The sequence below is a fragment of the Falco peregrinus genome, chromosome 1 (assembly GCF_023634155.1).
Source record: "Falco peregrinus isolate bFalPer1 chromosome 1, bFalPer1.pri, whole genome shotgun sequence".
NCBI classification, from domain to species: domain Eukaryota; kingdom Metazoa; phylum Chordata; class Aves; order Falconiformes; family Falconidae; genus Falco; species Falco peregrinus.
Window position 1 is genome coordinate 101,412,259 of NC_073721.1, and position 144,179 is coordinate 101,556,437.

The window sequence follows — 144,179 nt, forward strand, 5'->3', positions numbered from 1 at the left end:
AAAAAAAAAAAAAGCAGCTTATGCAAGGAAAGCTAGAGATAAGTATATAAAAATGTTAGATACCTGCCATTTTACCTGAGTTGAGATTTTCTGCCATAGGTAATTCAATGCAGTTTAACATAACATTAGGGACCTGATTCCCATTTCATTTACTTTACAAAAAAACCCAGAATAAATCCATTCTAAATGGAGCTAAACCATTTCAAAAGGGATTCGAGGTCAGCCGTAGGCGTATGAAATCTAGGCAAATTTACATGATGTAGGAGTCCCCCGCTTTTCAGTCACAGTGTAGCTATTAAGTGAAGGCTCAGCGGTTCATTATATTAGCGTTGGCACTCGGTGCAAGGTAGCAGGTGACTGGGTAACACGGTTCAAATGATGGCTGTGAATCAGATTTAGCTCATGCTTTCATTGAGGGCTGCTCACCGTCATCTCCTGCGGAGATCTTTTCAAGTGTCAGCTCTGGGGGAATGTGCACTGGAATGCTCTTTCCCTAGCAATGGATCCTTAAGCGGAGAGAGAGGTGGAGCATGAGGCTGGTGATCTGCACACCTGGGGACAGGCTGGGCACCGCAGAAAGCAGCCCCTACACGGACCAGCAGAGCTTCAAAGCCCCGTTGCAGCATCTCCTACCCAGGGTGGAAACCACTGCCAGTCCCTGCACTCCCAGGACAGTTTGTGCTGAGGCAGGACCAATAAATACATGCTGTTTACATCTCCGCTTCCCCAGGCTAGATGTCTGAAGGGTTATGGGGTTTACTTTGCTTTTGTGCGCGGTGTTCGTGAGGTGCATCTCTCATTTCCTGCTCTTGGTTTTGCCTGTGCATGCACTGATTGTGTGGGTACTGCCTTATCTTTATTCCAGCTAAGCTTTTTTATCTGGACTCTGCTGTTTATTGCTTAATACAGCCCCATATAGTCATTTGGTGGTAGAACACGTGCCTTGTGAAAGGAAGGAAAGAAATAGAAGGGCATTTACAGTAGGTTTAGAGATTTATTACAGTAACCAGCAGTTAGTGACAGACACTATACAGTCAAAGCAATGAATAGGATTTCAAAACCTACCCAAATCCAGAGATTTTAGGCTGATTTTTCTCATATTTCTCTGTCCCCTATTACTGGCTCAAAATAGCACTTTTCAGTGTACAGACCCATACCAGTACTACTTTTCCTCAGGGGTAAAAGAAAGACCCCAAGCACAAGCACACAGGTCTCCAGCAGAATTAAGAATTTTCAGCTCCATGCCTCCAAACAGCTGCCCAGCAGTGGTGGTGGCTGGATGAAGTACTCTCCTGAGCACTGAGGGAGGAGGAGCAGCGCCCACGACCCAGCAGTCTGCCACGGAGAACTGCTAATGGCATTTCATATCTCTTGGCAAAAGCTGCTGGTGATCACAATTTCCATTTCCACCCATTCCCACTTCCCATTAGACCAATTTGTCTCCCGTAGCAAAGTAGAACAATCAAGTGTTTGCAGTGCTGGTACACGCGGTCACCTCAGTGGCCAGCAAAGCCAGCTGTGCAACGCAACTTATGCAGAAAGTCATTGCCATGATTTAAAGACACCCTGGTGTTTTCTTTGCTTTTTCCTCACCACTCCTTCTTCATCACTGTTTTTTGTCACCAGGACTGCTGGCTTCATTTCTGGCTTCTAGTAGAGGTGGAGACACCTGCAGTGACCAGCTCTGCCTGGTGTGTCATTCAGCCTGAGCCGATGCCTCCGCAGCTCCCGGAGCAACAACGCGCCCCATCTGGGACTGATGGTTGGGTCTTAGTGTTCCTTCCACATCCAGGAGAGGGCTTGGAAATAGCGTGAATGTTGCTGCGTGCAGTATCCAGATCTAACAACTGGGCTTACAATTCCAAAGCAGCCACCTGACTTCTCCAAACTGCTTTCTGTCCCATCCCAGTTGGCAGACCCTCCCTCCCCAGGAGGTGCCCTGGAAGGAAACCAAGGCCTGCTGGCAACAGGGTTGCATTGCTTACATTTCAGATCCACATCCATGATGTTTGGCAGTGAGGTCAGTTGTGCCAGCTCAACAGATGGATGGGATGGTGAGAGTGTGGGAGCATCAGGGAAGCCTCTGGGTTCATGAGGACCCTTTACAGTGACACTGTTGTCACTTCTACTGCACGGGATGAGCCCCAGATGTGAATCTGGCCATGTACCGTGTTTTTCTTGATCTCCCAAAAGCTGGGTGCTAAAGACAGCTCTTGTGATGCAGCAGCCCTGCTCCTTGCTTCCTTTTCCCAGAGGGTGGGCAGGCAGCTGGGCAGAGGACCCCGGAGGTGAATGAGCTGCAGGGCTTGCATCCTCGCAAAGGGCAGTGGTGTCCAGAGCTTCATTCAGCCTGCGGCGAAGACAGAGCCTGTTCACAAATCCGAATTTCAGCAGGGCTCAAAACTCCAAAAGTAAAGACAACGCGTGATTTAAATACAGCACGTCTGTCTTACACATTCACTCAGGAGAGAGTTTAGCTCTTAATCCTTCCTTCTTGAGACAGAAGGGAAGGATCGGTCCCCCCTGTTTTCCTCCTATTGTATAGCACCCTCTGCAAGATCATTAGACCCTTAGTGATGTTTAGATGTAACAGTGACAGGCACATCACGAGCTCCTTAGAAAAATAAATTTGCTTTGACTGTTGTAAGTTAATTGGGGATTTATTTTCTTTAAAGCCCAAAGCCCCACCTCTTTGGTGTCTGGGGTGGTTTGGATAGGACCCGGAGGCCCAGCATTTAACCTGGGCTTTGAATAGGAGCCCACAAAGCATTTGCTTGGTTCAGACCCTGAATGCAATGGCGAGTGCCCAACAAGTGAGTCAGTGAGGTTCTGTGGATCTGTTTATCAGACAGCAACAATCATTTGCGGAAATGTCTTTTGTAGCAACTGAAGAGTCTATTTGATGGTAGCATTGACTAATGTAAATGAGGATTAATTAATGTTTTCCTGCAGTGATGTTGGCACTGATAGTGCCTTGTTCGTGTAATTTAATTTCTATTGACAGGCTGCTAATGGAAATGGATAGCAATGGGTGTCTCTTCCATCAGGCACGCTCTGTCACAAAAATAATTCTCCAAACTGGCAGTTGGACTTATTCATTGCTGGAAACGTGAGGCAGTAAAAGAGGATGAGTCAGAAATGGGAAACAAAGGGACTTGTCTAATTCATAGCAGTCGTCTCCCAGGTGTTTGACACAGGATAAATTTTGGGGTTCGGGTCTTGTTTGGGCTCAGCTGCCCCTGAAACCCAGTTTCGATTCAGCCCCAAATCATGGATGTGCAGCTTCACAGAGGGAAGGAGCATATTTAAAGTGGGCAGGGGGATCTGCAGGCAGTCCCATAGCTCAGGGCCTGGGAGGGGAGAGGTTCAGCTCCTGACCTCCACCTCCCTCACAGCCCAGCACCACTGTCCCACAGGGTTAATGTGCACTGAGTCAGGTCCTTCCCTCCCCACAGGGAAACCCTGCACCTACAGATGCGGAGCAGTCCCTACTTTGAACACATCCCCAGGAAAGCCACTGATGTTATTCTAAAGCACTAACCAGAAGTGACTGCTGGTGTTCATGGATGGTTTGAATCCAGCAAAAGACTCATGTTGGGACCTCCTTATGCACTGAGAAAAATGAGCCGATGTTCTGGTGCGCAACTCCACACTGTCCACAACCGCTCTCAATGTTTGAAGTGCAGTTGGGGAACTGCAATTCTTCAGAAATCATGGAAGTAGGAAGGCAGCAAGAAATAATCTGGTGAAAATAAAACATTCCCTCTTGCCTAACTAATTCATGTACAAAATCCACATGCAAATATTTTTTTTCTGTTTAATGTAATTAATTTTGCACAGTGAGTACTTCTTCAGCAAAGATACATTTTCTAAGTGTCCTTTTGTCCCTGGGAACCTATGGTGAATTTCCAAGGGACCATGATTTTATCCTGTACTGAGGAAGGTGCAGATGAGGCTGGCTGAAAGGTCCCATGGGTGAGTGCGGAACTACCATCCCATCAGAGCCTGACACATGCCATTGCCCCTCTCCTTGCAGAACTGAATGGCAGGAAACCATCATTCAACATCTTTGTATCTTCAAGCCCCACGCAATGCCTGATACTGAAGAAATTTTAGCTGTTGAAGGTCTTTCATATGATCACATTCAAGGCCACATTTTGGGTCATACTCCTGCTCCTATGACAGTCAGTAGAAAAATACTTCGAAAAGTAAAATGTCCATGGTCATAGTACGTGGTAAGGCTGGAACAAAAGCAACATAGTAACCTGCCATGACCAACCTGGAAACAAGGCTCAGCAGCATTGTTCTGAAAGGCAGGAGCAGCCAAAGCAAGAGAAGAGCCCTGTGGCCAGTAGCTGCCCCACAATTCTGCTTGTCCCTACATGTAAGGAAGGGCCTGCAGCCCTCCATCTAATCTGATCTCCCATTTACATGTTCACCATTAGCATTTGCTTAATCCTCATACCTTCACTGAACTCCATCCTTGCCCTTTCAAAGGGAGAGCAATAACCTCTCCCCTCTGGGTATGCTGCTGCTGCTATCCCCATTCTCTAACCAAACTGGAGGTTCTAATTTACTGCTTCTGCTGTGCTCTACCCTGATTGCAGCAAGAGCAAGGACAGCCTGGCACCTCAGAAAATGAAACCTTTGCCATCTAAAGTCACCCAGAACTGGAGGATACCAAAGTCATGAGGGTCTGTGATATACAAGCAAACTGCAGTGCTACCCCACACATCAAGGTGTGGGTCTGGCTGGGATGATCTGCACTCAGAGCTGTGCTCGAAGTGGTGGCAGCAAAGCTGTGGTGGCCCAGCCTGCCCAAGCCTTCCCAAGATCCTGGCAGCCAAAACCATTGCTGCAGTAGCAATTTATTACCCGCTGTCTTCTAGGGTATCTCCTTGCTGCTGTGAGCAGGAAAAAGCCCAGCTGTGGGGACCAGACCCTCTGGTTCCCACCACACACACATTCAGACAAGGAGCCAAACCCATTGGAAGACCCCCGGCAGCGCACCCATGCCTGGCTGGGATACAGAGGTGTTCTCCATCCCTCCTCCCACTGATGCTGAAACAAAAAGCTGAAAACTGAGGCTCTTGTTAGCTAGGAGGTGAGGAGTGCACTGCAACTGCCCCCCAGCCTCATGCTCAAGGCACCCCTAAGGATAGCACTCCGCATCTACAATTAAACAGGTGCTGAAAGAGTTGGGGGAATGGGGACAAGAGCACAGGGCTTTCCTCTCCTTGCTGTTAAGCAAGGCCAGGGTTATATGGAAATATAACGACCCATCATACAAGCTCACATGGTTGGAGAAAACAGGCAGGTTTCCAGGTCTAAACCCCCTCATTGGGTTTGAAAGAGAAGCAGCAGTTCCAGTATAGGGATATCTGAGAACCATTCCTTAAGCTTAATTTTGTGAATTACTTAAGGTAAGTGAAAAGAAGGGTTAGCACCTGCACAGAAGAAAGGACTGCTAACAAACTGATAAGGCTAGGGAAAAAAAGAGCAAGAATTACTGCATAAGAAAGGGAGAGAGGTTAGTTCAAGGTAAGACCTGAGGAAAAGTGTTAATAAACACCTGTGGAGTCCTTGGTTTTTTATAGCCAGCAGAGCTATGGAGGCTGCTTTCCGGGCTCACCTTTGCTATGGAGGTATTTCTCCCCTTTGCCCTCCCTTCCTGCAAGCACCTACCTGCACAAAATCCTAATCATCCCATCCGTGACCGGACAGCTATTGTGCTTCCCTAAAAGGTGAAGGCACTGGGGCTCAGACCTGTCCCTCTTACAGAAATGCTCTGATGGGGTGATGGTATGGGAAGTGACTCCAGCCCACCTCCCTTCCCCTCCCTGCCTATGGTAGGGATCTAAGCAGCAGCCCTGGCCCCTTTCAGTGTGGATGCCAGGAGGGGGTTATGCAGTATGGCTTCTCTTTCCTTTTTCAGCATCTTATAGCCATGCACTGTGGCTGCTGCCTGGATTGGGCCCCTCATGGCTGAGAACATCCTCAGCCTCCGTGGTGCTCAGGCAGGTGGTAGGCAGGGGCAAGCAGGAATTCCCACCCAGATCACAGGCTGTTAGGTGATATGTGGGAGAGTGGGCAACGCTTTCGGGTGCTGGATAAAAACTGCAGCTGCGTGCCACAGGATGCGTGATGCTCAGTGCTTGGTGCCCCCAGTTTGTGCTCTGGCCATGTTGCACATGTCCCTTCTCTGGGGATTTGGCGGTGCTGGGGACTCATTAGCTGATTTTACAGGGTTGCCCTGAGGCTTTGCTGCCAGGGTGCATGCATGGGCAGTTTGTAGCCAGTGCACAGCATCCACGGGACACCACAGCTCGGCAGTTGCCACACTGCCAGAACTGAAACAGTTGCACAGATGATGGGAGGTGTTCTGTGAAAATCACTTTTGCACTGTTATGGGATTCTGCAATTTGGACATTGACAAACACCTTAAAAACCACTTCCATATATTTGGTCCCTGAGAGGCTGATCACTGAGCTTCTATCTGCAAGCCTGCTTATTTTCTGCTGGGGTGCCAGTAATTTCTTTTTGGTCTTTGCCCATATATTTGCTGCTTGCTAAGCCCATGAACTGACCTCCATAAACACGGTCACATAAATAGTCTGTCAAGGAGATGTGACTGGCAGGACTCACCTTCTGCTGGATCCATTAAGACCGCCTGGCAGCATCTGATGAGCATGCTTGCTGATCTTCCGATAATAATACTGTGTCACCCTACATCTTCAACACTCCTACCCCACGCAGGCTTTCTGTATCTGTTTCCTTTACAGAACACAGTAATTATCTGTTTTACATGTGAAGATACTAGTGGCAGCACAGCATTGTTCAGCTCGTGGTGTTTCACTACAGGTTGTAGCCTACTCTCACAGTCTGAGAGGTAAACAAACAGCCTATTTAATAAGTACCAAATTCTGTCAGTGCCAGTAGTTGCTATGGTGAGAATTCCCGGCGTGGCGCTGCAGCCCTTGGTCACTCCAGGCAGACAAACGTGGGCGTTTCGGATCACAACACTCTGTTTACCAAGGTAGGTCTGAAACACATCGGAGGGCAAGGGTGGAGGTTGCTGGAATGGGGAGCCTGCTAAGGAAACCACCAGAAACAAACACTCACGGATTGGAAGATTTAGGAATAATCAGAAAACCAGCTCAGGTCAGCAGCACTGGATCCAGCGCTGGCTGAGAGCTGTTCAGTTTCTGATGCATTGCTATTTTTCAGGGCAACCCAAGTGTGCAGGGATCCAGAGCACAAAATCCCTCAGCACAGCAGCCAGCAAAGGCACCAACAAGCAGCTGCAGATGGAGAAATATCTGCTCTCTCAGCCCTCGGGGAAGACTGCACAGAAGAGATGAGGAGGCTGATAACACGTTTCTTGATCTGCCTGCTGCATCTTCACTGTGTGAGGAGGATTGCAGGCTCCAGGACTGTCAAACCGTCAACTTTCACTTGGTTTGACAACAAACTCACTTCACATATATGGTTACATTTAAAGAAAATAAGGGGAGGAAAAAAAGAAAGCCGTTGGAGCAAGTAATGTCCACAGATGCTTCCTAGAAGTAGAACATTATTTTGCGATCTGGCACCAACATTTTAGCAGCTTATAAAATGTAAAGTTGGTACTACAGCCAGCCATTTGTACTGTACAAATAAGAGCTGTGAATATATTCTGGAAGTAATGTCAAAGAGGACCAGATGGGAAATGAACAGCATTCATTCTAATTTAACAAAGACAGCTAACCCAGAATATGCATTAACATGTAGCATTTTTCATCTGCCTCCATTCAGAACAGATTCTCAGTATCATTTCCAAGCAAAGGAAATTGAAGGAATACTTACTCCTTGGTGAATTACTGTTCTCTCATAATTGGAAAAGTTTGGCATCCGAAGCTAGGTGTAATATGTTTTGCCTGGAAATATATGCAAGGACACAATACACCCACAAAACCCTGCGTTTTGGCGTGCAGCCAGCTCCGTGTGTTTTGGTCTATGCTGGATGGATCCAGGGTTTCAGAGGCCCCGGGCACATTACTGGCCTGTGGAGAGAGATTTCATACGGCATGGCAAGGAGGGGAGCCTGCACTGGCCATACAGTGGGTCTGACACAGGAGCTGGGGGGGCATCTCTCCAGACAAGGGTCGGTTTGCCGTTAAAGTAGCAGCAGGTCTGCTCCCCTGTTTCCTTGCATACATACATCACGGCTTGTGTGCGGCATATGCCTCGGACACACGCTTTGAGGGCTAAACCCAAATTCGGGAGCTACCATATCCTAGATATATGTTTTTAAAATGCCAATTCGGTTTTGGCTCTTCTAGGACTGCATCGAGTAGGGTGAGCCTGTTCGAGGGGAGGGATCCCAGGGTACAATAAACTGTAGGATTTCTTCATGTGTTTAGTAGAACCTCTGGTCCTATTTTTAAACAAAGCACCATTTCCATTCCCTCTCTCTCTCTTTTTTTTATTTTTTATTAAATATTTAGAAGGGATTAACTACAGAAAACAAGCCACATCCTGAACATTTTTGTGCAGCATGAATTAAATCTTTTTATTCAAAATTGTTCATTGCTGGAACTTCTCTCAACTTCCAAGCTCCTTTGTGTAACATTTCTTTTTTTGAAGTCCAGAACTGCCACAGTTCCTCCAAACTCCTCATCCCGCCCCATAACAAAGCCAAAGTTCTATAACATTCTGTTCAGTGGAGTTCTGCATTTAAAACATGCCATTAATTTACAATAGCAGCACAACTTCAACACACAGTTAACGAACAGGTATCAGCTCCATTCCAGAGCATTCTTCCTTTGCCTGGGATAAATGCACAGACACAACCTGTACCGTGTCCCGGAGCTTTTTCTCTGCCACTCAGCAGTGTTTTCTCAGTTTTTTAGGCAGCTCTCAGGCCATATCCTTCCCAGTAAGTGGCCCTTCCTGAGCCCAACGTGGGGAGCCCTGCTGCAAAGCCTCTCTTTTAATAACAGCAAACGGAGTGGAAGCCTGAAAACCAGTTGAAGTCAGACCGGATCACCATCAGCTTTCCGACTGACCTTGAAAATCTGATCAAAATGCACAGCTCTGGCTGTGAGTTGACACTGTACACAAAATGCTTTTCATACGACCAAAGCATCTGGTTTAATGGATCCCTTTGGTCCCTTAGCTTTTTCCACACAGAATCACATTTGGAGTGGCTACATGTAACTCCAGGCCGGTGATCTGTGTCTGCAGAGCACAAATCCTCTTTCTCTCTCACAGTAATGCCTACAGTACATCCAGTTGGTACGTGAAGAAGCCACTTTCAGAAGCAGAACGGGATCTCCAGCTTCCCAGGTGAAGGCGTTGCCCTCGATCCCAGGGACAGCTGTACTCTGGGGGGGGACCTGGGGCTCCAGGGGCAGACCAGATCCAACAGCAATCCCCAGGTAAGGTCTGCAGCCAGTGCCAGATCCACCCTGGCAGAATCACCCACCTTTGAGATTCTGCCCTGTAGGTCCCTGAACCACTTCCTACAGGGTCAGTGCGCTAACACATATGTACTGTGTAATTTGCTGTGAGTGAGATACAGCGGAGTGTGCTAAAAGCGGTGGCAGCCTGTTTCACTGCTTGCTTCATCGCTGCTTCATGTGCTAGGCACGTGCAAAACTGGCTATCGGCAAGTGAAGCAGGGCACATCCTTTGAGACTTGCTTGCTCATGGCTTTGAGAGTTTACAGAGCAATACCTAACAACGTGGGACTGCTGCTGTGTGAATATGCTAGGGATCATCATGGCCAGGAACAAAAATGCAGGCTGGAAAAAAATCTTAACCTGCAATTATGTGCAGTGTAGTGCACCAAATCCTCTATGCCCCACAACCTTTTTTTTTCCCCAAGCTTTTAGCCTCTGCAAAGCTAAGGTGTAGGTTGTGTTCTATTCATTAGGGCTGGAGTAATGACTTACAACAGCTCCTGAAATCACTACCCTTGCTGGCTAAGGCAAAGCAAGCAGCATGAATCTTTATAGGCAAGAAAGACTAGTAATCTCTCTCCCTTCCTCTAAAATCCTCCCTCACCCCTCCTCTCCCGGAACAAACACACTTTTAAAAAGGCTTTTAAATAATCTCATGTTCCTTAACAAAATTACAGCAGCAGTTTCCTCCTTTAATAGCACTCTTCTTCTAAGTAATCTTGTTTTAGCTAGAGTTTTTGATGGAGAGCACTGGTAGATGAATCATCTGTCGACCCTCTTGGTTATTTTGCCTGGCTCCAGGAAGAAGGAATTCTGTTTTGGAGCACAGTCTCTTGTTCGGAAGAGGAAGCTCTCATTTATGTCTGCTTTTAACTAGGAGTGATAAAAATTTTATTTGAATGGTTAATCAGGGCATAAACAGATGAATTGTGAATGTGACTCTGATCTAGCACAATGGATGTCCTGGCTCAGAATCACTTATCTCAAATGAATTGAGCTGTCTTCTGCAAGCTAGAGGTCTGCTCCTGCACATCACCTTCTTACAGAAAGTGCTGGAAGGCACTGGGTGAAAGAAAAGTCAAAGACTGACCAAGATCCAAGTGTTAATGGAGACAAGTATTTTAGTTCAAGAGCTGTGATGTGGACAGTCACTTCTCTGACAACCTAATCTACACAAAAGCCCAAAGACAGAAGTTTTTAGAAAGAGATCTGACTTCATTTATCAAAATATAAGGGGCTAGAAGTGCCAGTAAGGGAGAAGAAAGATTGCAGGACCATGCACATCAGATCAAATTATGCATCAAGCAGCGATTCAAATAAATGCATTAGTAACTGGAAAAAAACCCCAACTATAGGAATGTGTTAGCTATTGGTCATCTTTTTTTATTTATTTTTTTTCTAAATCAGTGTCACTGAATAGGTGCACTACTGGATCTTTGCACTGGAAGAGCTTCTCTTGCGCATCTCCACTGCTGAGGCCGGGCTGGCACGATGCTCACACCGGGACATCCCCAGGGTGGCGTTCAGCAGTGCCATGTAGAATTCTGCATTTCCTTAGGTCTGACTGCTTTACTTCTAAAGCACTTTGTGTTACAGTGGTCCCTAAGTGACAGAGGATCCTAACATAAAACAATCCCTTGTTGGGTAGGTTTTCCAGGTGACCAGAAATAGTGGACAGTATCAGCTGCCTAATAGCAGTGAGGAATGCATGAACCCTACTCCACTGACAGTGAGTAGGATGCTTCAAACAGAGAAGATGGAATTTTAGCTTTGAACACCTCACATTTTTTCCTGTCATCTACCATACTCTCTACCTTACTTGCATTTTACAAGCTGTAAGTTGGTCAAGGCCAACCACACAACTACTGTGGTGAAAGGAATGTCTTTGGATGAAGAGAAATGCACCATTATATCTATGTACATACATCTGATACCTCAATATGTTGCACCTTAACCATTAATCACATAGATAGATGCCTGCTTTCCTCCCTTCTCATTGAATATGCCCTTCCCACAGACATGGATATTTCATCGCATTTTCCTGAATTCTGCTGTCTACTTTTAGCAGGACAACAGGATCTCCTGTCAACAACAGCTCCTGCTCTGCCAAGTGGTCTAGACACAGGAGAAGCATGTCAGGCCTCCCTCCTCTGACCACAGATTATCCAAGATGTCAGTGGCTTAGTCTAAAGGTAGATTGGGTTTCAGTTAGATAAACTTCTAACTGCATCTTAGATAATTTCGTGTGAATTTTCCAGGGGAATTAGAGATCTGGCATGTTGGCAGTTGGCTAGAATCAACATATCCAGAGCGGGTTTTCTCAGCATTAGTCAGGCCAGTTCATGTATGAAGGGAGGAAGGAAAAATTCCGTCCACGATTAAGCACTCACTGTTTTGGTCATGAGTGGCACCAGCTACCTATAACGCTTTTCCTGGAAATGAATGCATGGCTGTGCAGGTGGTATCACCAAGAAGGTTTTGACTTGCTTGAACCTGGATGGATGTCCCAATAAAAAGAACTGGCGATCAGAACTAGCATTCAACTCACAAGGCAGGAAGAGCATCTCTGTGTCCTGACCTGCAGAATTAATGCAACTAGGATCTGCAAGGACTGGTTTCAAAAGTGAATGGGGAAATACAAGCACCAAGTACTTGGACAGAGGCGTTATAAACTAGGGGAAATACCATTACTCGTAAGAAAATCATTGGAGGGATGCTGAAGAGGATAATGGATCACCTGATGAAATAATGCAAAGAGCATGAGAAATAAATAAGAAGAGATTAAAACCTTGATACACAATCAAAACGAGAACTGAATTTGACTCTAACTAAAGAGAAGGAACTGCTTATAACATGCAAGAGGAATGCAGCTTGGGTGAGAATGACCATGAAACAACAGAGTTCACGAGTCATAGGAAAGGAAGGAAGGAGAACAGCAAAATAAATACAATGGACTTCCAGAAACCATATTTCAAAAACCTCATAGAACTGATAATCATGAGAAACAAGTCTCAGAGAAAAGAGAATTCAGGAAAGTTCGCAGCACCTTAAAGAAACAATGGTAAGGACATCAATTCAAACAATCCCAGCAGAGAAGGGAAAGCAACTGTCGTAAGAGACAGATGATTTGCTTAAATCATGACCACTTCATTGACCTTTAACACAAGAAATAGTGCATTCAGAAAATGGAAGAGAGATTCATTTGCATGTGAATGTAAACGCATAGGCTGAAGATGTAGGGGCCAAACAAGAAAAAGTCACTATGCAAAAAGAAACACAACTAACAGGATCAACTGCATCAAGAAAACAAAATACTTTCTTAGTGACATGAATGCCATGGAAGAACTATCCAACAGGGAAGGAAAGCGAGCAATGCATGATGTGAAGACAGTGGAAGTACTTGCCTTTTTCACTTCAGCTTTCAGTAAAAAGACCACTCGCACCCAAATGGTTAACACAGTTAGTGCCACAGATGATAGAGATAGAGACAGATCTCAGTCTGGAAAGAAGACAGAATAAGTGAAGAACACTTACCTGGATTAAGTATTATGTGCTTAGACTGCTAACAGCTCTCTGGGACGCCACAGAGAACCAGCAAGGTGTCAGAAGGCTGGTTAAGGGAGACATAACTTCTTTTTGAATTTGAATTCCCAGAGAGAATTGGAACAAATAAAGAAATGTTCTGTAAACATCTGGAAAATAACAAGAAAGTGAGTAATGGCTGACACAGATTTGTTAAATCACCCAGATATTTTTCCTATTACTGAGGCAGCAGGGTACAGAAGAACTAGTAGATGCAATAAACCCTATCCTTTATCAGGGATTTTGACATTCACATGACATTCTTATAACTAGAAGACACGATCTAAAGCTCCAAAGCTGAAAAGCTGTTTGGTGGATGGCAAACCAAACGGAAGCCAACAATATCATGCTGTTGCAAGAAAGAGAAAAAAAAAAATTAAAAGAATATAATCACACTTGTCTGCATAATTAGGAGTGACTTCTGCCTGGTCTGTGATGTCTTCTCACTTCATCCAGTGCTGCTTAGATCACACTGGAACTCTGTGTCCCATTTGAGGCACTGGATTTTAAGTAAATAGAGGAACAAGGGCAGAGAGACTACATGAATGATCAAGGGTCTAGAAAATATGACCTATGATCATGTAAAACCATAAAAATACTTTTTTTTTTTTTCATTGTAAAGAAAAGGCATCAGAGGGAGGCACAACAACAGTCTTCAAATACATGAAGAGTAGCAGTAGAGAGGAAGGGCATATGCTGGGCTCCACATCCATTGCAAACAGGTCAAGAAGTGGGATCAAAGCACAGCAATGCAGTAGCACACGTTTTCTGACAGCTAACCACTAGAACAGGTTATCACAGCTAAGAAATTTGTATCTGGGGATGTTTTTATGAAGAGATCAGATACCCATGTTATGAAAGAAGCAGGGGCCATTTGTCCTTCCTTGGACTAGATAATCTCTGGGTATCCCTTCTGACCTTATTTTGTCTGATTCACACACCAGGGAAGTCACAGAGTCTTTGAGAATGATTGCAATGAACCTGAAGAGCAAAAGTTGGTTGTGGATAGTGGATACAGCATGGTTCAGTCAGTTTTGAGAAGGCTACTCAGATGGGTCGTCTTCTGAAAATCCACAAAGATAAGCCACTAAGGAAGCAAGAACTACACTTTTAAAGCAGTGGATTGAGTTTCAGAAGTCAGATCAGCTAGGCTGGTTTTCTAATTCCTCTCCCCCACCCACCCCCGCCTCGCCCGGCAAGTGACCAGTTAACACCTCCACCCTCACCCTCAAGTGTTAACATTTTAGGCAGGTCTTGGAAACACGGGAGGTGATCAGTTAGGAGGAACTCTCAAAGACTGTTCAGTACATCTCCTTCATTTTATTAATATTGCTGGCCTTTAGTACCGAGCCGTACAAACTGAGACCAGCTGACTTCTCAAGCCAGACTCAGCATACGCTTCTGCTGGCAGAAGACCAGGCTCCAAAAGTAGAAAGCGTGCCAAGCAGCAAAGTTGAAACGATAGGAAACCACCTTCTTTCTGCTCTGGAGCCCGCAGAGACCAGCGCCAGCTGAGAGCTGGGCAACCCCTGACATAGGAAAGGGTGGTGCCAAGTCTCAGCTCCTTTCCTGGCACAACTTCCATCAAACATAACTTTACATTCCTAGTAGTAGTCAGAAAGGAAGACAAATATAGGCACTACCTTATGTCTTCTCTGCTTGGTCTTTTCTTGGGCTGTACTATGCAGCTCAATCCTAACTAAGAGAAACCAATCCCAGGACTTATACTGGAAGATATTTCATAACAACATCTTTGCAGTTCAAGTCTGCTTTGCTTCCATGAAGAGCACCCACGTGCATGTACACACTCATTAAAGATACTACATGAGCCACACAAATCCAACAGGACTCTTCAGTCAAATTCAAGGGAGAAGACATGTCTGTACCTTGCCAAGTCCATAGCAAAGTTCAAAATACCTTGTTCCAGCCAATTTCCACAAAGAGAAAGAAAAATCCTTCTCCTCTGGTTACCCTCTAGCTCTCTTCCTGAGCAGTCTTCTTCATTCATAATCTTAGCCCCAGCTCACAAGGCTTCTCATGGAGGAGGAAGGAGAGAAATTAATTCTTCACAGCTGGTTCTGTCCTGCAGTGCCTTGCTCTCAGGACAGGCAGCTGTAGCCTTTCTGGCCAGAAAGGGAGGGTTAACTCCTACCCTGCCAATTTTCAGATGGACAACATCCAAAATGATCTTCTTGCCTTTAACTTTCCCAAGCAGACACATTCTGGCCCGGGTAAATGAGATATATCCACATCCATACTCATACTGACTAATGACATCCCTCTACCTCTGCTGTCTATAAGGCAAATGGATAAACCCTGCCCCTTCCTAGCCGCTGTGAGCCTCCAGGGATATTTTATGCAGATGATTTAATGAGCACACTTGCAAAGAATTTGCATACAGGCATAAAATTAGCATAAGTGCACAGCCAGAGCACAAAAGCAAAAATCCTGGCCCAGAGAGCTGGGAATGAGGAGGTGTGGGATGCCGGCACTCCACCCTGCCTGAGACTGGCAATGAGCGCATCCCTTCCCTGCCAGAGGGACCGATGTTCTCCAGTCGCGCCCCTCATGCAGGATGAGTAACTGTGAACTGAAAGCTCAAACCCCATTTAAAGTCAAGCATGAGTTTTCTCAGCCCTGTTTCCACCCCTTTTCCATGCACAGACCCCAGTTCCCACTTGCTACCATCAGCAGGGCTTGCTGGAGAAAGGAGAAGGAGCAGCAGGAAGTGAGGGAGCAGCGATGGAAGGATATTTATGTTTGGGGTTTTTTTATCTGGATCATGACAGCCCTTGTTTTGGTCAGGAGGGAGTGAAGGAAGAGCACCTCAAAGCTTGTGCTCAGCACAGGGGAATTTATATTGACTTCCCCTGAGCTGCAAGCAGGTGCCTGCCTGCACCAGGCTGCACCATGGCCCCATGACTCAACACAAAGGCCCAGAGACCCTTCCCTGGGGAAAGGGACGGGAGAATGACCCCACAGCGGGGAGGGAACGGTCCTGGCCTCACCCACTGGGGAAAGGACAGCTGCTGGCACAGGGTGCAGCCAGATGCAGGACGGCCGGGAAAGGCAACGGGTTGGGTGACAGCGGGCTGGGCTGCAGGTGTGGGTGTAAGAGGAGACACGTCACACTTGGCAGCCAGGGCTTCAAGCGGGCCTTGGAGAGCGCAGCTGATTGGGAATGAGTTATGGAGCCAGCCACCTCCAGCGGGCTTGCTGGGGGCAGGGAAAGCCAGGTCCTGCAAGCTGTCCTGCGGCAGCGGTCCAGAGCCCGGGAAGCACTGGAGGAAGAGGGCGGCAAACCCTGTCACCGTACTCCTGGATGAAGAAGAGTTCGGTGGCCCGTCAGAAGTGACCAAGGTACCCCAAGGACTGCTCAGGACCTCTTGTGTTTCATCTAACCTAACTTCACGTTCCTCAGGATGCTAGCCAGAGGCAGGCCTGGTGGGAAGGCAGGGATTGTGCCGGAGGCTGAGCTGTCACCATTCAGGGCTGGCACCGCAGGGAGGACCTGGTGCAGGCTGCCTCAGCTGCAAGGCACTGCTCCCGTCAGCCTCGCTCAGCGCTCACCTCCCGATCTGCCCACCCAGCTTTTTTAAAAGCTCAGAGTTTGTATGTTAAGAAATCTTTCTGCTGCGTTTTCTGAAAACCATCACTATCTGTGCAAACCTACAATGAAAGAACTTTCCATACCTGAAGAAGATCAGAGCGAAATCCATGGCACTTGAGAAATAATAACCACCGGGAGTTCAGGCTGAAAATGGGGCTACAGCACCAAGAAGAATAAAATGAAAATTTTCCTGAGCAGAGAGAATGCCTGGAAATAGCTGCACCTCCACTTTCTGCTCCTGTGAAGTCAGGTTACAGCAAGAAAAGGCATTTTAAAATGGCAGCAGAGTTTTTGAGTACTGTAGAATATTTACAAAGGCGAAACCAAAGCACAGAAAGAGCATGCAGTGTGCTCAAGGTAACAAAGAAATTCTGTGATACAGCAGGTAACCGAGCTTGGCTCTGTAGAGACGGAGCATATGCTGTAACTACTGGATCATCTTTCTTCTGTATTACATTTGCTTAGCTTAGTGATAAAAATGTATGTCTTCCTCCACAGGCATATTGACCACATAATGCTGAATGTAGATTATGAGGTTTTATGTTTGTTTATGATGATACATGCAAACAAAATACCTGTCTTGCAAAATATTTTGGCTGCCATCCACTGCAAAAATAATCATTAGGCAGAAAGCTCATCTAAGAAACTCCTTCCCTTCAGCCACCAGAAAAAGTAATTAAAAACTAAAGAGCATTTGCCTGTCCATTTGGAACCCAGCAAGCAGTGCAGCTGGGCAAGGGTATGGACCCAGCAGAGTTTCTGATTAGCAAAACAAAGCAGCTTTAAAATAACACCTCAGACCAAGGTACTGGCCCTCCCTCAGCTCCCCCTGCTTTCCCTTTGCTGCCTTCTAAGGGTGGTTATATCAGAGGTTATCTTAACCAAAAAAATGCTTGAATGCAGTTATGTTGGGAGGCACAGTTTCAAAGAGAGGACACATAAAATAATTAAAAGCAATATTCACCACTCCACTTCAGAGAGCTCCTGTTTGAGCTCAGGAGGGATGAGAGGGAAAGTAAGGGATGCTTCCTGGAGAGCAAGTAAGGTGAACCGGGACAGCAGAGGGGTAGGCTCAGGACAGTGGGGAGATAGGAAACTGGAGCAGATTGTGGCAAGTGGGAGACATGGGTGGGGAAGGAGAAGCAGGTCTGTAGATGGGGAAGCAGGAAAGCAGGAAAGCAAGGGGAGCAGGGAGGACAAGAGAATTTTGGAGAGCAGCTAGCCAGCTGGCACACATATAGCAGCTGCTGCTGTGTCAGCCTAGGAGAGTAGCTGCAGCTGCATGCTGGCCATGAATAGCAGAGGAGCAGCGTGCCGGCTGGCTGCTGGAGGGACGGGAGGCAGCCGGGGCACTGAAAAGGCAGGGGGAGGCTCTTTGAAAGGTTTTCCGTGCAGGGGAACATGACAGCCCTTTGATTTCTGAGCTGTTTGTTCTCCAATTGTCCACTCCAGTGGCTGATCAGTGCTAAAGAGTTAAACAGGGAGAGGGGGGAGGGAGAGAAACAGAAGGAAAACTTAGGTCCGAACTGCGGATCTGGGCTTTGATAGCATATCCACAGCACGCAGTTGTCTGGATGTATAGCTTTCATAGTTGTCAGCAGGGATCAAAATCACAGGATGCTTAAACGAAAGGAGAAATCTCTGCTCAGTTACTCTCATAGTTGCTTGAGCCACCACTGGAGGAGGACACGATCCCATCACTCGGCCATCTGCTCTGTGTAGTGCACATGTCACCGAGAGAACTCTATAAGCAATGCTGTGTGTACTCCTGTGTGGCTGGGGGTGCACACCTCCTACATCAGTGTGGGCCTGTGCATCCCATGCACTCCTCCACAGCTGTGGGTGCATGCATCACGCGTGCTTTTCCACAGTCATGGATGATCCCATCCTGTGTTCTCCTCCACAGCTAAATCTGCATGCACTGTGCTCCTACATGCCTGTGGGCACTCCCAACCAGCACAATCCTCCACGGCTGTGAGTGCACAATACTCCTCCACAGCTGCCGGTGCTCCCACCCTGTGCACTCCTCCACAGCTGTGGGTGCTGCTACCCTGTGCTCTCCTCCACAGGTGTTCCTACTCTGTGTACTCCTTCACAGGTGTGGGTACTCATACCCTGCGCTCTCCTCTACAGCTGTGGGTGCTCCTACCCTGCGCTCTCCTCCACAGCTGTGGAGTGCATGAACTTTGCACACGCTGCTGCGGTGCTCCCACACAACACTTCTCCTCGACTGCGTGTGCTTGCATCACACGTGCTCCTCCGTGCCTGCACACGCGTGCACCCTGCGCAGTTCTGCATGAGTACGGACGTGTCCACGGCCAGGGGCACGCCCACCCCAAACACCCCTCGACAGCTGTGGGTGCACGCATCCCACGGACGCCTCCTCCGACGCTGCGGGTGCGCGCACACCCTGCGCGCTCCTCCGGGGCGGCGCGCGCACGCACCCCACCCACCCACTCACTCACACGCAGCTGCGGGCGCTCCCCACCCCGCGTGGGTGCGCGCACCCCGCGCGCGCTCCTCCGCGCCCGCGGGCGGGCACCCCCGCCGTCCCCAGGGCTGGCGGACCCCCCGCTGCCGGCAGGGCAGGGCAGGGCAGCGGCACGGCGGGGCGGGGCAGGGCAGGGCGGGGGCCGCCGCCACCGCCCGCCGCCCTTTAAGAGCCGCGGCGGGAGCGGCGCTGGCCCCACCCGCCGGCCGCGGGGCCGGGCCGTCCCCCTCATTAATATGAAGGCGGCGGCAGCGGCGGCGAATGGGTAATGAAGCTGTCACTCCGGCACCTACTTGTTGGGTGTCCGCGGAGCCGAGGCGCACAGAGGGCGAGCGGAGCCCGCGGGAGGGGAGCGGCGGCGGAGCGCTCCGGGCGGCCCCGCCGGCAGCCCATGCCCTGCGCCCCCCGGCGCGCTGCGGGCGGCTCCCCCGCCGCCCATGCCGCGAGCGGCCGCCGGTCCGTGGCCGGTGGGCTCGGCGGGCTCCTCTGAGGCGGCCGCGCGGAGCAGCAGGCATGCGGGGCGCCGGGCGGCGGAGCCGGGCCCCCCGCGCCGCCGCGCTCGGCCTGGCGCTGCTCCTCGCCTCCTGCGTGCAGGTAGGGGGGCGCGGGGGGCTGCGCGCCCGTCCGCGGGGCGCCGCCGCGGCACGTCTCCCTCCTCCCCGCTCCGCGTCCACCTTGCGCCTGCCCTGTTTATAGAGATACCGCGCCGGTGCGCGTACGCGCCGCCGTGGCGGGGCTAGACCCGCGGCCGGCCGAAGTTGGAGGGGGGGGGGCCCGGGGAGCGCCTCCCCGCAGCCCCGCGCCCCCGGCCGCGGTAGTAACGAGGCTGTCTCCCCTTTGATTTTTATTTTTAGGTGTCCCGGTCCACGGGCTATTTCGAGCTGCAGCTTAACTCGGTGCGGAATGTAAACGGCGAGTTGTTCAATGGGGAATGCTGCGATGGCATGAAAAGCCCCCAGAACCAGGACTGCACCCGGGACGAGTGCGACACTTACGTGAAAGTCTGCCTCAAGGAATATCAGGCCAAGATCACTCCGGTCGGACCCTGCAACTACGGATTCGGATCTACCCCCGTTCTCGGTGGAAATATTTTCTATTTGAACAGCAACAAATACTCCCATCAAGGCAGAACCCCCGAGACGGGCAGGATTGTTATTCCCTTTCAGTTTGCGTGGCCGGTAGGTTGATGATCGCGCTGTTATCGCCCTTTTTTTGTGTGTGCCTTCCGCCCCCACCCCTGTCGGTGCTGCAGCGCCTGCCCGCTCCTCCGTTAAGAAAGCCGGGCGAGCGGCCGGAGCGCAGCCCGGTCGGGGCCGGTGGAGCGGGGCCCGGGGCTGGGGGGGGCGGGGGGGGGGATGCGCAGCTCTCGGCCCGGCGGAGGGGCCGCCACGGCCTGTCTGGGGGCTGCCGGCGGCAGGGGGCAGCTGCGGACTGACCGCGTGACGGGCGCCCGAGCAGGCTGCAGGTGCGGGGAAAACCGGAGAGGGGGCTTGGGGTTGGGGGCGGGGGGGGGGGGGGCGGAGAGAATCCCGCTGAAAGCTGAAGCCCGACGGCAGCAGCGCGCCCCGGGGCCGCGGAGCCCCCGCGGCTCTGCGCAGCGCGGGGCTGCCCCCGGCAGGGGGCGCTGCCGGGCGGCGCAGGTGGGGGCGCGCGGGGCGCGTGCCGGGGCTCGCGAAGGGCGCGAGCTGCCGCCCCTCCCGGGGCGCGGGCGGGGCCGCGCGGCGGCGCGCGCGGGGACCGGAGGGGCGGGAGCCGCCGGCGGTGGGCGTGAGGGCTGGGGCGGCACCCCCGCCCCCCACACACCTGCGCAGGGCCAAGCGCGCCGCTCTCCGCCCCCCGGGCGGCGGGGGGAGGCCGGGGCTGCCCCCTCCGGAGCGGAGCCCTGCTCGGGTCCTGTCACAGACCGGCTCCGGGCCCCGGCTGGTGGCGGCGGGAGCTGCGGCCGTGCGGGACCCTGGTGCTGCCCCCGGCCCGCAGGATCCCGGGGGGGGGCCGTCACTCGCCCCCAGTCCGCTCCCTCAGCCCCCGCCTGCCCGAGGGGCGCGTCCCCGGGGGCTGCAGCCGGCGCTGGGCCCGCTCCCGGGGGCCGGGGCGCTGCCCTCTGCCGCTCGGGGGTGCTGGGCGCGGGGGCCGGGCTGCAGCAGGTGGGCTCCTGCAGGGAGCCTCGCGGCTGCCGCTCTCGGCCCTTCCGAGTGGGCCGCGGGGTGCAAGGTGGCAAGTTGGGAGGCACCGGGGAGCGGGGGTGGTGCAGCGCGCTGGCTCAGCAGGGGGGGTGAGTATCGGGAGCCTGCGGGTTACCTTTGGCACCTGGTGACTAACGTGAAATGGCCCTTGCCGGCCCCTCCCGGCAGCTCGCAGGATCTCTGCTGCCTGCCAAGCTACTGCTAATAATGGCCAGGGACAAACCTGCCCACTTGTATTTCATGCTAAAGGAACCCAGGCCGTTTAAAATCACTTTCTGTGCTACCGGGGACCCTCCAGCCTGATGCTTGTGCACCTTATATTAAGAACTGACTGCTATTTGAAGGTAGGGGTTTTGCAGAGGTCAGATGATTGAAAAAAATGGTACAACCGATAAAAATCTCTGCACAGAGGCACTTGCATTCTGGTTGCCAAGCTGGGCAATTTCTTTAATTGCCTTTGTTGGTCCTGTGGCCTGTTGAGTTTGGAAGCATTCCCGTTAATAGATATAGCCAATACCATAAAGACAGGGTATTCAGAATTTTGCTCTTAAGTTATAAGATCAAAGGGAAAATGCTTTCTCCTATTTATCGACCATTTAGTACAGGCTTGGTGAAATCATAAACTCCTCTGTAGGAGATTTTGGTAACATTAGCACCTCACGCTTTATAAGTTATCTGTGTGAGGAAGTAAAGGTAACTTAACTCATGCTTTTATTTTGCCAGTTTCTAGTATTGCCACTTGAAACAGGAGAGTTTGATCATCCTTGCAATGCAGGTCTCCAAGCCCAGCCTACTTTGGGTTTTCTTTGTTGGAATAAGCACATTCTAACCTTGCAGCTGGATATTGTTGTTCTATGCTCATCCAGTCCTAAGAAAGGCCTGTTTGACCTGCCTCTTGCAGGTAAATGGCCACAGCATCTCTAGCATATAGTACCCTGTCTGTTGCTGTTTCTTGTATCATTGCCTCCAGTGTTTTAAAGGACTTGAAATATTTGGTCTTTCTTTCTACTGGTTGTGTTTTTTGCAGCTGTTGCAAAGCAGCCAGTAATTTATTTATATAGTGCCACTGCAGTTTAGTGGGTGGCTGGCTGATTTTTGGAAGGTTTACTCAATACTCTCCCTGCCCACCCTCGAGTCTAAAAATAAGCTGTGGAGTAGCTGTACTTTTAAAAACAGTCCCTGTATTGCAGTCTGTGGATGCAGTGATGGAAAAAAGTCCCTCCTGTACGTTGTAGTTACATCTTGAACTTTGGCTATGCAGTCTGTTGATGGGGAATGCAGCAGCATCTTCGTCACAACTGTATGTAAGCTGTACAGACCCTGCAAGGAGAGGCTTAATCGTAATGCTAGTGTAACGCAACGGGTTTTTGAAGTAGATGGAGTTAGATGGTTAGGTTTCAGCTCCCTGGGGTAATTTAAAAATATTCTTTTTATACTCAAGTTTGCAAACAAGAAACGCCAATATAGACATAGTCTTTTGTATGACACACACACACACCACACACCCCCAGTAACGAAATGAAATTAATGTTCCTGTATTGAATGTGCTGGGAAGGGAAAAGACTAAAGAGAACCAGAAATTGCATCCTTCGCTTTTGAAACAAATCTGCCTTGGTGGTGGCAGTGAGTGAAAGACTTACTTCAGTAGTTCTAGTTTGGATTTGTAAGACTGCAAAATCCAACCCTAATGAAAGCCAGCATTGGTGTATGTGGGCTTCTTACTGAACCGCATCTGAATACCTCCCTCACTTAAGGAGAATAATGTATTAGTGTATACATTGCTCGAGGGAGGTTTTCTTGATGTCTGTTTGATATTGCAGTGTCCTGAGCTAGCAGTAGCTGTAAGGCAAGTAGTATCTTGAAAGGTGTTTTTTTGCCTTGGTTTTGTCATGCTGATTTTTTCTTTTTTAAATTTTACATGCTAAAACTTCAAGATGTGAACAAGGTATCTCTTCTGTAAAGCTGCAGTACCAGAGTTCAGTGGCTTCCACTGTTTGATACAGTGTCAGTTATCCAGTTTATTCCTATTTCCTGTCTTTTTTTAATATCATTTGTCTGATCTCTGATTTGCAAGAGGAACTTGGGATATTGCCAAAAAGTTCTTAAAATTGCTACCTTGGGATATATCATCGGCAATCTGGCAGTGGGAGAGGCTGAGGAACAGCTAGAACAATACAGCTGTCTTCTTTACCCACCTACCTCACATTTTTTTCTTTGCCTCCTGCTGTAAAACTTGAAGCTCATTTGAGATTGTTAACAAACAAATGATACAATTGAAATTTATGTACAACTTTAAAACAAAAAAGACTGAAGAATTCAACTAGCTTTGAAAAAGTGATTCTGATCACTTACACAGTTTAGGTTCATTAGTCTTGAGCATATTTTTTTTTCTACCACAAAGCTGTTTGTTCAGACACTGATGCTGCAGAAATACCTTGTGCAGCAATGTTTATCAGTAATGATTAGGTTATTGGCAGGATTTTAGATTTGGGTTTAATTGAAGGCTGCTTCTGAAGATGATGTTTTAAAGTTATAGATGTTCTGCTGGATGGGGTGTGTGGAACCATTTTTCATGCTCCTTCACAAGATGGCACGAAATGGAGTTGTGTGTGGGTTTTTTCCTCCACCCTGTTCCTTCCCTCAGGGAATTCACAGCTTTTCCTGCACCATAAATATTGGTATGCCATCCATTACTTCAGTTAATTAGTCACATAGAAGAATTGTTCTGACTAGTTGTGGATGTTGAAATCATGTATTACAGTATACATCATTATCTCCCCTCAGCTCCTCTGTTTTTGAGATTCTAGTGTGACAGTCAGTGCAATATACGTATGAGTACAGTATACTCAACTCCACAGGTGAACTCCAGAGTTCAAGGCCTTGGAGGCAAGTAACGGAGACCAGCAATTTCACTTTTCTCCTTGGTGCTCAGCTAGGACTCTGTGTACCTGCCTGAAGTAGGGGTCATAAGAGGTTCAGGCAGTCCTCGCAACTTGCTTGGATAAAGAGTGCCTTCCCCACTAGAATGTGTGCAACTGATTTATTATTTTTGTAAGCACTGATCTTGTGTTTTTTTTTCCTATTTATAGTGTGATTATAGCACCTCTCTAAACTTCTGAAGGACTGTTAATTTTCAGGTAGATAAGAATTTGTGAAAGTACATAAATTTAATAGCCAGGCTCTGTGTGAGTTTCATCCATGTGCAGTCCATGTGTGAGTCTCATCCAGATGCCTGGAAGGGTTCAGTCTTGATCTAAAACATACACAGACAGGAGCATGAACCATCAAATATGTAAAGCTGTTGAGAGGATAACTTGGCTGCAGTGGTAAATGTTGAATTTCTTAGAAAGCAACCCCTCCCCTCCCCTGCCAAAACCTGAGCAGGAATGCTTGACCTTATAGCTTTTATTACTTAAAGGGTACAGTGTTGTGTTTGGCACTTTCAGATGTTGTCTGTTTCAGTACAGGATTCTGCATCAAGTTCTCTTGGTCCTTCTACGTTGAAAAAACAAGGCGGTGAGGTTCTGGAAGGTGTCTAGCCGTGAAGTGCATTATCTGGGATCCTTGTTGCCTGTAGGGAGCTTGATAGCCTGACTGTAGGAAATGCTCTTGTCTATTTTTGTTTGGCTGGTAGATCTACAGTTGGTCTACCTTCTGTCTTAACACAGCCATCACTGCTCAAGATCGGGATCTTGAGGCTTTGTGACAAAAATATCCTGGATTAATTACTCTGTGCTCCCTGATAGAGGAAACATGCATCCTGTCAGTGTGAATGACAACCAGTTGTGACAGGTATGCTTCAATTAGGCAGGTTAAAGTTAGGGCATTTAGCACTGGAAAAGGTACTTGTACACAACTGTACCTGAGGAACAGTAGGTACGCTTTTACCATGAAAAAGATCAGAATTTTACAAATGAAGCATTTTCAAGTGATACACAGCAAGCATTACCTCTAAATAGTTGTACTTTGTTCCATTGAAACTCCCCTTAAAAAAAACTAAGTGCATGCAAACACAATCCCACGTAAGACCTGAGGGCAGGGAATAAGAAGAAAGAGCAAGATCTTATGCCAAAATGTAAAATTGACCTGGTGTAGTGATGGGTTGTAATGCACATGCATCCCACCTCATTAGCAGAGGAAGTCAGCATGGAAAAAATAATGTAGTTGATAGCCATATATTGATGAACTACATAAATGTTTAATGTCGTCTTTGCCAGAAGCCTAACTTTTTTTTTCGTTCCCCAGGGTGGGGAGGGCTCTGCTGATAGCACAAAACTTCCTTTTTAATACTTGACCACTTCCCTACCACCTTGAACTTGGTGCTTGCTTACTGACTCTGCCCGACTGGTTTGTCAGTAGTCTCCAGGACTGCTGTGGAGCTGCCATGCCAAACTGTTTCTTTTTTTTTTGACAAAACGCCTGCAGTGCTTGTGCTCATAAAGCTTTGCCCTGCCTGTTGCAATTCATGGACAGCTAGGTCGTGGGTCAGAAAATGTGGATCGGTGTTTCCTCAGTCTTGGGGAAGTAGATGGGGAATCTTACGCTTTCACCTGCTCAGTACTGTGTTTGCCTTCAAACTTTTCTCATGAGAAATGAAAGGCTGAGGTTGGGGGAATGGTTTATTATATAAATGATATCCCTTTAGTTTCAGGTGACATGAATGCAAGGAGTAGCTTTTGGGGTTTGTTATGCTCTTTCTTAAAAGAAGCTAATTGGGTTAGAGACTGACTTTAGCAATGCTGGGCAGTGACAACTCTGGTTGATTTCAATAGCAGCTGCAGGTGTCACCTCTAAAAAAGAATCAAGGCCTTAATGGTGAGCACTTCAGAACCCCTCTTTGAAAAAGGGATTTATTATTGGCATGCTGTGTGTGCCAGCAACTATTTGCAGCTTGCCCAGAATAGAAAGCCTAAAGACTTAAGTTTCATGTAACTATAGAAAATCTGTCTTCTAATTTTAAGCAGAAATGTTCTTTGCACTCTTAATCTTTCTTACATTGATGTTGCTAAACCTAGAATTTCATGTGTCTTTGAAACAAATATGCCTCAGAGAACAGTATTTTGTTAACTATTTAAGCTTTTGTACCTTATAGTTCGGGGGGGCTTTTGAATGTCACAGAGATGGTCAGATAGTAAAGAACACTTCTATTTATACTCCTTCAAAGCTTCCTTAAATAAACACTTGCTTATTTATTGGAAACACTGAGGCTGAACTCAAAACTTGAAGACAAACTACCTTACCTCCCAGATACTGAGAGCAGAGCGCTTATACACCTCTCACCAACTTTCTAATCTTTATTCCAGAAGGTACTCCAGCCAGCCTATCTGTGAAATGCTACACTCTTGGCCACACAGCTGGTGTGGGTATTAAATCTTTGACTGAAAATGGAATAGGTATTAAAGCAGTCGGGATTACTCTTAACACTAGAGGATGTGAGCTGGAAAAGAGGGTGAGGTAAAAACAGAGCATGTTCCATGCATCACAGTGTGATAGAGACTTTGTGCTACTGCCTTTGGGCACTTTGAAGAGGTTTCAAAAACTGTTTTCTCAAAAAAAAAATTGCATACAAAAGGTCTAGTAAAGACATGACTACTTGTAGCTTTAATCTTAAACAATCAGGTTTATCTTTAATGTAATTGGTTAGGGTGACACTATAATTGGTTGTTTTTATACCAGACGTGATGTTTGGCCCACTTGGGCCTGTTCTGACTGAATTGTAGACTTTCTGAGCGATCCTGTTGAAGTTCAAGGAGATCTGTTGGTGTAGATGTTGAGAAGCTTTGTTCTAGAAGCTACCTTCTGTGTTTGATGCTACTGCTTGCGTTCCTTGCACAGGTCCAGCTGGCATTGAGTTACTGTTAGGGTTCACTGTTTATCACCACAGAAGCTGCAACGAAGTAAGTTTCTGTCAAACAATAAATAAGGCAAAACTACTATGTTTTCTGGATGTAAAAAAGCCAAAGTGGTGTAGTGCATTTTTAATCTTTGTCGTTAATTGGTTGCTACAATTTTTTCATTTATGAGAAGGATTATTTTTGAGATGGACATGCAAGGTAAATGATAATATTAAATTTTTTTAAAACCTTTAAAATTACTTTCATTTGTGCTGCAACTGTGGGCTGTCTGGCCCTTCTTAAGCAGCACCATTGGGTCTCTGCATGTAGGCGAGATGAGTGGAATTCATCCTTTCTGTGTAGTTTGACTCCTTCATTTGTTTTTCCTGTAGTTGTTGCTTTGTGTGAGTGTTGGCTCTGAAATACATGCTATGAACATACTTTAGAAACTATTCTAAGTTCATAAAGCAGCTATGATCACATCATATACTTAGTCACCTGCAGAAGCTTTAAAATACGGTGTGCCTGAAAGCCTCCCTTCCCTCTTCTGAAAACAAGGCCAATGTTTTGTCAACTCTGTGTGGGTCCTATTTGCATTGCTTGCTCTGGTTCAGAGCTGCTCAGCCTACTGAAGAGAATAAAAAGGGAGGGTCACTTTCCTGCTAGCACACCAATTTACTTTCCCTTGGTCCTCTCCAGTTCTAGCTGCTAGTAATCCTCTAATCTGGAAGGAGTTTGGGAGCAGCAATTTGGAAGCTACTTCAAAGAGTGAGGAATAAGGATATACTGATGTTGCTTCTAGCATATTAATGCTTAGCCAGATGCTTATCCAAAGGGTAGTTGCCACTGTTCCTTGGCAGTAACTCCACCATTCTTTTCCTCTTCAGCACTCTGATATGTGTTTGGGCTTCTTGGCAGAAAGCTGCTCTGGCTTCTGGTTCTGAGTGTCTAAAATTGGTTGATCTTTGGCTGGAGGTGACCACTGGCAGTACTGTCTGCCATAACCATTTGGTGGTTTTCGAGCTGCATCTTCAATGGTTGCAAGCAGGAGGCAGACATGTGGACTGACTGCTCCCCATGCCGCTGCCCCCAGGGTTGGGATATGAACCAGTAGGGGTGGCTGAGACCATCTGTGCTAGGTCCTGTCAGACAGCTGCTGAACTTCCACCTCCCATGGGTTGTGGGACCTTATAGCTGCTGCCTACTCCTGCTCTACACCAGGCAGACCTGTCAGGAGGGAGAGAGCTGAAGAGAGCTGTGTGATGGCTGTCGTGCAGATCATCTTGAGTTATGGAGGAGTGGCTGTCCCTGATTTAACCATAGACTTTTGGTGCCTTTGCTTACTGTATAAGGAAAAATACTTTCTATAAAACTTAATCTTTAAGACTGCTGTCTTAAATGGAGACTGTCATATGTCTGTTGATACTATGGCAGAGATGCTAGACTAGGACTGAACAGCTGAGTGTTTTTTTCAATTACTCAGATGCCTTTGGCTTTTTTTTTCTAGTCTGATGGCTAGAGTTTTGCTCAAAGATACTTAATTTTAGAAATGCAATGTGTTTGACATGGTAGATCTCAGCATCACCAGATTTAAATACCATCCAGCGTTGAGGTAAATGCTTCCTATTAACCTGAAATATCTTTACTTTTGCTTTTGCTATTAAACATTTTTCTTGTAATTCTATTCAGACAATGTTTTACTGTTGTAAAATGTTGTTGTTTAAGACTTGAGCTATAGCTTATGTTCCCTTATTAAACTTTGTTCCCAAGGTGATTTTTTTCTTAGACTTGTAGTTAACCTTTATTTTGTATAAAAAGGAAGAACATTAAAGGTCCATTTTATTAATTGCTGTTTCAGATACTAAATAAAGTGTAAAAAGTGTATTTGACATGAAGATCTGCTAGTAAGTGCTAAGAGGAACTCTCAGCTGAAACACAGAGTAAGCATGGATCTTATCTGTGGTTGAAATGACTGCTCCTCGATAGCAGTGACAATGCTATATTAGGTGGAAGGGGCAAGGCATTTCAAGGCTGAATTACAATCTTAGTCTCACTTGATTAGAGCTTGCAGAGGTTGCTAAGAAACAACCTAATAGTCCTTGAGTAACCAATTATATGCTCCTTGGACAGATGCACAGGTGCTTATTCTCTGAAGTTTTGCTGGGTTTTTTGTTTTGTTTTTGTTTTGTTTTGAAATCTGAGATAAGACTGGCCTATTAGTACGTAAACTGTAATCTGTTTACATCCGGCTTCAGGCTTGAAAGTCCTTATTTTATATATATATATTTATATATTTTTCCTAGCAGGATGTGTTCTGGTAGTTTTTGTGCAGTTTGCTACTATTTGATTATTATTATTATTATACTTAAATTGTTCTTGCAATGACTGTTCTACTTCCAGGTAGTCCACTAGGTCTCGAGTCTCTCCAGTGCTTTCTAGTACACTGGACATATTGGCTTAAGTAACTTTAAGCATCTAATGTTCAAATTGGATAAATCTTACGTTTTCAGACTTTCAGTGACTAGCCAGTATTAATTAATATTGATGCAGTGTCCTACAGCTGGTTGAAAAATGCTAGTTTCAGGTAGAGCTAGCTTTCTTTACTCCTTCCGAAGCAGTTCTGTACATGCAAATTGTAGTAAAATACCACATGAGCTGGCAGTTAACCTAAGACATCATACAGGATTCTTTCAATCTTTTTTTTTTCCCTGAATATGTATAGTTCTGTTTACAGCATTGTAAAGTTTAATGTCTACTTGAACACAATGTAAACTTTTAATGTTAGAGGTCCAGGGTTTCAGTGGAGAACTTAAGTTCTAATTAGGGAGCTTGTTCATACTTGGAAGGCTTGACTTACATGTGCTTTAAGCAGTAAGTTGAGAAATATGTAAATAGCTTCATCATTGATCTGCTCCAATCCAGACTGAAGTACAAGTTTTTTAGGGTGTGCAGGCTTTGGAACCACTTACTGTTCTTCCTATTCATTGAGGACAATTTTAGATAGCATTGGTCTGGTAACCTGTACTACTGCTTAACAGCCTTTAGTGGCAGTTCCTTTCTCTTATATAATGCACAGATACTAATTTTTTTAGGTGCTCTTTATAGTTCTAATTATGTTTTACTTTGCAATAAACATGATTTTCCTTATATCGCAACATGGAGTTCTTACTGTAACTGGCTGCATGGAATCACTGAAGTCTAGAAGTCAGGCTGTGTTTACTTGCAGTATTAAGAGCAAGTATAACTACCTGCTGCCCCTCACTAATAATTGGGTTTTGTATGCAACAATGAGCTGATAGCACCTCCTGTGTTGGTAATAAACTGTTGTGTAAACCATATGTTTATATATAGGCCTAAAATGTTTTAATGTTGTATTTGGCTGTTGGAGACCTTTGTTGGACGAGACTATTTGTTCCTATGGTTCATCCACACAGACCAGCACTTGCTTCTATTGGAAAGTGAGGAAGGGAAGGAGGTAGAGAAACTGGAATATTTAGACTTGCATACACACTTAAGATGTTGGTTGTCAGATATTTAGTGCTCCTGCATTGCCTTCTCATGATTGCTGTTAAGCTGTGGTAAGTTCACTGTTGTGTGCTTTATAGCTTGCAGTTGCTTTGCATCTCCTCTTGCTCTGTGAGAGGTGAAGAGTAAAGTGGTTGCTCAAACCTAGCTGGTGACAATTCTTTAGAGGTTAACTTCCAGAGTTCAGATTTTTTTTATTTTAACGCTGCATGTCCTGGACTTAAAACTGTACTGTCAGGTCATAATTGTCATAGGGTCTAGACAGAACAAATTGTTGCATGTCAACAGATCTTCTCATGCTGTTTGTATCTACTCCCAGGCCACTGCAAATGTAAGGTAAACAAAGTAACCTTTAGCTGGCAGGAAAAGATACTCTTGACTTGTGGCAGCTCGCTCTCAATGATAATTTTGGTTGTCCCTACCGAATCCTGAAAGTCCAGCCTAAGGGCTTAGTCTGTGAAACTTCAGCTTGCCAGGAGTCTGGAGAATACAGAACATGCAGAAGGAGTCAGTGGCAAATAAAGTATTAAAGAAACTGAAAAGTATTCACTAGTACATATTCATGAGTTATGAGTCCAGCTTTGGACTAGCAAAATTGGTCTCCAGGGTTTTTTTAATGTTAGTTTGCTTTATGTGGCTTCATTCTATTCTCCATTGATACTCATCCTTATGAGGAAGGCTGTAATATTGGTACCCACCAGAGAAGTAACTAGGGGTCAACAATGAAATGAATGTGAAGTTTTGCTGAGATGATCTCCCTTTCATAGCTTCCAGATCCATGTCAGTGGGAGAAGGGAAAAAGTAGAGGAGCACTCTTAATTCACTTGCTTAGAGTAAATTTACAGGGCAAGTGCCTGCTTTCAAAGGTTGTTCCATGTACTTTGCTACACTTAAAGCTTTCCTTCCAAAAATGTGTCAATTTGTGGGTTTTGCCTGCTTTGTGGTAAAAGAAAGCTATATCAGATCCCTTCCAGTTTATATTAATCTCAAAGATATGGTTTTATATTAAAGTTCTGATGCTGCTTTGTTATGATGGGATTGATCAGGTCTTGGTTTTTATATATTCAAATAGGTATCTTTGAATTGTAGGCTACATGTATTGTATGCTGCATTCATTTGCTGCTGTAAGCTGTTCATTTTTAATAGTAATTAAAAACAACATAGTGGTTGGTGCTGCAAACATGTGATAAAGATTTACTGTAGCCACAAAGTGCTGTTCAGAAGATTCAGTCTTGCTGCTGGAATATGATACAAGTATTTGTTCAGGAACATGCTTATAAACTTTTTTCACAGCTTAGCTCTGGTGCTACCATGTGTATTTAACTAAGTGTGCATGTCTGTGTGCAGAATCTCTCTTTAATCCTTTATTCAAGTTCCTTGTGTATGATCTACATGAAAGAGTTTGCACCATCTCTTACAGTGGTGACTTGTTTTTCTTTTCAACTTATTCCTGTAAATTTATGGAACACAACAAGATACGAATGTAGCTGTGGTTGTGTCTGTAGTGTCCTGGTTCAGAGCCGAGGAGGTTATAAGGGAAGGTGGGCAGCTATCTATAAAGTTGAAATAGAGAAACAAACAGAAAAAAACCCACTTTGTCAGCCTCTTTGGCATATGCAGAAATTAAAAAATGAACTAGTGTTCAGTTTGGGGCCTAAACAAAGGACAACTTAAATGTGTTATCCCCTTTTTCTGGATGAACAACATTTTTGTCACCAACTGTGAGGAAATTTACAACCTGTTTGATAATTTTCATGTGAAAATGTGAAGTTCAAATTGGCTGAAGCTGTTGTACAGCTCATGTAGCAATAAAACCTAGACATTTGTGTTCCTTTATGGTGAACTATACAGATACCTGTGTTAGGAGTCAACACCACTGGAGAAAAATGATGCCTCTTTTTTGGAGCTCCGTGAATGCTTGATCAGGCAGCTGTTGCCTTTGCCTCGTGTGTCCTCTTTCATATGTGGCTGATGCTGCCCAGCTAGCTCCAGAGTTGACCCTGTTGGGTAGGACTGAGAGCGTTGAAGAGGGCTCAGAAACCAGTACCCTAATCTCTGTGCTCCCTTAGGAACAGAGGCTCAGATGGGCCTCCCCTCTTCCTCGGCAAGACATTTAGGCTCGTTAGCTTGAATTAGTTTTGTGGGCATTTGCTTTTTCAAAAACAAGGGAAGGACTGCAGTGCTGTCAGCAGCTAACATTATTTGAAAGGATTAAGATTAAAACACTACTCTCTATTCCTGGGAACTTTGCATGCTTAGAACTTGGGGGCATATCTATTTTTCTGTATTTGCCTGCCCTCTTAGTATGCATATTTCCAATACAAAAGAGTGCATGCAGGTGTTCTGTGTTTAGAACAATAATTAAAGTATGTTATTACATAGTTAGTTTAATTCCCCCTTGACTTCAAGTTGAAATTATAACGATGCATGGCTTAAAGTGCCCAGAGGACACTAATATCCATGCCGCATGGAGGGGAGGGGAAGACCAGTATTAATTACTAGCTCATCTTTTGAATTCTAAACATTAGCATAAAACAAATCTTGCACTAACCATTAATGGGTCTTCATGGTTGTTACATACACTTCAAAAGAGACAATCTAGCTACACTTTCTTTAATGCAACAAGAAAGTGTATGTATAATGGGCTTAATTTATCTTGGATTTCTTCCAAAACTTTAGAAAGAGTAGAATGTGGATACTTGGTTAATGTCAAGTTTGTCTGAAAGGGTTCAAAGGTGGTAGCAAAGCTGAAAGCTCCTGCTTAAATCTAATAAAATGAGGTTAAGAGAGTACCCAGCTGTCTGCATGGTATTGTACTCGTACACATCTCTTTCTAAAATGCTTTTTTTCCTCTGTTCTCTAATTTCATCAATACTTTCTTCTGTTCTTTGCTGTTGGATTAACTCAGTGGATTTCTGGGAACTGCTAGTGCTAGCTTCAGCAGTGGTAGTGTGGACTGTATCTTAATAGATGGCAAAGTCATTAAAGTATCTTAAAATGTAAATAGCTTGTTTATTTCCTTTTATGTAATGATCAGGCAAAATATCTATTAAAACTTAATCCTGTGACCCTCCATCTAAACCTGTGTTTTCTGGCAGGTTTCTGACTTCCCCCCCCCCCCCCTCCCCAAAATCAGATACTAGCAGAGAAACATCTGCTGGAATTGCTAGACTTTCTCTTTTGTATAACTTCTTATTTAATCTCAGTTTCTGATCTTCATTAAAAATCAACACCTTGTATTCTCCCTGAATAGGATGGAAGGGAAGGCTGTTACTTGAGGTTCTAGCAGGTTTGCAGGGTTGATGCATGTGGGGTTAATTTCATTTCCCTTCCTGCTGCTTCTGCTCTAGAACTGTGAAACCTGGGGAGGTTACACTAGGCTTTCCTGCTTTTCTCAAACAGGTACAATACAAACTGGTACTTGTTTGACTACCCTCAGGGTAAACTACTGGGATGTTGTCTTGTCTTTTTGTATGGTTGTAGTATACCATACCAAATTCTATTGCTTTGGTAGTGGTTACATTTACAACAGTTTTGTTTTGGTAATTGGCTGGTTTTTCTACTATCTAACTTATATCTCCTTATATCCCCACTTACTTTCCAGAAAACCTCAATGGAACAGACACACTAACACCTATATCAAAGGATATTTAAAGATCAGTTAATTTTTAATCACATTGTGTAAAGGTTTCATGTTTATGGATGTGTTAGGTAAATTAGCTAGCAGAAGGGGGGGCTGTGGCAGTGGAAGGGCTAATGCTTCTTGTGAGCGCGGGCATTTGCTGGTTGCATTAGCTCTGTGTGCATCATTAGCTCTCATCAGCCGTTTGAAACAAAGCAGAACGGTTTAAGACTGTTTTCACCTGGATTTTACTTTCTGTATGTATCATCCTTCTTTATAGTGTTGGTTGTTCTTCTGCAGTGGTTGTGTGTGAGCAGAGCATTGTAGTGCTTAGTCAACTGTGGAAGAGCTGACAGTTGGGTGAAGCTGTCCTTTTTGAGGCCAGTTTTCCATGCCTAAAGCTTTTCGTGGGGTGCTAGGCCTCTGTCCAGGAGATCTGAAGTTCACCTCCAAGATGCAGGCAAAATCTGCCATGCTCTTTGCAGATTGGGGTGTGTGTGTGGTGGGGTGGGCTTCCTTATGTAGAAGAAAAGCAGTTTTACTGAGTTGTTGAATGGTATTGAGTTTCTGGAAGTCTTTTCCCATGACTTGTTAGAGACTTGAAGGAGAAGGTCTTTTGTGGGTACTGACAAAGACGTTTAGGGCATTTTTTTTTTCCTACTGGACAGTGTGCAAAAGTTCAAAGCAAAAAGTTGACCTGAAATAGGTTCACCTGTATAGTTATGGCTCCAGAAGGCCTGTAATGTCTTAATTCTTCCCCACCCCTGTTCCTTTTGGTCTAAAATGTGTTTGCAGGGGTCACGAAGGAGTCTGATCTTGGCTCAAGTTCTGGATCTGTGTTGTCTGAGCCCAGGACTAAGCCTATAGCCACTGTTGGCCTCAGAGCTACTGAGGCAGATCCAAAGGGCTAAGCAGATATATCTACAGTTTCCCTTTATCAGGAGATTCTAGATATCCCTGCAGAGTATCTAGGATCATATTTTAGAAATCTAGGCAATTAATCTGGCTTGCTCTGGAGACTGGATATTCTTCAAAAGAAACATGACCAGCAGGTTGAGGGAGGTGATTCTCCCCCTCTGCTCTCAGGAGGCCCCGCCTGGAGCACTGCATTCAGCTCTGGAGCCCCCAATGTAATTAGGACATGGACCTGTTGGAGTGAGCCCAGAGGAGGGTTGTGAAGATGATTGGAGGGCTGGAGCACCTCTTCTATGAAGGCAGGTTGAGAGAGTTGGGGTTGTTCAGCCTGGAGCAGAGAAGGCTCCAGGGAGACCTTACAGCACCTGCCAGTACCTAAAGGGGGCCTGCAAGAAAGCCAGAGAGGGACTTTTTACAGGGGCCTGTAGCAATAGGACAAGGGGGAATGGCCTTAAACTGGAAGATGGTAGATTTAGATTAGATCTAAGGACATTCTTCACAATCAGGATGATGAGGCACTGGCACAGGTTGCCCAGAGCAGCTGTGGATGCCCCATCCCTGGAAGTGCTCAGGGCCAGGCTGGATGGGGCTTGGAGCAACCTGGTCTAGTGGAAGGTGTCCCTGCCCATGGCAGGGGGGTGGAACTACATGGTCTTAAGGTCACTTTCAATCCAAGCCATTCTATGATTCTTCCTGTAGTTTGTCTGGAATCTTGAGTAATGACAAGGATTCCTTACTATATTTGAAGACAGGTTTTATGGGTAGCAGTGTTGCATTTTGAGGTGGTTCGGTCAAGTTAGGGGAACTTCAGTAAGTCTGTGACATTTTTACTTTTTGTTCCACTTCAGCTTTAAAGTTCTAACACTTCTTCTTTCTTGTTAGCTGCTATTTCCAGACTGTCACAAATACTCTTGCCTTCACAGCTTTTGTGCCAGTCCTGCTAACCTAATCTTCACCCTTCCTATTCTGTTCTTCCTCTAATTCCTCTTGGAGAATACAGGTGATGTTTTGAAAGCTGTTTGTTCCATATTAGAAAGACTAGTACCTAAGTGACTGAGAGGTCTGGCCTTTAATGGGGAACTATTTCTTGCTTGCTCTTCAGCTAGTGTAGAAGAACATGTCTGTCTAGAACCGTGATACTTGGCTCAGTGGCATACATACACATTACAGAATCACTTTCTTAGTGGAGTAAGAGTAACTAGGAGAAGCTCCAGCCACCTTTGGCTTTGGTTTTGACTACTGTAAAGAGAATAGCTAGTTTGGAGCTGAAGTGCCTAGTTATTTCAGTTACCTTTCTGTGTAAGCCTCAGTTTAGTCTTCCCCAAGGCAAATACTGGTTTTCTTATGGTTAAACCATGATTTTTATCAAAAATGTGCTGACAAATTTTTATGTGAAAAATTGCTATAGAATCAGTAGGCTTAGTATTTCACTTGACACTTGTCAATCTTCAGCTAGTTAATAAATGATAAATGCTTGCTGTATTTGTGCATTTCTTTTCTCTGGCTTTGGATGACAGTATGTTGTGCTTTGTGTCACCTGACTTAATCCAGACAGTCTTTTAAGAGTGATTACCTTTTCCTCAAGGGGAAGTTTCAGAAGCCTACAGTCCTTTAAACCTTTATTCCGCATAGTAAGGTCCCCCAATTAATAGGTCTAGCTCAGCTCTTGTCTTTTTTCTGAATAGCATTTGCTCCATCTACTGCAATGGTTACATGGCTTGCTATGCATATATTGTGTACATGTTTTAGTGATTTTTACAATTATTTTATGTGACACTTCAGTACTGCAGAAAGGAGAATCTTGGTTAAATTTTTCAATTATGACTACTTCTGTCATGGCTTTCAAAGCAGAGTTCTGAGGTATAATTATAAATCTAATTTAGAACTGTTTTTTTACTTATCCTGGCTTCCCTGCCTGTCTTCCCCTCAAATATTCCTTGGTTGTGATTTTGATTACCCTGGGATAGATACTGATGGTTCAGACAGGCATACAAGATTCTACAGTGTAATTTTTTTTTGTACTTTTGTTTTAATGTCAGCCATCAGGAAAAGCAGAATACTTGCTTCACAACAGCACCTGTACTGAAACCAGAGTTCAGGGAACATAGGAAAATGTTCATGGAAGGCAAAGGGCAAGAATATGGAATTTTTTTTTTCTTTTTCTTCCAAGCTCTGTTTTCAGCCTGGGAACTTTCTGAACTAGTTGTGGTTGGTCTCTGCTATGTATTGGTGCCATTCTGCCCTTGGATCAACAAAGCTCTTAAAACCACTTGGGCAATTCTGTGTAACATTTTGCCAAGCTTTGCATGAAGTGCCATCTTCTCTTCCTTCTTTTCTTCTCACCGTGGCTGCTGTAAGCTTAATTTGATGCCCTTTAGTTCTTTTCAAGAACAAGTAAGCGGATGATCTGTTCGTAACCATCCCCAGGGCCTTTTGTAGTGTTGTAGACATCTATAACATACTCCTGTTGTTTTTCTTCTAGGCTGGGAAGTCTTCACCAACACTTTCATTCCTCTCATGGAAATAACTTGATTCTATTTTCCTTCTTGTTGCTTTTCTCTGGACCTTTGATTTCTAACATCTCTGTCTTGAGGGGTGCTGTTCATCCCATCTCTTGCAAGAGGGAAAACAGGAGAACCCACACTGCTTCCCTCCACCTTCAGTTACAGAACCACATAGTGGCATAACACTGAACGTAGTCTTCCTTGGTTTTGCCCCTGTTCTCTAACCTCTCCTAGCCACGGTGCACTCTGCAACTGACTTCTGAATATTATATAGTGAAGACATGGATGAGAATGGGAAGCAAACCTCTTACTGCGATCTGATCAAAGAACTTGTTTCTAGCTAAGCGAGTTCCCTTCACATGCTGAATACAAGATGGCTTTGATGGATTGAAGGAGTAGCAGCTGTTTATCGAATTGACGGGTCACAAGACTTACGTTGTGAAACCTCAATTAGCAATACAAATTTGCTCAGAACCACCAAGTTACAGGTGTCATTAACTCAGGGTTATATGAGGCTGTCTGAAAATCAGTTTACATTCAGCAAGCTTGGAAGCTTAAATGACAAGATTTGAAATACTGTATTCCCATTATGAGAGTTGGTGCAAAGAATTCTTAAAGATACTGTGGAAAGAGAAAGAAAGAATTGGTAAGATTAAACTTTGTGTATGTTAGCCTAAGAACTAGTTTAAAGACCACCTAGAATGCCACTATTCTAGTCACTAGAATAAAATTGTAGCTACTGATCGTTTGCGTAAGATTAAATTCATTATTTTTTTCATGAGCTCTGTGCTTGCTCATATGGTTGGCACAAAAAAATAATCTATGTCGCCATTGATGTATTGATTACTTTTATAAATGAATACTTTTGTTAAGACTTGTGGCACACAGGATGTGACTGGAGATGCCACAGGCAGGAAGCATTTGCAGTAAAATAGAAGTGTTTCAACAGCACTGGTAAATGTGGTGGCTGATAGCATAAATTGGCATTAAACATAGATACCGTTCTCATTTCTTTCTGGAAGCTCTCAGCAAAGGCAAGCTATCACAGGACCCCTTGTACCAGAGTAGCCAAGTTTTCACCAATGCCTTTTTTGTGTTTAGTTCCGGAAGTGTAAGGAAAATTATTTGGAAGCCAGTCCTATGGTGTTTGTTCAAATTTAAGTGACTACAGGTGACAGCTTGGACTTCAGAGTTGGAGCTTAATGTAGCTGAGTACAGCAGAGATGTGTATATGCTGGAATCAGGAGGGGGGGTGGAGTAGGGTGGGGATGAAGAGCAGATAGCTACAAAAAGCAGAGGCAGGAATTACTTCTATTCCACAGGACTAGCATTGCTGCTATGTGTGTAAGTGTGAAAGGCACAGCTTTAAAATAGGAATGGACTATCTAGAACCTTTAGTCTCCTGTGAGCTGAGAGTAGCCAGCAGGTCAAGTTTTTGTCTTCAGGTGGAGTCTTGACATGACTACTGCCTGGTCAGATCTCACACAGCTCTTATAAATAAGAAGCTAATGACTTGCTTCTGGCACTGTAAAAACAGTTAGTGAGGTGCATGCTTCCCATTTACTCAGGGGTGCTGCTCTGTCTCCAGCAGCTGTCTGACAGGGTGCTGTCAAATGTCAGGGCCGGTACTGAGGTATTGGGAACAAATACTGCCTCTAAGACTTGTCATTTGTCACAAGGTTGAATTGGCTGAGATTTGCTTAGAGTTGTGGAGTCTTTCCTTCTGATGGTTTAGCTTCTCATATGTGGGTGGATCTCCAGTGGTCTTTCTCTTGACTTTGTATGTGGTCTGAGGTGATTGTGTTAATGTCCTCCCTTGAGGAGCTCTAGTTGGAGATACAGCATTTTGGCCTCTTGTGAGCTACCTGAAAATAGGTCATTGTTTCTACAGGCATTAGCTAAAGCTGATATGTGACTTAAGATGACTTTTAGAACTCCACAGCTAAAATGTTTGTTGTCCTGTGATATATCAAGGACCCCTCATACTGAGAAACTCCTGTTGCATTCTGCCATTGCAGCAGGATCACAGTATCTTCAAACCTTCATTTGAAGATCTTCCTATAGATATATCATCTGGTAAACTATGTCATGATCTAGTAGTTCTATCACCTTGGAAAAAGCACACTATGCTCCTGTTTCAGAACATACTAGGCACTGCCAAATAGATGATGTAATGCCCCTTTGAGTTCCTCCTTGAAGTTGTTTTATCTTTTAGATGCATGCAACTGGTTGTTGGTAGGATTCTTCTACCTAGTTGCTGGGTAACTTTCTGTAACTGAAGGTGAGTCTACCTGCATGTTAAATTTCATGTATCAACTCCAAGACTGACTCTAACTTATTCACCTGTTGTTTTTATTTGTGCTCATTTTGCAATGAAATGAGTCTTAATAGTCTAGACATCTAGGTTTCCTCCTACCACCCCCATACGCGTACACACATGCACCCCCCTTCAGTTTTGACTTGGCTTAGTTTGGGGTAGGAGTGGAATGAGGTGTTCAAACTCATGTAGGCAGAGATAATCTGCCTGTTGGCTGCTAACCATGGCAAAAAATATCCCCCTTACACCCCTGGTTTTGCAGGCTTCCTAAAGATTGTCAGGTGGGGCTAACTGGTAGAGTTCCACTCACACAACAGGAGGGCTCCAAAGTTTGTAAACATTGTCTTGCTTTTGTGACTGGGCCAGAAGGAGTATAACTGCAGTAATTGCTCTCAAATAGAAGGCTTCAACTTGCTCAACAGCTTTCTGCTATCTGCTGCTGATGTAACCTGGCCTTCCACAGCATTCCTAACAAAATGTGATTGTTTGGCCCTGGTTTCCAAAGGGAAGGCTTTTGTCTAGGACTTGCTACGCCAGTGGTGCTTGCTTCTCAAAAATGAGGGCTTAGAGGATGGGCATCCCTATAATTTTGTGTGATGGAATAGCCTCTGAGTTCAGCAGACAAGTTTTTGCATGTGAGTGTGGCTGGAATACCCTTCAAGTTTAAAAGAAACACCACCACTGTCACCACCCCAAAAAGGGGAGCACTTATTCCTTCAGTAAAGGTTTCCATTATGGCTTTATAATGTCTGCTTCTAAAAGGTCAACCTGCAAGCTTGTTCCATCTGTTGCTGTTAAACCTGTGTTGAAGATGAGTCCCGGACCTTCTAGAATCATTCTTTGTGTTTTCCTTACTCCCTTTGCACCTCTGGGTTATTCATGAGGAAGTTGTAAGAACTCGGTGCAGAGCTCCTGGGGAAGGAAATGTAATATGCTTGCCTTGAAGTCAGCTTTTTCCATGGCAAGCAGGCTGCTGGGGGGGGAGGAAGAGGGGGAAGCCCCTGGACCTGTGCTTGCTTCACTTCTCTAGAAGTTTCTTTGGAAAGCAAGTGTGAGTTGATTGTGCTAATCAAGACTTAACGGACTTCATTGCAAGACATATTGGCAATGACTTCTTCCAGAAGTTACAAAAATTAGACTAGTAATAAGGATAGTGATAGGCTGCTGTTTGACATGTGTTTGCACTTGAAGTGCTCAAATACCAGTGTTGCTTATCCTTGATCGCAATATGAAAGGAAATGTATTGACTGGTGATGAGACTGTACGGTTACTGTGTTACTGAGAAACAGGAAGATAAGGTGGGCTCTGGATTTTTTCAGGAACCACCCTTTTTTCTACTTCACAGACAATTCCTGATGTCTTCCAAGGTTTTTCCCTGTAGAAAGTCAGTCCTTTTATTCACATGAAATTGGTAATTCTTTTTTAGGATAAAAGAATAAAAGCATTTTAATACAAATAGCACAATATCGATGCAGAAAACATTGATTTCTGTTCAACCTTCACTTTTTGCTTTTTTCAGACTCTGAGTTGGAGAACGTAAGTTCTATACCTGACTGAAAGTGCTGTCAGCAGATTGATCATCTTTCTTGGGATTAAAAGTCTGATATGTCTTGTTTGTCTACACCCCACCCCCACCCCGCCTTTGAATGTCAATTTGCAAATATCAAAGTAATAGTAATAGTTTGTGAAAAGACAATGCCAAACCAATATTACAGGTCTGTTTCCCCCCTCCCCAGAAAGGAGGTCGCTGGGATAGTATGGGGAGTGTTTTGTTTAGTGTAAACAGTGGAATAATGCTTTGAAGTTGCTTTTGTCAACACCAATCCTGAGAAGAAAAACACAACTGCAGCAGCATCACTTGGATAAACAGGCTTAATCTGTATCTTTCCAAACTACTTGGCATTATCTGTACAGTTAACTCCTACAAAACAGTGCTTTAGTAAGGCTGTACTCTCCTGCAGAAGTGTGCTGATGCTCTTCCGACTTGTAGCCTTTAACATCTTCTATTTTATGATTTGACAAGTGCAAATACTGCCTTATGTTTAATTCTTTCTGGAAGAAAAACCTAGACACCAAAGTCAGTAGAATCAAGTGCATTTTCAGTGCTATTGTTCACCACCATCCCTTCCCCCCACTTTCAAAATATTTTCTAAGTATTTTGCTAGTACTAGTTGAACAACAGACAGTACCTCACAAAGCTTTTCTTACGTATAAGAACAGACTGGAATGTGCATGTCCTGTTGTGAAGTGTTAGCTGTACCAGCCTACAGCAAGAGTTTTGTGCAAGTTCGAATAGAAGTGTGTGCGTACATTATGTATAAGAGACGCATGAATTTGGGGCATTCTTAGGATACTTGTTAGAAAATGAGAGTCTTCTGTTAGATTTGTGCTGGAACTTGAGCACACTTAGATCTGTATCAATAGCCTCTGTGGAGAACTTATTACCTTAAATAGCTTTTAAGCTAGCCTGGTGTTTTTAATGATACATCAAAGAGCCAATACACTGCTGGATGATGTGAGGGGTTTAAAGATTTGCAGTATGGGTAGATCTTAGATTCTGGGCAAGAGCTAAAGTAATGAAAGTCCTGCAATTGTTTTCTGTAAGTGCAATTAAAGATGTTTTCTGGTGTAAGTATCTGTGCTACAGAAGAGTGAGTTGCAGTTGGTACTAGCAGATGTGCTGGGTAGTCTGTGTTAGACTTTATGTCAGAAAGTGCAGACATGACTAATGCAAGCCAATGGTGGAGCTTTTATAAAATAAGTATGTCTGTTACATAAGCTAAAAATATTCCTCAGAATTTATATCAGTGTTATAAGTGCAGCCTATAGCTCTTACTGTGGTTGTTGGGCAGGTTTACAGTGTTGAGTGAGTGTATGGATATCAAAATTTCCACTAATAAATGTTTTTTGATAGTCAGAGGTTTGATAGTTGAGCAATAACTGGAGAGCTCTCAGTGCAGCATACCATGAAAGCTTTCAGTAACACGGCTGCTTTGTAAATTTTCAGCTGTTGTTTTGAAGTGAAGTGCAAAATTCAAAAGAATTTAGGCAGATTTAGTGGAAGACTTGTGGTTGGGGGTGAGAAGTGTTTTTGAACCATAGATTAAGGATCAGTTTCCTGTTTTGAGATGTAGTAATTGTAACATGATGATCCATCATGCTACCGTGGTGAGGAATTCCTCTTTAAAGTTACTAACTAGCTGGAGGGTGAGGAAAAGACGACAAGTTGGGTTTGTGAAGTTAACTGTCTTCTCTAGAGGTAGAATAGCCACAAAAATCAGTTTCTCTTCTGGTTACATTATTCCTGTGCCTGTTGGGGGTTTTTTGAAGGGTGACTGTGTAACTGTCAGTAGAAAGCGGGAAGTTGCACAACTGAGAACTGTCCCAGCTGGAACTGATCTTCCAGTAAATACACATTTGTCTATCAATACAGTTTATTGCCATTTGAAAAACATCTCTAATTTCCTGCAAGTGTGGCTACAAGCCTTCCTAAAATGTTACCCTCCACATGCTTGCTCACGTGTAAATATCCAACTGGTAGCCTGTTAGCCCCTAAGCAGATGTGGGGAAACTGAGGCTATGGGGTGCTAGTAAGTGAAAGGATTTAATAGTCTAGGTCTTGTCTTTGTTTGTGTATGTTCTTTAAGCTTTTTAGAGATGGGCTTATAGCTCTTGATGGTCACTAGCGAGAGGGTGGTAAAAGCAAATGCTTGAGACCAAGCCTGTGCAAGCTGGGGCTTGCAGAGCCACGTCCCTGCCCTGCCTGCCACCAGGAGGCAACACGGGCTGCAGGGGTCACTTGTTTGACCAAAAATGCAGTTGTTTCACATCTTGGAAGAAGAGCTGTGTGCCAGTCATAGATGCTTGTGACATACTATGAAGTTTTTATAAAGTAGTAAAGGAATATTTTCAACTCCAGAGTCTATGCCAGCTTAGGTGGTCAGATTTGCCACCAGAGATACTTATTTTACGCATCTTAAAACTGGTAGAATGTCTCTTCATCCCCATTCACACCTTCCAGCATGAGCGTGCAGGAGCAGTGTGTTGTGTGGAACTGTTTACCCACAAGAATTCTCTAGCATCCTAGGCAAAGATACAAATCTGCTCTCAAGTGGAATGATGGGAAGGCATAATTGACTGATCAGTTTCCCAAGACAGCAAGTCCAGCTTAATTTTTTTTTTTTTTTCTGCCTTAGCCTGTGTGGGCAGTCAGATGCAACAGCCAATTTGCAGTAGGAAAGACCAGCATTTATATAAAAGTGAGTAAGTGGACATCTGGGAGCACTTGAGCACTATTTTGTATTTCTAATACAGATCAATGGAACACAGGAAAAACTGGGGGAATATGTTAGAAGATAAGTTGTTAACAGGAGAGGTGCATAACAGCTTTGGATCAGAATTCTGCCTAGGGCAAAATAAAGAGACTTGTAATTGACAGAAGATTACTATATGGTACGATTTGCTGATACTATTTATTTTTCTGGTAGCAGTTTAGGAGGGGGGCGGTAGGTAGTGTTTTCAGAATGCAGTAGGATCCTGTCCTGCTTCCCTAAATGCTGAGACTGCAGGGGGGCAGGGAGAGCAGGGAGCTGGAGGGTGAAGCTACTGAAATGCTCCACTAACATTTGTTTCCAAAAAATTTGTGGAGTTGTTGCTGTGGTGTCATACCTCAGAAGTACAGGTGTTTACTTTCTAAGCTGATCTCAATCAGTTGTCCTTTTCCAAAGGCAGTTCCAGTTCAGTATGCCTCTGTCCAGTATAGTCCCTGCTGACCTCCCTTTTTCCCTCCTTCCTTGAGAGTAACCTAAATATTTACCACTAAATTTTTATCAGTTTCAATGATGGAAAATCATCTTCCCTACTATATGTCTGAAGCTGAAAGTAAGAAGAAAAATGTTTTTCAAAGGCATAATTTATAGTTTATATGTTAATGTAACTCAGCAGTAGGAAAATATGTGCTCACTTAAGTGCCCTTCTGAATAGACTTAATCCCTTGCTCTAGTCATGAAAGACCTCGGGCAAAGAGCCCGTCTGCTTAGGATGCTGCACTGATTTGTCTTGTTGCTGCTGCTGTTCTAAAATAGGGATATTTCAGTGTTGTGGTCAAGCCCCTCCTCGGTGGGGAGGCAAGAGGCATAGAAAGCACGAGCTATCTCGAAGTAAAAATCTACACCTCTTGAGATAACAGTAACAGAGTCCTAAGCACCCTATAAAAGATAGCTGAATTCTTACATAATCCTCATCCTAAAACGGTGCTCTTAATTTCTTGGCTGAAAGTCCCCAGGATCATGTGAGTTTGTAGATCATTAGCCTGTGAATTCTGCGCACATTAAGGCTTGGCCTTGCTGTATTTAATGAGCTTCAGGTTTTGGTGTGGCTTGCCTCTAAGCACAAAGATGTATACATGAGTGTTTTAGGATAGTGTTGCAATGCAGTAACTGTTCTTGGAGGGTTTTTTCCTTGGTTCTAAATGTATGTGAGAATCTCTGTGAGCTTGGTGAAGTTGAAAAATAGCGAAGTTGGAAGAATTTGACAGCTACTCATGTTAAACTCAAAACAGGCAACCATTACATGTATGCATAAGGTAACTTCTTCCTAAATAAGTTTAGTATTTGAATATCAACAGCTAACTTGCATATTTGGTCATAAAACCAAGAAAAATGTCTAAAGCTATGCTTTAGTGAAGTAAAGCCTTCGTGCTCATTCCATATAATTTTAAAACTCTTTGAAATCATGCTTTTCTTCTTTCCTCAGTGGAAAGTGTACTACCCAGTGCACTTCCATTAACAGTGATGTTCCTGCTGTGTCTTTTGCAGGTCCATTTTTCACACTACCCCTTTCATAAGAAAAAACTCTGAATTTTTGATAGATGCAGGGTGGAATTTTGTGTGTTTCTTCTTCAGATATATATGTTTTTCTAGAATACAGCAAAAAAATCTGTTGGATAGACATCTCCGTAAAGGATGGCTCTGGTTCTATTCGGTTGGTTTCTTTTGTTGTGTTTTTTTGTCTTTAGTACTTAAGTCTTACATATCCTAGCTGTTTTCCAGTGCTCAGAATGCCTCACTTCATTCAAACCTTTTAGGGCTAGCTGAAAATTAGTTGCAGTGGGAGGAGAAGAATAATAATTCAGTTCTTGGTGTGTGTGTGGGATGTTTTTTGTTTTGCTGTTAGCATGCTTTGCCCCATAATTTTTAATGCTGTTACATTTCATGCTTTTGAGAAGATGCCTGCAAGGGCTTTCACATGACAGCAGAGAAGTAAAATTTGTAACTGCTCTCAGTTGGCTTTCTTGTTAGCAGCATTATCTGTGTATTCCAAATCACTGTCTGGTGTGTAACTAGTTTTTTCGTTACTAACTACTGTCTTGTTTCTTTTCAGAGATCGTTCACATTAGTAATAGAAGCATGGGATTGGGATAATGATACAAAAGCTGGTGAGTATTTTATGTAAAACTTTCAGTTCTTATTACTCTGAGCTGTATGTACACAGACTGGGGAGAAGGGAAATGGTATGCTGCTGCAATTAGCCATCTCTTCAAATCAGTCTGAATGCAAGCGTGTACAAATCCAGGCAGTGAATATTGGGCTAGGAACTGTGAAAAACTCTTACTGATAGGAAGAAGAATGAGCAATAGTAAGTGAAGGTTGTAATACATGACTCTTGATAATTAGCTTTTAAAAAATGTTTAAAAATCTTTGTAGGCCTTTTCTAAAAGGAAAGCAATCTGTACTGTGGAGTTGTACTTCACATTCTACTCAGTTTACCCATAACCACGTTGTGCAATACTTTTCATGATCAGGTAAACAAATAAGCATTCTTGCTTCCCATAAAGAAACCGTGCTTGATGGTTTTGATTAGTGTGTTCTAAATCCTGGTGTGATTCCTTCTCCTTTTTGTTTCTTCTGAAGTACCGAAAATTACCTTGCAATTCTGGTCTGTAAGTGCTAAAGCTCAGTATCAGAGCAGGGTTATTGATCTGAAAGAAAACAAAGATTATTGTATAATACTTCAAAATCATATGAAGGTGCTGATTGCCATATTGCTGATTTAGGACTCCAGCTTGAACCTAATATTTGGTAGTGGTTTACAAACCTGTCTTAAAATAATTGGTGCTTTTGGCTGCAAGTGTTGTGAACTTCAGGCTTTTGTTGTGGTTAATGATGGACTATTTAATTGAGACTGGGATCAATATAGAGGAAGATAAGTGTTTGGGCATTAAGATAGGAAAGGTTTATATCCCAAGTCATCATCAGTTTCTAATTAAGGTTCCATTCTCTGCTGCTTCACTGACCATCCTTATCAAGATGTATCAAATTAAATAGATAAAAAATAAACAATTGGCAAAGCTCAACTGATTTTAAGGCTATGTGAGAGTTTCCAGGTCCTTTTCTTGGAAGATCAGGACCAGCTCCACTTGCATTTTCCTGACAGACTTTCCTAACTTAGATTTTTTTTTTGACATACCTTATCTCCACTGATAGACAAAGTAATGATGAGTTTGTAGTTTGTTCCTGTGCCCTTCCTCTGTTAGAATTAAGCTTCTTTTGTCTTGTTGTTTAACAGCTCCTTCAACCTTTTCTAATAGGTATATTTTCTTTAGATCTCTGGTAATTCATGTTGCCGCAACCCTTCAGTTGGTCCACAGCGTTCTTGAATGCCACTTCTTGAAGCTGGACATGGTATTAAAAATGAGATCTTGTGTGCTGAGCGGAGTAGGCCTGAATCTTGAATAAATTTAGGTACCCTACGCAGCAACAAACTGGGGGAGTCCTTTTGAATGTTTTGTTCAAAAAGTACTTCATGAAGTTAACTTCTTTCACTAGTTTCCAGCTTGGGAATAATTTACCTAGGGGCAAATAGTACAGCGAATATTGAGATACTTGTGCCCTTGTTCTAGGTGGCATATGGGCTCATGAGGTGGTGTAGAAGGGAGTGAACACGAAAAGCTTATCCTGCAAAACAGATCTGTATGCATTTAAGTGCTGAATTTTGTTTTTTAATAAGCTACTTAATGGTCTTGTAACTTGCTATGTTTATGTCTTAGAGTCTGTAGAATCCTCTGGCAAACATGTAGCTTTAAACCCCAGGTTTCTTCTTAAGTATACTTGATAAGGGCATGGTAACTTTAAGCTTGTGTTAAGTCTTTCTTATGCTTTCTAGTTTTTAATGCAGCTCTAACAAATCTATTTACTTGCATTGATGTAGTTTTTATGGTTTTTTTCTGAACTTCAAGCCAACAGGATATAGTGTTTTCTGGAGGCACAGTGGGCCATCTCCTTAAAGTTTCCGTGAACTGTGGGAGTCTATAATACAGCATCGAGTTACAGTTTAGCTCACTTGAGAAACTGCTAATGGAAGGTGAAATTCCCTTTAATGTAGGCTGCTGGAGAGGTGCTGTTAAGTTGCATTGCATCTGAAACCTAGAAGGCTTGTCATGTGAATTTAGGAAGGCTGTCGTGGCCTGTGATTTGGCAGAAGACTAGCTAAATACTTGTCTTAGTTAAATGTTTCTGTAGTTTTACCAATTCCATAATTGAGATTGTTGCTTTGCCGTGCTGTAATTTAGACTTGCATATTGGGTTCCTAGGAAGAATTCTTTAATGCTGGCTTTTTTTTTTTCCTTTGCATGGTCTTGGCACAGAGTCCCTCCAGTAGGTTTTGGCTTGTGAATCTGTCAAGATGCAAAGACACTTCCGTTATATTTCTGCAAGGACTGCTGAGCTGCCAAACAGGGACAGATCAGTAAAAAAATCCTATGTAAGAGAACAGGAAAGGGAATATGGCAACTCCTCCAGAGAAAAGACACTATCTGCATCCTGGAGGGGATGAAGAAAGAGTCTGTGAAAAGCCGAACTCCCCATCATATCCTGAATATTGTGCTGATCTCTGGATCAGATTACATGTGTCTTCTGTTGCTACTGTAAGAAAGATTAATCAAATTAATTGTCAGAGTCTCTTTATAAGCTGATTAATTAGTTCCAAAGTCAGATTTTGCTCTTATTTAATGGGGATGAGTAAGGCTGAAAGTTAAATGCAGGTCCTGTGTTCTAGCTTGGACTCACAAGTGAGTATTTTGAAATACAACAACAGAAACAAGCCAACAAGCAAAAAAACCTCAAAACCTGGAAAGAAGAGTTTCCAGTGAACAACTTCAAGATTTTACAACAGTTGTCATTCTTCCCTCTCTCTGTGTCCTAGCATCCTGTATTTTTACTTGCACTCAGTGAAAGCAAGGCAGGGGTGCTCAGAGCAGATCTGTGAAGTACCTTCTCAACAAGAAGTCTTCCAGGGCAAATGTTTCCCCAGTACTTACAAACTATGGACTCTAAGAGGGGCTTTCAGACTCTGATTCCTGAACTACAAGTGTGCTTTTTTCCTCCTCTGAGCAGCAGGGTTGGCTTGGAGGTAAGCTCATGACACTATAATGTTACTGCTAGTTTGCTTTGAGAGTGGTGAGGAGGGGGAGAGGAAACTGCTTTAGATACAAAGTCACTGTAAAGGGCCTGTTCTCTGTTACCTGTCACAGCAGTTCAGGCTGCTTTCCAGGTAAGTCATTTGACTTAACAAGATTCTAGTTGTATAGCAGAGCTCTTGGCAATGCCTAACCCAGCACTGCCATTGTGAAGCAAGCTGGCATCTTAGCAATGCATATATATCTTAGGGGCAGGTGTCAAGAGGACGGGGCCGGGCTCTTTTCAGTGGTGCCCAGCAACAGGACGAGGGGCAACGGGCACAAACTGCAATGCAAGAAGGCCCATCTGAATATGAGGAAAAACTTATTTACCTTGATTGAGCACTGGCACAGGCTGCCCAGAGAGGCTGTGGGGTCTCCTTCACTAGAGACTTTTAAAAGCCCCTTGGATGTGATCCTGTGCAACCCGCTCTAGGTGAATCTGCTTTAGCAGGGGGTTGGACTAGGTGGTCTCCAGTGGTCCCTTCCAACCCTGACCATTCTGTGATTGTGTGATCTTCACATGTAAAGTAACTTTATTTGACCATGTCCACTGCAGGGATGCAGTGGTTGCTGCCTTCTGTGTTAGTCTGTAGGAGGCTTAATATGCCCTTACAGGTGTTTTAAATGGTTGCTTGAAAAAGGCTGAGGAGAATGTGCTTCCTGAGATGGGCACCTCCTGTTCCTTTGGACATGAAGTTCATGTGCTACCATGGGTGTGTTTCTTTGCAAACAGCTACCAGCATTACCTTTTGTATTGCCCTGTGAGTGGCTTGTTGGGAACTTCTGACCTCTGCTAAAAGTTTGGGTGCTGATGAGCAGCGTTCTTATCTAAGTGTAGCCATGACTCCTGATTGCAGTTACAGTTAAAATACCCTTCAGATAAGGCTTCCTCTTCCAAAAATCAGATGTCTTGGGAACATTAAAGAACCACCTTTTAGCCATCATCTCCTTTTATGCAAGCATCTGTGCTACTATCTGATTATCTAGAGAGGCTTTTAGAAGAAAACTTCTTAGTACAAGGAAGAGAAGCCTTACTGCTTCTGAGATGTGTGTGGGGAAGGGAGGCTTGAGTAGTATATGCTGCTTTTTTGACCAATAACCAGACAAATTCTGTTATGCAGCTCATTGCCTTTACTGACAGCTATAAATAATGTGTGTGACAGTTCCTAACACCATTAATTTTAATGGTAAACTGGATGCAGGGAGCAAACTTGTCTCATCAAAACAGTTAAATGTGGGAGACTGATTATCTTCAGAAACACTTTGGCATTGTGAGGGAGGAAGGAGAAACCTTGACAAACATGTTCCTGTGATTACAGATCTCTTTGAAAGATGGACCTTCTATTTTGGATCAGTTTTAAATCTGAAGTAAAACATAATTCTTATGCTTACTCTGGTACTTAAGAATTTAGTATTAGAAACTAAATGGCTTGGAGCTGGTTTCCTGATGCCTTTTGTAGTTCAGAGTAAATTATTTGGTTTGCTTGTTTAGGCTGTTAAGTCCTACTTTTACTGATACAAGCTAGGGGAAAAGCTCTTGAGACTCAATACATTCTTTTCCAGAGGAGTTTGTGGAGATAAAGTTTGAATGCTCCAAAAAAATAATAAATAAAAAAAAAGCACTATTGGGTTATTTCCCCTGTTCTTGACCCCAGGTATCAAGAGGACTATTCTGCATAGGTATATTTGCAATAGGTGTAATGCCTGTTGCTGTTGTTTAACTGCGACTGGTGAATCTGCATTAACATGAAGATGCTTCATAAGATTTTTGTTACATAAACCACTCTCTTAATCTCTGGATTTGTTCTTCAGTCCATCTGATGCACTTTGAGGAAACACTTCTCCAGCAGTGGCTGTTGCAGCTGTTTTGATGATGTGTTGCTTATAGCTGGAAAATAGCTCTATTAGACATACTTGTTGTTTTTCAAATTCTTTGAGCATCCAGTGATTCAGCACTTTTCCTTTAGTTTTTCAGATCAATAGTCCTTAGAGAAGGAAAAGGTTATAAAAGAATGTTGAATCTAATCATGTAGCTTTTAGTAGTGACTAGTGGTATGATAGATAACCTGCTCAGTGCAAAAGTAAGAGGCAGCCTTTTCTAGCTTGCCGGTTTCTTGTCAGCTTTGCTACTGACCACATTCTGCTGGATGACAGGAGTTCACATGTAGAAATTAAAGAACAGAGGTAGACTTCAATGTGTCTTGTCTAGCCATAAAATGTTTTGTGCAGGCAAGCATGAATTGTAGCCTATACATGGCAATACCACTTCTAATATTAAATCAGAGAGACACTTTGAATTCTTAAGAATTGGAGAACCTTTCAATGCTTAATTAAAACAGCTCTTTGTTTTTTTGTAAGTTCAGTAGAGGAAAGATTTTTATGATAGAAGCAAGCTTGGAAAAAGATGTTAAGGTAACAGAGTACATTGCAGAGCCCATCAGTTCTGTAGCTTTCTTTTTCCTTTAATACTGGAGTGACTGAAAATTGTCACGAGTCTTTTTACATGCCAGAGGGAGAGTACAGCTTTGATAAGATGCACAGGATACTTCTATGGTGTCAATAACTTTCTAGGTGAGAAAGTTACTCCTTTTGGTTTTATTTTATAAATGGATTAGATGAATGAGTTCTAGAAAGTAAGTAGAGGTGAAAGGCATTTGCTGAAAATTATATAGTTTAGTATTGCTTGCTACCAGCTTGCCATGTTTTGTATTAATAATCTGAAGTTTAGATTATGTCGCTGCCATTACAGTCTCTTCCTGTGTGCAAGTTCTTAGTTCTTTATTTCTTTTAAAGTGCATTTTAAAGAATCTTTATTTAAAGAAAACGGATGCTGAAGTTCTGAGCTGGCAATATTCTAGCTATTTCATAAATGAGTATGAAATTCATATATACAAGTGAAGCTTCTATAACTTTTTATTTCCTAAATGGTGTTTGGAGTTCCAGCTGCAGCTTGTAGAGCCACCTAGAAAAACTCTTGTGGTAGGATGTTGCTGGATTTGAATAGTGAAAACACTTGAAAACTCTTTTCACTGGGGTTACTCACTGTCTACAGTTACCCTTACTGTGCTTTGCTTTTTCTTAACATTTACTGAACCAACTGTGTAATTTAATTTTACTGACTATAATTGCATCTTATTGCTTAGTACTGAAGCTTCTAAACCAAGAGTTAAAATGGATAAAAATACAAAATGGATATTCATAAAAATGAAAATACTTGTTGGCAGTTCCATGGTCCTATATCCTAGAATCATCTTGTCTCGTGTGATAGATAGATATACTTTGTGCACATTTGGTCTCAGTGCAAACTGGCAGTAGCAGTGCTGCTGCTTTCTGTGAGGGCAAGGCAGGGTGCTTATAAAATATTGCAACAGTAATCACAATTACCAGTATTTCCATTGGGGATAAGGGTAGGCAGGATACAGAGCTGACAGTGGCCCCTTGACAATCGTAGGTTCACTTGTATATTTCTTCTCAAAAGGTCAAATACTAGCTACACACTGTTCTATGAAATGTTTGTTAAAGATATTTTGCCTTTATTGTAGAGAGAATGATAAAAATGGAAAAAAGCTAGTTTATGTACATAACACAAGCCTACCAGAGCACTTACTATTGCTTAGGAATTTTGCAGCCAGGTGAGTTTACTATGTGTTTTGCTTTATTTTTAAAACTAAACTTGCACCAGAGAACTTTTATCTCGGCTATGAGGTTATGCAGATTTTGCAATTTTATAAGAACAAAAAGGAGGCAAAAAGAGCCTCAGATCAAGATAAAACTGCTAGTTATCCGTGTGTGGGTGTGGTATGTTTGGCTGACTTGAAAAATAAGCTATTTCCTATGGATTATGTTCCAGGGTTTTTTAATATTTCCTTTGGGAGACTTCTTTTAAATTGGCCTTCCTGTAACGGACTTTGCAAGGCAAAGGAAAATTCAGTTATACAGTACATCTCTATCATCATAACATTTTCTTACTAGGTTTTCTCTTAACCAGTTGAATACTTTTGATGTGAATTTATATGCTCTTGTATCTCTCAAATTTGTTGCCTATTGAATTTACCTTGTTTTAAAAAGGTGAAGACTTGTTGATAGAACGAGTGGCACATGCTGGCATGATCAACCCAGAAGATCGATGGAAGACACTACAGTTTAATGGTCCTGTTGCCCATTTTGAAGTACAAATAAGAGTGAAGTGTGATGAAAACTACTACAGTGCTCTGTGCAATAAATTTTGTGGCCCTCGAGATGACTTTGTTGGTCACTACACATGTGATCAAAATGGAAACAAAGCCTGCATGGAAGGTTGGATGGGAGAAGAATGTAAACAAGGTAGTATTGTTTGCTTCATTTTAGATTAGGTCTAGTGTATATATAATGGGTGTAAACTGCAGTAGGTATTTCTGTAGTGTGAGGGCTGTAGCATATTAATTTTAACATATACATTGTCTTTTTAAATTATTATCTTTGAAAACATATCCTCTGTGAAGAGTGGAGCCCAGCATAGGATACAGTGTTGCTTGCAGTGTGCGCTACAGGAGCCGTACAACAAATTTAAGATTTAGAATAGTGAAACATCTTTTTACAAGTTGATTTTATTGGATGGTGGTGTTACTTCAAAGCAAAATGACGTTACATCCAGTAGCGTAAGCTTTTCTTGAACAGCGATGATTTCAGTAATATTGTAGACTTTGATACTGTAAAAATGCCTTTATAACACTTTTTTGCAGTGAAAAAGTTTTAAGTGTAATGTACGCAAGACTGAAAGCTTTTTAATAGATCTTAATGTGAACAGAAATTCAAGTGTAGTCATCCTTTTTAATGAACCACTCAATCAAATCTCTGCATTTTGCCTTCAGTCTCAGTGAATAATCAGCACTAAAATTCCTCAACAGAAAGAAGAGTGTGTTAAGTACTTAGTTTTGTTTTCTGGCCCTTTTCAGTAAAAAGCCTGTTAATGACAGGGGAGACCATTTTTAGTATTTACTCAAGATCATGTGTATCTTTTGAAGCTTGGGATTTCCAGCATAATACCAGTCTAATACCAGGTGTAAAACAAACAAACAAAAAAAAAGCAAACAAAAAAACCAACAAAACCTGTATTTGATAAACGTTTCAGTGCTGATACTCTTTCTGCAAATGTATTTGGTAGCAACTTTTTCAAGGAGTTACCTTAAGTTACTCTTTTCATAAAGAGTTGTAATGGGGTTGTGTTTTGTGAAGTAGCTAGCTGGAAGCAACAGCTATTGGAGCATGGCAAAAGACAGTCTGCTTTGCACAGCTAACAAATAAGCTAAATGACAGAAGCCCTATCTGGAACTGTTCAGCTTGCTGCTGTACTAATGGATACCTAGCTGCCCAGACTGATGCCTAAATCTCTTCTTGTATTTACAGCTGTATGTAAACAAGGATGTAATTTGCTCCACGGGGGTTGCAGTACACCTGGGGAATGCAAGTAAGTCTGTGTGCACTTGAGTATTTTATTTGGAGTACTGATATTTCTAGCATTTTCTGTGTATGTTGCTACTTTTTAAGAAGTCTACTTTAAAATGGAAAAAATCTTGTGTCAGAACATGAATGGAAATAGGTCTGAAGGAGATTTCACGTGTGTAAGAACTGCATATACTTTATACTGTTTTGCAGTCCTTTTTTTCACATACAGGGCTGAACAGATTTGCTTCATGTAATCCAAAACTGCCTTTATCAAACGAGAATAATCTTTTTTCTTCTTTTTAAAATCCTTGGGGGCTTTGATCTCTATGTGCTACTTGTTCCCCTCAAATAAAAAGGGGAACTTGCTCTTTGGACTATTAAGACTAGGAAATGCTCACAGTCCTAGAATGTTTAATACATATATTTGATCACCAAAATACAGTAAACTTAGCTTTTCCAAGAAAAAAAAGGTCTTTTTGGTAGCAATGGAGATACAGTGGCAAACCCAACCAAAACTTTCTACCCCAGGTGAATGGTTTTTGTTTCCTAAATGTGAAAGAACTGTCTGAAATGTTTCTTTTAGTTTGTGATGAAGCTGAAGTAGACTCTGTGATAGCGAGGGGAGTTGATTGTTTCCTTGTAAAGGTTCAGGCATCCAGTGTAGTAGGTCAAGGGGAAATGGGGTGTTTATTTTCTACTGGCTGTTGAAGAAATGGGGCAGGTGTACTTGCAAGTTTGGGATCCTGTGTAAGTTCCCGAGTTTATTTGTGGTTAGAGGTGTTATGCATCATTGTAAGAGCAGATTTGTGCAGCAGTTCCATTGTAAGCTGTATTTGAATCTGCTTGCTTGAAATGATGTGAAACTGAACTGGCTGCCAGAACCCCTGAGAGCTGTCAAATACCATTTGTGGCAAGCTGTGATAGTTTAAGGCAATTCTGCTTCATCCTCCTACTAGTAACTGCAACAACCATCACAGAAGTGGCAGAAATAAGATTCAGGTTGCATAGCTTCGCAGGGCTTAGAGCTAAGCTGGGGCTGAAGTGCCAGTCTGAGGTATTTTGGGTGACGTGCAAGCAAGTCCTGTCCTGCTAAAGAGCCTGAAGTTTCTGACAGTGGGGTATGGCAGATAACAAAGTAAACCTTAAATCATTGCACCACAGAGAAGTTTCAGGACAGAAAGAAACCAATCAGATGCTGTTGACTTTTGAAAGATTTGTTGTGTTGTAGCTCTCAGAACTGACTGAAAACCATAAATTCCAGTGTACGAGCTGCAGCGCTTCAGCGCATGTGCAGTTTTACTGCTGAAGAGCTATAAAACCTCCCTTAAAAGATATTTTTTTTCCCCAAGGCAGATGTTTAAAACAGTTTCCTTTTTGTAAAAAAGAACATTTCTATTTAATATTGTCTGTGATCTTTTTGTATCATTAAATGTTTTGCTTGTAATCTTAAGTATTGTGTGTCCCTACTAATGTTGGTGATACTTTTATTTAGTTGCAAGTAGAGATTTTGATTGTGGTTGTGAGCTGGGCCAGTATCACTTCTGCCCAACTAAGTAGTATGCCTTTCCTGGAGCCTTCCAAGAATGATTTTTTTTTTTTTCCCCTTGAGAACCTACTCTAATGAATTTTAATTCATGTAAGGGTTTCTGAAGTCCTGTAGGTATTGTAGGAGTGTCCTAAGAGCCTGTGAATGTTTGCTTTTTCAATGCAATGAGCCTTTGAAGAAAGGTAAAAAAGCAACAAGTTTAAGTAAATACAAAACAATACACTTTTTTTGGTGGGGGTGAGAGGGGATGATGCAGTTTCCTTCTTAGCTTTCATTTCTGTGTGATACCAGCTGTGTCTGGGAAAACAGAAGTTGGAGAGGAAGGGAGTACAAAACCTTTGAAGATGGGGGCTGGGTGGCCATGGTACCTTTTAAGGTGTCTGTCAGTCGGTGGTCTCATGAGTGAAACCTTTCCTTACATCAGTTCACTGCCATGAAGAAGCATCTAGTGTTTTAAGTCTAGATGCCTCATTCTAACCTGTCCAACTAAATAAAGCTCACAAAAATAACGCTGAGTCTATTGAAGGATTCTGATCACAAATCTCACTGCTTTGTTGGATGCATTCTCTCATTTGAAATGAGAATGAGAGACTTCTCATTCTCAGAGAATTCTCAGGGGGAAGGAATGAGGGACTTCGTTTCAGATGGATTGCGTGCCATCTGCCTTGTTTCTTAATGCCTGTCTGCTGAAGTGATGGATCTGTGATCAGCATGTTGAAGAAAAGCAATGGCCTTTCTGTGTGTGGCCACTCTTATCTGCAGTATTGCATAAGACTCTTGGCTACCTCTTTAAATATGATTTGGTAGCCTGAGCTTGCTCACACAGATAACTTTAACTTTGTGTTCTGTAATAGTTATTAGGCTATATTAGAAATGTTGCTTTTAACCCAAATGGATAATGCTTTCTGTAGAAAAATGATGCTGAACTAAAAATAAGCAAAGCTTACAGACATGACCTTTATCTTCAGCAGTACAAAGGAAGCTGTTATTTAAAAGAAACTGCTGTTTCGTGCTATTGAATTATAATCTGGATTCCTTCATCCTGGTTTTTGGACAGTTGCCACTGTCATTTAACAGGTGAAAACAATGTCCTTTTAATTCAGAAAGAAAATGAAAATGCGAGAAAAACATGGGCCTGAGATTTATGGAAATCTACTGGTGCCACTAGCTAATGAGTTTCAAAAATCTGCAGTGGCATTTATAAATAGAAAAGTTGGAAAATTGTTTCCACCTTCAACTTGTATGAACATGCAGGTGACTTAAGCAATGGTTCTGAGGCTTCAGCCTAACTCCCATAGAAAGGATCTACCTTCCATGCTTTGATGTTTCAATGTAATTTAGAGCTGTTCTTGGATTAAACATTATACCAAAAATGGATCTTCAGTAGCTGAATGGCTGCAGACTGTTGATAAAGAATATGTTATTAGCTGTAACTGTACATCATCTGTTGGGCAGGTTCATGTACCCATTGTTTTGAGAAAGTTATGGAGTTATGAAGTTTGCCATTTCTTCTGTTAAGCTTTCTTCAAAGAAATGGAAAATAAGTGGGGCATGACCTGATGTAGGAATGATTTGTGGTTTGGCTGGGTCTAGGTGATAGATTTTTGTGACTGTGGAGGCATTTCAGAAAAAAAAATAAATTGCTAAATAATAGCAAAATTACATCCTTGAGGAAAGCAAAAGCATCTTAGCTAACTCTTGCAAAGATGGGAGATTGAAATGTTCTTAAAAAAAAACCACACCAAAGTGCACGTGCATACACACACACACAAAAACGAACCAACAACCAAAAAAACCTTTATTCATATCTAGACTCAAAGGGTTTGGCCACTGTAATCTTCTTCAGGTTTTTTGTGGGTGGGGTTTTGTTTTTTAAGCCTGCAGTGGCAGGGCAAATGGTCTCATTGATTGATTCACCAGCACAAAGTAGTAGGAGGGATTGTCAGAGAAGCAACATGGCCAAGCAATGATGGTTGGTGCTTTTTGTATGTTTTTGCATCATTTTAAGTACTTTGTTAAATTCCATTAAACTGTCTAGAGAAGAATGAAGTTTGATCTAATGGCTCATAACTGGCTTAGGCTCAATCGTCTTATGAAATTATGAAAGTTGAATATAGAGAAACCATAAGTGACAGTCTCCTTCCTTGATTAAAACTGCTGACTTGAGTATGTTTGGTACCACTCATAAACTGTCAGTAGGCTTAATGGCTTAATCTTTCACTTCCTTGTGATCCAGAGTGGTATGGGTTTGGCAGAAGTCCAGATATGCCTTGTATCTTGGCCTACACTGTCATATTCCTGCCAGGAAGATGGTGTTTTCAGAAATGTTTCTACTTTTCCTGTTGCCTTTGAATGTTTAAATTTCTCTTCCAAAGCAAAACATAAGGGATCACTTCTCTAACATTGCTCAGCTTGTGTTCAGCTTCTGGAGCTATGGTAGGACCTAGGTTACGTCCTGGGAAATGCAAGTCTTGCTTCACACAACTGTGATAGAAAACTTTCTTTAGAATGTGTAGACTAACGGAAATGAATTGGAAGTGAGATTGCTAATAGTACTCTAACATGAATTTGTGCAAGGTGAGCAAAGCAAGCATACAGTCTTTAAAAATTTAAGTAAACTGTTTTATCTGTGCTGTGAACTGTCTTATTCTAGAATTACTCCTGAACTATATGTGACAATTTTGGTTTTACAGTGTTGGTGGGGTTTTTGTTTGTTTTTATTTAATCACATACCTGATGTTTGCCCTATTGAAACAGATTTCTCAAACGTCCTGTCCGGTGCCATGCCTTTTGTAGTCCTCGTATTCCACTTCAGCCCTGCTTGCAGGGCTGATTTCTTGTGTCCAGCAGTATCTGCAGATGCTGTAGTGGTTTTGCTCTCCCAAGTGGTTTTGCTCCCTTACTCTGTCACTATAAGGGCCAGAACCTGCTCAACTATTATTCAAGACTTTTACGGAGATACAGGAACAAAAGCTTGAGTTGCAAAATGAGGTACAGCTAACTACCTGGAGTGTTGGGGTTGTCATAGTATTCTAGACATCCTTTGTTAAATGTTAATGGATTGCATAGTCTTCCACCCTTTTTAGTAGAAGGCCTACCAATATCACTAATGTGTTGCTTGTGTTTTCAGGACAGTTGGGTGGATTACATGGTTAACAGTCAGCATTGGGGAACTCTGAAGTGGAGGGGAAAAAAAACAGTAAAATGAAAACCCAAAAAATCCAGACAGCTGGATTCCTGTAAACTCATTCTTGGGTACAAGGAGATCTGGTAAGGCATTTCAAAACAGTTTGTTATTGAAAGACTTCTAGAGGACTAACAAAAGATCATAAATGACTGAAAAAAAGAAGGCAATAAAATGCCTGCTCCTAAAAATGAGGAGAAAGTAAGAGATGGTAAGCTTCCATACTAACTAGATCAAATTGATCAGCCAGATCTATTTGATATGGTTGGTTTACACAATTGTTCCGGAATGGAATTATGAGACAGCTCATAAGCTGTTCTGAACAGTAAACTAGAAAAAACCTTGAGGAGTGCGTTAGCTGCTGTGGCATCTGACCATTTCAGTTCCTGTGGTCTTGGAGCAGCTGTGGTCCCTAAGGAGCATAGGGCTATTGTCTGGCCCTGCCAGGAGTGCACTTGGTACTAGTACCTGGACATCTTCTTCCTAGTCTCTTCTTTGATGCAAGATACCATTTCACAGCTTCAAGTTTCAAGAACTTGTAAAATTGTTACAATTGTTGCCTGTCTTATTATGCAAGTTCTTTTTCCTGTTAATATAACCAGTATGCTTTTACTATTGTTTTTTATGTCCTAGTGGTATGCCTTGTTGGCAAGTATTTCACAAGTAAACATACTCAGACAAAAAAGAATTCCATGTTTTATTGGTGAAGGAACTGAGGCACACTCAGCACTTGCTTGGATGGTTAGTGAGTAGGAAGGCAGAGAGTATGTCCTAAAGGTGGATGCTGCTTCCAGGAGAATGTGAGCAGGTATACAGGAAGTAAAAACATGTAGTGCTTTAATTTGTGTTTGCAATAGTAGGCACTGCAGAAAAATTAGAATAGTAGATCAAAGCAGCGTTAAGAACCCAAAATCCATGCTAAAACCACTTAAGGCTGTTTTTTAAACAAATTTTAGCCTAGCTCTCATCTGTTCTTGTGGACTGAATGGCTGTTTGCAGCTGGAACACATTAGGTGGCCTCCTGGCATACATGGTCTTACATTACCTTAGCTTAACCTAAAAGGAATTCAATTCCTTTGTTCCAAAACAGCTCTGATGAGAACCAACACACCATCGACAGGAACAATCAGGCAGTTCACTTAAAAAGCATGCTCCTGGTGTGAACTAATGCAAATGCAAGCACACCCTTAGGGCCACTTACTGCAGGATAACTGAGCAAGGGTTAAATCGTCCCTCCTATCAGCTCCTTCACAAAACTCTAAATACAGTAAATGAGAAGGGTAGCTTTCACTAACTTCCTTTATTAGAGGAGAAAAAGTTTGTAGAGAAAGGTTTGTATCATTTGGTGCAGTAAGAATGCTGGGGGTGGGAGGAAAAGATGACAAGCTTTCAGGTAATTAAATTATTTAAGTTCATCTTTTCCTTCCCTATTCAGAAAGCTATCTTGCCCATTTCAAATGTAGGAAGGTGGGGAAAGTGGTTCTGTGACAAATCTTAGTGAATGAGTACTGTACTAACTATAACATTGAAGCCGGATGCTCAGAATTGTAGGATCTAACAGCTAGACCATATTGCTGCCTGCTGTGCAATAATTAATCTCTTAAAAGATTAAACAGACTTTCTTATAGTTATTTTAAGTAAATAACTAATATAAAGCTATTGTTCTGGCCTATGCAACGCCATCCTGTTCACGTCACTAGAAAATTTAGTGGTTTTCCATTTAAGAGGGTTATTTCTCCCCCACCCCTGAATGATGCATTTTGCTTCTGCTCTTAATGTCACTGTTCTGCTTCGTTTTCCTGTGTTCAGTGTTTTGGCCACAGCTTCCATTTGAAATACGAGTGGGAGAAGCTCCCTCCAAAAAGCCTGCTTAAAAAATGATGTGTAAATATGTCTCTGTAATCTTTACTTTGGCCTTTGTAGGATGTGCAATATACCACTAAAGTATAACCTATGGTAATTAAAGACTTACACCATGTTGCCTACATCTTCCCTATGGAGGGATTTTTTAAATTGACTTTTAGGCCCCATGTTCTGACATAGACTTCAGAAATAGCTTAGTTTTGATTTCCTTCACACTGGTGGTTGCTGTGGTTTAACCCTGGCTGGTAATTAAGCACCATGTAGCCACTTGCTCACTCCCCCCCTCACCCAGAGGGATGGGAGGAGGGTTGGAAGGGAATGTAAAACTCGAGGACTGAGAGAAAAACAATTTAATAGCTGAAATAGAATAAAAATGAAAGAACACTAATAATGACAATAACAGTTATAATGAAAAGGGAAAGGGAAAGAATAACATCCAGAGCGAAAGGAAGAAGGGAACACATGGTGCACAACGCAACAGTTCGCCGCCTGTGACTGATGCCCAGCCAGCCCCTGAGCAATGATCCACCTGCCCTGGCCAGCCCCCCAGGTATACATACCAGGCATGATGTCCCATGGTATGGAATGCCTCTTTGGCTAGTTCTGGTCAGCTGGCCTGGCTGTGTCCGCTTCCCAATTCCTTGTGCCCTTCCAGCCGTTTCACTAGCAAGGGCTGACAAACTGCAGAGTCTCAGGTCAAAGCCAATACAGAGCGCGTTAGCTCCTAAGTAGATAATTAACTCAATTCCAGCTGAAAGCAGGATAGTGGTTTAGGTGTATTTAAGTGTTAAGTGCTGACAAAGCTCTGTAGCTAGGTGTAGAACAGAACCTATTGAGTTATCTTCTCGTTCTCATGTATTATGAGCCTTTTCATACAGTTAGTCGGGGTAGATTAGTGGTTGGATGAGACCTGCAATATGAAGTTTCTCAGCTGAAATTTCTGCACAGAAAGTCCAGAACTCTCAAATAACCAGAGGAATAAACCATGTGTGAAGATAGTATTAAACAGCAGAGTTAAAGTTGACTGTTGACAGCACACTAACTTTTGGCAATGTAGCAGGTGTCTGTCTTCCTTTTGGATGAGGAGTTAATCATGCAAGGTGCTGAGGGACCATGGTTTACAGACCATCAGGACAGGGTACATCTCTTTGCTTTTCCACATCAGTTGCATAAGTGCTATTGTAGGATTTGATATAAAATCATGGAGTTTGGAAAGAATCTCCGGGGTCGTCCAGTCCCACCTCCTGCCCAAAGGAGGACTAGCTAAACCAGATTGCTCAGGGCCTTGTCCTCACAAATCATGTAACTGTTTACATACAGCAACATGAGATCTTTCCAACACTTTGTGCCATCTGATTTGGAAATGCTCAGTTTCAACCTAGCTTTCAGTAAGTAATTATAACACAAACATCCTCAGAGGAAAATAAAGGCATCAGTATCAGCTTTTTCCTTAGTTAAAACTGTTTCAGAGGAACATAAGGAAAGCACAGTGCTGTAGAAAAATCTATTTTATTGAACTTGACTAGTTTAGCTTTTTTAATAGCCCTGGGAAAAGAAAAGAAAAAAACACCACCAAATCCCAAGTCTTGTATTTCTTTCTCCTTCCTGCACTTTGCCCTGCTCCTGCCTCTTGAGTACCTATGTATCTTTTGAATTGTGTGTAGTGACGGGTGCTTCTGTAGGATTCCTTGATACTAAATTTACTACTTCAAACATGTTGAGAGTTACTGTAGAAAGTCTTTCTTATCCTGGAATTTGGCTGTTTGAAGCCCCACTGTCTTACTGTAACCAAATATACACTACAAGTTAAATTATTGTGGCTTTATATACTTGTCAATGACACCAGTATTTTTCCTGCATGGTTGCAGTTTCTCTAATCTCGAGACAGAAATGTTATCTAGAAGCTTTGCTAATGTTAATTCCTGCCACCTCCCCTTCCTCCAACCATGTATTTAAATTCTCATTTTCCTGTTGCCCACCAGACTTTCATCTAAAGGAAAATGAAAGCTGTGAAGCGTGTCTGTAGAACTATCAGGATCTTTTCTGCAGGTTCTTGGTTTCAAGATAACTAGCAATTGTTCTTCTATTCCTATTGCCTGCTCTGCGTTAATCCTGACCGGAAGGGATGCTTTGGTCTGGGAGCAGATGCCTGTACTTCAGCCTTCCATCAGGAAGTTACTAAACTGTAACAATCTATTTATGGTAGCTTCTTTGTACTGCTAATAACCCAGCAAGGGCTAAGATCTCTGATTTTTGTTTTGTGTGCGTTTGGTTGTAAAGACAAGTTAGACCTGATGAAGTCAGCAGAGGGGAAGGACAGAGGAAGTAGAATCTTGATTCCAGTAAGAATTTTCTTTGCCCATTGAACAATGGGAATCCTTAAGAATTCTCTAAATTTGGTGCTCTTATTTAGTCAGACATGAAAAAAATTTAGAATTGTAGAAACTTCCAACAGATTATTCTCAGCTGTGGGGGTCAGGGAAGAAGTAACTTTAGCCCACTCCTAACTGTTTCCTTTTGGCTTTTACATAGTAGTTGTTACTTAAAAAGGAATTCTGGTTTGGTTTTTTAAATAAAGATGTTGCTTTTATACTGTACCTTTTGGGCTTCTCATAGTGGATCATTAACCTTTTTTCATCCTTGTGTTTTGGCTTGATATTTTTCTCATAAATGACAATGCCCATTTCTGAATTGATTTCACTTTATTGATCGCATCTTGCTCTAGGGGTGAGCTGAGATCCATGTAAACATTATCTTTTTAGAAGGAAGTGGAATTAAAGCTGCTCTAGCACCTGCTAATGTAGGATGCGACCAGACTTCCTGTTCAAGAGGAAATCCTAATTTACTCTTCCTTGTAAACTGAAGGCTGATCAGCTTACCACATAGTAACCTTTTGACTTGTAAACACTGTGTTCCTTTGGACTGCTTTTCGACTCTAGAAATTATTTCCCTCAGGCTTGGTGGTAACTGACAGTAAACTTTGTGTTGAGTATCATGAAAAACCAGCCACCCTTTTCTGCTGAACTAATTTTAATGCAGTCGAGCGTACCTACAAACTCAAGTAGGTGCTTAAGGTGCCTCCTAGTTCGAAGAAGGTGGCTGTATTTTTCTTTGCACTCTTTATCACCAGTGCAGTGTTGAACAAAGAAACTTGTTATCCTTTGGGTTTGGAAAACAAATTGAGTTACTGTGATTATTTGCTTTGTGATGCAGACTTTCAGCCCTTGAAAATGCTTGTTATATGTGGGTGGGGAGTTGGCTCTGGCCAGGATAGTCATGGTGAATCACTGGCAGTAGTGCCAGCTTTGGCGTGGATGGAGATTTGGGTTGGGGCCAGTAAAGTGAGTTACAGTACTTTTTTTTTTTTAATCATTATTATTATTATTATTATTGCTTATTACCAGCCCCTGCAAAGATTTTGTTTTCTTTTCTGTCCTTGAGGAGGAAGGAAGAGATCAAATTTAGTGGGAGCAGTATTTATTTCCTCTTACTGCTAATACAGCAAAAGAAAGCTGCTTCTGAAATATGTATGTTCTCCAGGCTTCCTCAGAGGAGCAGTTGGAGGCCCCTGGGCTAGGTACACGGCTGAGGGTCTCTGTAGGATCCCACAGCTGTGAGGTGTAGAATGAGGAGCAGATACTGGGACTGACAAGTCTATAGAAAAAAAAAAGTCTTGCAAAGATCTGCATCTAGATTCCTTCTGCCTGTGTAAATAGTAGAAATTTAAATAATATGCTGCAGGCATAACCCATGTTATTCCTTTGGGGATTGATACAGCTTACTAAAATGGGGGAAATAAATATTCACAAGGAACCAAGGCTACTCACTTATAGTTTTTTCCTTGTCTTCTCTCACCACACCCCAAAGACTTAAGAATTTATTTTCTGTTGGTATTCAAAGCATGTTGATAATAGAATGGTGGTGTTAAATCTAAAAAAAAATAGTTTCCTTTCTAATGCATTTTTCCTCTAGGCATTAGGGCTCTACTAGCATGCATGTGATCAGCTCCCATTCAGTGTGTTTTTATGCATCTCTATTGCTAGTATGGCTCTTAAATCGTTTGTAAGAAATACTCTTAAAATGACAGGCAGAACTTTTTTTTTTGTTTTTCCAAAAGAGCAAGCTTACTATTTCTTTTTTATGAAAATGTGTGTGAAATATATGTTAAAAAAAAAAAGCATTAGCCTATGTCCTCCTTCTTTGTTTTTTTTTTTTTTCTTTTTCAGTTCAGACTTTAATACTTTTCCTATAGCATAATCAGTTGCTTTTGTTAGCAGAGTTCTGTTACAGATAACATAAAGATACTGGTCTCTGAAGAGGTTTGGTTTTAAACAGTTTTAAAATTTTGTAATAAATGAATTACTAATAGCTTTTATTTCTGTTCTCTTTTCTCCTTTCTCCAAAGAGCACTTTTGTCATAATGTCACTAGAGATCACTGAGGATATAATAGGAAAAATCTGTAAAAAAGGTTCTCTTAAGAAACTAAATCCTGAGAAAATTGTCAAGACATGCCTCTCTGGCTGCCCTGGTCTTTCAAGACTTGTAGCACTCTAAAGCAGACTAGGTAATATCTTGAAAACTGTCTTGATAGAGAGAAAAAAGCTATGGTACTTGGTGCAGTAAGCCAGCAGTCTCCTTTTGAAAGTAATTTCAATTTATTTTTTTATACCAATCACAATTTTTATCCTAGTGTGTGATGATTATGTGAAGATGGGGCTTCTTGTGAAAGAACAGCCTAGTTTATGTACGGTTCTTATAACATGTAGTAGTGCTTGGTGGTGTTTGCTGTAGTATGTAATACGGTTGAGCAAGATGAGTTGCAGTAAGGATGTTCAACAGCACTAGTATGTCCCTTCTAAACAGGAGAAATAAAGTTGTGTTGCCTGTTACACATTGAACAGTTGACCTTGTTCTTGAGAATGGTAAGTGTAGTGTTCTAAATACCTGTAATGCTGAGAATTAAGCATCATGTTGCTAACTTTTAACATGTAAACTTACATCTTAGGTGTCATTATGGTTGGCAAGGACAGTACTGTGATGAGTGTGTCCGCTACCCGGGCTGTGCTCATGGGAGCTGTAATGAACCATGGCAGTGTAATTGTGAAACCAACTGGGGTGGCCTGCTCTGTAACAAAGGTACTTAACATCAATGTACAGGAAAAATAAAGTTGCATGATTAACTGATAACTCATTAACCCCCCCATATTTTTTTTTCCTGCTAGTGTGTGACTACCTGAGTATCTCTCTGCCTAATTCTTCTGTGGCAGATCATGTCTAAATGTCATAAGTGTTGGAAATTTAAGACCAAAGACTTGGAATGGTCCTGAGTCTTCTAACTCTCATGCAGTTGTCCTCTTGCTTATCCTTTCCTGTTCTGTGGATGATGATAGGCTAGCTAACGGAGTATGGGGATGATGTGGGTGAATATTCAAGCCAGAAAGACATCTGTATGTCTGACTAGGGGTTAAAATGGTGAGATTTGTGTTCCCTGTTGATTGATGCTTTTCTCTGTCCAGATCTGAATTACTGTGGAAGTCATCATCCCTGCCTGAATGGTGGAACCTGTATGAATACTGAACCAGATGAATATCGCTGTGCTTGCCCAGATGGCTACTCTGGAAAGAACTGCGAAATTGGTACTTTTGGATATTGCACGTATCTTTAGAAATCTGAAACTGTTTTAGGCATGGCTACATTCTAGTTAGCCAGGTGCCACTTACATGCTTACTGTTTTTTTGTTGTTTTTTGGGGGGCTGTTTTTGTGGTTTTTTGTTTGGGTTTTTTTGTTTTGTTTTTTAGACTAGAGGAGCTGTTTTCTCCTTTTCAAAAGCTAGCTTTGTTTCTGAGAAGGGAGGTGTGAACAGTGGTAGTGTGCAACCTGTCCTTTCAACTTGATCGTTCCTTTGTGTGATAGCGGGATAGGCCAGCTCAGTCTCTCCTGTCTAGTGCCTTAGGCTGGCTAGTCAAAAAACCCACTGAAAACAACAGAAATGCTGCAACAGTTTCCCTTGAATTTAGATAAGACTGAGAGTACTTTTTCCCTTTGATTTCTTCACTTCCTTAATCTAAACATGCAGTTGGGCTATAGTTTCATGGAAATGGGTTACAGTTGCACCTTTCCCTGTTACTGTTCTCCCTGCTACACCTTTTCTTGTCTTCTGGCTTGCTTGCAAACATGCATCTTATACAAGCTGGGAACTACAGGAGGTAGCTATGATGGGCGCTTCAGTTTTAACTGTCATGTGTGGTTTTGGCTCAATTTTTGGCTGTCTAAATGTGTTGACTATCCTTTTTGATCAACTGAAACTTGATTTTTAAAATAATCTTTCAATATGGGACTTCATTTGTGTTAATAATGAGATGTTAACTACTATGGAAATGTGCTCAAGCCCTCTTACAGAGTCAACTTGAGCAGTCTAAACAAAGTTAACTCTTTCCTCTTCCCATTAGCAAAATGGAGGAAAGCATTTAAACCATATTTTTGATGAAGTATGCCATCTTGTCTAGAGCCTTAACAGTTCTGTGTCCAATGTGAAAGCATATTGCTATTTTCATTTATATCTGTGATGTGTTACACAAAGACCAAAGTTTTCATGTACTGGAGACTATTCTGGTATTTGGAGATTTTTCCTGATTACTTGTCCCTTTGTTGTGAAACACAATATGCAATTTCTATTTCTTGCCTATTTGATGTTTGGAGAAAACCGAAAACTTTCAGATCAACTTTTTCACATTTAGTATTCAGTTGGGTGTTGTGCAGTGACTTTCTTTCCCATGATTGACTATTAAATCCTTTTTCATAAATGTGACATTCACAGTTTTCTGGCTTTGAATTTGCTATCCCTTGATAGTTATAAGTGTAGATGGAAAGAACCTTTTTTTTTTTTCCTTTCGCGTAACTCTTTGGCCTTAAGTTCACTGAACTATTATCAGCAGAAGGTGTTCACATTTGTCAGGATGTAGATCTCCTTTGAACTTCTATAGACTGCTATATGGTATTAATGATACTATCCAAATCTGAATTTTTCTGCAGCTGGTAGAATGTGATGCAAAGTTTTGGCTAAAATAGATGAAATCTTGTCTTGGCGTGCCCCAGAAGTTCTGGGGAAGCACCTTGGCTTTTCAAATAAGGAGGCAGGGATAAAGGGAGCTGTACACTTAATGAGTTCCGTGCTGATTATTAGCAGTAGATTGGTATGTGCTGCTTTAGGTACTAGTACCTAACATCATAGGCTACGTAAACTCAATTTGCAAACTAGATAACCATTCCTAAGAGAAAGTTTTCAAAACATAAATGCTAGCAACGATTTGAAACTCTTACTTAGTAAGGGGATTATTTTCTTCTTTCCAAAAGCTTTCTTGGCTTCTGAGAGAGAAAATATCAAAAGTGATGGCATACAGCTTGTCCCTCCTCAACTTGATTGTTGCTTAGCACAGCTTCTGCAAGTGTTACAGCCCTACATGGAGTGACAACAAGCAGGACTGCCTATAATTGCAAGTAGCTCTATTCTTTGCTGTTTCCAAGGAGCAGTATTAGAATGAAGCTAAACAGACCTTTGATACTTAAATTATTACTACTGTTCAGACTTCTGTGTACAGCATATCTGTTTTGTCTCACTGAAGGGAAAGAAAAAAAAATGCTGTAGCACTCCAGATATGGAAGTGCATGGCTGAATGCAGTAGGTTAATGGAGAACTTCTCTAGCTCCTGAGATATTGAGATAGTGACCCATCATCTATCTTTAGGCTTTCTAGTCAGTAGATATGAAGGATCATGCATCGTCAGTAAAATCCTTTTTCAGTCTTCTCCTGGGAATCTTACTCTGTGGCTGGGAGAGGGAGGCTCCAACTTCTGTACACTGCTCATGCTCTTGGTCACTTTTAATCAGAATGCAATTTCTAACCATGTGAGTTCTGCTTAATTGATACTGGAAGAGTATTTAGCAAGAATTTCTTTCCTTCTTTCTCCCCAGCGGAGCATGCTTGTGTGTCTAATCCCTGTGCTAATGGTGGAATTTGTCATGAAATTTCATCAGGCTTCAAGTGTCACTGCCCATCGGGGTGGAGTGGACCAACGTGTGCTATCGGTGGGTATGCATTTACTGATGACTGGCCACTCGCTTGGAAGGGTTCATACAGCTTGATAATATCATGCTGTAAAAAAAACCCAACAGGTTAAGCCAAGTTTTAGATGATGTAATGGAAGGCACTCTTTGACTTTTCCAGATATTGACGAGTGTGCATCTAACCCTTGTGCTCAAGGAGGGACCTGTATTGATGGCATTAATGCATTTGAGTGTATATGTCCACAACAGTGGATTGGAGCAACATGTCAGCTTGGTAAGTTACTACCTTCCAAAGTTTTGAAGACCACTGGAGATTATTCCTAAATAATGAATAAATCTGTGTAAGTGTTCAACATGATTTTTATTGAAGATGTGTTGTTATTGGTATCTTAGCTGCTCTTTAGTAGATTTTACAGTCAGAAGTTTCAAATTAACCTGTAACTATTTAAGCCCCAACTTAAGTTTACTTACAGTAGTTCTTCTAGAATGCCCGATAACTTTTCTGTTTCAAAATATGGCATTGGTGATGGTAGCTCCTTCTTCATGGTGGCAGAACAGTGACTATAAACTTATCAAGGCAAGGAAGGGATTTGCCCTGACTAACATACTGCCTTTTTGAGTTTTGGCAAAGGGATAAGTAAGATAACATGCATGTGCTACTGTAGACAAGTGTGCATTAAAAAACTGTGGTATATAAATGGTTTTAGAGCCCTACCAATGTATAATATGAGCTTCTGATGCTTGGATTGCATGGAAACTTTGCTTGGTGCTGTGGTAATCTGTTTCTGGGTTTGTTCTTTATTCTCTTCTTTCTTTTATCTTCTTTCACAGATGCTAATGAGTGTGAGGGGAAACCCTGTGTTAATGCTTACTCTTGCAAAAATCTCATTGGTGGATATTACTGTGACTGCATTCCAGGATGGACAGGAGTAAATTGTCATATCAGTTAGTATTTCTTTAGTATATATGTTGACCATAGGATGCTTTAGTCTTTAAAAAAAGTTTTATGATGAATGATATGTCCATTTACTTGTACAAGAAAAAATACCTGTTGTCAGGATTTTTCTAACCTCCAGCAAATTAAATTGAAAATCCTGTTTGAAAATTTATTTGGACATTTAATTGGTATTAAAATGAGATTAGATATACACTTAGGGAGAGGTTTATTAGAATTATCTATTCGCTCATCCCTGATTATGAATGATACCATGTGCTGATTCAATTAAAAATATTTTATGATACCATGTGATGATTCAAATAAAAATTAAAAAACTGTTAGATATGAAATTAGCTGATTACAGTGTAATAGAAATATGTAATGTCATTTTCTATTACATATTTTTAAATTGAGAATCTCTTAATCATCAAGTGTTCTTGCTTTCCATGGAAACATCTAGAAAAATCTTTTCTAAAAATTTTGATCTCCATTTTTTTGTTAGACCTGTATTCTACAGTCTTCCACTACAAATTCTAATGCCTTGTGTATTTTATCCATAGATACTAATGACTGCCGTGGACAATGTCAGCATGGAGGTACTTGTAAGGTAACTCTTGTTTATTACATGCCATGTTGAAAATTAATCTTGTTTTGGCTAGTTATGAATTTTTATAGTTTGCAGTTACAGGTTGGTTAAATGAGGTTAAATGTTAAGTGTAGTGTTGCACTTACAGATTCTTGCACCATTTCACAAAATAATCTTATCTGGCGCTGCTGCAGTTCACAAATCCAGAATATAGAGATAACTTGAATTCTTGTGGGCAAGTTTTATCATTAAACAAATCTTTCTACTCTTGCTTTTTTCCTCCATCTCTGTGAAGGACGAAGTGAATGGTTACCATTGCTTATGCCCTCGTGGTTTCACAGGAAAAAACTGTGAGACAGAAACAAATGAGTGTGAAAGCAACCCATGCCAAAATGGAGGCCGTTGCAAAGACCTGGTAAATGGATTCAGCTGCCTGTGTTCACAGGGCTTCTCGGGAGTCTTCTGTGAGGTGAGGGCAGTGGTGACATTATTGCAATACTTCTCATGGATTGAGTTCTTGAAAGAAACATATCTCTGCGTTTAAATGGGAGTAACCCAAGCCTAAAGTGCTACTGACTAATGTAGCTGTTACTTGATACTCTGAATAAACAAATTTGTTGTGCGGTGCTGTAGCACTTTAATTTGCAGCCTGATAAACTGCAAGTTGTTGCACATAGGTGTTGGCTCTCCTAAATGTTTGAAGGAAATTTTTTCAGGACCTGTGGTCTTTTGTTACTGGGTCTTCATCCTAGTAACTTTGAAGTACAAAACTGAATTGCCTTTCAAGGAATCCTGCTGTTGTTGGTAGGAGTAGCCACATAATTAAAGGCAGACAGATACTCAAGTATTAGCTCTCAGAACTTTGTGTTTGAGATCATTTTAGGGATGTGTAGTTCTGCTGCTTAAATAAGAATTCGGATCTGAAATATTGAAGTGTTAATTATCATGAAGTACTTTATGAATTATCACTAAGGTCTTCATTCTAGGGAGGACATTAGACTTTTCAATGTAAAACTATACTGCCCTAAGTATGCACTTTCTGGCTTTTGCTGATAGCCAAATTCATGCATTATGGTTAGCAAGACAGTATCAACTGGAGGCATTGTGTTAGAATTTTGTTGGATTTGCTCCAGAATTTTTTGTGGAGGGTATTGGAGTGATGTCTGTTATATGCTGAAGTAATCTTACTCTATTTGCATTGTTAAAGAAACAATGCCATCCTTTTATTTGAAATTAAAAAAGGTTGCAGATACTGACCAGTTTTGTTAAACTGATGCAGTACCTGATAGATCCTGTACCATTTCTACATAAGGATCATAGCTTGAGTGCTCTACTTTTGGCTGATTCATACCATACTATGTAATTAAAGTTTTAGCAAATGGGTTTGAATAATAGGGGGGAGTTGGCTGCTTGCCTTGTGTGTTGCAGGAAATATCTACCATTGATTCCAGATGCTAAAGTACCAGCTACTGAACTTGCATTGGGAAGGGGAAATTTACAGTAATGGAAGGAAGCAAATGGAGACATCTGATAGAGGAGATATGAGAATCTTTCTCAGACCTTAGCTGTTCTTAGTAGTTTGCTTTGAATGTACCATATGAGAGCACAAAATAGCTTGCTGAAAAATCTCTCTATTGCAGCTGGAATTGTTAGTACTCCTCTGAATTAAATTCTTAGCACCATTTGCATTCTTTCTGTTTTAGTTAGTTTTGGGTTTTTCTCCTGTTTAGCTACAGAACTACTGAAAATAGTGACAAAGTCCGCTATTGGACTTACTTTTATGTCTGTAATGTTGAGAAAGCTATCTTTCTCACATGAGATGTTGAGAGGGGAAAAATTCATTGGAGGGGAGGAAAGCAGTCCTTGAGACCAACAATTTAGAAGAAAGATACTGTGATGTAACAATATTCCTTTGGATTTTGAGGCCAATTTAGGGCATCACCACTCTGATCTTCTGTGTCAGCATAAGATGTAGAAGTAGAATTGCTTTGCTACAGCAGTTTGTATTAAGGGTTATATTATGAAGCTAGGTTTGAATTTTGCTTTTTAATTCAGATGGTAAGAAGCATTCAAAATGTACCTGGTATTTCTGTGTGTAAATTGGTATGGTGATAATATCTGTAGGAATAAGCCCCTGAGCAGCTTGGTCTAACTAGACCCACTGTGAGCAGGTGGGGAGTAGCTGACCTCTAGAGGTCCCTTTCAAGCTATGTGGTTCTGTAATAAATTATATGTGTTAATTGAGATGGGAAGAGAAGTCGCTCTAGGTAATAGGATTTTTCTACGGTTCTCTGTATTCTAAGTGTCTTGCAGACACAAAGTTGACAAGTGCACTGGTATTTAATTTGTGTTGTAGCACTTGGTATGTGGGAGTGAAGGACAGGGAAGTGACTTAAAATGATCCAGAATAGTAATGGTAAGATTCTCTTAATGGCTTGTTCTTTGCTAAGTAAGTTCTTGCAAATGTGTTTATTCAGCCTCTTGCGAAGGAGTATCTTTTTGGCAGTATCAGAAATGCTTTGTATTAGGATTGACCACAGTAACCTGAAGTATGTCTCTGTGTTATAGGATGGAATGCAATATATGTGATTCATAAACCTTCTTAAAACTTGAGGTTCCTTGTATATTAGCTTCATCAGCTTTGGCACTACAGATAATACTGCTTACTCCTGGGAGACAAAGTAGCTGCTGCTAACTATGGTGTCTCTTACAGATGGATATTGATTTCTGTGAACCTAATCCTTGCCAGAATGGGGCTAAATGCTATGATCTGGGAGGAGATTATTACTGTGCCTGCCCTGATGACTATGATGGAAAGAATTGTTCTCATCTCAAGGACCACTGCAAGAATAACTCTTGTAAAGGTACCTGCTGTTGTCCAGAAACTTGTCTTAATGTATTGGTGGTGCATTAAAAAAAGAACAGTAGTATTTCTGGGAATAGCATAATGCAGAAAAACTTTTCTTGTACTCACTTTGTGAAGTAGGTAGTGAGAAGAAATGCTTGTTAACAGCCCTTATTTATGAAGAGGCAGAAGTTAACTTACAGTTTAACTTTTGCATTGTGATTAGTCTTAATTTCTGGATAACTTTTTTAAAACTAAGAAGTGATTGGTGATGCAGATTATGTCTGATGATACACTTCTTGTTCTTAGTAATAGACAGCTGTACAATAGAAGTCTTCACTAATGCTACCCAAGAAGGAATCCGTTTCATTTCATCTAATGTTTGTGGGCCTCATGGACGGTGTATTAGTCAGCCAGGAGGGAACTTTACTTGTGCCTGTGAAAGAGGTTTTACTGGAATATACTGTCATGAAAGTAAGTAGAAGCTTCTTCTAAATGATTTTGTTGCTCTAAAACATTCTTAGTTTTTGTTATGAAGTTTTACAACTTCAAATAAAACATTAGAATTTTAATAAAGTTGCATGGATCATTCTCTGGTGTACTGCTTGAAATGCAGTTTCTTCTGGTAACAGGTTTTGTAGCGGTTCACACTTCTATGAAAGAAAACTGGTTTTAGTCCAACTTCAATGTGAATGTGTCTGTATCCACTACGTTTATGCACAGTCTTGCAGGAAGCCATGGAGTTCTCCAACATGGGAATGATAAAGAATGGACAGACACGCTGACAGCACAGCTTAGGAGGAGCATGTGTATTGGTGTTCCAGTTTTTGGTGGGGTTTTTAGGGTTGTGTTTTGTTGTTTTGGGTTGGGTTTTTTTTAACACTGGGATATTTTTGCCAGGTGAACTTAACACTTTGTTTCAACTTGCAAGGTAAGAGAGAATACATCTAGAAATGCTACCAGGCTTGAAAACAGATGTTTGAGCTGTTCTTACATACGTACAAATGGAGTGTAATTCTGTACTGAGTTTCCTAGGAACACAAATCTTGATCACTCCTTCAGGTAGGTGAAGACAGCCTTGAGTAATAATTGACTTTTTGTCATAGATATCAATGATTGTCTTGGGAAACCTTGCAAGAATGGTGGGACATGCATTGATGAGGTCGATTCATTTAGATGTTTCTGCTCAAGCGGCTGGGAAGGAGAATTGTGTGACACAAGTGAGTACTGCTAAGCATTGGAGGTTCAAATATTACAGCTTTGCTGTAACTGTTAGTGACGGTTGGTATGTGGTTAATAACAATGGGGTAGTTTCTCTGTTCTGTAATTAGTCTACCCACTGTTATTTATAAAAGGATTTTCAAGAAGATTTTTGGGTAGCAGCTGTGAAAGTCTCAGTTTCTTGAATAGGACCATAATCTGATTCTTCAGTAAAGTACAGGATATATCTCAGGAGAAGAGACCCTGTTAGGTGGTCTATTCATTATATTGCTTTTATTGCTATAAGCTTAGGTACTACTTGGTACTTACTGTACGTAAAAGTTTGTCCCTTACCCAATCCACTCATACACAGTATTTTCCAAACCTGAAAAGCCTTTTAGCTTGAAGCCAGTGCAAGTTATAATGTCCTTCCACCTTACTGAAGGAATTTATAAATTTAATATCTATTCCTTTAGTAAGACAAGAACTGCTGAAGCCTGAATTTTTTCTTGATGAATATGAGTCAGTGTTTTGTATTCTGAGATCAGTGGGAGCAGGCCTTTACTCTTGCTGCTCTGGCTTGAGACATACTGGCCTTAGTTGACAAAGTAGTGTACTAGGCCAGCAGATGGTTAAGTTAACTCAGAGGAGACTGCAGCTGGTTCCTTTTCTATTCTGAATGAAGCCCCTTCTTAAACATGATAGCAAGGACTTGCTGAGACTTATTACAGGACATGCACCAATTGAGATGTGAAATAAAGACTGAGAAACTTTTGGCAGCTATCGCTGTCAGAAGAGCTTTTTGTGTGGTCTAGATGAAGTTCAGTCTGGAATAATTATGTTCTACCTATTAAAACATTTGTTTCAAGTGAAAATAACTTTCTCTGAAATTCATGTACCTATGTATATGTTGAATGTGTGTATACACGCACATATATGTATATGTATTGTTAAGCCATCTATATGGCTTAAAGGCACTCTGTATTTTGAGACGTAAAGCAGGAGAGGGAGTCTCAGCTGTCCTGTGTGGATGTCCTGCGTTGGAGCTCCTTTTCAGGACATTGTGGTCCCTACTAGCAAGTTTTTTCTGAAGGTCAGAATACAGCTATTTGCTGGAAAAATGAAACTATTTTGGTGGTCTACTTAGAAGCCATACTGAATGATACTTTTCTGCTTTAAATGGCCAGAAAAATCTTTCCTATTTCATGTTGTTCTGTATTAAATCAGAGTTTTTTTCCCCTGCTTATGTAAACCCCACGACAATTAGGAATGCTGTCTTCCTAAATAGTGCACAACCTACTACTTTTATAAAGAAGTATTTTATACTTTCTCATGGCCTTGGCTAGGCTAGATCATCTAATTTGAATAATTTTTTCTAGATTTCAATGACTGTTCTCCTAACCCATGTCATAACGGTGGCCGATGTATTGATTTGGTAAATGACTTCTATTGTGAGTGTAAGAATGACTGGAAAGGCAAAACTTGCCATTCACGTAAGTGTTCTTTACTTTGATCTTTAGTTTATCCAAAGATTTGTTTTCTTTTTTCTCAGGAGACTAGAGTTCCTGAAATTTAAAATAAAACAATTGCAGTGAAATAACAGGCATATTTTCATTACCTCTTCCAGTTTCCCAGCAACAAAATGGAATATTTAAAAAATGTATTCCTTCATGTAGTGAAATAGTGTTGTAAAAGATGCATTTGGATTCCACCCTTCTGATTTTTTACTGTAAATACAGCAAGTAGAACTACTGTTGCATTTAAATGTGAAGTCTCTTTAAAAGTAACTGTGGTAAAAAAGTACCTGGTCTTAAAATTCAGCAGGAGTAATGGAAGCTAAAACTGTTTTATTATGACGTATAGGTGAATACCAATGTGATGCGAATACTTGTAGCAATGGTGGAACGTGCTATGATGATGGAGATACATTCCGCTGTTCATGTCCTCCAGAATGGATAGGAAGTACTTGCAACACTGGTAAGCTTTTAAAATCATCTACAGATAAGTGTCTCCAGAAGAAGCGGAGAAGTGTTCAAGTAATACTTAACTGTTTAGTAAACAGGCACACTGTTCTTCTAGCTGGGTAGTTCAAAGGTGTTCTGGTTGACTGGTGACTGGAGTTTAGAGTAATTTCTTCCACTTACCTGACATCCTACTGATTATTAGGAAGCTGTTCTTTGCAGGCTGCTTACATGGTCTTACACAGCTACTGCTAGGCAGATTTACAACACTTGGACTTGTGTCTTGACCCCTCTCTTTTAGTCTTTAGAGACCACTGTGTAAAGGTTTTCTTGGGAACTTAGTCCCCTGCTTTGCTCGATGGTTCATAATGTGAATAAGTTTGTGATTGAAAGGTGTATGAGCAGACACACTCAGGAAAAATAAAATTAAGTGATTCTTGCTAGGGGATTTGCAGAGTTTCTGCCTACCATAGGGAGCTACTCTTGAGCTTTTGGGGGATTGAATGTAGTCTCCATGGTACTTTTTTTTTTTTGAATGTGAAACTTCCATTAGGACCAAGAAGTTGGATGAAGGGAATTTAGTTTAGTTCTTCTACTTTATATGTACAATTGCAGCATTTACTCAAAATCTGAATTTTAAATACTAGTATTTTATTATGAAGTAAACCTCACTACCTGGGCAACTCATTGCCAAAGTAAGAATTTAGCAGTATTTGAAGGATGTTTACACAGACGGGGAAACAGTAGACAATCTTTTTTATAAAAATATCATGGTTCAATTAAACAATTGAATTGGGATGATGGTGAAGGTAGGTGAGAGATTATCATGCAAAGTGACTGGTTTGGGAGTCTCAACCTTCTTGCAAGTCTTGCACTGTTGACTTAAATGCTCTTCAGGATTGTGATATTGACAGATCCAGATGATACTTTTTGTTTTCTGTGCTAAACAGAGACTTTTTCTGTTTTCAAAGCTAAAAACAGCAGCTGTATTCCAAACCCTTGCATGAATGGTGGAACGTGTGTTGGCAGTGGAGATTCCTTTTCTTGCATCTGCAAAGAAGGATGGGAGGGACGTACATGCACACAGAGTAAGGCTTTTCTCCTTTCTTCCCCTGCATTCCCCTGGGATATTAGGAGTGTCTGGCACAGAACTGCTAACTGAAACAAAGCAAGTTTATAGAGTTCATCTGCCAAAATATCTGAATCATTCAGGGTGGGAGGTAGGTAAAGAAGATGACGCTCAAGTTATGAATGGAGACCTTGTCATGCTGCTTTTTGCAACTAGTCTCTGCCAAAATAAGACTTTCAGCCTCCTATAAAAATAGGTTTTGGGAATATGTGCTGAACAAAAAAAGTCCCCTCAGAAATAATTTAATAATGAAAAGTATGTGGAAATGCAGGCAGTAGTGTATATTCCATCATTTTCTCCGAGGATAGCGGCTAACTACTTTGACGTACCAACACAATGAATTGGTTAGGTGGAATAAAGCCTGTAACTTGGATTATTTTTTTTTTCCTCCTAAAGGCGTAACATAAAGGGAGAGGGGGGGAATGGAAAAGCTAAATTTGAGTTCTGTTTTTACTCTGAATCTACTGTGAAATTACTGTTGTATTGATGTTTGCCCTAATTAGCAGTTTTAAAACTGACAGTACTAGTATAAACGCTATCAAGTAGTTTAGAGCTATTTATAATGGGAAGGATTTGTTATAAGAAATCTGACTAGTTGCACATGCACATGTGAAGTGCCAAAGCAGTAGTAATCTTTTAGAAAGCTTTTAGAGCCTGGCTGAATTACCCTCTACCAATGCAACTGATACCATTTTATTTCTATTATGTTGTCATCATGCTGTGTATCAGTCTGTGCCATTGATCTATCAAAATAACACTGAAGCTGTACAATTTTGCATTTGTCAGTCTGTTCATGAAATTGAAGGTATTTAATTGGTCTGTTATGTCTAGTTAAACTTCCTTTGCGAGTGTGGAAGAAAATGTTCAATTCTCTATTTTTCTTTCCTTATCAAATACAGTGTCTCTTGAACTATAATATACATTAGAAAATAGGTGTGCCACTAGTTACACTAGTCCATATTCTTTTTTTATAGATACCAATGACTGCAACCCTCATCCATGGTAAGTATGTGAACTGCGGTTCTGTACCTGTTTTGAAAATAAGTGAACACAGTAATACAGATTTTTATTCTAGATTAGAACTCATTCTAGCCTAAAACAATTGAAGCCAGCCTCTGTAAAAATCTTAAACGAAACTTTTGCTATGCTTTATCTATTCCTTGACAGCAGCAAAGACCACAAAACAATCCTGAATTGATTCATATGTGAACAGATAAAAGTATTTGTGTAGTTTTCATGCCAGAACTGACTAGTAAATTACAGTAATATGAAATGAATGTCTTGATAACATTTCAAGCATCTAAATTGAATTTTAGAATAAAAAATGAGAAACCAAAACCTGTTAGTTTACAGGAAATAATTATCGATAATATAAAAAATGTCCTGTTGGATCAAATACTATGTATACATGTGTTTTTAAAACAAAATTACTATTTTGGGAAGATATAATGGGAGTATTTAAAATACATAGGCTGGTATTTATAGTTGAAGGGGAAAAATACTGATATGTGGATGAAGCAAACCATGTACCTTATCTTTTTCTGTTGTCCATTCTGATGCAATAATTTGTACTTTGTGTACTAAAAAAGCCAAACCCTTGCAAAACCTCGGGCTTTCCCCATATTCACTTTACAGTGCTGTCTTATCTCCTTGAGTTCTGTTGATCTGCTTCCCCGTGCATGCATGCACTTTTGTAGGATGTTGCTGTTTTAACAGGTGACTTACTAAGCAATGCTAATGTCTAATATTATGCTTTCTCTGTTGACGGGGATAGATTGTGCCTCTAAACAGCAACAAAAGGTTTAATTAACAAAGCTTTAATTGGAGAGCAATGAAACAATGTGGATGGCTTATTAAGTAGACTGGTATTATGTATTAGCAGGTACTTTAGTTCTGCATTCCTGAGTGGTGGGAAAGTACTGTGAATAGCAACTATAGAAATTTGCATTTGAACATGCTGCATGAGACCTATGGTTTTTGCTTGTCTTTAGACCAGTGAATCTACCTCTGAGAACAGTCTGTGTTAATGATAGGTTTATTGTTTTTACAGTTACAATGGAGGCATCTGTGTTGACGGTGTGAATTGGTTTCGATGTGAATGTGCGCCTGGGTTTGCTGGTCCTGACTGCAGAATTAGTAAGTACTGGTATAGGTACTGAAAGGTTGTACCATTCTGACACACAAGTTGGAAAGAACACCCTGTGACCCTTTTCGCATTAGGTTAGCTGAACTTCAAATAACAAAGCAGAAGCCACCTGTCAGTCAGTCAGGTACTGATACCTTGCTAATAATGGCAACTTACGTACCTTTCTTCATTTCACTGAATGGAACTGAAATGAGTTGGCTTGGTTTATACTTAGACTTGGTTGCTGGATTTTGTCAGACAATTCTGAAGGTTCTGGAGTGCAGGCTTCGTAGAAGCTTAAGTATTTTTCTTGATAAGCAGCTTGTTAAAGATGACATATATCACTGGATGTTCTGTTTAACATTAGAAACCGAAATCCACTGATAAATCACAAATGAAAACCAAAACAGCAGGAGTGTAGTGCTGGTGAATAACAGAAGTATGGTGAAGGTCTTTCAAAACTATAAACCAAACCTGTTACACTGACGTTATCCTGAAGGATAGAAACTGAAAAGGGGGAGCAGAAGACCCTAAAACTGCATTGAGTGTTTTAGAAGATGGTTTTGGGTTTGGATTTTTTTAATTAATATTTCCATTTTGACTTGTATGTGTTAGATACCTTATTTTATTTCTATCTCCTCAGAAGATCAGACTTTGTGTCTTCTGTAGCCTCAAGGCTTTTGCACTCTGTCCTTCCACTCCATCGGTATGGTGGTGTGCTGTCAAGTTGAGAATTCATCCTCATTCTGGCAGATAGTAAATGAGCCAGCCCTTCTAGTCAGAGGGTGACTGTATTACTTGTAGTAGCATCAGCTTAGTGATCTCTGGACACAGGACCAGGGGTGACAGAAAATCGGACGTCTAGGTCTGGACACACAATGAGGGATATGGATCTCTCCTTTTACAGACAAGAAATGCAAAGAGAACTATTTGTAATCAAAGACAAATACTGTACATTTGTAATGGGACTGCAGACTTTTTTATTTTGCTTTAGACTGGTGTAGAGAAAAAGGAGTAGCTCTGACAAAAATGCCTTTTATGGCTGATAACAAAAACAGAGTTAACAATCACTTTTTTCAGCATACAGAGGCTGGAGAATCTTAAATCTACATAGCTTGAGGAGAGGAAGAAGGAGTAGTTATAACACTTTAGTATTTTATATTCTTCGGTATTTGTATAAAACTTGATCTTGGTGTACTTCTGAAGGAAGCTGTGATAGAACCAAAAGCCCTTCCACATGCATTTGATATTTTCCATTGCCTGCATGGTTAATGGTCCCACTACTGCTGTTCATAATGTTTGCTTTCGAAGTCCAGTCCTTTAAACACAGATGATGACTTGTTACTGTGTATCAGTTCAGAATTGGTGTTTAAACAGTTTTTCTGAGGGCGTGGAGTGGGCATTCATTTTTAATGGCAGAAAACCTTTCAAAAGATGCTTCAGAAGAGAATGGTTATGCTTGAAAATGAAGTAGTTGTGGCTCCCAGCTTGCCAGGTTGGTTTCTGTCGCCTTTGTTGGTGGACTGTTGCATCAAATACTCCTGGTCACTTCCCCAGGATAACAAGGAACACTTTGCTGTGCATCTGAATGCGCTATGCTTCCCTGCCTTTTTCAGTAGATTTCTAGGGTTAAGCCTCTGAATCTTTGAAGGTTTTTTAAAGAGGCTTTTGTGCTAAGTGTGTATATACTAAATTAATCTACTCTCTCTATATCAAGGTTATTAATAAAGTAACACGAAATGGCTGTTACAAACTAAGCTATTACTCTTCTTCCTTATAGTCAATTGTATTGCAGTAAGTCACTTTTTTGAGCACTGTTGAGCCAATTCATTGTTCAGCTCTTGCACTGTGATAACTTCTGGAAAGCTTGTGCTTTTCTGGGAAACCTAAATGTCTGAGATTAGTGCTAGCACAAGATGTGGGACTTCAGTTCTATTGCTGAAGGAGAAGACATTAGCACTTTCAGCTGTCCAACACCTTTGCTCTGTGAGATCAGTCAGCATATGACTGCTTCTTGGATCATCAGAACTTCAATTAATGTGCAATTATGAGAAATCTGTTAGAGGTTACCGCTAAAATGGTAGAACTGTCCAGTTAGGAGATTAATTCTGAAGCCAAACTGTCTTTTGTTTGTTAAGAAAGCAGGTACTGTCTGATTACAGAGACTGTAAACATGTAACTGCAATGTTCTATGTCCTTGCCATTGAGTTTTATCTATTTTTGTTATCTAGATATTGATGAATGCCAGTCTTCCCCTTGTGGATATGGTGCCACTTGTATAGATGAAATAAATGGATACCGATGCACTTGTCCCCCTGGAAGAATTGGTCCTAGGTGCCAAGAAGGTATTCCTATATCTGCTGTCTGCTTTTACCCAAAAACCAGTAGAGTACAATGTAGCCAGTATAGAGTTTATGCACAAGTAGTCTGTGCTACAGACTAGGAACAGTAGCTAGTATTTTTTTGAATGTAAATCTGTATAGCTTCAGTAACTCAGAGGTCAAGTGTCTGAGTGTGTTGTTGGGTTTGGTTTTTTTTTGTAGTTATTGGAATTGGAAAACCTTGCTGGCTTAAAGGAATAACCTTTCCCCATGGCAGCAGGTGGGATCAAGAATGCAACAACTGCCACTGTTTGGATGGCCGTATTGACTGCACCAAGGTAGGCATTTTGACCTATTTTATTAAATCCTTCTGGCTGAACTTACTGTTGTTCATGCACAAGTTAATCTTTCCCCCAAACTGGCTTTGTTTAAAAGAAAAAAAGGACAAAATGCCTAATGACTGCCTGTAAAAATGCTTGTGGGATATTCTTTATAATGATAAGCTACTCTCCTGCTCTCTACCTGGTTAGAACAAGCTTTCTAGAAGCAGAAAGGCACTTTTTGCACAAAAGTATGAACTGGAATGGAATAATGATCCTTGAAAAGATAAATAAATCACTCTAAAACTCTGTTTGCAAAGCTTTGGCAGAGCTCCTAATTTTGTGAAACGCTAGTTCTAAGGTAGAAGACATGTGGGAGGAAAAGTTTTTTCAGTGAGTAATGATCACTTTTTTTGTATTATCCTTCAGTAGGTTTTATGAATTGACAGATTACAACCTTTGTATATGTATTATGGCCTATATTCTGGTGATTGTGACTTAAAATAAGACTAGCCTAAATGCAGATTGAACACGCTGGTATATGTGCTCCAAGCCTTTCAGCCCTCCTGATAGATCATTTCTCCATGGATTTTTGGTACCTGTACAGCTTTATATCACAGCTGGAGAGAGACAAGATCAGTGCTGCTAACAAGTTGTAGGGCTAGGTGGGCAGCTCCAGATGAGCACTAATAGCACTTATAACGTTGCCTCACACGGCTGTCTCCCACATTTCACTGGAAGCACCAGTTTAAAAAACTTCTGGGTCTTGCTGATCTATCCATCCTTAATCTTAATTTGTTTAGCTATGTATGTACCGTAGGCAAAGAACTAAATCTTGCACTTACTCATTTAGAAATGCTATTTTAGACCCTTTATGGCATTGTGATTTCAAGTTTGAGATGTCTTCAGAACATAACAGTATGTGGAGGTAACTAGAGTCTCAGGAATGGTGGTGCAGTAAATGCAATTTATCCACATGTGGTGTCTGGTTCTTTCATGCGTGATGGAACAGATACGCTTTCTTGCTGATAATTGTGCTTTAAGAGATCCTTAAGTTCCTAAATTAATAGCTGTGTAATATTATATAGAACTTTAAAGGTTACATCATGACATGGAGCTGTGTTTGGGAGCTTGCTGCACCTCAGTAACTTGGGGGTACCAGCATACTATTTTATTTCAGGAGACTGGTTGAAGTGACAGTGCTTATCACCAATATGCATCAACTCTTAATGTATTCAGCATCCTGTGGCAAGGATTTCAGTCTAAATACTAAAGAGTTACATATAAGTGCTGAAGAAATTAATCTTTGTGGAGGTGTTTCTCTTTCTAGATCATAGAAGCCTAGACAACTGGTTTAAAATAAATGCTTGAACTTTACTGTAACTCAGTTATGTGGGACAAATCTGTAAGGCTCTAAGGAGATTAGACTAGTCAGGTGTGCCTTGGGTAATTTTTGCAGTTTTTACTCTTATCTGTGCAAAATGTCCTCTTTTTGTGGGACAGTGAGCCCCATCTGCTACTAAAACTACAGCAGTATTGAAATACGGATATTTTTTTTTCCAGTCAGTAGTAGATCATGACAGTCTTATGTAAACTGCTTATTTTGAATTGATGCATAAGAGCAATTAACTGTAACAGTACTTTGTTCTTAATTTCTAGGTGTGGTGTGGGAAAAAACCTTGTCTGCTACACAGACACTGGGATAATTTGAATAACCAGTGTCCCATGGGTCAAGAATGCCAGGAGAAGTATATGAAATGTTTTCAGCCGCCATGCACAGACTGGGGAGAATGCAGTGCCTCTGAACCTCTGCCTGCCAATATCAAGTGTCTGCCTAATTCTGGATACTTGGACAATGACTGTGCTAGAATTACTTTAATTTTTAACGGAGACAAAGTCCCTCAGGTAAGAACAGAATTATTAATGAAGAATGGCAATATATGTAGGGATATATTACATGTCAAAGCATGGAAGATTAATGTTTCTAATATGACTGCTTGCTGTAAAAATAAATTTTGCAGGTTTGTGAGACTCCTTGTCTTGTGCGTTGTCTAAAGGACAAGGCAGAACTAGGGTTTGTACCGAGTATTTTCTTTTCTTTTTTAAATCTCAAAGAACTACTTTCTTATATTGCAAGGTGGGCTCAGACTGTATTCGGATAGTCATGCAAGCTCAGTTTCTCACCCTTCATTCCGAAATCCTGTTCGTTTTTCTGCCCTTCCTTGCTGCCGCCTTTTGCTACCTTGATCAGGTCTCAGTAACTGCAAAAACTCTGAAGGTGTTTATGTACTATTTTTCACTTGAACTAAAGTCATACAATCTCCCTTGCTTCTAACAGGGCACTACAACTGAAAATATCTGTTCTGAGATCCGGTATTTACCAGCTACTAGGACTGTTTCTAGGGACAGAACTCTGATAATACTGTGTGACCTCTCTTACTCCACAGAGAATGCAGTGGAAGTTGCTATTGTAAGTATGAGACTTGCATTAGTATATACAGGAAAATGTTTTATTTTTAGTTTGAGCTGGGAAAAGGTTATTTAAGCTTGTTTCACTTCAATGCAGGTACTGCAGTCAGTGGCTTAGCCTGCCTACAAAGCAATTTTGTGATCTCTCAATTTCCTATAATGCTAGATAGCTGAAACACAGGTTTCATTAATGACAGAAGACTCCCTAAACCTCCTGATTAAATTACTGTAAAGACTAATTCAGCCCAAATTAGTGAACAGGTGCCTATCTGTTCTGTCAGATCTTGAGCTATTGATCTCAGTAAGGAGATATGATTGCAGGTGGCTGGATTTGCTCTTGTGAAGAAGTTTCTGCTGTGCATTTAGAGCGTGACTACTTGAGAATGTTTATTAAATAAATAAGTGCTAAGTGGAAGAAGGTGCAAGTTGAGTAGGTGAAAGTAACTGTTGCCCTGCTGAGCTAAAGGCTTGCTGCAGAGGCATTTACAGCCCAATGACTCAAGGCTTGTGTATTGCTTAATTTCAAGGAAAGAGTTAATTTTCGTAGTAAAGTGTTCATCCAGGCAGAAGCTGGATTGACTGTCTCTACCAGTACTGTGAAGAACATGCTGAGCCATGATGCAGGAAGCAAAGTGTATGGTATAAATAGAGCAGACTGTTATTAGTCCAAGCTTCTATCTAGATTAATCCACATGTCTTGAAGTGCTCCAAACTATGACTAAGTTTAGCTCAGCAGTGTAAGTAACATGGAAGTCAGCTGCCTTTTATTTGAGGTATGCTAGATTAGCAAGTAGGTGTGTTACCCACCAAGTCTGACGCTGTATCTGCAGTTTGGATAGAGCCAGCCATGCTATTGCAACAGTAAACTTTTAGGACACTGTTTGTAACTACTGTCAGGTAAATTCAACCTAGTGAACTCAATTAAGATGTAGCTGGATTTAAAAGGCAGATTTCCACAGTTAAGTGACTGCAATAACTTTTTGATTTTGCCCTTCACTCCCTTTAGTCTTTCGTCCCGCATCGAGATGAACAAGATAATAGTCTTATACAGAATGCTGCTAATACAATAGTAAATGCAATCACTAAGCGGCAAAACAGCACTGTTATGTTGGCAGTAACTGAAGTCAAAGTAGAGACCATTGTTGTTGGGAATTCATCATCAGGTAAGGTTCCAAATGCATATGTCCTCTGTGTGCGTAAGCATTTTCTGTTCCCCTGCTGTCAGGTGTTTTTCTCATCTTTCTTTACATGTTGGGGAAAAAGGTAGATTGAGTTGTTTTGCTAATTGCTTTTACTAACTGAAGAGAAGGTGGTTTTAAAATCAAGACTCTGTGCTTGTCTGCTAGTTCAAACTTAACCTCATCCCTAGTGTAATATCCCTAGCTACCCTTGCCACTGCTTTGGCTCTGACTTCCAACCCCATTCTCCAGTCTAAGTATAGCTTTCACAAGAGCCGGCGTCCTCCTCATGCACTGTTCCAATCCTTTCCTATTTCCCCACATTAACCTGAACCCAACCTCAGCCCTTGGTGCTGCTGCGCTATAGAAGTGAGGCTGTGAGGTAACGAAAATGGGGGGAAGGGGGAAGACACATACTGTGATACCAAGTCTCTTCCGAAGTCCTTAAGTGTTGTTTACCTTAATGACAGTTAAGGATGCCTAGTATTCTCCAGTACTTGGCCATGATAACATAAAACTTTGCTGTCTTTTTCAATGTTTCTCACAAGCGCACAGCTGGCTTAAAATGTAATGTCCATCCCCCTTAATGAGGATGTGGTATGACCGGGGAAACATTTATCTCTGAATACTGGCTCTCCAAGAGCCACGTCAGTATAAGCAGGTGACAGCTCTGCATGCCTGTGTTCCTGCCTGGGGGAGGCAGGAGATGGTCTGCTGGAAGACCAGCAGTCGGCTCAAGTTCAACTGAGCCCCAGAGTGGAAATCTTACAATAGCAAGAGACTTTCCCAAATTTTTCCTAGACCTTCCCCACATAATCTTCTGGAAGATCTTACGCCCATAGTCCAAACAATTAGTTAGTAAACTGCCTGGTTCCACTTCCCTTGTGTTTCCCTTCTAGGGAATGCCTTTTATCTGTTAAAGCCCTGGTAAATGTACTACTTCCCTGGCCCTCCTGAAGGAGTGTACTAGCTTTGTTCTTGTATTGAACAGAAATTGCGTAGAAGATAAAGAATCAAGCTGAGATTCTGACATCCCTTAGCCTCTTTCTTCTGATAGTGTTAAATGCTAGGGTAAAAGGGATAGGGATTAATTTCCTCCCATCTCTATAAGATTCAAATATTTTCCTAAGAGAGTAGAGAGACTTTGACTTCTCTTGCAGTTAGTAATAGAGAATGGTTTCCAGGCTCCTCATTTTAATATGGATGCTCAGTATTGACTTCTCACCCCTAGTTCTTTAAGTGGAGTTATGAAGTAAAGTGCAACCTGGACTCTCATGTTCTTTTATTTCATTTGTTTTATTGCTGCCCCTTAATTGGGTGAATTAGATAGAAACCTATCACAAAATGTGGTGTAAAGCTCTCTGAGAATCTCATTTCTGTGGGGTGCTCAAGTGTCTGGATGGAAGCGATCATTTAAATGCTTCGTAAATTTCCTCTAGCTTTAAGAAAAAAATATTCCAAGTTCAGAATATGTATACAGACCTCTGTATAAGAATCTTAAAGTAAACTTAGATCCACGCTCATGATGAAATATTAGATGTGATAGCAGTGAGAATGTGATGTAATCTTGGGGAAGCTGGTATGAAGAGCTCCTTTTTTCATTGAAGTATTTCCCCCCCACTCATGGTTTAATATTAGATTGCTTATGAAAAATGAGGAGAGAATAGTAGTTACTCCTAAGAGGACAATCCTTTTGCAGACTACTAACATACAGTTTTTAGATCCCTTAAGGCCAACCACATCCAAAGTTTATCCCCCTTTATCAGAAGGAAAGGTTTGAAACCGTGTCATATTCCACTTAAATGTCTTCTGAATATATTCTTAAATTTTAGAATGGACCATAGTGTTGAAGTAGTTGATTGTTTTTGTACAGCTATTTGCAGGTTATTCTGTAAGCAGTTGTCTTAAAGCTGCAGAGGGAATTTTTTTGGATTGGAAATCGGAGTGGTAGGTTGACATGATTTGTACACAGAGCTTTTGAGCAGTCCTGTTGTCTCTACAAAAAGCCAAGCACCTCATGTCTTATTGCCTCTTACCATGTGAGAATTCTTGCTTATCAAGAAAAGCAGAAAAATGTTCTATCCTAGCAGTAAAGCCCTTGAAGAGGGGGAAAAAGAAGCCCAAGCATACATAAATTTTCAGGAATTCTTTCCCAGAGAAAGAACCTGGGTCTGTGTGGTTGGGAGAGCACTCATGGGGTTTGTGACTGGGAACGTGGAAACAAGCAATTGCCGTAACTCCTTTTGTTTATTGAGCAGTAAAGACTCCTGTCTCTGGGGACAATACTCAGGTGTTTTACTCTGAACTAAAACTGGAACATCCTAAAGAGTGCATGAATGATTTGATTACATAGCTCTAACCCGAATGTTTTCTGAGATGGCTGATATATAGATCTGGACTTGATGGTAAAGGACTCTTCTTTCTGATAGTAAACACAGGACATACTTGTGATGCAAATGCCAGTACTTGTAGAGCAACTTAGAGGCATAGTACTCTATAGCCTGCCTCCTACAACTCTTCCCCCCACCTTCCCTCCACCCCCCTTGAGAGAGTCATTACTGAAGTTTTCTGGGTCAACTTACCTTAGGCGCTTGAGAAAGCGATTCTGTTTATATAACCAGTTTGTCTGTTGGAGGGGAAAAAAAAAATAATCTCAAATGTAGCATTCCCCACCCCACCCACCCCAAACCTCAGTACACAGGGAAAACTCAGCTTAAACTAGTAAAGAGCATTTCTAGATGGACTGCTGAATTCAGACCATTATCATTGTGCTGCAATGACGCTTATTCTTACAAATCTTTCGAGAGGTAACGTAGTTATGTATGGATATTTCTCTTGCATATGTCTGGTGCTATAGATCTAGTTCTGTTAACTCAAGACTTTGTGTTGTGTGTTTTTTTTTTTATTTGCCCTCTAGATTATTTGGTTCCAATTCTTTGTGCGGTATTTAGTATTGTATGGCTGACTTGTATAATCATCTGCGTGTGGTGGACTCGGAAGAGAAGAAAAGAGAGAGAGAGAAGTCGTCCTCCCAGAGAAGAGGGTGCCAATAACCAGTGGGCACCTTTAAATCCCATAAGAAATCCTATAGACAGATCTTACAGTAACAAAGACATTCGTTATGAATGCAAGAACTTCATATCTCCTCAAAAAAGAACTTGTGATGCAGTAGAGGAGTATGTAGAGTATGAGGAAGAGGAGGATGAAGAGGAAGAAAGAGATGAGGAAATGGACAAATTCCTCTCTCACAAACTCGCAAAGCCTTTGCCGACAAAGGCATCTGACACGTCAGAGAGCAGTCCAGTAAAGAAATCCCATCAAATAGGCAAAATGGACAACAGATCTGTAAAAAATGTGAATGCGTCAAACTTTGAAGGCAGTAGAGACTAACCTGTATTTGGAATGTAGGCAGACTGCGCCTACGCTTACTGGGGAGGGGAAAAATTGACATCTCCACTTTGCATCAAGGACTAAAAATATCTGGAGTCAAATGTTCATAGTTTCTTTATTTTGCGTAAAAAAAAAAAAAATAAAAATAATAAATAAAATTTATTTTGTTTCTTTAGCCTTGTATAAATTATTCAATGACTGTCAGATGAAAAAAATGAGTAATCTTTGATAGTTGCTATTTTTGTAAAGTTTACTTATAATACACTCGCTGTGTGGCAGAGGAGAGGTTGTATTTTCAATATGTGTAAAGTTTATTACAAAAGACTGTACACTGTTTACAGAATGTATTTCTTTTTATTACTTGCTCTAATTTAATGGTGGCTTTAAAACCTCCTGGTTGAGGAAATTGTGTGAACTTTAAACTGCTTTCTTGACTTTGAATCTCTATTAATGGCAGCTCACAGCACTTGTTACGTTAGTAGCTTCTGTAAGATTTTTTCCCAAATTTGCCTTACACACTTTTTAATAGGAACAAAAAAAAATAATTATAGAGATCTTTCAACTGTGGTTTAAAAGTGGCCTTTTTATTTCTGTTTAATTACTTTAGAATTGCAGTATTGAAGCATGTGACAAGTGCCTTGAGATTAAACTTTTTCTATAGCAACTGTCAAAGACTGCCATATCAATATAGTAAAATTGTGAGAACTCTAGGTTCCCCAACTGACACAGTTTATTTTCTAATAGTGAAAGTGCTTTTTTTGTAAATATGTACATATTAAATGAATCACTCTGTATATTTGATTTAATAACTTAAATATTTTGGTCTTTTTTTTTACATGTCATTCCTTTTAATTTATGTTGTAGAAAAGGAGGTTTTATGGCAGTTTATAAGACTTTTTTTTGGTATTATGTCCAGGTTAGAAAATTATGTTAATACAATCAATGTTAGGAATCTGTTGGTCATTTGTATTTACTTAGGAACATAACCACTTACGTGTAAATAGATCCAGAAATGTTTGTTTATCCCCATGTTCAGCCCATCTCAAGAACACTAACGGGTGCATCTACTGTACAGTACCAACATAGTGAGGCATTGTTTTTTTTCTTTTGTGAATATGTTAATTACATGTGGTATTACTTTTTTTGCGTTTAAATACAGGCCTAATGAAGGGAACAATATTTTCCTCAGTCTTGTTTCTGTTGTGCTTTATTCATCTTTCGTTCTAAAGAAAAAAGGCTGGCAAGCTCAGAAGATGGGAGTACCTCGTTAGATATGGTTATTGTAATGGAAGACTTAACAAATTTTTTTAAAGGCTTTATTATCGCTATTAACTTGGCAAACCGTAAGTTTATTTTAATTACTGAAGAAGCATAACACTACATACACCTAGTTACCCTACCAGTGAGAGGAGCGGATGTTTGAGAGTGTAAACTCTGGCCCATGAACAATGTAAACATGAATGTTTCGAAATCAGTTATTTTATACAGGAATGCAGGATTTGCTTTGCAGGATCTTCTGTTTTAGTACATTTTTTTGACATGTTCTTTAAAAAAATCTTTCAGAAAAGAAACTATTTATTAAAGCATTTTATAATGATGTTTGTTGTAACTTTTTTACTTGTGCTAAATATTCAAAACTTATTTTGATAACCTGCTTAGGAGTTAGTTTAGAAAAGGGTACTATCCTTCTCATGTTCCCCAGTATAATCCTGAGTATTTAAACCAAAAACACTTTTTTTTTCTGCTACTCTTGTAACTTTTTGTACTGTTATGCTGCTGTCTTCCATAAACTAATAAAATGATTCCCTCATTGTGTGTAAGATACTTCAGATTGTGTTTGCTTTCTAAGTGCTTGTAGTTCTGATGTGATGAGGCTGAAGGAGGAGTCAAAATCCTGATTTAATACCTGGCACTTCCTGCAAGCTGAGCTGACAGCCTGCATCCAAGTGCCGATACCTCCTGAGCCAACTTGGCAGCGCTGTCCCCTGCCCAGTACTGCTCTGCTGACAGCGTGCGTAGGAGGTGGTATCCCACCCGTGGTCTCGGGACACAGACACCTTTGGTACCTGAACCGGGACGCTCCCTGCACTGCCCCTCTGCAAAGCACCAAGGCTGGGTTTACCTGGCACTTACTGGTTTGGGATGACTGCCCTCCGAGCGGCATCGTTTGCTTCCTTGGGTGATGAGGGCTGTTTGAGCATGCAGGGATATTCTTGCCCAGTTGAGCTGGTTTCTAAAGTAAGACTTTTCATTTTCTTTTCATCACCCACTGTTCCAAATGAAGTGGTAGAGCGTTCTGCAATGGCTGATCCCGTGTCCAGGCCTTGTTCCCCTATGGATTCACAAAACCACTATGGACAAATGTTCAACTTGGTAATGCTGTTTGCCTGCCAAAACCAAGAATTATTTTATGCCAACCTTCATGCAATGACTTCTGCTCTGTTGTGCAGCCATTCAGACCTTTTACGTGTTGTGCTCCAATTTCAGTTCAGTAGGTCTGTGCCTGTTTCTTGCGTGACTTGAATGGCTTTTGTGTAGAATATTTTCTGTAGGAAAAGATGAACTCTTACGTAAGATAATATGCAATACAAAAGTTGAATTTTTCCTAGTAGCTATCAACCTCCAAAGCAGAATTCTAGATCATAGTAAAGTTTTTATTCCAGTCATTATACAGTTACTTTGTTACTGTTTTCCTTGGAGTATTGGCTTGTCTTTATCTTGGTAAGTGAGAGCTGTTTCGAAGTTCTCAAAATCAAATTCTATTGTTATCTTTGACTTCCACTTTTCAAATATCTTTCTCCTGCCCTTGAAGAGATGGGGGAGGGGAAATTGAAAGCTGAGATAAAGAACCAATGCTTTTTTCAATAATGACTTCCTAAAATCAACTCCATGGTGCCTTGGGAAAACTTAGTGGCTGCCATTAGCTCCTCAGAAGTAGTGGGAGCAATGCTGTAACCACTCAGGACAGGGCCAGTGTAGAAAAATGTGGTTTTTTGTAAAGATTCAAATACTGTAGTCTCAGACTAGTGCGAGTATCTGCTGCAGAGAGCAATTTTTGATACTCACAGTGTGCTTAAAATAGCAAAGAGAATGCTCCTTGTTGGAGGTTCTACGTGAATACAAATAAATGTAGTGGGTGTTGCTGCTGTAGGCAAAAGGAGAAAGAGTAGAATTTTTTATGTACGTATAGAATAAGGCTGTTGCTGTTCTGTTGTGCAGCTCACTGCTCCTGAAGGTGCTGGTTCTGCTGCTTTATGTTACTGAAATAGCATAGAAAGTAATGAGTCACAACAGCGGTCGTCACCCACTGTTCCAAACAAAGTGGTAGAGTGTTCCACAATGGCTGATCCTGTGTCCAGGCCTTGTTCCCCTATGGATTCACAAAACCAGTATGGACAAATGTTCAACCTGGTAATGCTGTTTGCCTGCCAAAACCAAGAATTATTTTATGCCAACCTTCATGCAATGACCAAGGGCAAGTTATGTAGACTGAGATACGTGAAACAAGATGAACAAAAGAGGAGGAGGAACAAAAAGTAAACTTTTTGACTTGCACAGTTTAACTTGATGTATTTTATGCAGATTTAATTTCTGTACTGCTCTTAATTTAATTGCGTGTCTTCTCCATTTGCTCCACAACACCTTATTCAGTAGTTTTGTTTCCTTTTGACTTATTTAACATGAAATGTTGAACTTCTACATCTCAACTTCTTGCTGGTGCACATGTGCTAAGTGTTGTGTTAGTTCCAGAATCGTATCTGCTACAAGAACAGATTAGCTCTTCCTTGAAGTTGCTCTAAGGAACGAGTAGTTCCAGGCTAATTGTTCTTCTCTGATCTTTTCAAGATCTGGTGTGAATGTGGAACACAGTGAGCTTGAGTCTTTTGGCCATTTGGTCTTGTCTGGTTTGTTCTCCAGCAGACCATGTAACTAGTCCCCTTGAGGTCAAGCTATGCTTATGTGGGAAGTTAGTTCATTTAGCAAAATAACTTGCTGCTGCCCTACCATACTTCTTCAAGAACAACCTAAGAGTTAAAAGGCATTTTTAGTCACTGCCTTGAAAGCTGCAGAGGACATTAGTTGGGCCACTAGTTGTGAAGTAGCTTGGACAACAAGGGATTGGGGTAGCATGGACAGGACTTGCACAGGAATTTAGTTGGTTCAATTCAGTTATGGTGCTATTGCTGTCTCATTAATCTTGAGTGCTGATGGGCTATCCTAGTCCTTTGGATGCAACAGTGAAAGAATGAGCCTGAGGAAGAGTTCAACTAGCTCGTGAACTGTCCCAGGCAGTTAGCATCCCTTCTGTTAGGCAGTCTAGCTGTGACCTCTGGGGGCGAGGAGGGTAGAGGTTGGCTTTGCTTTTTCTCTTCTCTCAACAGTAAAACAGGTGTTTGAGTCACTCGTAGTAGGAATCTTGTTCTTGATTTGGAAAAACTATGTGAATCTCAGACTTGCTCTGTTCAGTGCAAAGCAGTCCCTAACTAACCTCTTGTCCTTATTTCATTGCAGATGGTGGAATAAGAAATGGGCTTATAAAACATTAAAGGAGCAAAAGGTCCCCTTGGGAATGAGACATGACTAAATCCTTCCCATGTTCATCCCTTTTACAGCACCCAGTTTCATGTACACGATGTTTCTGTATGGAAATGTGGAACTTACTGATTTTAATTTTTATACAAGTGGTTTCTTTCAGCATGACAGGGACTTACACTAAGTGCAAATGTTTGATCTTCTAGCATGTGATTGTAAACATCTGCTTGCAATCAGTTTTTTTAAATGAATGTCATAGGCAACATTCTTAAATTGGATGTTGTTTTGTGGGGGGGGGGTTCTGCAAGCATCACTAAGTTTCATGGTTCACTGAGTCACCTTTTCCCTTGCAAAAACTAGTAAAATCTGGGTGGTTTATAGGAGTCTCCTTTTTACACTGTACGTACTACTTCTGGAGTAAGAAGAAACAGATATACAGGGCAATGTCTGTACCCAACTCCCCTGTCTCAAAGTTAACAGTCCGGGTTATTTGCCAAGAGTTGGCAGGATTTGCACTAGGCATGTAATTTCCCAAAGACTGAAGAGTGCCATCTTGATGATTCTTGCAGCCAAATAACCAGTCCTGTAGTTCGTACCTGTAACCTGTTCCTACAACTACGCAGATGGAGCACATCCTTCTCAAAAGGTACTTTGCAATACCTTTATGAAAGGACTATGTAAATCAACTAGCTTGAGTGGAAAATGACCAGGTCTTCAGAAACTCACAGGAGGAACTTTAGTTGATTTCTTTCTGTGACAGCAAGTCTTCAGGCTTTTCTAGATGGGGGTGGGGGGGGTGGGAAGTGGAAACCTTAAACAGGCAGTGTTTAGGAGGCGTTACGCTTTTGTTCATATTAATCATATTCCATCCATATTACTCTTTATAACCACAGAGACACAAAGAACGTGTGCTTTTCTGAAAACCAATTTGAGATTTATTTCTTTTTTCCTAGTGATGGATAAGGCAGAAGGATCACTTTGCGAGTGTAAATGTGACAATCCTGTAAGGATGCAAGGCTGCCATGAGGGAGTCACACGGTTTTCTGGCCTAGGGGTTCCCAAGAGAGACTATCGCTTTCAAACGTTCTGTCAAAAAAACCCACAAACCCAACCAAGTGCAAATCCTTCAGCCCTGTTTGGTATGGAAAGGCGTGTTAACTTGTAGATCTTTCTCAGCTGCTATCTCATCTTTTCTCCCACCCATCTGAAGGAGGCTTGGGTTGGAGGGGACTTCTCCCTGTGGCAGATTTGCCGTGCTGATAGGCTGCATATGAAAGAAGGTTGAGCAGGGAGCTGTGGAGCAGGTTTGGAAACTGCTGTGGCAGCGGTGTATGTAAGGTCCTTTGAAGGCTTGGCCATCTGCCTGGAGGCATAACTCTGGGCATAACCCCACCTATTAATTAACTAAACCCTACCTGTGGGTGGAAGTTGATTCAGCCAACAGCTGATGCAGATCAAGGGTCCATCTAGTCTGGCATCCTATGTTCTGCAGTGCCCAGTGGAAGATGCTTAGAGAATGTGCAATAAAGCAGCAAATTGCAGCAGGAGCCCTTCTCGTACCCATGCAGCTTCTGTCGATCAGTGGTTTAGGGGTTTCCTGCGACAGACATGTTTGGTAGGCTCCTCTTCTCCATGCATCATCCCTTTCATGCTTTAGGCCTCCACAGCATCCTGTAGCGATGAGTTCCACAACTGCACTGTGAATTGGGTAGAAAAGTGCTTCCTTCTGTTTGTTGTGAACCTGTTCCTTGATAAGGTGGCGTGAATACAGCAAGTAGTTGTTTCCTTTTCACCGTCTTCACATCGTTTGGGATTTACAGTGCAGACACCCCTCTCTTGCTAAGTCTTGAGGTCCAGAGTCCCAGTCTCTTCTGTCTCCACTGGCAGAGATGCTATTCCACATCTCCAGCTGGTTTTCCTGTATAAGCTCCGTGCCTTTCCAAGTTATTCTCTGCCACATTTGAGTCAGGATGACCAAACTGAACAGCACCTGATGTGTGGGCACCCCACAGAGACCAGCACTGTTCTCTACTTCATTCAAATCCTTTCTTGGCAGCCCCTGGTGGGCTGGTTGCTTTTTGGCCCCTGTGGGCTTTGAGACTGAGGAGGAAGTGGAGATGGTTGTGTCGTGCCTGGCTTCCGCATGTGCCTGGTTCTTGTTAGAGCGAAGGTGCAAAGCTGTCTGAATCCTGCTGCTCTGAGAGTCGGGGTCCCTGGAGAAGCTTGCTCTACCCATGACTGTCTGCAAGGAGCAGCACTGGGAGGTGGAGTGAGGGTTTCCACACTGGGCCTGAGCACTGTGATCCTGTTTGTTTTAGGGAGGGAATATGCCAATGCTCAGGATTTGTGCACGCAAAGGTAGTAGAAGAACTAAGTCTGCAGCCTCCCTGCCAAGGAGGAAGCTGAAAAGGATGTGGGCATCGGTGAGTGTGGAAGAGGACCATGTTTTGGGTACCGCTACATCAGCAACTGCAGACATGATGGGTTGGGTACCACATTGCGTTGCTTCGTTCCTTTTCAATTTCTCTGCTGTTGAAGAGCTGTGCAACGAGTCACAGCTGGTACAGTCTTTCTCAGAAGCGGTGTACCCACAGCCCTGCACTCTCCAAGGGGAGGCCAACGTGGCCATGTTCATGCTGCACAACCAGCACTCAGGTTTGCTGTTGGAGAGGCAAAAGGGAGAAGGAGGAAGGGTTGAGTGGCTGTTGTCCTATGCTCAGCCCTGGGTAGACATGTGGTTGCTCAAGCCAGGAGGAGAGCAGCCTGGGTGGCTTTCCACACTGTCGTCTGGTGGAGAGAGGCAGCTCCTGTCCATGGCTGGGCTGCCTGTTATTAAAAGCTCACCCATGTTTAAGAATTGCTGCAGACAGCCCGTTGTTTTAGGAGCTGAGGAAATACCCTGGCAGGGCTTTTCTAGGTTTTACTAATGCTGGGAAAAGCAGCAACATAACTCCAGAAATGGCTCAGATTTGCAGTTCTATATATTTAGGAGCTATAGTTTTATATAAAGTTGTGTTACCTAATTTTAAAATAACATATGATAGCTGTTGGGGAAAGGGGAGTTTTCCCTCCATTTATACCCTTGCTGGATGCAGTCCCAGGACCTGACCTCTACAGATTAGAAATACAGGGACAGTTTTGTATCTGTTTCTCCTTTTGCCAGTTTATCTAGTTCTTCCCTCTTTGGTGGTCCCTTCATTGATGTATGCCTACATGACTAGGTGACACTCCAAAATCCTCCATGTGTTACTTACAAGGAGGTGTAAAGCGGAGTGAGAAAGGGCCATTGGGCACTGGAACCCCAAGTCAGCCTGCACAGGAGATGGGCAAGCCAGCCCTTGCTCCGGCCAAGATGACATCCCTGACCTGGCCTGCCTTCCACGGGACTGAAAGTCCCCTGGGCAGGGCTGTCCCTTCCACATGGCACCAAAAGTTCCACTGCTGCAGCATTTTCTAACCTCCACTTCCTAGAAGCAACTGGAAATGGCGAGTGCAGCAGCTTCTCAACAGGAGACAAAACAAGGCATTTGCTGGAGTTGGACATTTGGGCGAGTTAAAAGGTGAGTGCAGATCATCAAGCTCTCCTCTCTTAACTCCCTGCTCCCTCCTTTTCTTTTTTTTTTTTTTTTTTTAATAAAATCACAACCAAAAAAAAATTAAAAAATGGGTAGCAAAGAGCTCTGCTGTCCCGTGACACTATTGACCGTGCTCGGGGAAGCACAAGGGCACTGCCTTGGTTGAGGGCTGCTCGGGGTGCCTGGATGCAAATCTCAGCCTGGAGAGGGTCCCCGGCATGGTGGCACGGGGACAACCCTTGCACACAGCCCCGAGGCGGCATGGATGTGATGGGTGGGCAGGGAGGTGTTCTGACAGCCCGCTGACATCACTTTCGGTACAGATAAACCGGTGAGGTTATCTCAAGTGCAGCAATATCCTCTAAAAAAGTGAGGAGGAGAACCTACTTTGCACTGTGTCACCATGGATAAAAGCCTGTTAATGAGCAGCGGTGGTGGGAGCAGAGACCCAGCACCTTCTACGGGCATCATGCAGCAGCAGCTTGGGTGCACGAGACCCACACCAAAATGCAACGGAGGGACTACATGGCCGACATTTTCCAGCCCGGGTGTTTAAATTTTGCTCTATATTTAGTGCCCTAAATGAGTGCTTTGATTTGCAGTGTTTCCAAGCACCTGCTGCTTCCATTGACTCTGGTGGTCTATATGGGTCCCAGCAATCCTCAGGGTTAAGCTGCTCTATCGACATGCCTAAATTTGGGTACTTGGGTTGGGAGCTGCGGGTGCTATATTCTGCTGGGGTTTGTGTTTCTCCTGCTGTGGTGTATGGTGCTAAACTGGGGGTTGTGGGTAAAGTGTTTTCCAAACAAGGGTGGCTTTGATTTGCCAGTTTCTGCTTCAGCTCATCTGGGTGATTAATCATTTCTTGGAGCAGAGAGCAATTAAAACTTCTGGAAATAAAATCTGAGTTAAGGCGGGCTACTTTTTCCTATCAGCAGATGCCCGACGCATACACAGCTTGGCCGCTGCAGCCCACCTCTCTTGCAACAGGAGTGTTTTTCATGGCCTGTCCCCTGCAGACCCAGTGGAAATGCTGAACTCTAACACTGAATGCAACCGTTCGGCTGTCAAAACCTCCAGCTGACTGCGACAGCTCAGCAGGGCACCGCTGCCAGCACAGCCAGCGCTGGCCTTTTAAGGAGCCCCGGTCTGGAACCAGGCATAAACAGTTTTCCCTTTCATGCTCATTTCCAGGGCAGGTAATTTATATATCTAGGTAAGCACTGGCAACCATGTCCATGTTTCTGTCCCTTTGTAATATCCTGTTGTTGCTTTCCAGAGAAAAATACCAGCAGACATTCAAGGTTACTTCCTTGGCATGCTCAGTGTGTTTTCAGCCTGATTGTATCTGCACTGCTTAGACATTTCCTGACGTGCTGTATCTCCACTGCTCTTGCATCACAGGCTGAGCATTAACTTCACATGCTTTGCTGTAACAGACCTTTCTTCCCTGACCGCAGCCCCAGCTATCTTTCAGAGCTGCATTCCCTCCTTTCTGCTACTCCCATTTCCCCAGATCGCTCCTCCAATACTTCTTCATGGTGCTCGATAGATGTTGGATGTCGAGGCAAGTCTTTACCCAGAGCAGGAGATGAAAAGTGAATGTGGCAAGGATCAGATGCCCACATGGGCACTGGAAAGGGCCCTCAACTCTCTTACTTCAAGACAAGTGACATCTCTTAAAGCTGGTTTAAAAAAGTGACTCTCGCTGCAGGTTGACTGCTCCAAGGCTGTCTCCAGATGTTGCTCTGGTTCTTTCCAGCACCTGGATGAGATGGAGCAGCCCTGGGATCCTTGTGTGTGCCTGGTTCACTGCCCTGATGCTGCTCCCTTTGCTCACCCAGACCCTGAGAAGGTGAGTCCAGGTTTGCTGTTCCTCATTGCTCCAGGATGCTCCTGCCCTGAAATCCATCAGGGAGATCAGAACCCATACCTGCCTCCACTCCCAGGCCTGGGCTTCGCAGCACAGTCCAACCCCCAGCACAAAGCCTGTATTGCCTGTGATGCTGCAGATGAAAGCTGTTGTTTGTTTACAAGCTTTCCTCAATTAGAACTCATTTGCTGCTCACACACTATATTTAAAAGCTCATGTTTAAAACAGCGCTAGTGATTTAGGAGTGCCTGTTTTGTTTTCTTTCCTAGATACATACGATAATTCCTCCACCTGTTAAAAATCTATTGCTAATATTTGCTGTCAGGTTTCTTTTTCTTTTCTTTTTTCTTTTTCTTTTTTGTTTCGTTTTCTTTTCCTTTTCCTTTTTTTCCTTTTCCCTTTTTTTTTTTTAATTTTTTAATTTATTACCAGGATAGCCAGAGGCCTGCAAGTGTTAATCTAACTGTAGTTGTTTATTTCTCATAAATTTCCCCATCTGCAAATCCATTTGGGATCAGGCAGGAGAAACCTTTGCAATCAAGCTGGATTTGATCAAAATAGAAAGTTTCAGTTTGGGCATTTTGGCATCCTGGGGTCTCTTCAGAGCCACTGTCCTGGTGAGGCTTTCCAACATTTGGCCCCAAAAGTACAGAGGGGATAATCTGGCATCCCAGTGCTGCTTTGCAGACCAGTGTCTCGGTCCTGGGTGGTGGGGCAGCAGCAGGAACTCTGCCCATGGGGCTGCCCTGAGCCCCCTCCAGCCTCAGGGCACCGCTCAGAGCAGGGCCACTGGGCCCTCCCACAGGGGCTGCGGTTACCTTTTAGCCTGAATTGTTGCAGGTCAGCCAAGTGGGGGAAAGGCTGATTGGATGTTTTTGTTGTTTCTCAAGGTTATTGTATTCACACCTTCCCTGTCATTTTCTTTCTATTCTGTTTATGCTCCGTTATGCCTTTTGGTTAATTCATTACAAACTTACCACCTTAAGTCTATGTATACATTTTTCAGAAAATCAAAGAAAGCAGATCAGACTTACCCATGGGAGGATAACTTTGGTCTTTCAAGAAAAGTTTTGTTGAAATTACAAAGCTGTTACTATAAAAATTGTCCTGTCTTTGTGTGTATGTATTTCATTTTCACCTTTCCATGAATGAAATTTGTGGAAGCTTCTTAATCAACTTTCAATGTCAATTCAGGGAACTTGGGGTAAGCCCAGCATGAGAAGACAAATTTTCTTGCCGTACAGGTGAACTGATCCAACAGACTTCCAAGGAAAAGGACTACACCCAAGATTTGACACATATGGCTTTGAGTTTTATCAGTCATTCCTCCCAACTAAACCTGTCTTGCCACAGTCTTTATTTGTAGAATTTTCCATTGTAATATTTTTCTGTCCACCTACTGCATTTTTATGACACTGAATATTTGCAGAGACCAAGATGGGTTTTGCAGTGGGCGATGAATTGGGATGCTGACAGAAATGTTCCCATCTAGGTATCTGAATTGGATATAGCATTTCTTTCTCCTGTGGCCCTGGACTTCCCTGTATTTCATGCTTTAGCCAAGGGCCAGGTTCCAAACCCCCTTTCCCACTCCCACACCATGGAAGTCAGCAGAATCACTCTGGATTTTCTATAATGTGCATGAAAATTATTTTTTGTTCCTTTCTTAATTTTTAGAACAACTCAAATGACTTTGGGGATGCAGTCAGGAAACATAATCTTGAATAAGATAGAAACAAGAAAGTCAAGTCCTTGTTGTATCTTCCATGCTATTTCCATCTCCAATGTATTTCCTCTCTCAAATTGCTTCTCTCCAGAGTCACACTCTGCCAGAGATAACTAGGTGGCGGTGAGTGAAGAAAGGAACAGTATTGTCTACAGCTTTGAACCATGAATAGCCCTTGGAAAAACAGCAGCAGAGAGAGATACAAGTTCATGTTAATAAAGCGGGTTGCCAAGTGACAGAAGGCTTGATCCTGTTTCACTGAAATTGGCAGTGAACTCCCACGGACGTTGCTTTTATCGCTGCTCCCAGCCCATCGTGGGTACCGTCTACTGCCAGCCTGGACAGAGCATGGCCATGAGGATTTCTGCAGGGATGGGATTGGCTTTGCTGGCTGAGCATCCTTCTGCTGCAGTTGCTGGGCCAGGGTAACATGCACCCACAAGAGGCAAGGTGGGATAGCTGAGGTGGAGCACCCTGCTGTGCATCAGCTTTGTGTTGTGTTTGGCTTTGTGTTGTTGAAGGGGTGAGCCCACGTGCATACACAGATATACAGGGCCTCATTAGCCACCAATTTGTAAGCAAAAACCCCAGCAGACAGCATCTGCTGCCATTAATGAAGACTGAAGCCCTCACTTTCCGTTGGTATTGCAACTCATCCTCAGTTCTGGCTCCATCAGCAAAAGCCACCCCAGACCACAGTATGCTCCTAGGATGGCACAACAGCCTGATCCCATGTGAAGAGGTCACCTCCCCAGCCCTCCACCAGACCCACTGCTGTGCCCTCACCAGGTGATGGAAGGGGATGAAGCAATTTAAGGCTGTTTCACTAGCTGCCTGCTTCCCTACGACCCTTTTCTGCCCGCTCAGCACATATGACACAAACCATCAGGCAGCCAGTTCCTTACCGCTGTCACCAAGACTGTTCGTCAAAGCCCTGCGTAATGTCAGCCGACAAAGGGAAACCATTTTATTTCGGTGCCTCTGAGGGGGCTAGATGAATAGCTGAACTGCAGCAGGCTAATGGATTTTGGAGGGGGGGGGAAGGTGGGACGGGACATGGCAACAATTTGCTGGGAGGCGTGTGGGGAAATGTTGCAGCGATGAGGAGCGGGAGATGGAGTAACAATGGCTCCGGTTTACATTGTGCTGCGCCGGCGCTGTGATCTGCTGCCAAGATCAACCCAGGAGAGAGGAACTTGAAAATAACACGAATAGTGTGGCAAGAGAGATACCCTACAGCATATCCTGCTCCCTCGGACTTTGCCTTTGAGTCAGGAGTGAAATATTGGAGCTATTGTGGTGAAATGAGACTTAAAAATAGAAGGGAAAAATGCTGCTGCTTTTTTTTTTTTTTTTTAATTTTCTCCAAGGGGACATTGATTGTTTTTAAGTTGTGCTACTTCTAGTCAAGAAGGAAAACACTTCAAGGCATTGAAAGGGCTAGAAAACATGTCACTCGTCAGCTGCGGTGTGAGGGCTGCCCCTTATCTCCATTGCCATAGCGATGCAGCTGCTCTGGTTACTCTCCCCGATGGGTTTCACGCCACTCCCTGTGTTACCCTCCATGCTCAAGATCCTTTCATAGGAGGCCTGGTTAATACCATGAGCCTTACAGCAGACTAGTGCCCAAGCTCAGCTTTGGGCTTGGGGCAGCGTTTCTGGTCACCCATGTGCGTGCCCCATGGGGGAACAGGGGGCTGGTACCAGGGGGTTCTGCCCAGCAGGTGAAGCTGTCTTCCAGACAAAAGCTGGAAATTGGCCTCTGTCTTACAAGAGTATTGTCCTGGAACCAAAGTGGATTTGGAGAGTTACAAAACTTGTATTTCTTGTAGTGTTTTAACACGTTTGTGGTTTTTTTGTTATTGCAGGGATCAGTGGGATAGGGCTAGTGTGGTTGGCTGGGAAAGCTTAGGGGTCTCTGAGTGTTCAGATAATTGCATTTACATAAATGTGGGATGAAGCTGACTGTCATCAGATCTGCTTACAGCAATGCAGATGCCATTTATCTGCCATCTTCAGAAACAGCACACCTCTATGTGTTAGGCTCCTGTCCTGGCGCTGCAGGATGCTGCCAACATTGGACCTCTTGGAGGTGCCTTTCCGGGTACGCAAAACCCTCCCTCTCTGCCTGCAAGCTTCCTTGGGGGTGGAGAAGCTGGTCTGGGATGCCAGCAGCACCGCTACCCTGGGACAGCTGTGGATGGCTTCCAGACACCCTCCTGGGGGCAAAGGCCTGCTGCTACCCTTTGATGAGTCACTGCTGCCATGCAGTGAGAGGGCTGCTTCCCTACAGAGAATGCTGCACTCTTTTGTATAAATATAACACACGACATTTATGTCTGAGTTTACCAAATTCAGCCCTTTCCCGCCACTAAACTGTGAGAACCAGCAGGGTCATAGCTTTTATGACCAGAAGGAATTGCTAAATCTGGCTTTACCCAGATCACTGAGCTCAATCGCTTGAGTTTCACTAAAGCCCACATTGCTTGGAAGATGCTGGGAGATGGAGTGCCTCTTTCTCTTTGCCCCAGTAACTGGTCACCATCATTGTTTAGTCATGTACGTTCCTTCTGGTTCAAATATGCTTGTCCTTAACTCTCAAACCACCCATGCCTTTGGTAATGTTAAAGATCCCTGTAACACTGAATGTTTTCACCCCTTCAAAGCATGTATAGCAGGCGGTCTCTCAGTCCCCTTTGCTAAAATGAAGGGGAGACTCAACTTCTTAACAGACTGACTCTAAGGTCTGCCTTCCTCCCCTGTCCCTGTATTGCTGCTGTGCCTCTTACATCCATGATGAATAACGTACATCCCTGGCATGCAGCATTAGAAGCCTGGTGTTCCACAGTTTCCAAAACTGAAGATGTTTCATTTTTCCTCAGGTTCTGGAAAGGGCCCGTGACCAAAACCAGGTGCTTTGGGATGAGTTTAACTGAAGACCCCCCTATGGCCAAGGTTGTCCCAGCAGCAGGTCCTGGGAAAGCATCTCCATGGAAGATGGCCACCACTGAACAAGGAGCTGATGATTTCTGTGGGAGGGCTGCACCTTGCCCAAGTGCACAGCTCCTCCAGGAGCTCAGAGGAGCCTCCATGCAATGGCTCATTTCTGCATCAGATTGAATCAACAGAAGTAAGTGAATAAAGAATAAACAATGGATTTTAAAAGATAGGAAAGCATCCTTTAATCAATCTGAAGCCTGACAAAATACCCAAGGGCTGTTCAGAGGTGGCATGACTTGATAAACGTGATGAAAACACAACATGGGGACAGAGAAACCACTCAGGGCCCACGGGGTACTGCATTGGACATGGGTATTAGCATCCCGGAGGGGATCCCTGGCCAGCCAAGACAGGTCTGGTAATAGTGCTGTGGGGAGCAATCAGTGGTGCTTTGAGCCCATCATGTGCTAAAGGAAGGGTATTGACTCAAACACTGAAAGAGGAGCAGGCTCAAGTCATTAGCACAGGGGCTTTTCAAATGCCCTTGAAAAGGAAAAGGAGAAAAACCATCAACAGAACCCAAATGTTGGAGGAAAAATGAGTCACCATCTAAAATCTGAACTATTCATGCCAGGTTACGGCAATGCTTTCAGGCCCCAAAGCTCTGAGAGAAGGATGGGGTGAGGCAGTTCAGGATGTAGGACCTTGACTGCCACAGCTGCTCACTGCAGAAAGCTGTCTCCTTTCCACGGCATGTTTTTTACCCATAGGATGCTTCCCCTGCACCCTTCCCTCTGCACTCAACCTGTGGTGTACAGAGCAAACAGCCATCTTCCTCATTCCCTCCATCCCATGACAAAGCCCAAGAGCTGTGCTTACCTCACTGTGACTTTGGCTTTGCCCTGGGTGGAGAAGAGCCGGGAGCATCTGTGGTTTGCTCTAGAGACAGGGAGAAAAGCCCACTTGCTCCCTGGCCAGCTAGTGCCTGGCCTGGTACCTGTTAGCACAGAAAAATTAGAAATCAAAGGGCTCTTTGGTCTTCAGTCTGGGCCCAGGTTTTGGCAACACATGGTCTCACCTCCAGTTTTGGAGGTAAGAAACCAGGCAAAGAGCACATTGGATTTGTACTGTGGGCCACACTTCTGGAATTGTCCTTCTGTCCATAGGAATCACTTCACAGCTGCAGCTGCTTCCTCAAGCTGGGTTTAGTTCATCACAGAACGGAAACATTCCCCAGAGCTTGAATACCCCATTAAGACTCACTTGACATTGGCCTGTTGGGCTTTGCTCACTTCGTGGAACAGTGACAAGTTAATGTCCTAGAGCAATGAAGTGTCAATGTCCCAGAGCAATGACATGCTAGTGTCTTGGCACAAGGACATGCTCAAGTCCTGGAGCTAGCTGTAACCAAATCCTCACTTGAGCCCTTATTTTACCAAAGAAACATCAAACCTGTGGCTTGTCAGTTTTGACCCAGCATGACTTCATATAAATATGCAGGACTGCCTGAGAAACAAAGTTCATTGCATTATTAGTTCATTGTATTACTACTACTATTTTATCCTTTCTCTCTTTTTATTCTTTCTCTCTTTTAATTCTTCTGCATAGGCCCCAGGCAGCTCAGTTTATCCCCATTTTTATCCCTCAGGCACAATTATTGGTCCTCACTGAATTGTCCTTCCTGCTACAGAAAGTCCTCTCTCAATGCAGATCCTTTGCAGAGTTCATCAGGGGATAGAAACGTATGCCACAGCTTACATTTCCCACCAGAATGCACCTGAAATTCTGACAACGAGCAAAAAAACCCCAACAAAACTCCCCGCCTACAACCCGCAACCGCCCCCCCCAAGCCTTGTAGTCAATAATTCCAAGGAATTCACAGGGACCTCACTCACCTTCACCAAACAAATTCCTTGCTGAGAATTATTAGCTTGTTTGGAAGTAAGTGTTTTCTTGCCCTCCGTGCAGTGTTGCATCACAGATGACAATTTAAGAATCATTTGCCCACAGCTGGCTGACTCCAGAGATGTGCAATTTACCATTTCATCCACCAATCCCTGCAATAATGTCACTAAAAGGGGTCATAGCATGGGGTCTGTTTGGTTATCAAATAATTTCTCGTTTAAAATATAGTCTTCACACAGGAATACTCACACCTTTCTACTACCCTGCTGTAAATATACAATCAGAAGAAGGAACATTTAATATTTGTTGCTTTTAATCTGGACAGGAGACCAAGCAGCCTCCTGCTGCAAAGCTAATTGAATGCCACAGAGCAGCCCATGGCTTACAAACATGAGAAGCCTTTCTTCCTTATGACTAATGAATAATAAAAAAGACCCATCTGAGGCAGAGGAGTGCAGTGATTCAGCAAATGCTCCAGCAATCACCTCGGTGGCATTAATCAGCTCTCATGTTGGAGATGACGTGTGCGGTTGTCTCACAAACCAAGTTCATGGCAGCAGCTTCTGCCCACCTCTGAGTCAGCTACAATTTTGACACCTCGAGGTGCCAAATTTGCCAAGTGACCTCAAGGTGGTTTGCCAAATGGGGAGTCAAGTGCGGAGCGTTTGGAGCCCACACATCTGCAATGGGACTGGGACAACATCCAGCTGGGAATCTGCTGTCGAGTAAGGCAACCAAAAGGCTCTTTGTGCAGGAACTCACCCCAGAGGGAGAATGTCCTAGGACATAGGAGAGGAAGACGTGCAAAAAACTTACTGTATGAGGCCAGTTTTTAGTGCACCTTCTTTCTTCTGCCTTCCCCCATGTATCCAGAAGGTGAGTTACTTGATGGAGAGTCAATGGGACCTTCTGAGAGTACCTGCTTGGTTTCTGCCCATACACAGAGACGCTCCCAGGCTTGCTCCTTAGGTCTGGGCTCGTGTTTGGGTCTGGAGCCAACCATGAGGGAGGGTTGCCCAGCCTGCCTTTGACCACAGAGCATGCCCAGCAGCCCAGCTCAGTGCTGCTGGTGTAGGACCAGCCCTTGGCGTGGGCCGCAGCCATGCAGCATTGCTTTCCACAAACATTGTGGTGTGCAGCCACCATGTCCACAGAAGCCCTCAAATTTTGGTGGTGCAGGTGAAAGAACCTGTTTGGCAAGTGCTCCAGCCCAGGAATTTGGGTCACCTCTAATCTGGTCTCCACCGTGTGCCTGCACTGGTCCTGCAGCTGTTACTCCCTGCTTCCTTGCAGCTGTGTCACCGCGCTGGGCAGTCTGCAGTGGGGCTTCCTGATGGCCCTCTCCTATCTCTAGGAGTGGAGTCATGCCAAGAGCAGCTGAAGAAAAGCACCTCTGAATATTATGCTTTTCAGCATTTTTTTTCTCCCCACCACAGTGTGTCATGAAGCTGGGTGTCCCATGGGGTCTGTCTCCAGCCATCCCTGGTTTCCATTTCTGCCTGCAGCTCCCCAGGGACTGCAGCCAGGTTGTCTCCTTTCAAAGGTCAGCAAGCCACAGGGTTAATAAAGTCACAAATCTACAGCACAGCCCTCTTGAGCCAGAGCCCAGGCCACAAACAGCACCGGGTATCATTCGGACTGAACTTGGAAAAGGTCCTTGCTGCGCTGTCTGCAGCACCTCCCTCACCAGGGGATGCTAACAGGGTCACGACACCCCACTGCCTTTCAGGCTTCTCACAGATGTACCCCAAGAAATCTTCCCTGAAATCATTTTGGTGCTCAGTCAAATGAATATCAATATATTCGCACAGGGGCAAGATCCCCTGGGCTCTGTGTTTGGCTGCCTGTGGCTTTTTGATTTAAGAATGTCCACGTTTCGAAGTGGGTGATGTGGGGTTTTTTCTTGGAAGTTTTTCCCATTCCCCACAGCCAATAAGTGGCTTTCTGCCAGCTCTGCAGCTCCTCGCCCCTCAGCCTGGCAGTGGCACTGGTGATGACACATTTCACAGGTCTGCGAGGGAAATGAGTAAAGCTATGCAGCACGAGAATTTCCTTTGGTATTTATGTGATTTTGAAACTTATCTGAGTTTGAAACATTGCTTCCAAACCAAAATGTAATAAAAAAAAAAAATATATGTTTGAAATCTTCCAGAGGTACAAGTAGGACTTCAGAAGTCAGAAGAACCTTCTCCATAAATGCAATCAATGCTCCTCATTCCAGGCTCAGTCCTTTCTGAACTGCACTGCTATTTGTGCTGTTTGTAATAGAATATGCATTAAAAATTAATGAAAAGTTGTTTCAAAAAAAAGAGGCTCTTGGAAAAGGCCAAGAGAATATCTTGACCTTGGCAAGAAAGTGCCAGTATAGCTTCTTGCAAAGTCACTTTTGAAAGCTCTGTATTCCCACAAAAAGTTACCATTTTTTTTTAAGAAATGGCACTTTCTTTTCCTTTCCTTTTCATTTCTTCTTTTTCTTCTGTTTTTTTCTTTCTTTTTTTTTTTTCTCCCTGGCAGTAGAGAATTCAATCTGAATATTTGCAGGCAGCTGTCTGAATATACTATGTCAAAAATGTATTCTTGTGACACTGAAGAATGAGCAATAGTATTTTTGGTCACTGAAATGGATGTACTTAATATCACCAGTTTTCCTTCTACCCTTTTCCCAGAGTATTCCTCGAGATGCTGGGCAGCGCATGTCTCTGCTCGGGAATTTCATCCTGGGGGAACTGCTCCCCACCTTGTGCCCACCTGAACCTCCCTGCTGCCACTTCCTCCCATTCCCTCTTGTCTGATCCAACCTGAGTCGATTGCTTCTTCCCTCCTTTTTTTTTTTTTTTTGGCAGCCTGATAACCTCTTCAGGGACACAGCTATTTGTTCACAAAGCATGTATCAGTGCTCACAGGCAAATTTCAGTCCCTAAATCCCCTCTTAGATGCCTCAGTGGTGCATTGAATCTGGTTCAATTCTTTTAAGCAACAGCCCCTCCATAAAGAGCTAGGGAACATGCACAGCCCTTTCTTTCTGCTGCAGTTTGCCCTCCAGGATGAATAGGAGCATCCCAGCTTGCAGCTGATTTTTTTTTTAACACTTGGAGACATCTGCCTGGGAGAGTGGCCGCCTCCCCAGGATCCGCACACATTTGTGCATCAGATGTAAGTAAATGGAGGGCAATTTTCCAGAAAAGTTTCTCTGTGTGTGTGTGACAGCTAGAAATTGCAGGGAGGCCCTGATGGAGCAGGGAGAGAGGCTGCGTCCCATAAATGACCTTTCCCAGAGGAGGAGGAGGAGGAGGAGGAGGGGAGGGCAGTGAGGAAGATGGGTGGGGGGAGCCAGTTGCAACCACAGTGCCCTTTCTCCTTCTGCAGAGAGGAAAGGCAAATGCCATTCTCAAACGAAGCCATGAGCACAGGGAAATCCTGCATTCATTTCCAAAGATATGGCAGATCCGGTGGCTGAGTGACCCAAGACCCACAATTTTCTCTGCATCCCTGTGCAAACAGCTTGTCCCTCACTTGCCACATCCCCCCGTGGCTTGGCCGTGATTGCAGGGCTCTGCGGTGGCTTTCCCTGCCTACACGACTTGCACTTGCACACAATGTGACAAAGGAACCTTGTAAAACTGGGAGCGAGAACGGTGTTTGGCCCTCCGACCCCTGACCCTCCAACAATTTAGTTAATGATTCTGGTTATCAGATATACTGGCTCAGCAGTGCATCAATCACCAGGCTGACAGGGATTCAATCCTGTAAGGGGAGGGAATGTGCAAACACATTCAATCCTGGCCCAGCCAGACCCCAGCGTGCCTCTCCCCGTAAATCCAAGAACAAACAGAGAGTTTCCATTGGCGGAAGATCTGCTGTGATATATTGTAAAATAATTTATAAGAATGGCTTGTAGATGATGGCAATGCCTCACATGCAGGACAAACCCATGAGATGCTGCTTAGCTGCTACTGCTCCTTGCAGTATATTGGGAAAAAAGCAAACAAGCAATGGCGCTTTAATTTCCACAACAGCCTTTGCCCATTCTTCTGCAATATTTTAACTGCACTGAGTTCAACCCTGGAGCCTGAAACTGAAGTCAGCAGCTTTCTCTGCTGAACCGAAGGCTTACATCTTGCTTCTGTACTGATTCAATGTCCCAACTCCGCTCTAAAGCCTCTTGTACCATTTGTTTTCAGCGCCTGCCCAGGACACCGTGACCCTCCTGTCTTGACCTGTTCCCCCATTGCCTTTTTGGTAGATTATTCTGCAATAAATCACAGCAGTATTCACATGATAGAAAAATTCTGTTTGTTTTTGGATTTAGAGGAGGTCAGTAAAGATGCTGTCAGCCACAGCAGCCCCAAGGGCAACAAAGTGAGGAAGAGAGAATTGGTGCTGCATCAGCCAACAGCCCAGGGTCAGTTTGTCCACACTTGGACCCAACCCAAAGATTGCAGCCACTGGCTCACCCCTATACTTTTGGGTATCACAGTATTTTCATGGTGAACAAGGTCTAAAACAAAAGGCTGAAATACAGCTGCTAAGCTCACCAGCTTCAGTGCAGAAATGATCCTGAACCCAGCTTCTAAAGACCGGTCCCTCCTTCTGTTCAAATGCTATCAGAAATCCTCACTCCTGTTTCTTTTTCTTGCTTCATCTTGTCATACATGTGTGGGGTGGGCAGCAGGGAGGTACAGGGCATCTCAGGATGTGAATTTTCACCCTCCCAGCTCCTCCTTATGGAAGAAACTCCTCCAGACAAGAGGTCCAGAGGAACTACCATCAAATCCCAGCTGTCCAGGAGCATGAGGAGATGATTGACCATGGAACAGGGGCATGCATTAACCAGTCCTGCATGCATCTGTTTTGCATAGCAATTATTTCAAATAAGGCCAGGGTTAATTAGCTGCTCCTGGTTGCTGCTGCCTGAAACAGGCCACCCTCTGTGCCAAGGGCTGCAGAGCACAGCAGATCTGGCACTCACCTTTGCTCCTGACCAGAAACCAGGCAGGCAGCACCAGCCAGGCTTTGGAGGGGTGGCAAACGCCATGCTGAAGTTAATATCTTGTTTTGGATCTGTCAAGCTGTCCAAAACCTTGGCTTAGCCTTCTCAAACCTCACTCATAAGCAGATAACACGAGTGCAGGAAAGCTGGCCGTAGCAGGGATAAGGTGGCACAGGCACCTCCTGACTGATGGGTCCTCTCCCATCTCTGTCACCTGATGCCAAGGCACTCCTCCTGGAGGCCCGGCTGCCCCCTGTGCAGGCTCACGGGTAGCCAAGCCCCCCTTCACTGGGGTTCACCACATGGCCAGGTGCAGCACCAGTACACAGCGCTGCTGGCAAGGGAGAGGCTGGCCCCAGCCTCGTAGCAGTATCCGACTTGGGAGACAGCTGCAATGAATGCACAGGTTCCCCCCTGCCCTCTTTCCCATCCCTCCACACTTTTACAGGATCCCCAAGGAAGCTGAATGTGGCCGTCAGCGCAAGGAGGACAGCCTGAGTGACTCCTGGGTGGCACTGCTGCCCTGGGGTCTCGGGCCCCGCTGGCCAGGTCTCAGATGGGCTGCTGCAGTAGGGAAGCCGCACTGCAGCCCTGCGTGATAAGAGCGGGTAAGAGAGTTCTGGCTGTGCTTACGGCATGACCAAACAAGTTTCCTGATCCCCTACCTATACCTGCCACTCCTTGAGACAATACTGTTATCCCCGGTGGGAATGTGCGGGCAAGCAGGAGCAAACCAGAGCCCTGCTGCCCTGTGGCAAATGAACATCACTAGGTGCCCTCATCCCGTGCAGGGGGCTGGCTCAGGACTCAGGGCAGGGAGATTCCCCAAGGAAATGTGCTGGCAGGGCAGAGCATCCTCGCTGCATCAGGCTTGGAAGGGACAGGCAGAAGGGAGTTCAAAGGTACTGTGAAAAAAGAACAGGATGTGAACCAATGCCAAAAATATGACAAAAAGCCACTAAGAGTACAGGGAAATGGTCTCTCTTTGCCTCGCTGCAGTTTGCAGTTGGATGCTATAGGGGAGCTGGGGCTCACAGCAATGGAAATGTTCTTCACTCCACCAGCTCTTTCCTGCTCCACCATGGATGCCACGACTGCTCTGGTGTGGTGGTCCAGGCCACCCCAAACCAGCCCCAAACCACCATGGCCTGACCACCTTGTCCAGCAGAAATGTGCATGGAGAAGCTCTCTGCAGCTTTGCATGTGTGGTCAGGGCTTTGTTGGCTGGGCCGTAAGAGGAGAGCCTGGCTGGCAGGCTGGCTCAGGCCTCGTCGGTGTAGTCCCTGCTGCCCCAGGACAAGCAAGGCTGAGGAGCTCTCAGTGATATTTTCTTGTGGGACTGTTCACACACATGGGCACTGAGCTGGGAAAATGCTCACCATCAGCGTTAAGCACATCATTGCCAGACTGGTATTTTAGGTTATATATAGATTATTTAGGTTATATATATATATATATATATGTAATGGTATTTTAGGGTAGACCATGTGCTGACCGATGGGGGAGACTTTTTTGACTTGAGACCTCAACCACAGCCTGCCTGACTTCCCCAGCCATTTAGGGATAATCGCTTTCCTTCAGAGTGAGCTAAGGGCTTCCTGGTGCTTGGTAGTTTGCTCAGCTGCTGTCTCAGCAGCAGACCGAAGCAGAGAGCTCTGGAGCCACTCGGGCCTGCACCTCTCCGATCTCTTCTATACAGTTGCTTGAAGGAAACACACGGGATTTTAGAAGCAGACGTATTGTACCACTGTTGTATATTCAAGTCCTACTGTAAGCACAGAGATATTTACCATGTGATTCTGACCCTGTTTATATGGCAGTGAAGTCATCAGGGCTACGCCAGTGGAAAACAAGGGCAAACGCGGCCCAAGTAAGGCCCTTAGCTGTGCGGCTTGGTGTACAGCTGAAAGTGGTTTCTGAACCTCTTGTTTTTGCAAGCTCAATGTGTCTGTGCTCATTAATTTTAGTGCCCAGCCTGCAGTCTGGACAAACAGCATAACGTCATGCCAGGGTGTGCATTCAGCATGTACCGTCAGTACAAAGGAGCAAATAACGGCCCGTTAGACCACATATTTAGCAAAGCCCACAAGAAAGAACTTTCCAGCTATCTCAGAGGGCTCATTTGCATCAAGAGAGCCAGTTTGCTTCTCTGAACGCTTCCTGGCCTGCCTGAACAGTGCCACCCCAACGGCTCTCAAGAAATATTTTAATAGGTACCACTGGATAAAACTTTGTAGCTGCAAATCAGAAAGGTGACCAGAAAAAAATCTGAAGTTCTTTTTTTCCCCATTAAGAGTTAATTTGCATAAATGCAGAGGGATCACCAGGAGGTTTTGCTGTTCTTCAAGCTAGTTTCTGCAAAGGCCCCATGAGGCAGAGATGATCTCTTCCCTTCATAAGCAAAGAAAGTTCTCTGGCAAATACCTCTGCGGTTGTCCTGAGGTACTTCAACACAGGCTCTTTCATGGATCTCCATGGGGTGCTCAGTCCTGTGAAGACCTGCTGGGTGAGCCACCTCCTTTCATCCTGAGAGTCAGGTCAATGGTTGTGGTAGACCATGTCCTGGTGTTTTGCCTCTTGGGAACTGCATCTTGGCAGAAGGCTGGGAGGTCAGAAGAAAAGAAAATTGTCTGTGTCATTTGGCCAGCTCAGACCCAGAAGATCAGAAGGTGTGTGGAAATAAAACACATTACACTCAGATGGCAGTAGTGATTTCTACTTTACTTAGGAACCACCTACTAAGTCTCCTTCCTGATCTCTACCATTGCTCAGCAGATAGGCAGCTCTAGTGTCAGAATAGCAACGATAATTTATCACGATTAAATGTGCAATAGGTCTCTGTAGATGTAATTAGGTGCTCTCTAAAAGGAAGAGATGATAGCTAAGCCCTGCAGGCATGTTTACTTGACCACAGAGGGCCCTCATTGGAACATCCAGTACTAATATATTAACATTAATGATGACAACCGACAGTTTCTTCTCCACATGAATTACAATTACACATTCTCACTTGGCTGGAGAGTCCAATTTTTCACAAGGAAATTTTTTTCTCATAAAGGACAAGAAATATTAGCAATACCTACAGGTTGTTCTTTCCTACTTCTTCTTTATTTTTTTTTTTTGACCCTCTGGTTTCCACCGCTAATTTGTTTCAAATTATTTCCAACATTTTTAGATTGGTATGAATGATCACCCACCACTTTTCTCTTTCACCAGCCCCCATGTGTCTTTAGATGCTCCACATTTTTACAGGTAGCCTGAAGGCAATATTTGATCTCTTAAACCAGCCATCACAAGGTTTGCCAATCTTTATTTCGCTACAACTTTTTCAGTATAGCATTTGACATCTGAGCTATGTGTTCTTCTCACCTCAAGTTCACCCTTGCAAATGTTCCTTCTCTAGCAAGCATATTTTAAGGACCACTGCCCTAATGTCTTATGCTACTTCCTACGCTTAACATAACAAAGTGCTCCACAAAGATCATAGAAGGCTGAAGCAGCTTTGGAAGAGGGCTGCCTATCTCAATGCAAGCCAGTGGTCTGGAGGTGGCTATTACCCAAGTGTGGTAGCAATACTGTAACAAAGCCTCCAAAACCAGCGTACCTTAGGAGACTCTGTGAAGCAAAGGTAACAGCATCAGCTCTTCTCACAGCTGGAGGTGAAATGTGTTGAGGCACTAGTGTGAAGGGAGCCACAGAAGTATTTCAGCTAGACCCCAAAATAGGTGAAATGACCCAAGAAGCAGGCACTAGGAAAGCCTGAAACTGTCTGACGGAGAAAGTCATGGCAACCTCAGTGGCCTCTGACAGGCATCACCGGTGCCCTGAGCTGCTGTGAGAGGTGGGGAGGTATTGCATTATCTGGGCTGAAACCACTTCCCCAGCGCTGGGGAAGCCCAGTGTGCCTCTGTGAATCATATCCTGCAGTGCACAGACCAGAGCTCAGCAGTGTCTGCTGCCACAGCCCTCTGGCTGGCTGGCCAGAGTGCTTCTGCAGGAGGACAGAGGGCTGGTACCACCTTGGGAAAGCCCCTCAATACCCAGCATGGCAGCCAGCACCTACTCCAACCTCACTGGCCCCTCTAATGAAATTCCTTCTGAAAAAAATTTGTCTCCCTGTATCTGCAAGACAGTGTACAGGTATAGCAGGCTTGTTTTGGAGCACTGCTCCATCACTTGTCTGTCCCCTGAGGGATGAAGACGCGAGTGTCTCTCCCTGTGTCAAAGTTGTCTTCTACTGTGAGGCAGAGCCTGCAGCCCAGGTTCACTCTCAGAAGTAAGCTTGCTCTCCAGTTGTGTGAACGCTATTTCTAAGCCTCTTCTAGGAAGCCTCCTCTGTTATTTCCTATTTTACCCACCATCCCCAAATTGTTACTTGGCCAAAAAGCTGCTTAATTAAAATACATTTTTTTTAAAAAAAGAAAGAAATGTGCCAGTGAGCTCAGGAAACACTTTTCTTTCTTTGGAATGTCCTGGCTAATGACAGCTCTCCGGACCCCAAGGTGCACACCAGAGACACCAGGAGGTGCTAGCAGCAGCCAAGGCACTCGGCAGTGGGGTCTGAGACCTTGTTCTGCCCATTGTGTAACGGGTTGGCTCCTGCCCAGGGTGCCCAGAAATGAGCTGCCCATTTGGGGCAGCCCCTTCTCCTCATGGGGCAGGAGGCGTTTGCATTCAGTTGCACTGTCTCGTCAGGCTGAGGGATTGTGCCTTGGGACTGCACACGTATATTCACAACTCAATCAAAGAACAAGTTGCTGCCTAGACTGAGGCCAGGGGTTGCGTCTTTCAGATTCAGGTGTCTGTCCTGCGGAAGAACTGGAGGGGAGCCAGCACTGGACCCACAGCTTGTTTCACCCCACACCTTATTTTGACGTATGGCAGAGAGCTCAGACTTGAGAGCAGAGTGAGGTTTCTGAGTCCCCAACATCCCCAGACACGGCTCCAGTCCTAGCTCCAACCACAACATAGTGTTACACCTCTCTGACGATTTTGCTGCACCCTGCTAAGTACTTGCTTTTCTAACACTTCCTTGGTTAACAAACCTCTGTAGCCACTTCCTACTGTCACTCATAGCCGCTTTACTCCACTGAAACCTGCTGGCAGCTTGCCATCGATTTCAGGCAGGCAGCTGGATCTGACCCTCAGAAATCAGGGCATTGCTATCAGTAGGTTTTGTTGCCTGTAAAATGGAGCTGAACGCCACCCACGTTTTCCTTAGAGTCAGCTTGGCTGGAAGATCCTACTCCAGCCCACCACGGAGCCTGCCCTGTGCAGCGGTCCCCTCCTTCCCGCCTGGATGGGACGCAGCACACTGGAATCTCATTCATGCATCTGCTGTTGCACCACTGCTGCCAATCCAGCCCAGGCTTTAGGAGAGGAGAACATGATCACTTCACAGGGCGCTGGTGGAGTCACTGCAGAAGCGGAGAAGACCATCTAATCCTCACATTCCTGCAGGAAAGAAAGCCCCCAGTGAGCTAAACATAAATGGTCAACGGTGTGTGTTATTTTTAAGTCCAAAAGCCTGAAGACAAGGTTTAAAAGTGAGTCTAATGGCATTTTTTTCATGAGCTGTCTTAAGTCCCCTTGTCTCTTGCCTGGATTGCGTCAGCCCGCAGCAACATATTTTGGTCCAGGAGCTGTCTCTGTCCCTGTTCTCAAGGCGCTTTAAGCCTCTGTATGCGGCTGGATCGGGCAAACTGAGACACAGAGCAAATGCTGGCTTCCATCTACATATCTTGTCATCCAGGATTGACAGTGGCCACAAAGTGGCCTCATGAAGGGATAAAGTCAAATGATACGCCTGCCCGATGTTTCGCATTACGCCCTGCCTCTCCTCTCCGGAGCCAAGGGGAGGCTCGCCATGCCCCGCGGTGATTTCCCAGCTGTCTGTCACTGACCACCAGTGAGAGGCCCAGGGCAGCCCCGCTGCACCCTACCACCTCCTCCCTGCCACCCCAAGCAGGAGCTGAGGATGCAAAAGCCCAGCACGTATCCTTCCCCTGCCTGCCCTGCTGGCCGTGAAGACCTAGGGCTGCACCAGCCCGCCTGCATGCCTGGGAGCATGGTGGCTCCTGCTCCTGCACGCTTTGCTCCTACAGCTGCCAGAGCACCCTGTGTGTCCTGCCTGAGACAAAAACCGATGGCTTCACACTATAGGTATACCTAAGTCCCATATTAGACCGATTTGTCGCTGCGTGGGGCAGCGTTAGGAGGTGAAATGAGGGGTGCAGATGCAGAAGGAGGAGCACAGCATGCACCCTCTGAGGAGCACTGGGGAGGCAGCCCCTGGCTCAGCACCAGCTGTAGGCACACACTCAGTGCGCCCAGGCACAGCAGCCGGCTCCCATCACGCTTACTCTGCCATAACTGAGCATCCCAGGTACACACCGATACTGTATGGCACTGAATAACGGGTTCCTGTTACTTAATGCCACTGGAAGCAACTATAGAGGAGGTTGAATGATCCCCAAAACTTCACAATATCTGCCACACTGATGTTTTCACATTCCAGCAATCATTTCTGACAGCACTGCCGGTTTTGTGAGACTGCTCCAGCTGGCTCTGCCATAACTGCAAAATATAACCAACTTTGACTTTTGCAATGTTTCATACGCTAAAATTAAGATGAATATTTTTGTTACAGTACAGACGGCTCTTGCTGAAACAAGCAGCCATTCAATCTGGGATGAAATCCGGAAGGTAGGTGGGTGGGTTTTTTTGGAAGGAAAGATGACTCCTGGTGACAAGACCAGGTCTTTCCCCATATAGAAAGGATTGGGGCCAAAGTAAAAAACCATCATGCCACAATGCCAATGAATGTGAGAGGTGATGGGAGGCAGCTGCAGAGCTCAAAGCTGAGTGTAGGTTTCAGCCTGTCTTTCAGGATGTCCTCACCTGTGTACACACCAGCATGGGTGACACTTGATCCTGAAATCCTGAAATCCCTGGCCTGCACCTTGTTGCTTCTGTCCATGCTTCTCAGTGTAAAGAAGATACAGAGACACATGACACAGATCACCACCACTGGCTCTTTGTTTTCTGAACACAAACCTGTTCAAATGAGATGTCTTTTCTTGTTCTTTTTCAGCTTTGGCTGCAACATCTGCTTGGTCACATCTCTCTTCAGTGCACCCTGTGCATTTTGGCTCTTCCTAATCCAGGTTTTTCTGTCCCATCTTCTGTCACCTGAAAACCCTAGTTGTCATAGACAACAGAGATAAGGGAAATAAGATATATAACCTGCTGCCCACAAGACCAGCTTCCAAAATTCCCTGTTCTCCTCTGCTGTCCAAACTGGCACCTATGGGGCACTGGGCACAAATGGGACCAATCTGAAAGCAAAGTCCCCTGCATGAACAGGGATAGGGCTTGATCGTGTGAGCCAGTCCCCACATCTTTAGAAGCAGGTATCTGAAGCAGCAGTAGCCTCGGGACGGCAGTGCAATGTTCATGCAGAAGCACTCAAGCTTGCAACCACGGCCTCAGCCCTGCTGGGTGAGGGAGTCTAGGCAGACCCCAGTGTCTGGACATTTTCTTCAGGCTCATATGGAACAGAGGACATCTCCTGACTCAGTGCAAAGAAAACAAAGGACAGAAAACAGCAGCATCAGTTTGGGGATGGAGGTGAGGGGACCTTGGTTCTGACTTTTTTAATCAGGTGAGTCATGACAGTGAAAACAAAATCAGTTTAAAAATGCAAAACTGATTTTATTAGCAATATGATTATGAATGAACTGCTTTCCCAGGCAGAGGGAAGGGTCTTATCTTCAGCAGTTTCATTAAAATAATAACTTCTACCACCTCTGCCTCCCCCCAGCCCTCACCATAGGTCCTCCCTCTCCCATGCCAGCGACTGTGCTGGGATATGCCCCTGATAATCTTCTGCTATCCTGGGGGCCTGGGAGGCAGGAGGGCCATGGAAAGAATCCCAGCGTTTCCATCTGTTGAATTCCCGAGCGGCAGAAACCTGACCCCGCACGGAGTGGGTACATGCTGCATTATTACTGCTGTGGCAGAGCAAGCAGCCTGTGATCCTTGTCATGCATTATTAAGCAAGCTCAGAGAGAGAGAGAAAGGCACCAACGAGAGGGTGAGTGAACCTGAAAAGTGGAAAAGTCAAATCTATCCCTATAATAAAAAAAAATATTAAAAAATAAACCCAACCCTGAGCAGCCTCAGTAGCCAATGCGGCAGCTGCTTTCACGGGCAGAGCTGACCATACGTGAGACAGAGACATGACAGTCATGCTGATGGTTTGCTGCAATAGCATGGGGTTTTTCCATGATTTTCGCAACTTCCTAGAAAGGGAAGGAGCCTGTGTGAAAAATGAGGCAGTAAATGTTAAAGCCTGCAGTGCACTTGTTTCTGTCCTAATTAGCTCAGGGCTGAGGGAGTGGGAATACTTTGCCATTGCATGAGCTGCCCCAGAGCCAAATGTCACAGAAGTGCTACAGTCCCAATCAGCTATGTACAGCCTGTGAGCCTGGCCAAGTGCTCCTGGGGTGGCATTGCTGGCACCTGAGGCTGGGGGACACCACGGCTGGTGCTAATCAGCTCAGCTTTGTCTCCCCAGAGAGTACGCCCCCTTGGTACCTGAGCACATTTGGGAGTGGTGGCAGGGCCATGGTGCCATGGGCACAACACTCCTAAGCCATCAGCCAGGACCTCCCTGGGACCCACATTTAGCTGTGCAGGTGTATCCCTGCAGCCGTGCTCCCAGCCGAACTGCTGTGCCATGAAATGCATGGCATGAGATACAGGGGCAGGGCATGGGTGCGGGTTTTGTCCTCTGAGACTCCACCACCCATAGTGATGGGATGGGAATTGATGTGGGGAGGATGGGAGACCCCAGAAGTCACCTGCCTCTGCCAAACTGATCACCGTCACAGCAACAGCAGGAGGGTTTCACCCAGCAAACAACAATGAGCTCACCTGAGGGGCAAGGCCACCCACCAGTGGAGGTCCTGGACCAGAGACATAAACTTGACCAGGTATGCGATCCCTTCCCAGTCTTTTCCCAAGCCTGTTTAGAGAAGCTTTTATAGATGCTTTTGCCAGTTTTCCAGCCCAGTGGCAACTGTTCCTTATTTGGAGAAACAAGAACATAGGGGAACTTACTGTGTTTCTAGCTGCTTTTAATGAAATCTAATAACTTTGGCAAGGAAGAAAAATCAGCCCAACTAATTCTTATACACCCAGAGCCCATAACTTGAAAGTCTGTCTCAAGCAGAGCAAAGATGGCCACTCCTGTTATTTGCAGAAGAGGCAAAATTGCAAAGGGCCAAGTATTGCAAAACCTTGGGCTCTGCAGAAGGTGATTTATAGTTACCTGCAAAGACGTGACTAAGGAGCTCAGGAATCCCAAGCCGAACAACAGTCCATTGATAAGCTGAAAGACACTGTGGGCCAAACTCTTGGCTACCCCCCAGCTGACCCCAGGCAGTGTCCTGGGCTTGCCTGAAGGGTGAATGTGTGCAGGTGAGAGGCAGCTGGGAGCGCAGGAGGGCACGGCTGCGGGCCAGGGGCTCCGCACACCCGGGCTGGTTTGCTTTTGTCAGCAGAGGATGGACCAAATCCATTGCTGGAGGCAAGTGGCTTCAGTGCTATCAAGGGGCTAAGGGTCAGACCTCTGCTAATAGGGTTTTTTTTTTTTTTTCAGGGATGTTTTCTTTCCACTTGTGCTCCTGGGAATGCAGAGGCACACAAATAGAAAAGGACAAATCAATAAGCATTTATGAGCCTTGAAAAAAGCTTTCTTCTTGTTCAGGTAGAATCTTAGTTGTGCTCTTTATGCGGCTAGGATGATTCATTATGCTGCCATCTCCCTCACAGGCAAGTAGAAATAAACAAGAATACTTTCCAAATTCAGGAAGGACACCCTCCCTCCTTCCCTCCCTCTTTCCCCCAGTATTATTATGATTTTCTCCGGACAGCTCAAATCTTTCTCTCTGAATATGTATAAACTCCTGATTATGCTTGGTTTGCTGCAGCATGACCTGGCATACAGGTGACCGGTCTTCCTGGCCATGGATACATCCCTGATCAACATCTCACTTCTCTGTGTGCCCACATGCTCCTCCAGTCCCCTGAGCTCCACTTTTGCTGTCACTGGAGTCAGAGGCGAAGCTTCCTCTGGCTCCAGTGGGAGCAGGAGCACGTTTTGTCCAGCAAATCCACATGTACTGCCATATGTTGCTTTCTCTCCTTGTTCTGTTTTACTTTTGGCCCTATCTGCTTCATCAGAGAAAGGGAGCTGATCGTGGCAGCCACGCGGGGTGTTTGCACAAAGGCGGTAATTCAAGCCCCGGCGCGAGCTGTTTTGGCAGCGTAGCCTAGGCACCACTTGTTGTTTCAGCTGACCTCTTCGGCGGCGCCTGCACCGGCATCCTTGCTGGATGCAGGTGGCTCTCATGCCAGCCTTCCCCGCAGTGCATTTTTTAAAAACCATTATCTTGTGGCTCACCGGTGGATGAAGCAGCATGTCTGCTACTTAGCAGGACACCTGAAAGTCCTCCCACCAGACAGTTTTCACCCTGCATTATTTTAAGACCCTGTGGGGCCAAGAGGTTCTGGGCAAAGGCAGCAAACGGAAGCTACACTGAGAGCAGGTGCTGCCAGGGATTTGGCTAGTATGGGTCTTTGCTTGGGCAGGAGAGCCACACACTGCTCTCCATCCTGCTGCACATGAGCATGTATCCATCACACTCACTGGTCCTGGCTGTAAGTGCTTCCACCATCTCAGGCTGAGGACAGGCATTGCAATTCAGAGGAAACCATGACTTCCTTTCATGTAACCATCCCCTTTGTAGGTGAGTCCTCGCATAGAAGGAGGCACCAAAGTCCTTCTGCTCATCCTTTGCAAGGGCCAGGGACAGTGCTCTCTGGCCCTTCCTCTGTAGAGACTTTATTCCAAACCTGTTGCTACCATTCAGGGTCTCTGTCGTGAGTTTGCTGGCCCCTGATGGGTTTGGAGAAAGTGCAGGATGAAATTCCCTCTATATGCACACCCCAGTTTGGTTTCTCCCCACTGCAAGAAATTCCAGGATGGAGAACAGTCAGATCAAAGAGAGACAATCCCAGCTGAAACATGCACGATTTGCATATTCCATTAAAAAAAATCAAAGGGGAGGGTGTGTAAAATATTTGCGCCCTGGAGCATATACAATGTATGCCCCAACAAGATGCTCCATGTAAGGCTTATACTTATTTACTCTGATACCTAATAACAAAAAAAAAAAAAAAAGAAAAAAGAAAAAAGAAAAAAAAAAAAAAGAAAAAGAGGCTGTTGTAATTTTCACATCCCAGAAGATTCTGGCTCATCTGATACGCAGACCATCTCCTTGAAAGAAGCACAGATACCCCTAAAAAGCTTGGGCTGACTTCTGGCAAATTACTTACTTTTTTGAAGGTCAAACTAAATACATTCCTTGTGCAGTGGGAGGTCCCCCATTGATAGAAATCTTTATTGCTCTGGTTCTGCCATTTCATTTAACATTTGATAGGCCCCAAACACAGAGGAGGTGAGTGGAGGACACATGTGCCTTTCTCTGCCAAATATTAGAATGGCGCTGTGGAAAGTCAAAATGGCAAAGCTGAGTGTGTTTTAGGCTGAGAAAAGCATGGGTTGTGAATTCAGCTCTGCTGCTGGCTCTGCTGCCAGCCAGCTGTATGGCAGTGACAAGGTCACTGCTCTGTGCCACTGTTTCTCCATCTATAAAAACAAGTTATTGATCCTTTTTTTTTTGGAGTATTTTGAGATCGACTGGTGGAAAAAGCTGCCTGAACCGTATTGTTAGCATTAATGCTCTAATCGCCTTTTATTACCGCGGTGGTGGCTGTTAACACTGCTAAGCCCATGTTGCACCACCCTGGTGTTTGAGCACAAGCACACCCTTTTGCAAAAGCTGGGTGATGCTATTTGCATGTGGAGATGTTACCTGTGCTGCTTATCCTGAGTCTGATGACTGTGTTCTTCTCTCTACCTACCGTTCCCAGCTTCAAAGCCTGCACTAATCTGCACTGCCTTCCAGCAGAAGTCAAAAAATAAACGACCAGCTGGTCTGTGCCCCCTGTGGAGCGGCAGGTAGCAGGACTGCTCTGCCGACCTCACATCTCTGAAGCTTTTCTTCCAGCGGTGGGTCCGGTTCACACATCAGCAGGCCCCAAGGGATGCATGAAGGCTGCAGGGTGACACATGGAGAGGAGAGGCAGGGGAAGATGATGGGCACACACCCAAATGGGAAAACACCACCAGCAAAAGCAGAGCATCTCCTACCACCTGCCGCTGCCCCAGCCCTTCCCCAGGCAGGGGCACAGCCCGTGGCTGTCCCCTGTAATGCTGTAGGCTGCAGGAGACACTCCGCTCCTCTGCCCCATCGGGGTTTTCTCGTGGGTAAAGCCCTTCTGTGCCAGCACCCCACGCTCGCCTGAAAACCAGACCTGCCATATACCTCATTGCACGGCCCCACGGCTGCCGTGCCTCACTCCAGCTGTCATCCCCCTCGAAGGGGCCAGGCGTGGCAGCTGTGCATGGTAATGCCCTAAGAAAGATGCCAGCTTCCTCCCATTGAGTCTTTCCGGCTGCTGGCACACCAAAGCAGTGCTGTATTGATTTGCTTGAAGGCGATGGTTGAGTCCCTCATAATTTATTGAAAACCAGCCGGGTGGTTTTTGCTGACTCCCACGCCTTATGTGGCTCACATTAACAGCAATTGGGTGCCAGCAACAAGCTGTTTTTGAGAATATAATCCCTCTCACAGAGCATCTTCCAAGAAAAAAATAATACGCAGGAAGAATGCACCTCGAGACTTCAAGCGTTTTAGCGTTGGTTTGTTTGCTTTTTCCCAACAGCTTGCCTTTAAGGTACATCATTTCTGGCATCAGGTTTCCTCACGTAGAGACCATTTAAGTACTTAAGGTGCTCTCTATGTACTCAGCCAAATGTTTTGCCAAGAAACCTAGAATTTCTTTGCTTTAAAGGCATAAAGTCTTCCATCTGAGTCTTAATTATAGGGTTGAATACACAATGAAACTACAGCTAAGCCCCTACATGTATGGAATGTAACACCACTTCGCTGCACCTCACCTGAAAGACAACTTGTAAAAAAGCCACAGATGAGTAATAAACTGGAAGGACACTAATAAAAAAAGAGAAAGATTAAAAAAAAAAATCCCTCCAGTAAATAATTAGCTTTTTTTCTGATTATGCTCCTCCTGATAAAAGACAAAGAGCTCTGTCAGGAAGTGACTCCATCTAAGAACCTACTTCCAGAAAATGTGGGTTTAGTGGTCTAGACCATCTGCTCATGGTCGGGGGAAGGGTGGTCTGAACCCACCTGCATTCAAACTGCTCTGACATGGGTGCCGAAGATCTCTTGAATTGTGCTCCTGAGCTGTGTGTCCCAGGGGATGCAGCAGGAACCATGGAGTCTCAAACCTCCCCTGGGAGAACGAAGTCCAAAAGCCATCACTGCTGGGACATGTCCTTGGTGCTATTAAAGATCTGCAGTGCTGGAGTCAACAGGAAATTTGCCCGGGTTTCTGTGGGCTTGAGGTCAAGCCCATTTGCAAGGCTCATTTTGCACCTGGGCAGGGGCCGAGGTGGCTCTGGGTGTGTGGCAAACCCAGATGCTCCTTCAGGGCTGCCCTGGGGCTCTCCAGAGCACAGCAAAACTGTGGGCAGTGGTCTTACGGCCATGCCTGAGCCAGCCCGGACCCCAGCGGCACCATGCCCCCCTGACTCTGGCTTCCCACTGCACCATTTGGCATGTCAGGGCTGTGCCGTGGGGTTTCGATGCCGTAAACCAGTGTGGATAAAAGGGACCGCCCAGCTCCAGGGAAGAGGAAGGTACGTATGGGCTTTCCTTCCAAGGAAGGAGAGGGGACAGGACAGGCTGAGCTGGGACAGTGCACAGGGTGGAAAGCCCTGGGGAGGGAGGTTTGCTCTCCACCGCCACAGCAGCTGGCTTTGTCTTTCCCCTCCTTGTGGGTGATGTGCTGCACGGTGCAAAGAGCTGAAGAGTAGAGCGGAACTCCCCAGATAAATCCCTGGCATGGCCAGATCATCTGCTCAAGGACAGGGGCAGGAGGGTAACAAGCAAAGAGATGGAGTTAGTGCTGCCATTACTTCGAAAGAAACATGCACTGCATTTCTTAGCAGGGGAAGAAGCCTCATCAAAGCATACCTGAAAGGAGGGAGCATGCTTCACCCAGAGCACATAATCTTCATTTTTAACCTGTAATTTATTTTTTCCATTGAAAGATCAAATTAGCCGCTTTAACTCCATCCCTAATTAAATGTTTTCCTTTTTTCCTTTTTCCAAATGGCAAATTCCTGCAAATTCAAACAAGTTATATCACCTGGCAGAATTAATTTTTAGTCAGGACATGCCTGTCATTCCAAACAAATTAGATATCTGAAGGGGTTGGTTTAGCTGCATTTCTGCGCACTAACCAAACCAGGCGGTTATGATCCACATGGTGCCAAAAACGATGTTCTTCAGGCGACAGCAACCCCTATGCATACCTGCACCTCACTGAATCAAAGAGTAAACACCCATTGTACCCAGGCATATGCCGCTGTGGGTCTCTGAACCAATGTTTAATGACCTTGTCAGGGAATGTGTGTGCCGTACTCATACATTTTTAAGAAAGCATAATGGTGCTTTTGTCTTCTGTTTTTTCCTGTGTGGCAAGTTGCAGCTAGTCTTCAAACTTAGCTTAAAAACTTCACTTATTACTTCTGGACAGTTCTCTTGCCAGTTCTGTGCTTTTTTTTTTTTTTTTTTTTTTTTACCTCCCCTCTTCAGCTGGGTGTCTCAGCAGATATCGAACTTTCTTTTTTAGTGCTGTAATTGATAGTTTGCAAACCAGTTGTGTGTCTGTGCATGTGCGTATCTGCAGACTCACAGTCTCCAGTTCATTGAACAACCATACGGTAAGAGCATAACTTCTGCCCGAAGACCTAAAATAAATGCTAACGCTCTGTTCAAAGGGCCCTGGTGTTTAGTGCCTCCTTTATTCAGGAGGGAAGTTCACCAGGGAGCTGCCTTTGGCATGTGCCAAAGTCCCACTAAATTAAAGACTCCACAAGCTTTTACACACACTGAGAACAGCAAAAATACAGGATTCACAACCAAAGTGAAACATTCTCTCCTCCCCACCTGGAGGCTTTCAGGAGAACTTGGTGCTCTTTTTGCCTGTGTTTGTCTTGGTGTGGGCATGGGTGTGCAAAGCACATGTACAACTCATCAGCCTGCCCGAAATCCACAGCTACAGGACTGGAAAGTTGCTCTTTCTGGCATCTAAACCTGCAGTTCAACCACAGAAAGGGACACTTCATTACAGATAAAATCACAAATTGCGCGCATACACCCAGAAAGCTGATACAGAAGATTCGTATAAATTTCTTGGAGCCTGTCATTGGCATTGGGAGGTTCAAGAGGATGTTTGGGATTAGGAGGTTCAAGAGGATGTTTGGGATTAGGAGGCAATAGGAGCTATTCATCTGGAGTAATTGGAAAGAAGTCAGGGCTCTTGACAACTTTTTCAGTGCAGCTGTGGATTTTTCATAATTCCTTACATTCTTCTTTTTAACTGACTTTTAATTACCGGAGAGCAGTGTTCATGGCACAAAAGCAGGATTCATCTCACAGTGTTTTACACATTTACAACATTGCTGTTTTATCAGAGCTCCCTTCACAGTCATGCAGCTTCTAGAGAAGGATAGATGTAGTTGATTTTGGGCATCTCTTTTAGCATGAGATAAATCCCACTTGAAGCCACTCTAATGAGACAACAGCAGGCTACATGGAAACCAGCTAGATAGAAGCACCTGGGGCTAGGGAGATGAATTTCACCCTAGGTAAAATTGAAGTGTTGGACAGGTCTACCCACCAACTACTTTTGCTGCAAAATTTGTAGGAAAATTAGTCAGGGAGCTGGAGGAATCTGGCTCTAGGCAAGGAACATTATAATCTCCTGGCAGGAAGAAAAGGCATTGGGAAGTGAACAATTAGGGAAGTGTATGAATATTAAAATCCTAATGGCTCCTGAGATGCCTATTAACTCTGCTAATACCTGAATGGAGTGGAAGACACACAATGAACCTTCCTAAAGAAAATGAATATGAGGAATAAGGGAGCCTTTGATAAGCTCATTTTACTTACTACATGCCCTCTAATGCCTCTTGGGAGCCAGCATCCTTCTGGAGAGCAGCTGAAGCAGGGAGACCCAGAGCTCTTAGTCTCAGCATGGAGCATCGCTCTTCCAAAACCACCTGAGAGCATCCTCAAGCATGCTGAAATGTGGGGGAGCCCTGGGAAATCTCCTTAAGGGTTTTGAGATTTGGTGTAACGAAATCTCAAAGAGCCAAGCTCAGATGATTTGCCAGGAGACAGAATCACTTGCTTATCCTCCCATTGCCTGAAGGACAGCTGTGCTGTAGGCAGGGAGGAACCAGAAAGGTGGGCCAAAGGACCCCATTCTCTCCCCGTTGCTTCACCACATTCCATAAACGTAGGTATGAAACACAACCAGCTCTGCAGGGTAGGCACTGGAAAGAGGTGAGAACAAAGGATGGAAAGACACTACTGGGAGGGTGGGAGCAAGGCCCTGCAAGGGTGATTGAGACATGCTGGGAAGGGGACTGAATTTCATCACTCGTACCTCAGCCTAGTGTTTCACTCCCAAAGACCCTACTCTTCACCCTGGATCAGGAGCTGCTGACTTCATGCATTGCACCCCATACTGCAAACCTCCCAAGAGTCTGCCCAGAGTCACCATACCATGCTCCAGGGATGGATACACAGCTGAGCCCCAAGATAGTCAGGAGATGTTGCTGTGGGCAGGATGAGTCCCTTGCCCCAGTCATGTGGGTGGTTCAGCAGCCCCCATATCCAGCTCCATGCCTGCTGGTCCCACTCCAACACTTCCCATGTGCTCACACACCATCTTCCAGGGATCATGAAATGCCGCATCATGCAACCTGCACACACCTGTGAGCACACACTTTCACACATACCTACAGACAGAGCTTCATAGGTTTATGAATACAGAAAGCTCCTAAGTCTATCCATAGTGCTGTAGGAGACCATTATATACAATGTCAGAGCATTAAGGCCGGCAGTTTGAGCCCCATACACATGCCCCACATGAAGATAACGCTTCCTATCCCAAAGTGCTTAAAACCGAAACACAAGAGCAGGGGCAACAGGTGGACACAGACAGCCAGGCTGGAGGGAAGCACACGGCAAATAAGGAAACCAAGAAATGCATGGAGTGCTGGTGAAGCTGCACGTCCTTTTTATTGAGATTGGTGGCCAGTTCTTGCAAAGTATTGCACAAAAAAAATTCACATGCTCCGTTCTGTGTTGTGCAAGTAATGCTGGAGACAAAAATGTATCAGCCATAACCATACGTTCTAGTATGGGCAAACATCAGCAACTCATACGGGCTTGTGTCCTGTACAGCAGATCCCAAATTAGGTATTTTTCTTCAAATGACACTTCTGCCCTTACAGCTTTTCTCGCCAGCTGTCCTATGGAGGACTATGTTCTATATCCGTTTGTTTACCTACTCTGCTGTAGGAACCGTTCCTATGACAGCTCTTATTAGAGAGAACACCTGCAAGTCTGAAACCCTGCTCTCCTTGGTTCAGAAATTAATTGTTCATTTCAATGGGCTGAAACCTGAATCATTTATAAAAGGGGGCAAGCAAGAGTTTCCGAAGTGCAGTTAGAACTGCATATGCAGAGCTGCATCTAGAAGATGGCAGCTTCAGATAACGATTTCCAAAATTCCCCTCTGCCAGCATGTTACATGATGGATTTGAAATGAAAGTCTGAAGTCACCTTCCTTTGTTAACTACCTGTGATGGTAAGTCTCCAGGACCCCTGGGCCTGCTGTAGCAGGCACTATGCAAACATATAGAAAAGGCATAGCTAGGAGTTTACAGTAACACCACAGGATGGGGTTTTTATTCTATTCTGCTCGTTACTCTTTTTTTTTTTTTTTTTTTTTTTAATTCTGCTTATGAATAAGAGCTGGGAAAAGATTACTTGCAGCTTCACACAACTCAGAATCAATGGGCAAGGCCAAATCCAGAAAACACAAATCTTCCACTCGGATGCTCCTTCTGCATTGCTGAAATTAAACTGTCCAACACGAAGTTCAAATTCTGGCAATGTTAGATGCCAAGCATCCAGTAGTAGACATCATAAAAGCAATCAAAGATTGCTGCACCAGCAAAGACCCCATTAGTGGCATATCTTATTGGTGTAGCCTCCTCTGGCCAACAGACAAATGCCCGTTGACTGTATCAAGGAGGCCAACCCAGACTACAGCATCTAGACTGAAAACATGCTGTTTAACCCTTTTCGATTTGGCAGAGAACTGTTCTTGGGCAATGCTTGCTAGAAGATTGGGCTTAGTGTCTATTAAGGTTGTTCCTGTCACTTCCCCAAGAGACATTCCCATAATTTCCTAGAGTACAAAACCAGAAAAAGACATTGTAATGGGTTATTTTGCCTTCTCTGTGGGTCTTTCCACAGAGCATGTCTGCTGTGCATGTTAGCACACTGCTAGCGCATCTTTAGCAAGGATGCCATGACATGAGCTTTATCAAGCACAAATAGCAGGAGAACAAACCTGCTGGGGACCTGAGCAAGAGTCAGGTAAAAGCAGGGCTGTGATGTTTCCATCGCCCCATTCCTCCTGCTAGTTAGATGAAGAAAGACTGGGTGTATTACAGTGATGGCCTTGCTCTGAAGGCTTTCATCTCTTGGCTACCGACTCCTCCTTACCGGGGTCTTTCTGTGCTCCCCAATTCGAAAGCTCTCCTCCACCACCTTGCTTGTCACTTCCCATGGCTCATGAGTCTCATGGTGGGATTAAGTGGCAGAGAAATACCATTCATTTAAAATTCTGATTTCTGCCCTTTGGATCTACCCTGGTAAGATTCATGACACAGCTCAGGTTTGTTTCTGCAGCTGAGCAATCATGCCCAGGGCTGACCTTTATGCACTTCATGCTGTTGGGTGGGTAGCAGGCTGAAGATGAAGAGCAAATGAAACATCTGCAAACAAACTCTTCTGTCTTAGAAGCACAAATCTAGGCTTGTTATTTAACATTTGGGCTCTTAAAGTGATACAGCTGAGTCTCAAAAGCATGAAATACCTTGACATGGGCTTGTCCCAGGGGACAGATTTCACGAATGACCTGAGAGGTCCCTTCAACTCCCTCTACAAAAACCAACTTGGGAAAATGAGACTCAGGTATCAGTCAGAACCACATATCTGGATGCATACGGTGGCCCAGCAAGCTGCTAAAGCAAACACTGGCAGCACTACCTCTTGACTTACCCTGTAACACAATAGAGAGCAGCTCTTAGGGCTGATGCTTTGCAGTGCCGTCACCCAAGGAACCACTGGACTCTGCTGGTAAACTAAACCTTGAGGTGAGGTTGGAGGGCAAAGGGTGTACTGAGAAGGATAATCCCCATCTCCTTTAAAAATTAAAAGGAGTGTTCTGCCACTCTGATACCAGGTAGCACTTGGCTCTGTGAAACACAAAATCCAGCAAATTACGGGTCTGCAAGCTGCCCAACTCTCAGCTAGGTGCCACCTGAAGGGGTTGCCTGGGTCCCTCTACAGAGGCAGAGAGCTGGCGCCATGGAGTACCATGCACTTTGTGGTGCCAAGTGTCTGGTCTCAATGGGGGCAACCCCCCTGCCAGAGAGCCTCAGAGGTGGAGAGACAGCCAAAATCGTATCTCCTGCCCATGGACAGTAAAAGCCTGCTTTACTTAGATAGCTCTGTATTTTCAATTTCCAATATTTTACTGGCACCTGCCCCTTGAGAGACCTGCCCCCATCAGGTTTGGAGCTTTGAAGCCTGTGCAGCAAGCAGCGCTGGCGGTCTCACAGCCCAGGGATAACAGCCAGGGCTCAGATGGGACCAAAGTTGCATGTACAACCAGCGTAGCTGCCCCTTTCCAGCCTTTCACAGGCTGCCACCTCACCGGGGTTATATTTAGAGAGGCGTCTGAAGTGACAGTCATTTTTCCAGTATTTAGGAAATGCTAGTGCTGTCTTCTGGTTCGCTGCCAGGTGTTACTGGGAAACATGTGTTGGAATTATTTTTGGTGCTCCCACCACCAGAGTGCCCATCAATCATGCCTGTGGGGCTGCTTCAAGTCTGTCTGGACCATGGCAGCCTTGCAAAGTCCTCCTGCTTCCCTTGGGCGGGGGGAGCGCAAGCACGAGGAGGCTCAAGGGAGGCATGCAGATCATTTTTGTAAGGAATTCCTGCCATGCCAGGCTTGGCTGAGCCCACCCAAGCCTACTGCAAAGCCTGGGGAAAGGGGTGACGTTTAAAAGGAGTGGGCCTGGGCTGGGGGCATGCTCTGGCTTCGTGATGAAGGCTTCTTCTGCAGTGGTTCCTGGGAGGAGAAGCTGAGAAAAACCCTCTCCTTCCCCAACATGCTGGCTCACAGCAGGGGTTTCAGCAACTGAAGTGTTGCTTCACTTCATGTTGGTTTCTCCCAGGAAGCAGCTCAAAGTTTGCTTTCTGCAGGGGACTTCTTGCTATTTAGAAAACAAAATGCACTAAGTAATTGCTTGTAACTAAGTGAGGCACTGGAGGCCAGCAGAGCATGGAGGGTTTTATAAGTGTTTTTATTGCACAATAGATAAGCTCTGTTAAGTCTTTTATTTTCTTTTAAACTAGATTTTCCCCGCCCCCCCCCCCCCCCCCCCCCCCCCCAATTTACTTTGGCCACAGCAGCATCAAAGAAGAGTGGCTCAAACAAACACTTGCCAGGTCTTGATCGTCTTTCTCCTGGACTGGGACAGCCTTTCCCTGGTAGCATTTTCAGGATCCAAATATGCCTCTGTACCTCAGTTCAGGAAGGCTTTTCCTTGAGGTTCTTGGTGCTTCTGGATTTCCCTTCTCCGCCTCTCCCCTTCCTCACAGCTACACTTCCCTTCCCTTTCTGCTCCCCACCCACCCCCACCCCACCCCATCTCCTTACTGTGGGCTGACTGCATGCTGAGGTCAGCCCAGGAACGCACCTGGGGGTGGGGGGGCTTTGCTGCACCCTGAGCAAGGTCTGGCTTTCCCATGGGCTTGCTGCTGCCGGTGAGTCCCTGCAGGCTGGAGTGAGGGGTGAGCGCTGGGTCCCACACCGGGACATTAGCTGGGAACCACACCGGGACATTAGCTGGGAAAGGGCTGCAGTGGCGGTAGCTGCCTCACCAGCATCTCTCCATGGGTTCATGCCTTCGATGCAAACTCCTGGGGGAATGGATTGCAGTCATGAAGGCTTGTTTCAGGAAAATCCATGCCCAGTAAAAAGGAAAGGGTTTTCCAACTGACTGAAAACATCAAAGCCCATTCCCCAGTTCTGCATCCCCAGCAGAGACCACAGCCATGCTCCCAAGCCATTGCTTCAAAGCAGCCACCGAGGTTTCTCTCTTTCTCCCACCAAAACTTTCATCTTTCCCTGTTGTACTTCCATAGTCTTAAAACAACATTTTCATCTCCACACTTTGGCCTGCTGCTCCATTACTTTTTTTCACTGGAATACGTACATATATCAAGCTGCTGGTAACTGTAAAAATGTCTTGTAAATAATGTCATTAACAGTTACAAAGTGATGGCCGTGAATTAAAAATTATTTATAGAGGAAATCTGGACACTGTTTAGAACAACTGATAAGACACATAGCTTTGCAATAGGTGTGTGAGACAGAAAAAGGCATGAAATTTCCCAAACGCATTGCTACTGATGGATGGACTTGTCACTATGTTGTATCTCTGGTTTCAGCTCCTGCTGTATGTAAGCTTGGAGAAGCATCTTTTTATGAAATCACTTATAGAAGTATTGAAGTTTCCCTGATGGTGATGATTTGTTGATCTGTATTACATATTATGACAAAAACAGATAGGGGATGGCTGATTTGGTTGCTGGGTGTGGGGAGGTCTTGTTTGTGCCAAGAAAGACATTCGATGCTCATCCCCTGCAGCTGATGATTTTACTATTCAAGTGGGTTTGTGGAGGTCCCCTGTAGCTATGTATGGTGTCTGCCATCGTCACGAGCCAAACACTCCTGGCAGAAATCGCTGAACCACCCAGCTGCTCTCTTTAAAGTATTCATGCAGGTGTTGGAGTGGTGTCCATATCACCTTTCCACACCTAACACTGACTCCCACATCTCCCTTTTACTTTGTTCTTGTGCACCAATGCCACCAGCTACCAGTTCTCCATGAAATACTCCTTCTCTGGCTGGGCAAGCAGAGGCACATTGCACAATCAGGGATGAAAAGATCTGTAAAAGGGTGGATTTTCTGCCTGTCTGCTACATCAGAGCAACACAAATGTCCACCCCTTAGCTTGCAGGTCAAAGAAGGGTTCAAAGTAGAAGATACCACCCAGCACAGGATGGGAAGGCATTAGGGGCCATCCAGTCCAGCCCCCACAAGCATGTGAGCATTGCTCATCTCTCCAGTGCTGCCTCTCTATGCTCCGACCATGCGGTGCAGGATCAGGGCTGTTCTCAACACCCAAAACACGTTTCCAGTGGAAGGCCAGAAACCCCAATGTGCCAGAGGAAGGAAGCAAGAGAAAGCAAGTTGTCACTCCTGTCCTGGGCCCAGGCAATATGAGGGGCTTTAATAGGTGGAAATGTCCCTGCTGAGACATATCCCATTGCCCCACCCCAGACTGCCCAAGCCCCTCCCTAGTTATCATTCCCCCTGGGACTTCTGCTGAACTGGAAAGAAAACAGTTTCTTAACATTCTTTTGTTGCCCTTCCCAAAGTGCAGTTTTGGCAATAGCCAAGTTTCTTCTCAGGGTTTCCAGAAATAGGTAAGGAAGGCTGTGCAGTTTGTGTGCACTCACACACAGGGGCCCACAGCGTGCTGACAGCTCACTCAGGCTGGCCTTGGTCACCCTCAAGCTGTACATGCAGCACATGGTGAACAGAATCATAGAATCATTTAGGTTGGAAAAGACCTTTGAAGATCATCAAGTCCAACCATTAAACCAGGACTTCCAAGTCCATCAATACACCATGTCTCTAAGCACCTTGTCTACGTGTCTTTTAAACAATTCCAGGGATGGTGATTCCACCACCTCCCTGGGCAGCCTGTTCCAATGTTCAACCACCCTTTCACTGAAGAATTTTTTCCTAATATTCAATCTAAACCTCCCCTGGTGCAACTTGAGGTTGTTTCCTCTTGTCCTATTGCTTTTTATCTGGGAGCAGAGACCGACCCCCACCTGCCTACAGCCCCTGTCAGGCAGCTGTAGGGAGCGAGAAGGTCCCCCCTGAGCCTCCTTTTCTCCAGGCTAAACCATCCCAGTTCCCTCAGCTGTTCCCCATAAGACTTGTGCTCCAGACCCTTCCCCAGCCTTGTTTTCCATCTCCGGACATGCTCCAGCACCTCAATGTCCCTCTTGAGGTGAGGGGCCCAAAACTGAACACAGGGTTCCAGGTGCGGCCTCACCAGTGCCGAGCACAGGGGGATGATCAGAAGCCCTGCTCAGCTGAGTTTTCCTTTGCCTTTGGGGAACAGGAGGTTTCTCTGGTATGCCTCCATGGCCCTGGGCACTACCTCCCTGCTCCCACCCAGCCCCGTGCTGCAGTGGCAGCTGCATCTATGCCTGCCCCTAGCACCAGTTGCAGGAGATATCCAGGGAAAAGCAGCTACAAGCAAAAAAAAACCCTGTATCTTGAGGATTACTAAAGGGTGACAACCTTTTCTCTTGGAGCAGGAGCTCTCAAGGTTGCATAGCTCACATAAGAGAGGGCTGCCTGCAGTTAGGGTGTATTGCTGGTGTGTAGCTGGTTCACTGGCAAATTCAGTACCTGGAAACACACACAATGTGTTGAATTTAAGAATGGCATTGCTCCTTCCCAGAGTAGGAATTTTAGGTTTTGGAAATTTCTCCAAGAATTATTTGAAGTTGACATATCATTTAGGAAGTGAGCATGACTGACTTGTTATTGGAGTGATAGAAACTGAAAGATGAAAATTAAACCAAATATTTTGGCTTGGAGGGACTGCAATGTTGTATTTAAAGCAAAGTGTTCAGAGTGTCTTCAGAAGTCATTTCTCAGCCAGGCATCCAGCTTTCTTGTGCAGTCCTGTGGGAGGAAGGAGGAACACAGGGACGTGGCAGCCCCCAAACCCCCTTCTCTCAGCTGTGGGGAGAGCATTGCCCTCTGCACCATCCCTGCATGACACATATATGGGGCTTGTTAGAGCTCATCTTGCAGCTGAGAAGTTGCATCACAGTTTTTCCCCTAAGCAGATTTTCAAGTCAATGACAAATCCCTCAACATAAAGTCTTTTGTCTAAAATATTCAGCAAAAATATAGAATATCAGGGAGGAATTTCTCTGTCTTCCTGCGTGTGATCTCTTTTGAATCATGGCTACTCAACAAAGGCAAAACTTGAGGAGCTGCAGAAGTTTCCCTACTCAGGGATATCTCCCCATAGACTTCAGTGGGATTTTCACATGGGTAAAAGTCCAGATTTCATCCATGATATGAGGTGATTCTTGTATTTAGTTGTCCAGGTTTCATAAGGAAAAGGAGGAATCAAAAGGTGTTTTTTATGTGAGATCTAATGAGCTAATTTCAAGAAAAACTCTATGTGTGTGTACGTTGTATGTTACCCTGCTGAGTGACTGCTCTGGTGCCTATACATACGAAGACTTCAATCAAGATTAGTTAAAACGTAATAAATCTAAGCAGGCAGACATTGTCTGCCCCAACTATTAATAGTAGGAGTGGGGAACTCAACAACTGCTGGTTGCTCAAAGGGCTTAAACGGATAAAATGAAACAGAAGGTATATGTTTTATTATAGGGTGTCACAGTGTTATCAGATGTGTGGAAATCATCCTTGCAATGCTACTGCACCACTAAATCTTGCATGCAGGCTGAATGAGGAGGATTATTTCCAATATCCTTTTGCTCATGCTGCTGTCACAGCTTTTCCATATTTGACTCTGGGAAAAGAAGAAAAGAGTTTGCAAAATGAAGAGTCACAGCAACACTGCGTGCTAGCACCAAATCAAATCAGTCACGCACTGCTCTCATTGGTACATCAGAAGAAGTTACCAAGCCAGCAGAAATGGCTCAAGATCCTTTGCAGGGGTCCATTGGCATTTGGGTTTATATCCATTTCAAAGGGAAGATGTGGATAAAAGCACTTTATGGCAGATTGGCGTGTAGCCCTTATAAGTGTAAGAGAGCAGGCAACCCAGACCAGTATGCCAGAGGAAAAGTGCATATAAACTTGGATTTTATTTTCATCTCTTTATACTGTCTGACTCCAGTTCAGACACAGCTTCTTAATCCTTGCCCACCTTTGGATTCTTTTGGGCACTGGGGCTGCCAGTTATGTGGCACATGTACTGCTTCTCAGCATATGCTTATACAAGGGCTACCCCAATGTGCCCAGTTTTAGGGTCTGTAGGAGGTATCATAATGCTAATATAACCTGTGGGTTGGTGTCCCACCCTGGAGGGATGGGGAGAAGAATCAGAAAGGAATGTAAAACTCAAGGGTTGAGACAAGAACAATTTAATAATTTAAACATAATTAAAAGGTAAGAACAACAATAACAATAATAGTTACAATGGAAAGGTCGGGAAAAGGATAAAATCCAAAGGAAAAAAAAATGATGCACAGTACAACAGCTCACCACCCACTGACCGATGCCCAGCCAGTCCCTGAGCAACGATCCCCCCTCCTGCCGCAGCTAACCCCCCAAGTTCATATACCAAGCATGATGTCCCATGGTATGGAATACCCCTTTGGCTGGTTCAGGTCAGCTGCCCTGGCTGTGTGTGTCCCCCCCCCAGTCTCTTGTGCCCCTCCAGCCCTCTCAATGTCAGGGCCCAAGAAAGTGAAAACTCCTTGACTTAGTATAAACATCACCCAGCAACAACTAAAAACATCAGTTTGTTATCAACATTGTTCTCACACCAGAGCCAAAATACAGCACTGTGCTAGCTACTGAGAAGAAAGTTAACTCCATTCCAGCTGAAACCAGGACAGCTGGCTTGAAATATTTTTAAATATACTTCCAATATGGCTCTCTGTAGCTGGCATTAGCAGGTTTTCTGCAGATATTACTAGAATTGCTAGAAAAGAACAATGGAAAATAAAACCTAATTTCCATTACTTCCTCTGTCTTCTTCCAGAAAAATAACAAAATATATTAGAACATTTGAAGTAGGACACATTTGTTTGACTGCAGCTATACTACTTCCAGTAATAGCTATTAGGGATTTCCAAAGTTCCCTATTTTTCTGTCAGTTTCCAAATTCATTATATTATGAAGGATGGCAACTTAAAATGTTGATGAGGGATTTTCCTTTTTGTTGGTATGATATCATGTCAATCCCGCTCACACTTTCCATATAGGCCTAGGAGTCTGCTTTCTACTTAGTCTTCCAGACTTGAATATAGATCTTCAAGTTGAACCTTTAGTCCAACGACCCTTCCAAATGGTGCAACTTCTTGAAAACCTACCGCAACCTTCAGAAAACCAAGCAATGGGAACCAATGGGACAGTGGAAAACCCATAAAGGTTACCTTGGAAAATGGAGATTGGTCTTGGAAGGCTATTTGTTCACTAGATGGGCTCTATTAGAAGTGTTCACTCACGTGACAGAGAACTCCCTGACTCCTAAGGGACTACTCAAAGGAGATGTAGGTAGGAAACTGAGGCCCAGATGGGCTGTGGAGTACCAACGGTACAGGTGCTTGTCTGCAGTACTATTGCTCATGTGGCACGTTGCAAAGCAGCCCTTACTAGGGCTGCTCCATCCCCATCTATCATGGTCCCTCACCTCTTGGGTCACAGGGCGTTTTCACCTAAAGCTTTTGCTGCCTTCCCTCCAGCTACAACCACTGTCCAGACCTGCCCATTATGCAAGGTCGTGCAAGGATTAGCGATTCTCCCTTGGGTCTCTCATCACACAGGAGGCTTTAAAAATAGTATACTGGGCTATAGATGCATGGGCAGAGACTGCCACAAGGTGCCTCTTCCCAAAGGGAAGCCTGCAGCTAGCCTGAATACACCAATATCTAAACCAAGACAGGGGATCTTCCTGGGACACCAAGTCACACAAACTGACTGTCTCCGTGCTCTACAGCATTTGGGACTGGATCTTCTTTGGGGTTCATGTGATGACCCTCCAATACTAGTAATTTTTCCTTTTTTTTTCAGCTCAAACTTGCCGCAGTAGCACTGGGTTCATGCTGTCATCAGTCGGAATGGTTGAAATGGATGTTATGCATTGCATGCCCTGGCAAGAAGCTGTGGGAAGATGGAAGCATATGGGGCCATGCTCCATGCTGCAAGGATAGAGGATCACAGGAATAAGCAGTTGGATACATTTATCCATATAATCCCTTGTATAAGGGCTGGTACCAGCTACACAATGCCACTGTGTCCTGCATGGTCAGGAAAAGTAACAGGATGGTCCCAGAAAGGGAAAAATGGATTGTGTCTTCTATAGACTGATGGGGATGTCCTGTAGTGCCGGCACTGTGTTGGCTGGCTGTCTTCTCTCCGGCCATCTGGAACTAGGAAAAGCAGCACATAGCATGTGTGAAGGCAGATGATAACAGCTGAAGCTGGAAAAAAGAAGCAGAGAAAGATGGAGGAAGCTGTCTGTGCTGACAAAATCTGTTCTGCTAGATGCAGGGGTTTTATTTCTTTCGTGATAAATGTCAGAAACTGGAATGAACCAGAAATGAGCTCCCAAATGATAAAGACAGACCCATGAGAAATATCAAGTTTTGTACTAAAAAAAAAAATCAGCCATTTAAAATATTGATATTGATCTATTAAAATGCTTGAAATTACAATTTTCTTCCTTATTTTCCCCATTTTACTTTTCATTCCAAGTACCTTCGTTCCTCACCTGTCACTCAATGTCACATAGATTTTACGGTATTTGAGGCTTCATTTTCTTTTCAGCTTTCTTACAATCATCTGTTTGCCCGTGTCTCGTTTCTCTTCTACTCACTCTGGGTGCAAATCATCTGACACAATTTTAGCCGCTTGAGATTTAGCTACTTACTCGAGCTGGTCTTCTGGGCTCATTTTACATTGGGCAGAGAGAGACCCAGCTGGCAGTTTATCCCGTGCTCTCTAGGAAGGGGCAAAAGGCTTAGCTTAGCTTTCACTAGACAGTCGACTCTAAGACAGTGAAGAAAGAGAGTGATAAGTCCTGTCATCTGTGACTTTCCAATAACTGCATAGTACTGGACTTAACAGGACAAAAGGAAGAATAAAACAAAGACAAGCTAAAATTTGAAAGAAAAAAGAGCAAAATCAAAACTTTTCACTTGTCAGAACACAGATTTTTTTTGAGAAATATTATATCTAGGAAAATGCAAAACATTTCACATAAATTCCAAATTCAGGGAAGAAAAGGCATTCTAAGCAAAAAAAAAAAAAACCCAAACGATCAGATTTAGTAAAATTATAGACAATGTTTCTCAGAATTCCCCAGTTGGGTATTTTATGGAAGGTAAGAGAATATTTCAAGCAAGAACAACCTCTAAGCAGTTAAGAGTGAATTTGTCGTGGGCCATGGAGCAGGTGTATTCTGTAATGTGGCAGATAACCATCACAGGCTGCACTGCTGCAATGACAGCAGGGGAACCTGCCACATGGATCGGAAACACATTTTAGCCGGAAGCCTAGTGCATTGACTATAAAAAACAGTAAAGCCAAACCAGGTATTAAATTAATCAGAAAATTATCTAAAACCTGAAGAAAATCCCAGTATTTTTAATTTTTGTTCAAAGAAAATTAAGTCTGTATAACTTCATGTGGTATTTAAGTATCCCTATCTTCACTTCCCTGTCAGCCTCGCACCACCAGTTGACAGCTCTTCATTTCTCCCTGTTTGTCTCAATTAAAAGATCATATGCAATTTTCCATCTGATTTTCTTTCTTGAAAATTTTAATTTCCTTTTTCCAACATCCTATTAAATGTGTATATCTCCACACATGCATACATTACTTTCTAAAGTGGCAAGGGGAAAAAAAAAAGAGCAACAAGGAAATGTTAGGAAAAAACCCAAATAATTCACAAATGATGGTTAATGAATAAATGCTACTAATGCCATGTGCATTTTGATACCATGGGGATGCTCTGCTACCTAAAATCTGTCACTTTTACCTTTCCAAAGGCCTGGATCCACCAACCCTTTGCAGAGATATTTGCATATGCCATTGCAGAGAGGTGAAAACCCGACTGTACTTGGTGCATTCTGCTGCAGGGTGCTGCCATGGCCATGAGGTGTGGGCTGGAGGTGGCTTGATAAGGGTCTTCAAGCCTGGGTTTCAGGCGATGCACCTTTCTGCTTTGTCCTGAGCAGATCTGACCTGCAAGAATCCTCCAAATTTGGAGGAGGATCCCCTGGAGTGGTGCTCTATATAAGGCCACCTTGCAGATTCTGGCTCACCAGCTGAGCTCCAGTGCTAATGTGCAATAGCACTGAACTATTAATAGCAACCTTCTCTCTTCCCACTGCAGTAGTGATCTATTCAATTGGAAATTACCCCAGATGGAAAATCAGAATTTATATAGGCGTACAAATCTGCAGCCCATTCTGCAAACAGAGGTTTAATTGACTCCCTGGTTACTGTGAACTGCAGTGATATTAACTGCACCTACTGTCCTGCATAACCATGGCTGAGGTCAGGCTTTAATGTTTGCAAGCTCCTGTCTAACAAACGGGTCTTTTCTCGGTGAATTTGTTGATAAGACTGTCAAAAGGAAGCACTGGTTTCTTCTAAAAGCACTCTCCTTGTGATGCACCCAGGTCACCATTATTCCAGGCTCATCTGGCCTTGTGAGCCTTGACTGAGATGCTCAAAAAGAGCCTGTGAAAAGAGGAATTCTGCAGGTAGGGAAACAGAGGCACAGAGTGGCAGTGTGGCCCAAGCTGAAGCCAGTGGGGATTTTTTCCCCGGTCATGTTGCCCTGACATCAGGGTTTGCCAGAACCGGCAGTCAAATGGTAATTATGACTCTTGAGGTGATGCTTTCATGATCCTTTCTCCCGCAAAGAATTCCCCTCGGCTCTGACGCCAGAGTTCAGGATCACGTGGTGGTGACCAGCAGACCCAGGTGGCAGTTTGGTGAGGCATGTGGGATCCTCCATGATTTCTGTGGTATTTTCAGCTGCCTCCAGCCACTTTCTCCCTCCCTCAAAATCTACCCCCAGGTCTTTTTCCTCACCTCTAAGCTGGTAAATCAATGTCGTTCTGTCTCCAAGTGCCTTTGTGCTAAATTCATTGATGTTCATAAACACGCAAAGGCAGCTATAAAAGTGCAAAAAAATGAATATATGTTAATGTATTCTGTGATCATAAAACCAGAAAAAGGGAGAAAAGAAAAGAGAGATTTTATCTCTGTAGAAAGAATAATTTAAGAAACATTACCAAACATAGCTATAGGACACAGCCAGGGACTCCATTTCAGGTCATAACCTCCATATTGACCTGCTCATAAATGAGGTATTTTTTCAACTTTATGTATTTCCCAAGCTGCAAATAATCTGCAACATCAGTGATTCCAGCCTCATTTATTTGCACCAATGTGACTATTTTTCAAATAAAAAGCACACTGCCACACATTTTGCCTACAGCTGGAATAACATGCAAGTTGTTGGCTGTTAAATTCACCCAAGGGGAGCAGTTTAAGGTAAAGCAGCATTAGCCTGGAGCGCATGTCACAGCATGACAGAACCCCTTGAAAATGAAAATAAAAAATGCAAATCTGACCTCTGTGTCTTCTGTTACACCATGTCTCACCAGTTGAGCCTGGTCTCTAGGCTTTAAACATGAAAAGAACAGCCCTGCTTGAATTTTTACTCCCAGGTTGGTTCTTTAGCTCAGTGCACAGATATTACTCAGTCAAATAACTCCTGTGTAATTTGAACCACACTATGAGTTTAATCCCTTTTTTTTTCTTTTTTTTTTTAGAGGACAACCTGATGGAAAGAGCTGCAGTTAGCAGGTGGGCTTGTGGCAAAGAAAAGAGAGCAAGGATCAATTATAGCCTTGAACATGGCTGCTCAACTATGTATCAGATAACCACCAATTCCCTTAAAATCTGTCACTATCCAGCAGTTGCTATGCAAGGGTGAGCGTGAGGCTGCTTGGTTCATGTCCGTGGTCAGGCCAGGTGGGTGATGCTTTTTAAGGAGAAACAGCAGGAGGAACACAGCCAGACACAGGATGAACAGCCCTATTGGTTTTGCCAGAATAAAATGGACCTCATTTTGTCTGCAAAGAGGTTTTACAGGGGGATCACAGGGAAGCAGGGCCCCATCTGTAAGGCTGTGACAGTGCTAAGTAACATGGGAATGGCCTCCAACAAGGAGTATTTTCTCTTTTAAATTTGGCTTTACACACTGGCCTGGGTCAAAGCTTTGATGACATGGATGTTCGGAGGACAAAAAATGGGTTGGGTCTAGGAAGAGCCTGCTTTCTCCTGGGCTCAGTCCCCTTCTGACTATCCCCAGGTTTTTCACTGTATCATGTTTCCATGCATTTCGAGAAGCAGAGGTGATTTTTCTCCCCCTGCCAGTGCAGCTGCACAGACATCCTATTTCAATGCAGCCCCTGGGGTAGGGCACAAAAGCTAGTGGTTAGTTTAATTGGTCAGACAAGACTGTTGCAGGTAAATGCTGAAAATTGCTCCCTTATCTGTAGAGATACATGCAAAGCTCTTTGATGAGAGAAAGAACATGCCGGTTCCTCATCTCACTTCTTCAAATGATGCCCTGAACCTGGTTAAACATCAGGCTGATCCAGGTGCCACACTTATCTCACCAGTCCTTCATGTTCACCAAGACAAACCAAACTCATTGCTTTATACCACCTCCTGCTATCTCACCTGACAGCAGCTTTACCTGCACAGCTGAAACAGCCAGTGCAAAAGAGACCTGAAAACATGAGCTAGAGACACACCAGCATCATCAGGTATGGAAATGGCTCTTGGGCACAAATAACTCACAGCTCAGCTGTGCATCCACATTCTTTCCAACACATGCAGGCCTCAACCAACTCCTTATGATGTGCCTTTTCCAAGATTGCCCAAGATTTTTCACCAGGCTATTACAAAGGTTGATCAGCAGTCAAAGCAGTGTAAGGATGGATGGGCTTGGAGGTGAGGAGACACATCCTCAGCAATATAACCTTTCCTCTGCATGGGTCAGGAGCACCAAATCTGGTGTGACTGTACAGCTGGACATCCTCTGTGGTACTGCAGAGCCAGATGATCCTGTAGAAAAATAAAAAGAAAGCAGCAGGTAGTCGAGTGAATAAAAGAATTTGAGCAACAGGTGAAGAAAGGAAGGGGCAATGGGACACAGCCCTTATGAGGTGATCACAGATGAAGCTGTCCCCATAGCCGGGTGCTTTCCAAGTGCACTGCAGACCAAAGCTGATTCATAGCTGTTCTTCAGCAAATCTTTTAAATCATGAAACAAGCCCATAAAGAAGAGAGAGTCCTGTTCAGAGCCTCAATCCTGCCAAGGGACCAGTAAATTCCTAAGTGTC

The 144,179-nt window shown here is 43.6% G+C and overlaps 1 protein-coding gene across 1 annotated transcript; it reads left to right on the plus strand.

Moving 5' to 3' along the window:
* Positions 1-19,372: 19,372 nt before the first annotated feature.
* JAG2 (jagged canonical Notch ligand 2) lies at positions 19,373-91,856 on the plus strand. Its single transcript, XM_055818455.1, has 26 exons — positions 19,373-19,720; positions 19,981-20,304; positions 46,408-46,462; positions 53,552-53,806; positions 54,869-54,929; positions 66,507-66,637; positions 67,018-67,137; positions 69,474-69,587; positions 69,727-69,840; positions 70,398-70,511; positions 71,064-71,110; positions 71,385-71,558; positions 73,803-73,953; positions 74,244-74,408; positions 75,041-75,154; positions 76,514-76,627; positions 76,998-77,111; positions 78,067-78,183; positions 79,199-79,226; positions 80,275-80,360; positions 82,581-82,694; positions 82,893-83,008; positions 84,650-84,895; positions 85,329-85,460; positions 86,466-86,622; positions 89,555-91,856. The coding sequence occupies exons 1-26, from the start codon at positions 19,388-19,390 to the stop codon at positions 90,025-90,027; spliced, it is 3,969 nt and encodes a 1,322-aa protein (XP_055674430.1). The 5' UTR covers positions 19,373-19,387; the 3' UTR covers positions 90,028-91,856.
* The last annotated feature ends 52,323 nt before the right edge of the window (positions 91,857-144,179 follow it).

Bases quoted from the DNA above. Each gene is read 5' to 3' on its own strand.
- JAG2 (XM_055818455.1), top strand. From the start codon at position 19,388: ATGGGTAATGAAGCTGTCACTCCGGCACCTACTTGTTGGGTGTCCGCG. The intron at 69,588-69,726 runs GTGGGTATGCAT...TGACTTTTCCAG, and splicing joins TGGACCAACGTGTGCTATCG to ATATTGACGAGTGTGCATCT. The intron at 74,409-75,040 runs GTAAGTAGAAGC...TTTTTGTCATAG, and splicing joins TGGAATATACTGTCATGAAA to ATATCAATGATTGTCTTGGG.